Raw genomic sequence first — 144179 nt, forward strand, 5'->3', positions numbered from 1 at the left:
GATCTCAAGGTGCAGCCGAGGTGAGGAGAGTTCCCGGTTTGGTGACGTCAGAATCGCATCTCTGCTTTTTGCGGATGATGTGGTTCCGCTGGCGTCATCGGACCGTGACCTTCAGCACGCACTGGAGCGGTTTGCAGCCGAGTGTGAAGCGGCCGGGATGAGAGTCAGCACCTCCAAGTCCGAGGCCATGGTTCTCTGCCAGAAAACGGTGGATTGCTCCCTCTGGGTTGGGAACGAGTCTTTGCCCCAAGTGAAGGAGTTCAAGTATCTCGGGGTCTTGTTCACGAGTGAGGGTAGAAGGGAGCTTGAGATCGATCGGTGCAGCGTCAGCAGTAATGCGGGCGTTGCACTGGACCGTCGTGGTGAAGAGGGAGCTGAGCCGGAAAGCGAAGCTCTCGATTTACTGGTCGATCTACGTCCCAACCCTCACCTATGGTCACAAGCTTTGGGTTGTGACCGAAAGAACGAGATCGCGTATACAAGCGGCCAAAATGAGCTTCCTCTGTAGGGTGGCCGGGCTCAGCCTTAGAGATAGGGTGAGGAGCTCGGACATCCGGAGGGAGCTCGGAGTAGAGCCGCTGCTCCTTCGCGTCGAAAGGAGCCAATTGAGGTGGTTCGGGCATCTGATCAGGATGCCTCCCTTTGGAGGTTTTCCGGGCTCGTCCAACTGGGCGGAGACCCTGAGGGAGACCCAGAGCCCGCTGGAGAGGGACGCCTGGAATACCCGGCTTTGCCTACTTCCACCGCGACCCGACTCCGGATAAGCGGGTGATGATGATGATGATGATGATGATGATGGACGTTTAGAAGGAATTTAACATTCGTCTTCCATAGCTCCCACTTTAGTTTGTATGGTGCGGAGAGTCAGTTCAAGTGGTCAGAATTACAACACAGATGTGGAAATGTATATAAATTTAAAATAATTTCTAGATCTTGACAAGTTGTTTTAATCATAAAATAAAATACTATATTTTTTCAGTTCCATATAACTGTAAATAAATGTTTTGTGCCCACTGTGATCTGTGAGTTGTAATGCACATGTGTAAATGATAATCTTATTCATAATATTGTTGAAATTGCACTCATTTTCTGAAGAAATTTCAGCTCGTTCCTAATGTTTTGTAAAAGGATAGTTTTTACTTTTCATAATGTGCTTGTATTTCTTTGCAGTAAAACAAAAGTAAAAATTTGGAGTTGTCATTTATAGGTTATTTTGCTATTATTTTACTGGTCCAGCCCACTTGAGATCAAATTGGGCTGTATGTGGCCCCTGAACTAAAATTAGTTTGACACCCCTGCTCTAGAGTTTGCAAAGAATGGTGTAAAAAGCAAAACCAACATCAAAAACATTTAAAATGCTTGATGCCAGACTGGAATGCAGGAAGATTCACTTCAGAGAGAGAAAACTATGCAAGAAGGACAGAAAATATAACAGAATAATTCCAATGGGGGCCGCATTCTTTGAAATTTCAATGTCGCTCTGCTCCGCGTTTGAACCATGAGAAACATCTGGCATAATTAACAGCAAAATGTGGTGACCTTCTGGGAAACCAAAGCTCTACCTGGAGACCTCCCAACTATTAATAAATAAAATATAGCTGGTCAGAAATTTTAAAAAAGATTGTGTATAATCTGACTCTGCCTAGATCGGGGGTGTCAAACTCCAGTCCTGGAGGGCCGCAGTGTCTGCTGGTATTTGTGATTTCCTTTCAATCAGCAGCCAATTAAGGCCTTGAGAACAAGGTGTGCGGTCTCTTTAGCCAGTGAAAGACTTTGAAATTCATCTCTCATGCTGAAACATCAGTCACTGCGACCCCTGCCCTAGATAGAGTACATCTGGTCTCTCCTGGTGTGGAAATAATTTCAAAGCCGTTGTCTCTTTGAAGGCGGCACGGATGGTGCAGTGGGTAGCACCGCCGCTTCACAGCAAGGAGGTCCTGGGTTCGAATCCCCGTCGGCCGGGGCCTCTCTGTGTGGAGTTTGCATGTTCTCCCTGTGTCTGCGTGGGTTTCCTCCGGGTACTCAGGTTTCCTCCCACAGTCCAAAGACATGCAGGTCAGGCTGATTGGAGAGTCTAAATTGCCTGTAGGTATGAGTGTATGAGTGTGTGAGTGAATGGTGTGTGTGCCCTGTGATGGACTGGCGACCTGTCCAGGGTGTATTCCTGCCTTTTGCCCAATGTATGCTGGGATAGGCTCCAGCCCCCCTGCGACCCTGTTCAGGATAAGCGGGTTCAGATAATGGATGGATGGATGTCTCTTTGAACTGTGCTCCAGGTCTGCAGATTCCAGGCCGTTCCCTGTGAAGTAATCCTGTGAGTTCTCCTCAGTCCCTCACTTCAGCGCAAGCCCTCCCATGTGGCACTGATCCAGTGAAGGAGATTAGGCCATTTAGATCCAGTCAGTGTTCGTCAGATGTTTTTTATTCTCTATTCGATTCTATTAATTAAAAACACAAACAGTAACCGGACTTCCCATCATTGCATTGCAATCCTTCCGTTTGTTAAGAGACGCCAGCACTGAGCATCCAAAGTTACACTGTCCTGTAAACACAGCCATGTCTGAAGGAAGCACTTAATAGTCATAAATCATCAAGTCAGTTACAATGTTGTTTATCTGGCTGGAGTCGCCATTTAACACTATTTGAGACTGTGTGTATGCACTGTGAGATCCCAGGTCAAAAAAGTAACTGATATTCCTAATTTGTCCACTGACAGTCGCACTGTTTTTGTAAGAGTAGTGGTTCCATCTGGTTCCATAAATGGCAATTATCGGCCTTATCGTTATTAAGAACTTGTCAAAATTACCTTCTGTGGCACCCTCATTACCCAAAATGTCTTTGTCAAAAAAGAGAAAAGTAGACACAGAGTGTAGAGTTTTCCAAGAAAAATGGACAACTTCTTATTTATTCACAGAGGTGAACATGAAACCTGTGTGCTTGTTGTGTACGAAACAAGTTTCAGTGCTCAAGGAATATAACATTCGGTGCCACTATGAGACTCACCATGGCGAAAAATACAACAGCTTGCAAGGACAACTGGGAAGAGAGAAGATAAATTAATTGTTAGCGGGTCTGAAGAAACAGGAATCTGTTTATACCCGTAGTCGAGAGGTCAGTGATGCAGCAGTGAAAGCTAGCTACGTTATTGCTCGCGAAATAGCGTTAGCATCAAAGCCATATTGTCAGGGTGAGTTCGTGAAAACATGCATTCTGAAGGCTGCAGAAACTGTGTGCCCTGAGAAGCAACAGGCTTTTGCCAACATTAGCCTGACGAGGAACACTGTGGCAGATAGGATTTCCGATCTTTCGGCAGATTTGGACGGCCAAATGAAGCACGCAGTAAAGTAATTTATTGCATTTTCGGTTGCAATTGATGAGAGCACTCAACTGGCCATATTCATTCGTGGTGTTGATGAGACTTTGACAGTCATCGAGGAGTTCCTTGAGTTGGTGCCTTTGACGGACACCACAACAGCGGATGACATTTTCAGCTCTCTCGTTGGAGCGCTGGACAGGGTCGGAGTGGACTGGTCCCGTGCTGTCAGCCTGGCTACAGATGGCGCGCCATTAATGATCGGGAAAAAAGCAGGTGTTGTGACAAAATTCAGAGAGAAAGTTCAGGCCGCAAATGGAGGACAAGATTTTTGGACATTTCACTGTATTTTGCAACAAGAAGCGTTGTGTTGCAAGTCGTTAAAAATGGATCATGTCATGGAGGTGGTTGTCCGAACTGTTAATTTCATCCGAGCCAGAGGTCTGAATCACCGTCAGTTTGACAGCCTTCTCAGTAATAAAGACATTACCTATGTCTTTCCATACCACACTGAAGTAAGGTGGTTAAGCCGAGGTGCCCTGCTGAAGCGTTTCTTTGACCTACGAGAGGAAATTGGACAGTTCATAGAGAAAAAAGGCAAACAAGTGATTGAATTTCAATGCCCAAAATGGCTTCAGGACCTTGCATTTATGGTGGATATTACAGAGCACTTGAATAATCTGAACAAAATGTTGCAGGGCTGTAAAAAAGTTGTCACACTATTACGACAGCATACGCGCATTCAAGTTGAAGCTGTCTCTGTGGGAGACGCAACGGCGACACCGCTCATTTCCCTCGTCTAAGAGATGTGTGTGCAACCGGAGTTAATGCTCACATGAATTGATACAAAAACAAGATTACGCGATTGCTACGGGATGAGCAACAGTTTCAGGTCTTCGGCAAGCCTAATTCCTGTAAAATGCTTTTTGCACTCTGAAAAATAGTTCTGTGAAAATGAATGCTTGCTGTAGTAATATTTAAAGCCTGTGAACATTGTGCAATATAATGTAAGTCAGCAGCTTCAGTACAAAAAAAGTTTGGTTTGGTGTACGGTAAACCTATTGCTCATGCACTGCCACAGCTTTTATGTTTTTTATGTAGAAATTTAATACATTTACAAGGCATACTTATGTACATGTGATTTCTTAGTTTTTTTATTTTTAATAAATTAGCAAAAATGTCAAAAAAACTTCTTTCATGTTGTCATTATGGGGTGTTGTGTGTAAAATTGAGGAAAATTGAATTTATTCCATTTTGGAATAAGGCTGTAACATAAAAAAATGTGGGAAAAGTGAAGTGCTCTGAATACTTTCCGGATGCACTGTAACAATGGGTGCCGCATTCTTTGACCTTTCAATGTCGCTCTGCTCCGCGTTTGAACCGTGAGAAACATCTGAGCATAATTAATAGCATAATGTGGTGACTGTCTCGGAAACGAAAGCTCTGCCCAGAGACCACCGAACTATGAATAAATAAAACAGCTGGTCAGAAATTTTAAAAAAGATTGTGTATAATTTACATGACATTACATTACATGGCATTTAGCAGACACTCTTATCCAGAGCGACGTACAACAAAGTGCAAATCAAACACAAGAACAAGTGCAAAAGCGGACCTGAGAGGACAGTACAGTTCCGAGTCCTAGTGTAAACATAGAGAAATTCAGAACCCTTGAAGAGTACAAACTAGCATACCACAGTTGGCAGCTAGAATACAACAATACAACAGCCAATAAAACAACAATACCTATACAAGTAACAATATCTATACATAAGTGCCATTACGGTCTAAGGCTAATCACGGTGATTGTGAGTTTGGGAGGGAAAGGTGTAGCCTGAAGAGATGGGTCTTCAGTCTGCGCTTGAAGGAGGTCAGAGACTCTGCCATTCTGACATCCACCGGGAGGTCATTCCACCACCGTGGGACCAGGACAGACAGCAGTCGTGAGCGTGAAGTGCAGGTGTGGCGAGGGGGAGGCGCCAGACGGCACGAAGTGGCAGAAGGGAGTATAGGTCTTGGTGTATAGGTCTTGATAAGGGATTGAATATATACAGGGGCTGATCCTTTAACTGCCTGGTATGCGAGCACCAAAGTTTTAAATTTGATGCGAGCCATAACAGGCAGCCAGTGCAGGTTGCTGAGCAGGGGGGTGACATGTGAATGTCTGGGAACATTGAAAACCAGACGGGCTGCGGCATTCTGGATGAGTTGTAGGGGTCTGATTGCAGATGCTGGAAGGCCAGCCAGCAGAGAATTGCAATAGTCCAGGCGGGACAGGACCATTGCTTGAACAAGGAGCTGAATGGAGTAGGTGTTGAGAAAGGGTCGGATTCTCCGGATGTTGTACAGGAAGAACCTGCACGCCCGGGTGACAGTTGCGATGTTCTTGGATAAAGATAGCCCGTTACCCATCACCACTCCAAGGTTTCTTGCACTAGGGGATGAGGTCACTGTGGTATCCCCTAGTGAGATGGAGAAATCAGAGAAGGGAGAGGTTAAAGCAGGGATGAAGATCACCTCCATCTTACCTGGGTTGAGCTTTAGATGGTGGTTGCCCATCCAGCTCTGGATGTCTCTCAGGCAGGCGGAGATACGGGTAGAGACCTGTGTGTCTGATGGGGGGGAAGGAGAGAAAGAGTTGGGTGTCATCGGCATAACAATGATAGGAGATGCCATGAGCAGAGATAACGGGGCCAAGGGATCTTGTGTAGATGGAGAAGAGGAGGGGTCCGAGGACTGAGCCCTGGGGGACTCCTGTAACAAGGGGGCGAGGGGTTGACACTCCTCCAGCACAGGACACCTGGGAGGACCGGCCAGAGAGATAAGATTGGATCCACTCTAAGGCTGTGCCACAGATCCCTGTAGATGCCAGGGAGGCTAAGAGGATGGAGTGGTTGACCGTGTCGAACGCCGCAGAGAGGTCAAGAAGGATCAGAACAGAGGAGAGAGAGGTTGCTCGTACAGCCTGAAGGGACTCGTTGACAGAGAGGAGTGCAGTCTCCGTTGAGTGGCCAGGTCTGAAGCCAGACTGGTGGGGGTCCTGCAGGTTATTCTGAGAGAGGAAGGAAGAGAGTTGGTTGGAGGCGGCTTGTTCAATGGATTTGGGTAGAAAAGGAAGGAGAGATACCGGACGGTAGTTTTGAATGCAGGAGGGGTCTAGAGTGGGTTTCTTTAGGTGCGGGGTGATGTAGGCCCTCTTGAATGACGAGGGAAAGCTGCCAGAGGACAGAGAGGAGTTAACAAGGGAGGTGACAAATGGGCGGATGTCGGGTATGATTGCCTGAAAGAGGTTTGAGGGGATGGGGTCCAGGGCACAAGTAGTAGGGCGGTGGGAGAGCAGGAGGTGAGATACATCAGCATCTGTAAGGGGACAGAAAGAAACAGGGGGCAGACAGAAATGGAGGCAGGCATAGAAGTTGTGGTGGTCGCGAAAGTGCTGCGGATATCTGCAACCTTCTCATCAAAAAATACCGCAAAGTCATCAGCAGTGAGCTGAGATAGTGGGGGAGGTGTGCTGAGGAGAGAGGAGAAAATGGAGAACAGTTGACGAGGGTTAGAAGTGGAGTTCTGGATTTTTGTTTGGAAGTAATTTCTTTTGGCAGTGGTGATAGTGGAGGAGAATTCCGCCAGGAGAGACTGGTAGGAAGACAGGTCCGATGGGTCTTTTCCATTCCTCCACTTCCTCTCAGCTGCATGTAGGCTGGGCCTGGAGGAACGTAGAAGGTCAGAAACCCATGGGCTGGGAGGGGAGGATCGAGCAGGCCTGGAGACAAGAGGACAGAGAGAGTCCAGGGCTGAGGAGAGAGAGGAAAGCAGCGCAGAAGATGCAGAATCAGTGGGTAGTTTGGAGAAGGATTCAAGAGGAGGGAGGGAAGCGATGACTCAGGGGGCAAGGGAGGAGGGTGATAGAGAGCGTACATAGGGAGGTTACATCGGACAGAAACAGTGGGGGTGAGAGAAGGGGAGGGAGGCAGAGGGGCTAGGGGGATGGAGAAGGAAATGAAGTGGTGATCGGACTTGTGTAAAGGGGCAACAGTGGGGTTAGAAGATGGGCTAGACTGCTGTGCATGATGATCGGCAGTAACACAGACGCATTGCACAACTCCACAGTGCTGAAGCTCCTAACACAAAAAGGAACGAAGCTCACCACAAATAAGGAGTACAGTAAAAGGATTATCTATTGCTGTACAACAGACGTAATACTCTGCACAAGCACAATTTGGGCCTCAAGTGCATGTTAAAATGTTCAGTGTAAAATTACCTCTGAGGGGGAACATTCAGCTCTACTAGATTAAATATGGTCTCATATCAACTTTTTCGTTTTCAAAACTAATCCTTTTTTGTGTGTACTCCTAAAGTTCACACATGCACACTCCTATTGGCTAGTGACTCTTTTACACACAGTCAGCCCACATCTTTATACAGTATCAGCCCAAGGGGGATTTGGATTACTCAGGACTATTCCTGGCATATATTAGGCATAATGCATACACTTGCTAGGGCAGGCTACAACCAACGTTCTCAGCACGGTCTATAATTTGAAACATTTGGCAGCTAGATAAAGGAGGTGGTGAACTTATTCAAAATAAATAACTAAACCTTGGAATAAGTTTATTCCATTTTAAATATACCAAGCAAATGCGGTCGGCCTACAGTGGGAGCAATAATTATTTGATTCCTTGCTGATTTTGCAGGTTTGCCCACTTACAAAGAATGAAACTGTAGAATTTTAATCATAGGTACATTTTAACATTGAGAGACAGAATCAAAATAATCCACAATAACATCATAAATTTTATAAATTTAATATCATATTTTCACATGAAATAAGTATTTGATCCCCTACCAAGTCGAGTTGATGCCAAATAGCTCCATTTTGGTCTCATCTGACCACATCACCTTCTCCCAAGCCTCCTCTGGATCATCCAGGTGTTCTTTGGCAAACTTCCGACAGGCCTGTACATGTGCCTTCTTCAGCAGAGGAACCTTGCACGCGCAGCAGGATTTTAATCCTTCACAGTGTAGTGTGTTACAGATGGTTCTCTTTGTCACTGTGGTCCCAACTGCATTCAGGTCATTAACAAGCTCTTCCTGTGCGGGTCAGGGATCAGCCCAGTACTTTCTCATGATCATTGATATCCCATGAGGCGAGATCTTGCGTGGAGCCCCAGGCCGAGGGAGATTGGCAGTGACTTTGTGTTTTTTCCATTTTCCAATAATTGCTCCAACAGTTGTTAACTTCTCACCAAGCTGCTTGCTTATTTTCTTGTAGCCCATCCCAGCCTTGTGCAGGTCTACAATTTTGTCCCTGATGTCCTTAGACAGCTCCTTTGTCTTGGCCATGGTGGAAACGTTTGAATCTGATTGATTGTGTGGACAGGTGTCTTTTATACAGCTACATAACAATGTAACGAGTTGACACAGGTGTTTTGGGTAATGAGTTGAGATTAGGAGTGCTTCTTAATGTAAAACTAACTGGTCTGTGAGAGCCAGAATTATTGCTGATTGGTAGGGGATCAAATACTTATTTCATGCAAAAATACGAGAATAAATGTATAAAATGTATATGATGTTGTTTTTGTGGATTATTTTGTGATATTCTGTCTCTCAATGTTAAAATGTACCTATGATTAAAATTCAACACAGTTCCATTCTTTGTAAGTGGACAAACCTACAAAATCAGCAAGGGATCAAATAATTATTGCTCCCACTGTATAGCAGACCTACGTATATCACAAGCTTTACTAGCGATCCTATTGATTTTAAGCTAGTTTTCAAAACTTCAGAAACCAAAAGATGAATATTTAAAAATCCAGATTGTCAGTCATTTAATCAACCTATGTGTTGCCCTCTGTTGGACCAAATAATAACAGCATTTTATTTTGCGCAAGGAAACCATACACAGAATCTTAAAGACAAAAACCTTTGTCTATGTGTCAATGTGGGAAAGAAATCCAAACAATATTCCCCATTTTTCTGCTCAGTTCTTTCAAGCAATTTATTGAAAATAAAGTTTTAAAAAAGGATGATCAAGTTGTGTTGAAGCATTGTTTGCTTTAATAGTTTTTGTTTAAACAAAATTGGTTGGTGGTTTGAATTTAAAAAAAGATTTTAAGGTTTTGAATTTTTCATTTAATCCAATTTGATTACTGTTTTGTCCTGTCAGATACGTTCGAAAAACTAGGCGCAGGTATTTAGGCTTGAGAGAAAGGGGACTGTACAATGCAATCCTTATCATCTGCTGCCCTCTTCTGACAGAAAGGAAGAATTGCAGCTCAAAGACGTCTCTTCTCATGTCCGCGTCATCATTCTCAGCCCTGAAGGGATGCAATCTTCAATCTTTAAAACCTCATATGATATAGTGTAATGTGTACCTTGCTGGAAACACTTGAAGGAACCACAAGAACAATACTACTACTACTGCTACTACTGCCTACGGTACACCAACGTTATACCATTAAATTAAAAAGTATATTTACACCATTTTTGCTGTTTTGCTCTGTACGCCAGCACATTGTATTTAAAAAAATAAATAAAATAAAATAAAATAGTGCCTATATATTAACCCTCATTTAATCTGACTCCAATTTAAGAATTTAAATTTCATTTAGATTTTAGTTAGATATCTAATTTTGGTAGATTTGTTATTTATATTTTAAGCTTGATTGCGAAAGGCATCATGTACTGTAACAGTCAGAACTGTTGTCTGCTGGACCCACCACGTGTCCCATTGGCCATTATGTTATGTAGCCCTGTTCCTGAGGCAGGCCATGCACTGGCGGGGGGAGGGGACGGCAGGGTTGGAAGCCCTTGGTCTCCTCCATTGCCCTGTGCCTGGAGCACGTCCTCGCCCCTCAGACAGGCTTCATAGAGGACGTGGGAGCCCTGGCTGTCATGAACAACTGACTGCAAGAGACCAGCGCCGGCAGGTAGCTACTGCCTCACCTAAACCCCTCTCGGTTCCAACGAGCAAAGACGGCCTGAAGCTACAGTGTTGTTACCCGAGGTGGGTGGATGCTCTGATTTCTCAGAGAGAAGTACAGGGCTATGATGCACGTCATGGTCTTCAATCAGAGGTGGGCAAGGCGGGCCATATCTGCTTCTGTAATTCATGCCAACTTCTGCTCTTCTTCTTTTATTGAATTAGACCTTACCTTTACACTCCCTGTCAATTCAATCATTCTTTTTTCGGGAATTGATCACCCCTACCCTAAATCAACACACATCTCCCTACAGTTCCTGCTGACGGATGAGCTGCTGTCTGCCACAGCCTTTTTTTTATTTTTACCTTTTTCTTAATCCAGATTTGAATGCTTTTGTTGTGCAATCAAAGCCTGTGCATTTGAAAGTTTACTGGTATAGCACAAGTGATACTCTGCACTACGGCAATGTAAAGATGTGGTCTGAATTCGCTTTTCCTTTCAGATAATGCCATATGGTGAATTGCCTTCTTTTGTGGTTCTGTTGTGAAGTTCCACTCAATTTGTATGAATTTACTATTGTTGGGCCGATTTCTTATTATTTTTCATGTTTATTGGAATATTATATAAGAATAAGATTCAATAGAAATATTTTTTGAAATGATCATTTTGGGGAAAAGAACATAAAAATGACAAATGTATATATTCACGTTTGTATTTAGTTTAGGTTTTTTAGGCCTTCTGTGATCGACTGTGAGGGATGAGGGGAAGGCGCAACAGTTTTTCCGCTGCATAGCACGGCATAGCACACGCGTTCAATATTTAAACAGAAGGAATCGCTTTTTTTGTTTGAATAAAGGTTATTTTTGTTTTTCAGTATGACGGATGCGTGTGGTGACTTATATTCCCCTCGAAGTGAACGATCGGGACCAGGTCACTACCACTGCAGCCACAGCAGCGGCAGCTCGGGCCCAAACTCATGGAGCCTGGGATTTGCATTGTCACAGTCTAAGCCTTTGCTAAAGTTGATGACATCTGAGTTTTTAGATTTTGTTTAGAGAGCGAGCAGCGCTGTTTGGGCCCACTTGGCGTGTGCTGCATTAATGGCCTTTCAATTTGGAGCATTGGCCTTATAAAGCTTGGGAGGAGATTAATCTGTGTTAATGTGTTTGGGACTGGAAGCTTAGCCAAGTCCTGCAGGACATGCATTTCTCCCCTGGCCTGGGCAAACAATGCTTTTAAAGCTGTCTTTGTTAGCTGTTTGTACCACGGAGACTGACTTTTGGTACAATGTGTTACCTTACAGTACCATGTATTAAATCATTTGGAAAGTAGCCTTTAGCTTCTTTTGTGTATAAATATTGTTGTTTGAAGTCTGTTATCTCAATAACAGCTGTATATCAACCCCCACCCTGAAATAAAATGCAAACCCTAGACAGGAACAAAGAATGGAAGAAATACAATTCAATAACTTTTTAAAGAAAAGAAAATTACATTAAAACATTAAATAAAATTAGATTAAACCATCTATGTTAAATTTATTCTGGGACAATCTAATCACTTTGGATTAAAAGGGTTGATGTTGCTACATCTGATCTGTCTGAATAGACTGATGAACTGTTATGCTGTGTGCTGCTGCTGGATGGATGGATTAAACACAGGCAACAGAGAAAGTGGATCGCAGGACTGTCAATCAATGTATGGGAAGATATTGCGATCTACTGGACAAAATGGTTAACTGAATTTTGTTCAATAGGATTCATTTCCATATAATGTTGATAGTCTTGATCATTTTACCTGGGGGGGGGGGGTCCCAAGCGCTGGGCCTAGTTCACATTTCTTGCTGAAGGAAAGCATTATAAACATGACATTGTGCATATTGTTGCTGAAGACAGGTAATCTCGTCAGTAACAGTCTTTATTCGCACTATTCTAGCTCACAATGGCACAGTTTTTTCTACTTGCCATAACCCATCATAATACATGAATCAGGATTACTGATTTCTTAACCAGGTGCTGTAATTTGCCATTTTCACGCAGAAGAGGGATACCAATTCTCCTTTTGTTTTCAGTATCCCAAGATTCTTATGTTTTTTTATTATTACATTACAGTTATTTAGCTGAGGCTTTTATCCCCAGCAACTTACCGTTGCTTTGACTAAGCAGGAGCCAATCCCCCCTGGAGTGTAGGATTAAGGTCCTTGCACTGCCAACCTTATGGGTCCCAGTCAAGCAATTTAGCCACTACTTATTTTATTTTAATACACTGAGGAATATTCCTTGGTTTAGCATAAGGACACACACACACACACACACACACACATACACACACACACACACACACACACACATATCTAAAGCTCTGAAAGCCCCCATCTGTATAGTTTGTAACAACCACTCACTTTTATTGTGAGAGAACCAACATGCCCAAAGGCTACAAAATGACATCAAAAGCTTGTGACCAAGTGAACATGACTACACCCTTAAAAAACTAAATATTTTGCATGTGTTGCTAAATGAATAGAAATGCCCTTTGGAGACTTAAATACAAAAAGCCAGCTAATGAAATAGTTCTGAATTGTTGAATGAGAAAGAACAAAGCCTCACAGACACAACACAATTTGCCTGCCAGGGAAAATCGTACCCGCCAAACCCCCCTGAACCCCACCCCTGGGGAGAAACCCCCCAACCCCCTGCGTATGCAGGGTTTGTTATTGCATTTATGGTCCCAATATTCAATCGATCTCCCTTGAAGTTCCATCATGCAGTGAAAGCACTGGTATCTAGCTGACTTTGCACCTCTTCCTTTATTGCTGGGTATAACTGCTGTTTATCAAAGGCTTTGCTCTAAAGTGTGTTATAATGTAGCATTGTCATATCTGCATTCAAATATGCCCTGGAATAGTTTGAATGCAAAAAGAAAAAAATACAAAAAATATTAAAACTGTTATGGGGAGTATCCTTCATGTGGATAAAAACTACATTTACAATTGAATCCCTTTGCATAAAATATAACAATGTGGCAAGAATTGCTATAATTTTTCTCATATATACTTTGGGTGCAAGTTAGTTGCCTTAATATCTAATTATACATATATATGATCCCGTTTACTCTCAGGCAACTAACCTGCACCCAAAGTGCATGGAAATGTGAATTTGCAACACACTCGTGGAACTATACGTTTGCAATAAAAAATGTTTTTCATACAACGTACTTGCAGTAGTAGTAGTAGTAGTTGTAGTAATAATAATAATAATAATAATAATAATAATAATAATAATAATAACAACAATTGCATTATTATTATTATTGTTATTATTATTATTATTATTATTATTATTATTATTATTATCATCATCATCATCATGCTGAAAGTGAAAATAATGTTTGTGCACATAAACAACAGCATTTATATTATAACCACTCATATCCTACTATTATCAATTATACAAATATCAGGTAGTCACCCTTGTTCTTTCAAAATTATTGATCACAGCAAATCTTGGTTTTCCTCATATATAATAAGCTTATTTATTTCAGTAATATTTTTAATAGACACCATGCATAAAGCATTTATTCATATTTTTTGAAATCATGGATTAAAGAAGCTATTCATCTGAGCTGAGCTCCAGAACGGCGCTACCCAATTTGACGCATTGCAGGTAACGGTTAACCAATTACCAAGGCCCTTCCTCTTTGTACAGCGTCTCTCAGCCAATAAGAATCTGTGTTACATTTCCGGAGTTTAGTCTTACCTTTTTTAACGTGCGCCTTATTTCTTGGCACAGTTATTTTCCAAATTCACCGATGCAACTTTAATGACACGTTAAACCAAAATTATGTATGTGTTGAACAAGTACGACTTTCATAAACCTAAAAGTACAAATGATTTCACGTTCTGCAGTACATCAATGCAGAAAGGCATTACACACATAAATAATATTGTTGCGCTATCAGCGTAAGGGAGTAAGGAGTGGTGGAGGAACCGTAAAAACTGCCTTGTGTGCACTTGCAGTATCTCTACGCGCACCCTGCAACTAGTGCAACCGGTCGTCTGATTATTGCTGAGTATTGTAAATCACTGTAGGGTCATTTCAGTAAAAGGTTCTCGAAGTCAATAGACCTTAAATACATTGGCACAATCTGGCGCACTCTCTGGTTGCAGTTTCTGAACAAACAGGTTCGTGTGGGGCAAATGATGTCATCGAGCGGAGGGATATACGGTAGTACAAATGTGGCTAAACGAGCAGTGCGGAGCACCCGAGTTCTGAGGAAAGTTTGCCTGCGGTGAAACCGTCAGCACAACGTCGCTACAGTAAGCTCGATCCTGCGGTGTACGTGGAAGGTGTAGCTTGCCAGATACAATAAAAGGCTGCGCGTTCTTTGATTCCCATTACTGCTTTTAAGGACCCAACTAGAACATAAGAAATAAAATGGTGAGTATAATATTTGCAACAGTTTAAAGCGCTATAGAGACAGCATATTGCATGTTGTTGACGGTTAATCCTATTTATCCGTGTCTGTGCTTTGCACCAAACCTGGCTAACCGACGTTGGTGAGGGCTTCCGGCCATATTAAATGAAGCTTCTGAGTTGTCTATCACGGAATTTGAGCAAGCTAAAACGAGCATAACTGCGGCTGGCATAAAATCGCGAGCGTGTGGCAGTCTGAAATATAAACTTGTACAATATAACGTGCTTGCAAATACGCTCGCTAGTGTTATTGTTGGGTGTCACTGGCGAATGTCTTCATGCCACTCCTAACGTTAGCTATAGCTATGCCTGTTTGTCATTCTGTCAAGCTTTATAAATGCAGCAAGCAAATAACTCGGGGCTACGGGGTAGCTAACGTGTTTTTTCTGCTTGCCTACCACCAGCCCGAACGTTTGCTGACTAGCTCGCCGTGTTCTGTGGCGACTCACGCTGTAAGTTATCGCACTGGATAACGGTAATTAACTTATCCGGATAACAACATGACTGTCGTAGTAACTCGATCAACTAGCTAACGTTATAACTTACCGTCCATTGAATTGCGGATGGATGTCAGGGCGGTTTTACTGCGATTCAGTAATAATACATTTCTTAGCTAGCTAAGTCAGTTGCTTAGACCGTAAACGGCTAACTTAGATATTTCTGTTTGGGTAGTTAACTCTCTAGCTAGCCACGTTGCGTATTTTAACTTAAGTTCTTTAGCCGTTATTGAAATGACTGATTGCCATGTCATGCGTTGCCTGGGCAGGGGCTCTCGTGCACAATTGCACTCCCTTCAATTAGCGTTAACTTGGCTCGCTAGCTCTTGTTAACCAGTTAGCTAGAAGACGACTTGTCCGTTTTTTTAACGTTTATCATTGGGATTGTGCTGTTCACTAGCTACCTGTAGCAAGCGATTTGACACCCGGTCCCCCGTTTACCTGTATCCAAGAGCAGCAATGCATCGTATGCGGTTTCCATGATGTGTAGGGTAGTTTGGTAACTTCGCTAGGCTAGATGGGGCTAGCTAGTATGGGAGGGGGCGTAGCTAACCGCTCTTAGTAAGTGGTGTAAAAATAGACACATCCATATCTCATGCATCTAGCAAGCTAACGTTAGTTAGCCATGCATTGGCGTTAGGCTGGCCCAGTCTGTCAGCACCCAATATAAGATTTGGCATTTAGTGTGCTAGCTCGCATTATATCTCGGCTTTTTGCTGTAATCATCCTTTAGTGGCTAAGGGGAGCCCACATATTAAACGTTTTTGCTAGGTTGCTGAGTCGAGAGTTGCTGCATAAACGTTGACCTGTTTTAAAAACGTTTACGCTGTAACTGCACCATTGCTTGATATATATATATATATATATATATATATATTTTATGGCGCTAGCTTGTAGATTTAGCGTTATTGCATACTGTATGAGCCTTCTGATAAGCTATCGAGATTGAGAACTTGTGGCGTGCAACAATATATATATTTTTTTTTTTGTCAGAGGTAAATAGTACACCATTGTCAGTATATTTTGTCTGAAGTTGTATCGCCCTGTGATGTTCAGTGTTAGATGGATATATCCATTAGTTGGTTTATCGTCATTAGATACTTTAATTCCAATAGATGTAACGTTAGAGGAAACTAGTTGATGTTGCAGATTGCACCATGGCTGTAAGTTGCTGCAGCTTCGGTTCCCCCCTACGTTCCGCAGCCCAACGCCACCCCCTCCCCCCTCCCGCATTGAACCAAACCACGTTTGCTGCAGTAGCCTGCCACTCGGTCTGCAGTGCACCCTTACAAAATATGAATGCGAATTAAGAGGCCCTGCCTCTGGCAGCGATAAGCGACCGACGTTACGCCATTGTCATTACGTGTTTCACCATGTAGCCCGTAGATGTAGCTTTTTATTATTATTTTTTTATTCTTTAATTTTTAATCAATATTTGGCCTTCCAAACACTCCGGACTGATCAAGTTGTTGCAATAGTGACCGTGTGCTACGTTTTCTGCAGAAGTATTCACCGTCTTCCAAGCGCATATTAATGTTTCAATTCGCGTCCTCCTTCAACGGGACACTTAAACGCACACCCTTATGTACAGCGTTTGGTCACCTGCTTCCCCAAGCCACGATATTGCCCTTTTTAGTACCTGTGGATGAGTTCCTGTTTGAGACCTGTAGAGTTATGACTTGACTTTTTTGGCAATCCTGCTTGCCTCTTGGCTATGGGAAAATTGCTGAGTTACTATGTAGAGTGCACAGGAAGACTATGCTTTTCCCTGCAGGCTTTGAGAAAATAACCCAACTTAATCTTGCCTACATCCTTGGGTTTGTATGGATGGGTTTTCAAGCTGGCTTAAAACACTGAACAAAGTGGGTAGACTGTTAATTGCAGGTAAAAGCAAAGTCCTCCCTTGCCCTCCCATAGTCGAGCGGCATTGGCAAAAAAAAAAAAAAGTGTCAGAACATGGAAGGACGATTGTTTTAAGTGTGCCAGGTTTATGCCCCCGTTAATACCATTCTAATTATACTGCCGTGCATGTATTCCAGGCCACAAAGTATTTATACCCGTCCTTTAGCACACTTTCTGAGGCTGAACTGGGTGCGACTAGCACACCAGCGGAGCGGCACTGGGGCGTCGAAACCCCCCCCCCCCCCCCCCCGCGGCTGACTGCCTGTCCCTGAACTGCTATCTCACGTTGTTGCTCTCTCCCCCTGCAGGCTGACCAGCTGACCGAGGAGCAAATCGCCGGTGAGTTTCACACTGGAAAGGAGGGGGTGTGGTGGTGGTGGGATGAGACAGTCAGTGGTACCAAATGCTAGCACGTCATGGTACAGACATCACACACCTTCCCTGTGGCTTGAAATCCCATGTGACAGGGTGTGCCAGACAGCAGTCCTGTACGAACACGCTGCCTGATGGTTCTCCCTGTGTTTGGGCTGGTGTGTGATTAAATTAAACCTTTGATCAGCTAAAGCAGGGGTCGGCCACCCTGGCCTGGAGAGCCACAGGGTGTGCTGGCTTTCGTTGTTTCTCTGCCCTTAACTGTGTAATCCTCTGCTTTCATTGATCAATTAACTCGCCTCGCCTTGTTTCTTGAGCCTGAATCGGTTGCTGACTTTAAGGTGAAAACGGAAGCCAGCACACCCTGCAGCTCTCCAGGACCTGGGTTGCCGACCCCTAAGCTAAAGCATCAATACTCAAATCTGACCCTCAAATCTGAATCCTGCCCTGGTTTTCTTTTCTCCCGGGTAATTAAGGGAGTGTGGGGAAAATCTGCAGCAGTTTGCCACAAGACCCATGACTTGAGGAGCAGTGCAGGCGTTTCCACGCACCTTAATTGATTTCTGATCGAAAATAAATCAAAAATCTGTTGACATTGTGGCCCTGCAAGGTCTTGAGTTTGATACGTTGTCAAATGAATTCTGCCTCCTGGAAATGGTGTGAATGAAAGCCCCTGCAACAAGCCAGGTCACTTCAGTGGTACATTGGTACACAATGGTATTGCAGTACATGTTGAAGAGCTACTGGGCCTTTGCCTGGCCTGACTCGAGGTTCGCTGGGTTTCGTGATCTGACTGGGCTGTATTGTCTCACTGGGTGGAGCGAGATGAGCACTTTACTGTGCGGTGCTGTGAACTCCTATCATGGATGGAGAACGTGCAACTTAATTGTTATTTTTATGACTTCCCGAGCCGCTGACCCTGATCAGTACGATGAACTTGTTGCCAACAACACTAGCTGTCATGCATGTTTAACCTTTGAAAAAGTGTGAGTTCATCACCCTGCATGCCTTCGTAACTAGCGCGGTGTTTGTGAGGTTTCATTTATTCTTTGTTCTGAGAAGTCTTTGTTGCAATGCTGGCTCGGCGTCATAGAGGGCAAATCTGCCTGAACATCTTTATCCGGCTTCTGTAATCTTCAAACGGAAACATTCCCGTTGCTCTTTATTCGCTTGTTTATTCATTTACTGTGCCCTCGAAGGATGTGCTATGTGCTCCTTCATTTGCCTGCGCGTACTTCAATATTAAATCACTTTCTTTTGCATGCATCCCATTAATTTTCCCTAGACTTCAATGGGCCTGCTGGCTAATTGCCTATCGTGACATTCGTTTGTGTGCCTAGTATGGGTGTTGGTATGAATTTTAAAGTCGGTTTATTGGTCAAACGTCTACTTCACGAATATGTATGCATGTAAATTCTCCTGTACTCCAGACTGGGCCTTTTTTATGTATATCCGACAGTTAAACGCATAGAGGAAAGACTGAGTCAAGTAGGGTGACACCAAAATGGCACCAAAATATCTTCCAGGCATGCTGTAACCCTCCATCTTGGACTTATTGTTAAGGTTCCTATTTAATCTTTCACGTGTTTAATCGGGAAACTTCACATGTAAACCAAAGCATGCCAGGTGGGATGTTCAGAAAACCAGGCTGACCGGGCGGTGTATAAAGGCACAAACCGGCAGAAATGTGAACCGGCCGTATGGGGGCCGGTGCCTCGCCCGGCTGCTGACAGCCCCCTGATCCCTCCCGTCTCCCCCCGCAGAGTTCAAGGAGGCCTTCTCCCTGTTCGACAAGGACGGCGACGGCACCATCACCACCAAGGAGCTGGGCACGGTGATGCGCTCGCTGGGCCAGAACCCCACCGAGGCTGAGCTGCAGGACATGATCAACGAGGTGGACGCAGACGGTGAGCCCCACACAAGCCCGACTTCTGCTCCTAGTGTAGGGGGTATGCTGAGGTCATTGCATCACATGTTAGTCCGCTTTGTAGCATGTTATCTCATGGTATTGGTTACACAGCCCGACTTCTGCTCCTAGTGTAGGGGGTATGCTGAGGTCATTGCATCACATGTTAGTCCGCTTTGTAGCATGTTATCTCATGGTATTGGTTACACAGCCCAACTTCTGCTCCTAGTGTAGGGGGTATGCTGAGGTCATTGCATCACATGTTAGTCCGCTTTGTAGCATGTTATCTCATGGTATTGGTTACACAGCCCGACTTCTGCTCCTAGTGTAGGGGGTATGCTGAGGTCATTACATCACATGTTAGTCAGCTTTGTAGCATGTTTTCTCATGGTATGGGTTACACAGGCGCGTTTAAACTGGGCAATGCAGGTTAAGTCCCTCAAAGGTACGAAGACTGCCTGAGAATGAAACCTATAAGCTGGAAACTTCTGGGCTCTAAGTGACCTGTAAGTTTCCTGAGACCCTTGATAGTGAACGGCACACGTTTTCCAAAGCGCTACAGCACACCCCTTGTATTTTTTGTGGTTTATTTAACGTGGTTGAAGGAATATTTACAAGTTTCTAGTTTTCTTTGTTCTCCTAGTCCACATAAAACTTTACTGCAGGTTAACCTTAGACTATGTTCTGCTCTTGCTATCATCTCGTTCGGTCTAAATGTCTTTCTCGAGCACTGGAGTGGGCAAGGAGGGCTGTGTGTTTCTGGATTTGCGGTTAACGTCTGCTCATAATCATTTAATTAGCCTGTCCTTTCTTAACGCGCCGGTCTTCAGGAAGAGAGATCCGCTCTGCCCCCTCGTCACCCTCTCCCTCCCTGTTCTGCCCGCAGGCAATGGGACCATAGACTTCCCAGAGTTCCTCACTATGATGGCGAGGAAGATGAAGGACACGGACAGTGAGGAAGAGATCAGAGAGGCCTTCCGGGTCTTTGACAAGGTGAGGGGTTAGGACTGGCATGGTCACACATCCGTAACGGACCAGATCTGTTCCTTTTAAACGGCTGCTTTTCTTCCTCTCTGACGCCAGTGTGTGGAAATGTAAGACTGCCCTCACTGCGGGCTCCTTCCACTCACTCATCCTTCACCTCCTCCTTCCTTTCCTCGCCTCCTTTCATGGCTCCTACGCTCACCAGGGGAGGCAAGTAAAGGAAGCCGGAAAAAGAGGTAAAGCTGGGGAATCACGCAAACGTGAATTAGACCAATGCAATATCCTTGCTTCTTCATACGTCGGTTTGAAGCAATGTCAATCACAGACGTGGCAGATGGGGAGTGTTGGATCCTGATCATTTGTCACACGTGAAAAAAATACTTCCACAAGCTCCTTGAAGGAACGTTTAACGGATTTGGATTTTGCTTGAATTTGGCGGACCTCGGTCGATTTCCCGGTCAGGCAAGGAGCAAGGAGAAAGGTGAACAATAAGTGATTGGAGTGAGAGATGGTAGAGGTCTTATGGGTCAGTAATGGACTGAATAGCGAGTGCGTGCTGCCACGCCCAGGCAGGCAGTTGCAGAACGAGTGCCCTTGTGCGCCCCCTGCAGGATGGTAACGGGTACATCAGCGCCGCAGAGCTGCGTCACGTGATGACTAACCTGGGCGAGAAGCTGACGGACGAGGAAGTGGACGAGATGATCCGCGAGGCCGACATCGACGGAGACGGACAGGTCAACTATGAAGGTGAGCGCCCCGATGTCTGTGTGTCGGGGCCCCGATGTCTGTGTGTCAGGCCTGGGCTCTCTGTGCCGCACAGAGATCAGTGTGTCAGGCCTGGGCTCTCTGTGCCGCACAGAGATCAGTGTGTCAGGCCTGGGCTCTCTGCCGCACAGAGATCAGTGTGTCAGGCTTGGGCTCTGTGTGTGCTGCACAGATCAGTGTGTCAGGCCTGGGCTCTGTGTGTGCTGCACAGAGATCAGTGTGTCAGCCTGGCCTCTCTTGTGTGCCGCACAGAGATCAGTGTGTCAGCCTGGGCTCTGTGTGCCGCACAGAGATCAGTGTGTCAGCCTGGCCTCTCTTGTGTGCCGCACAGAGATCAGTGTGTCAGCCTGGGCTCTGTGTGCTGCACAGAGATCAGTGTGTCAGCCTGGGCTCTGTGTGTGCCGCACAGAGATCAGTGTGTCAGGCCTGGGCTCTCTGTGCCGCACAGAGATCAGTGTGTCAGGCCTGGGCTCTCTGTGCCGCACAGAGATCAGTGTGTCAGGCCTGGGCTCTCTGCCGCACAGAGATCAGTGTGTCAGGCCTGGGCTCTGTGTGTGCTGCACAGATCAGTGTGTCAGGCCTGGGCTCTGTGTGTGCTGCACAGAGATCAGTGTGTCAGCCTGGCCTCTCTTGTGTGCCGCACAGAGATCAGTGTGTCAGCCTGGGCTCTGTGTGCCGCACAGAGATCAGTGTGTCAGCCTGGCCTCTCTTGTGTGCCGCACAGAGATCAGTGTGTCAGCCTGGGCTCTGTGTGCTGCACAGAGATCAGTGTGTCAGCCTGGGCTCTGTGTGTGCTGCACAGAGATCAGTGTGTCAGCCTGGGCTCTGTGTGTGCTGCACAGAGATCAGTGTGTCAGGCCTGGGGTCTCTGTGCTGCACAGAGATCAGTGTGTCAGGCCTGGGCTCTCTCTGTGTGCGGCACAGAGATCAGTGTGTCAGGCCTGGGGTCTCTGTGCCGCACAGAGATCAGTGTGTCAGCCTGGGCTCTGTGTGCCGCACAGAGATCAGTGTGTCAGCCTGGCCTCTCTGTGTGCCGCACAGAGATCAGTGCGTCAGCCTGGGACAGGTGCCCGGAATGAGTTTAAAATTCATATTTGATACTGGTCTTATGTGTGGAACCCTTAATTACCTCTGGCGAATAAACCTGCCTCTTCATGACTTATGGTCTCGCTCAGTGAAAGTGTCAGTTATCACCAGCAAGGCGTGCGTTTTCCCATATCTGATCAAAACGCTCCTGATCCAAGCCTTAAGCTCAGTTCTTTATTATTATTCATTATTATAAACTGTAAACCAGTGCAAGCCGTGGGGCTAAAACTCAATACTGTACAGCCTCACGATGACGGGCTCAGAAGGTGAACGCCAAACATTGCGCAGGACCGGTCCCTGCTCTTTAAGCAGTCAGAGCACGGCTCCCGTTCCTCACCGCTCCTGTTTGAGCTTCGAGCACTGTGGAGTGGAAAATGTGAGTGAGACTCGTGAAGACATTGTGCCAGTGTGTTTTGCACTCGCGCGTGATGTGCAAATAAGTAGCAGCAGTAATATCTTTAGATTCATCTTTAGATGCCATCATATTTATAGCGTTATTAGTGGCCTGCTGGAGAGTTTGTTGAACTGTATGCACAAGAGATTGTAAAATGGTGTCTACAGCTTTGAGATTGTGAATTTTGTTGGATCAGTGCCGCCTGTCAGTTTAGGCCATTAGTAACAGTAACTTCAGATAAGTGCGCTCTGTCCCTGGGGGCTGGGGGTTAGTGCTCTGTCCCTGGGGCCTGGGGGTTAGTGCTCTGTCCCTGGGGGCTGGGGGTTAGTGCTCTGTCCCTGGGGGCTGGGGGTTAGTGCTCTGTCCCTGGGGGCTGGGGGTTAGTGCTCTGTCCCTGGGGGCTGGGGGTTAGTGCTCTGTCCCTGGGGGCTGGGGGTTAGTGCTCTGTCCCTGGGGGCTGGGGGTCAGTGCTCTGTCCCTGGGGGTTGGGGGTTAGTGCTCTGTCCCTGGGGGCTGGGGGTTAGTGCTCTGTCCCTGGGGGCTGGGGGTTAGTGCTCTGTCCCTGGGGGCTGGGGGTTAGTGCTCTGTCCCTGGGGGCTGGGGGTTAGTGCTCTGTCCCTGGGGGCTGGGGGTTAGTGCTCTGTCCCTGGGGCCTGGGGGTTAGTGCTCTGTCCCTGGGGGCTGGGGGTTAGTGCTCTGTCCCTGGGGGCTGGGGGTTAGTGCTCTGTCCCTGGGGGCTGGGGGTTAGTGCTCTGTCCCTGGGGGCTGGGGGTTAGTGCTCTGTCCCTGGGGGCTGGGGGTTAGTGCTCTGTCCCTGGGGGCTGGGGGTTAGTGCTCTGTCCCTGGGGGCTGAGGGTTAGTGCTCTGTCCCTGGGGGCTGAGGGTTAGTGCTCTGTCCCTGGGGGCTGGGGGTTAGTGCTCTGTCCCTGGGGGCTGGGGGTTAGTGCTCTGTCCCTGGGGGCTGGGGGTTAGTGCTCTGTCCCTGGGGGCTGGGGGTTAGTGCTCTGTCCCTGGGGGCTGGGGGTTAGTGCTCTGTCCCTGGGGGCTGGGGGTCAGGGCTTAGCCAGCAGTGTTTAAACTTCCATCTGCTTCATTATTCTCCAGCACAAAAAAAGTCAATCAAGTCATTTTTTTTCTCTCTTCATATGAAGTCGATTCTAGATATATTTATCTCCTTTTAATTAGCCCTTGCTTTGGTTATGTGAAAGGATTTTTTAATCCGTTCGCTTTTGATGCTTGCCTGTCTATGAGGCAGAGCTCTGGGGAGATGCCGGCTTTTCATAGCTGGTGAAGCAGCTCCCGATGAGCAGGCAGGACCGCGCTTCCTCTGGGCCGGGGAGGGTCTGCCTGGACCGCATGGCTTCGCCTTCCTCTCCGTTAGCCACTCAAAACACGGTTGTACATGCTTCATGGTCCGTACAGGTGCAGCACACGCACACACGCGCGGGATTATCAGCTGACCTGAAGTATCTGTTCAGCAGTAAAACTGCATGGGTGGGTGGCTGGTGAACGGCTCTTCGGCATGTTTTGAAAGTTTGCCTGACCAGCACCCTGCGGCACCCTGCGTGTGATCTCAGCTTAGCATTTCAGGTGCCCTTCTCTGGGTTCTTTTTATTCATATTTGTATAAGGTTGGGATCTTTAGAGTGCATTCTGGTTACTACAGTCTGCAGCAGGGGTAGGGGTAATAAATGTTACCTTTTTTCCCGACGGTGGTAAAATGTTCTCGTGGGCTCTGCGCTTTGAGTTTGCATTGTTTGTTTTGATCAGTTATAGCCTCTGTACTTTATGCTGCTTTTGATTTGATGACCTATAGATTTGAGCTTTCTCTCATGAAGGTGTCTGTGTGTAAAAATGCATCTTCTTTAATATACACATCTAATTTTGACTTCTTTCTTTTTTTTTTCTTGCAGAGTTTGTGCAAATGATGACTGCAAAGTGAGGAGCGCTTTTCTTTCTCTTACATTGCCTGTCCTCCTATGATCACTCTATAAAAAAAAACTAATCAAACAAACAAAAAAGCTACAAAAAAAATCTTAAATGTTAAAATTCTGTAAATGTGGTTCGAATTCAACCTACTTCTGAGGCACTGACAGCTGCAGAATAACCCCACTAGGAGGCGCCAGATAACGTCTTATCTGCATGAGCTCTCTCTCTGAATAAACCTGCCGGGACTCCCAGACGGCCACCATTTTTTTGGCGAAAAACCCCAGAAAAGACTGACACTCAAAGCAGGAGGGTGTTTAAAAGAATTTGACTAATACATAAAAAAAGAAAGAAATGCTCGTGACGGAATCGACTGACCGACACCCTTGACCTAAAAACAAAAGCGGCATTTCATTGAGCATTTTTCTGTTTGGTAACAATCTTTGCCAGAAGCACAGTGCTGTATCCCAATGAAAAAACATGCACAGACAGACGGACTGACGAGCGACTGACTGACGGACGGACCGCTGACGGACGGACGGACACAGACACTCATGCAGGCGCGCACACGAGAACCTTGCATGCACCTTTCCTGGCGGTTTCCCTTACCACCGAGGGGGTCCCGGTTTTTGGGGTTGAGTGGAGATGACGTTTGGATACAGGCGGGTTTATGCGAGCGCACGTGTAGCACGTGCGCGGGGAGACATTGGAACACGCACAGGCGACGCAGTCCTTGGGCGTGTGTTTTTGAGGTTCGGTCCTCAGCGATCACGAGCAGTGCGGAATGAACAGATTAAAACGCTTATAGTGGGCTTGTTTTACTCCTTGGTTTTTTTATGGCTAATTTCTTTCCCCCCCCCCCCCCCCCCTCCTCTTGTAACGTACCTTTTTATCATAACCGCAACGTCATGCTTCGGTAGCGCTGTATGTGTTTGTGTGGATGTACAGATGCAGAGTATTTAATGAAATAACATTGCATTCAGTGGACAAGAGCATAGCTGTAAATATCTAATCCACAAACAATTATGATACAAATGTAAATGTTATGCTTTTAAAATGTGTGTTATATATTAAATGTGTTGTAAACTTTGCATCGCCTAATATTAATATATAATAGTATGGCCTGTGACTTTAATTTACCTCTTCCCTGTTTTTGAAATGTGCCATAATGAGCCTCACTTCCTTTTTTGCTCCTTTCTTTTTTTTTGCAAGATGACTTTTAGTAAATTAGACGATATTATAAATATATATATATATTATACATACATATATTTGCACTTTTATGTACAAGAATATCTTCAAAACTGTTCTGATCAAAAAGTGAAACCAAATTTTGCTGTCGCTGCTACTCCTGTCTCTTGCTCTAGTTGTGGTTTGTCGGGTCCTGGAGTCGGGGCGCACTTCTCCGTGCCCCTCTTCCTCAGACAGAATGCTTCCGCTCCGGAGGGGTTTTTTCCGGGTGGAGGAAGGGGGGCGAGGTGGTGTGATGGTTTCCTGAAGTCGTTGTCCCCGAGTAGATTGTGATTTTTTGAGGTTTTCACACGTCTGTTAGTCAGTCGAGATGTTAAAAGAGTCTTGTCAGTCAGACGGTGGGGAGGGAGGTTGTACTTTCTCTCTCTCTGGGGCTTTAGCCGGTCTGGTTTCGGCTGTGTGGCGGCGGGTGGAAGGTGGGGTTAGGGGGGGCGGAAGGTGGGGTTAGGGGGGGGAGGACACTGGGGTGGCGGAACTAGGGACCTGACTGTAGCTCTTCACGTATATGGAAGTTTGCGTCCAAACTACAAGCTGTGAAATATCAATGTTTTCCAATAAAATAAATAAAGTTTACTACCTGATACTGGTTTTTGGTCATCTTATTTAACATTTCTCCACGTGGGATGCCTTCAGAAAGTCGAGCGCCACCTGCAGGTGCAACGTGATTTCAGATGCGTCGACTTGAGGCTTTGGGAATGGTTAATTTCAGTAAACAGACACTGCCTGTGTCCCAAAGTGGGATTGCGGTACCAACCAAGAGTGATTTCCCCACACGAGTGTGTGCTTAGGGGGCTCAGTAACGTCAATGTTTCAGTTTAATATTATTCAGGTAGGCAAAAAAGGGAGAAAAATCTAGTCCAAAACTGGTTCAAATAATGATCATAAGGAGTTCTTATAGCACTTTATTATAACCGGTTTGTGTTGGGTTGTATAATACTGCTGAAGGCCCCCACTTGCTGGACTTGCATGCAGCTGCATCAAAAGAATGAAATCATTGTAGGAAATTGGTCAAATGGTGAATTTCAGTGACTTCACTTCAGTGGCATCATTTCAGTGGCATCACATTTCCCATTATGTCTAATTGTACAGGTGCCATTTTTCTTATAGTTAACTGACTATTGCTATGAGCCATTGCTTATCTTGAGTCTGATGGTGAATACTTTTATTTAACATAAGACTTCCGGGACTGTTACATTAACAGTTCAGCAGGTATGCCACTAGTGTCATTGTGGCACAAAAATACAAAACTATAACGAGTACAAATAAGGGCTGCTACGAGCCCCATAAGAGGAGACCGCAACAATAGTCATTTAGTGCAAAGCTGATTACCCTCAGCCATTACACAATTTAGAGAAATGTGGGTAGCAAGTGCACAAAAACGTTTCCCACTTCACCTGATTACTACCATCGCCTTGAGTGTACCTGTAGCTGTAAAAATAGTTCCCATGATGCCATAATTAGGAGTGGTCACCATGGGTACTGATCTGAAGAGCTAGGTGTTCAGCCCACGCCTGAAAACAAGCAACCATTTACATTACAATTTTATCAGACCCTCTTCATCTAGACCGATTTCATTATTATTATTATTTTATTTATTTTTTTGATGCTGTCCTACCTGAGAATCAAACCTGCAACCCTGACCAAGAATCACCAGTCGAGCCCTGTACTGCATTAAATCAAAGCCTGACTTATCATCTCCTCCCAAACTGCAATACGAGATCATTCTCTTATTTTAGGTTATTTGCATTAATATTACCACAATTAATGTTCTTAAGAAAACTGAAAATTTGGCTTTGTCACTTCATTCTCACTCTCCAAAAAGCAGCAATGTAAAATTACTCACAATTACTATATCCCTTTTATCCTCTTTGCTTTAGATTTACCAATTGCAGCCTTTTGGAAATATGGATGATAATCTTATATTTTGAGGATATGTTATTTTTTACTGTTCATAAATGGTTTTTCTGTCCATCACCAGAGCTTCTCACTAGGCATCGACTTCAGGAATGTGTATTCAAGTTAAACATTTTTTATAAAGTCTAAAATTCTAGTCGACGCCACCGCCAATGTCTGGTGATGTAGTGGATGCTGTGCTCGATGTCACCACTGGGCGGTGCTGTATCACAATCCAAACTCAAATTCGCTACATATTTCACACTTGCTGTCAGGTTAAAATGGTGAATTTTTACTAATATATGCCTTATTTTATTTGCCAATGTCTGCATTTGAGTAGTTTTGACAAATACTTGGTCCTGAATATCACAACTAATGTATAGAACTGCATGTTAACACACGCACATCAACAAAGACAGAAATGGAGAATATTTATATCCAGCCATTCACAAACCAAAGTGACACAATTAGACAAACTCTCGCACTTTCAATTAAGCTCAATACTCATAACCCATGTACACTTTGCCACTGTCGCCCATCGTACGTACATTGCTCACACCCAATACATAATGGAAAATTAATGGCCAAATCTGACGCAAAACTAATTCCGTCTAAATCCGCCCACTCGCTAATTTCGCTTTATGTTCGGAATCGGCAGAAGGGACCATAATGATGAAACGGAGCGAAATGCACCGGTGAGTCCCTGTATCTTTACGGATCTGTTTATCTTAATTCGGCGATAAATCTAGAAGAAAAAATGGCCCCTGTACCACAGGGTCATCAAAGTCAACATGATTATGCGCAGTGTTCATGGTGTGATGAGTGGGTCTGGACAGCACGCATCAGTGCGCAGCTGGTGGAGCCGGCATGTGATATCCCGTGAGCCAGTGCCATTTACCAGATTTACCGGGCCAATTTCCGCCTGCGGATCCGGGGGCAGGAGGGGTGGGGAGAGCAACCCTGCCACCATTCTCCTCCACACTTCCCCTCTGTACAGGGCCTGTCGCTGGTGTTTATGGAACATTCTTCATTTTGCAGTTTAGTACCACTGAGTGACCCACGTACACTCACAGAGCACTTTATTAGGAACATTTTTACTTTATTACACCTACTTATTCATACGATTATCTAATCAGCCAATTGTGTGGAAGCAGTGCAATCCATACCATCCTGTAGATACGGGTCAGGAGCTTCAGTTGATGTTCCCATCAACCATCAGGATGGGGAAAAAATTAATCTAAGTGACTTTGACCGTGGAATGATTGTTGGTGGCAGACAGGGTGGTTTGAGTATCGCTGCTGAACTCCTGGGATTGTTATGCACAACAGTCTCAAGAGTTTGCAGAGAAGTTTAATAAATCCAGTGAGCAGCAATTCTGCAGACAGAAACACATTGTTAATGAGGGAGGTCAGAGGAGAATGGCCAGACTGGTCAAAGCTGACAGGAAGGTGACAGTAACGCCAATAACCACACATAACAGTGGTATGCAGAAGAGCATCTCTGAACACACAACGCATCATAACTCTTAAGTGGATAGGCTACAGCAGTAGAAGTAAAACAAATAAGTAATAAATACCTAATAAAGTGCTCTCTGAGTGTATATGCTTTGTGGAATGAAGAACAAACATCCCACTAAGCCACGAGAAAGACAGTGCAGCATTGTTGCAATAACTGCTGAATCACAGAGCAGGAACCTATCACATTATGGAGGACTCTCAGCACTTTCCTTTGGCACAAACTCACTTCTTCTTCAGTGGTGCACACCAACATTGGCAAAACAAGATGGAGGAAGGAAGTGACCATGGGAAAAGAGGAGAGGAAACTCAGACCTGGGTGTTTTCCCAAGATGCAGTGCAGGAATGAAATGTTGTTGCCACAGAAACATAAATATGCGCTGATGGATGTATGGCCAGTGTCCGAAACAGCTTACTTGCCTACTATTGCATACATTAATTGAATACATTTGATGAGAAAGTCATTAAGTAGGAGAGACGTCTCTCTAAATAATGTGAAATCCTTGAACTTGGAATCCCGGATGATATCCATATTTCCAGGGTGTTGCTGAGTGTGGGTGTGCCAGAAACTAGGGTGTCCTCAAAATATGTACTGTCTATTAAACATATTGAACCAGCTGGTAGCTGGCTGACCAGTTCTGACCAGCTCCCAGCTTCATATGGTTTGACCAGCTCAAGCTATGTTTTGAACCAACTCAGACAAGCTACCAGCACTAGCTGGTTGACCAGCTCATACCCAGCTAGACCAGCTCATGACAAGCTTGACCAGTTCAAGCTGGCATAGCTAGATTTTACAGCAGGGTACTTCCTGAAAAGTGTGCTCCCAAATACACTCCCACAAAACCCCCAGAAATATATATAATCTGGGATTTTAAGTACACTACATTGATAGAGAACTTTGTAACTTTAACAACTTTCATCATCCAGTGTACTTTCCGTCTGCATTCGGGACCAGATTGCAGACTAATAGTAGAATAGAATATTACAGTATTTTGAGGACACAGTAGTCGGCAGCCCGTTTCGGACACGGGTCAGATCTCGGGCCTGATGGACGGCCCCGCTGTCTGTGTGCCCGGCCGCCGGCGCCCCCCGGCGCAGGACAGCAGGTCACGTGTGCGCCGAGCCAGACGCCGGTCACAGTCCGTTACCAAACCACGGGCTCTCCGCGCCCCCGTTTCCCCAAACCTGGCTCCGTCTGAGAACCACAACAGTTCCCAGATGTGCTCCTTCAAGGCACTCTGAAGCAATGAAACACAAACCGCCAAAAATGCCTGCACCTCACAGGAAACACGGGGAAATGTTTTTATTTAGTTTGATATCAAGGGTTGCTTTTCATGTAATTGCGTGGCCGTTAGGGTCATTCATAATGTGGTATTAACCACAGCAGGCAATGGTAAGCTTGATTATTAGTGCTTTATGACTTTGCATATTTTATGCATGTGGTAAATGCTAAGCATGCTTTAAAAGCATGTTCAATTTGGAAAAACACTGGTATTGTAGCCTACTGATCATTCCATAGTTCATTGTTGCACACATGCTGTGAACACCTTGTACAGCTTACCTGTAATAGGTAGCTTAGCGCTTATTTACAAGCGCTAGGCTACCTATTACATCATGGACCACGGGTGCTTCTGGTAAACAACACAAAGTGTACCATCTAAAACATGTGTCCTAAAATTGTAGATTCCTTTATGTTTTTACACAGGAACAAATTCTACCCAAACTGTAACCAAACAAAATTAATTGATGTAAAAAAAAGAAGTAGAACAGTATGCGATTGATGCTTATTCCTGCTGAAAAAACAGCTCAAGCTGAAGCTAGATCTGAAACAGCTGGTTGCTGGTTGACCAGTTCAGCCCAGCTCCATACTCAACATGGTTTGACCAGCTCTTGCTATGTTTTGAAACAGCTAGTAGCTGGTCATAGCTGCATTTTACACCAGGGTGCTGAAATCACATGGGAACTATATCAAACCTGCCACCCTTCTGCTGTCCAGAAGCAGTCTGGAAGTTTCTGCCTGAGCTGTGCGTTAGTGACAAGCGCAGCCATCCGATCTAGGAAGCTTGGGAGTCAAACTCGTGAAGACGCATCCCACCTGGTGAAGCTGCCCTTGTCAACGGAGATGTAACAACTTGTAGCAACATGTCTGCTGTTGCTAGATTAGTGGCAACTGTGGAATTTGATCTTATTCTGTTTGTAGGGAATATGAAGAAAGCAATTTCACCCAATATAAATCACTTTTGATGTATTTTCTTATCAACATAGGAAGCAAATATGCTTGTGAACTAAAAAAAAAAGAAAAAAGAAGCTATTTCATATATAAGCTGCTCCAACTGAACTGTCGTCTATCAAATATCTGTGTTAAGCAGCTAACTAATCAGTGTAATCGAGTTTGTTAGTCAGGTATTTTTCAGACAGTCCATTCTGAATGCAGCAATGAAGTTTAGTCTACAGTACCCTAAACACTGAGGGGGGATGGCATTCTAATAGTTTAGAAGTGGGCTACCAGGCAATGACGTGGTATGATGTGCTGCGTTGGAATCTAATGACGAGCGAACAGATTTTAGTGTGTATCTGCTGACGGCCGTTTCTAGCTATGGTATAGCCTACTTAAGACTTTTCATACATTTGTTGATAAATTATAATTAAACAGGCCCCTTCCACAGCTGAGTAGTTCCCAGAAACCATCTGGTGCAAGCAGTTAAAGGTGATGCACCAAATTCTGTCACCGTTTTACAAACACCAGGCAAAACCTATCATGTCTTGAGTAACAATGGCCTTTAATGGTCTTATGACTAGTCACATAGCTATCCAGGTATGGGGCAAAGTTAACCATGACTGGGTTGGCAATGAATGCATTGCTGTTGTTGGTGGTGGTGGTGGTCGTGTGTGTGTATTTTCTACTGATGCACATACTGTAGGTTAATCATAACGATATGCCAGATGCAGATGGTTTTTATACTAATAAAGCACTTTGTGTCAGAAAGCGTTACATTAATGTCCGTGTTTTCACACTAAAATCTGAAATGTTTTGACCTCATGGGTCTTCCTGGTTGTCTGTTGTTGCCGTTTTCAGTTACAATTAGGTGATTGCGGAGGCTACCATGATCATTTTATTGACAGCATAGGCCCAGTTCAAGGTTTTCTGTTCCAGGTGTTCCAAAAACCTTTAGATGAAGCAAATATGGTCTCCTGATTTGTGACCTGAAGCACAGAATTAGCTGACCAACCAGATGCAAGCTGCATGCTTCCATTTGCTTTTAGAGATCAAGTTGAAATTCATTGAACATGCATTGCCAAGCGTATTCATTGATTTTTCACACAGCTCCCAAACCAAAGTTACTCCGCAACAGTTTCTTGTGGCATCCAGTGTCCGTGCAGGAGCCGCTCATGAGTAATTTCAGCATGTAGACTGCCGCCGTGACTATACATGGATTTATTCCCTGCGTTAGTAGAACCTCAGTGAAGACATCGCACTCAGTCTGGAAAACAAATTCTGACAAGATGCTACTGAACAGGACGTTTGACCTTCTCTAAAGCTTTTATCAGAGTGTGTGGCAGGCTGAAACAAACCACAGAATCTGCCCCACAACATGACCCAGTCTGAGTTGAGTCATACTGTGCATAATGCATTGGACTACAGTGGAATGCAGACTTATTTTATATTATCCATTAAAATGTTTATATCGTGTTGACATCTCAACAAGTGAGGAGCTAGTCTTAGATCATCATATGACATTACCATATTAATTCCTGAAATTCTAGTTTAGCTGGATTCAGAGTGAGTGTATCTCAGCTGGATTTCAGAGTCAGCCTAGTTTAGCTTGATTTTCAGAGTCAGTGTAGTTTACCTGGATTTCTTACCTTCAGAGCTCCACCGTTTTAAACCTGGAGTGAAAAAACTGTTACCAGATCAGTACTTCATCTGATCATAAAGTAGCATTATAATTGTCATATAATGTCTGCCTTCAATACATATCAAAAGAAAATCTACCTGCAGAATAAAATAATAAATGAAATAATAATCTCAACTCAGTGCATGCTCAACACATTTCTGCCAGGGACCAGCCACTGATGAGCAAATGGGGTTGTCTTAAACTCATGAGCTCTTTATTTGAAGCAGGCAAACAGATTGTGCATTGATTATAGGATCCCTGGGGCCAGCATGGCCCTGTAGCATGTTGGTCAGATGCCTGTTGCCTGGTCATGTTGAGGATTTAGACTTTTCTCTCATTTCATCTCATTTTCTGCAGTTAGATGCTTCTGGTAAAACAAAGAAATCCTGCTAGCTGTCATTTTTATAGGCTTCATTGGCCTGTACAATCTTTATTTTACTAGTTATGTGTTGCTTTAACTTGTGGAAGAACCTATGCACTTGTAAGTCGCTTTGGATTAAAAGCGTCTGCCAAATGACTAAAATGTAAACGTAAAAATGTACGATTCCTGTTTCCACGACTGTGCTATTGTACAGTGGCTCCTACACTAGGGTCTGTGAACAGCAGGCTTATGTGACTGGTGTGGCATCAATTGGTGATATATTAAAATATGGTGAAATATTTTGTTTATACAGACCCTATTATTGTTTTACCACAATGTTTCATGTTGCTGTTTCTAATTGTATTCATTTTTGTCAGTGTTTTATATTCACATTTTCACTCCACAATGCTTTGATTCTGCAATGTACAATTACACTCAGCAATGTGTAAGTATAATTTGACAGAGCAGCAGAAGGTAGCATCATTCGGGAATCTCTAGCATCAGAATTCTGTTTCTTGTATGGCTTATGTGGGGTAGAGACCAGATTTATGTACACTACCTTCCACTTCAACTCGCCCTGGGCCTCAATATGACTCATCTCAATCAGGGTTAAATGCTTTGAGTGTGTTTAGAAAAAAAAAGAAAAATAACTTTGGGTCAGTCATATTCATTTTGTGGTTAATTACAATAATTGTAATTGTGTCAATATATGTAAATTAAGATTTACAAGAAAAACTATTGTTATCAACATACTTTAGAATGAGATTGCTGGATTTTCATTTCCGAGGCAGTGTTTCTGTGTCTCTTTCTTTCTGTATAATTTCTCGTACTGCGAGTCAGCCAGCAGCACTTCTCACCCACAATTTCACCCATAAACCCCGTCTCTTCTGATCTTCTGCGCTCAAACGCAGAAATGCTGGCGCTGATTGTTTGAGTGGAAGGTGAGGAGTGGAAAACAGCGACCCAGGTTTTCAAATTCATTTTATTCTAGTTATTCTTCAACATCTTTACAAGCACAAACACTATTTTTGCTTTGTCAGTCATTTTATTCCTAATAATGACAGATGTCAATACTGCCGGGATTCATTTGAAAAATCTGCTTAAAGTGCTCACCTACATCAAAATCTGATATTTATTTTCATGCACAATTTTCACAGGTCGCTCACAGACACCATACAAAGACAATATTGAGTAAATGAAAATACATACAGCATGCATGTACTACACACAGGAAATACATACAGCATGCATGTACTACACACAGGAAATACATACAGCATGCATGTACTACACACAGGAAATACATACAGCATGCATGTACTACACACAGGAAATACATACAGCATGCATGTACTACACACAGGAAATACATACAGCATGCATGTACTACACACAGGAAATACATATGAAGGGGCGTGTCAGACACACTTTGACATTGTACTCAAAGCACATGCATTTTATAGGCATGCAAGCACGCACACACACACACACACACACGCACACACACTCACATACACACACTCAGACTTGCAGTGTTCAACACTGCTCCCCGTAGCCGATTCACTCTCGAGGGTGAGTTGTGATTGATCAGCACTGCTCCAACAGTCTCATGGGAGATCTTATATTGCTCCCGAGGTCTGAAAAGCACTGCCACACAGCCCTCTTCAAGTCTCAATAGAGAACGGCGGACATCTTAAATTCAAATCTGGTATTTGTTGAGCTAAATCTGAGTTATGACTGTTGGATCCTCTAGGCTTATTTGAGAAAGGTGTGATGTATTTAACTGATATTCAGCATATGTCTAGCATAAATCTGTATAAATGGAATGGATGTAAAAAAAAAGTCCTCCTGATAAGAACATGTGCTAACTGCCTGTAATGTATTTATCATAGGTAAATATGTTTAAAGATGATTGTCATGTATATTTCTATTGACAAATCAAAATCCAGAGTTATGAAGTGTACGAAGACGTGGCCTAAGCCCAGAGAGACCAGGGAATTCTAGCCATGAGTGACAAGAAATTAATTTGCGCAGATTGAGGTGTTTGCTCGTGAGTAAAACGATGGAGAAATACAGCAGGTGCCAAACTAGAATGAAGACATGGGAAGCAGGTTCAAATCAAAGAGAAATGGAATGTTGGAATATACCTACTGGCAATCAACAGCTACAGGTATGCACAGTTGCGCACAATTAGAAATGCCAAGACTGTGAAATTGTCAATGAGTAGCCTCACGTCATCAAAGGAATTTTCCTAATGCGTCACATTACTGGGCCCCAGATTCTGCTGCACTCAGAAAACTATACCGACATCTAATCTTCCGATCTGATCGAGAGTAAAAATAACACAGAACAACGCAGTCTGTGAGTTCTGGAACATCATGGGGACCATGCCATAAAGCAAAGCAAATCTGACTCTCCTGTAAGAAACAATCTAGGGTGCCTTGCCATAGAACACACCAGAGTACTCTCTCACCTCTAGAACTGATCTAGACTGCCATACCTTATAACAAACTGGAAGCTTATTTTTCCCCTCTAGAACTGATCTAGAGTACAATACTGTAAAACAACCCAAACTAGGCTGTGTCCCCTGAAACTGATCTAGAGTACCGTACAGTACAAAAGGTTGACACTGCCCAAAAGCTGAGGGAGAGACTGGAGCAGTCCCATAGTATACAGCTAGGGCTGTATATTATTTACATTTAACATGTGAAACTAAATGTAAAATATATTTACATGAGTCATTTGGGGGATTATCATTTACAGCTAAATCGTTGTTGTTGTTTTTTTGCTCTGACACTAGACTGAAATTTTTAACATTTTTGTAATTTTTATGAGAGCATACATTTTTTGGGTTATTGTTTGGTTAACCACATTCAGTTCACATTATATTATATGATAATATATTCCATTTTATTTACAATTGTAGCTGTCATCTTTTAGGCTGTGCAAAGAATCTATGAGCTTGAAAGATGAAATACCAAAACATGATTTACAGAACGATTTCCATCAAGTCCTTGTCTTTTAATTAAGGCTGTGTAAAGTCAAGGCCTGTGTATTGCTGCCTGTCACCAGTGACTAGACAGGGTCCTGCAGGAGGTGAGTACCACTCACTTTGCTCACTGCTGTCATGAAATGCACGTTTTTAACTTGGTCCCATGACAATGTGCTCATGTTGAACGGGCGGTGTGTCTAAGGGCATCTATGGCCCGACCAGTGGATTCAGGAGCTGTATATGTAACAATAAGGACCTGGACGTGTAACCCTTTTGTCAGTTTATTTTTAATTACGGGAACATTTTTCAAATGGGATCTACTCAATTTCCTTGCATGGAAGAGGTGCCCCTGTATGCTTTTTGTCTTAGTCTGAAGACTTTCAGGTCACCATGACGGACACCATCACACATTCACACCATCTTACGCCCACACCATCTGGCACACTATCGTACGCAATCGTATGCAAGCTATTTTTCAGTGATTCATTGTGGGACTCATGCAGATGTGGTTCATGCTCATATGTATTGCGTGAAGCTGAATGATAGAGACAGGGTTGGCAGTACATCCTGGATGGTAAAGTTTGAGCGTTTCCCATAAGCCGCTTTGTCGTTTTCACAGATCGCTATATACACACCATAAACATACCACAGACTATGTCTGTCGACTTTGGATTTTCACTTCAAATTTACAAATTATGTTGCAAATGAAACAGACATGTTGGCAGGAATTGTTAATGAACTGGACCTACACTCAGTGAGCACTTTATTAGGTATTTATTAGACTTATTGGTCTTTTGCTGCTGTAGCCCATCCATTTTGAAGTATTATGTGTTTAGATATGCTCTTCTGCATACCAGTGTTGTAATGTGTGGTTATTTATGTTACTGTTATCCACCCTGTCTGGCACCAACAATCAGTTCATGGTCAAAGTAAAAGATCATATTTCTTCCCCATTCTGACATTTGGTCTTTGAAATAGCTGAACCTATTGACCATGTCTGGATGCCTTTATTCATTTAGTTGGTGCTATATGATTGGCTGATTAAATATTTGCATTAACAAGCTGGTGTCCAGGTCTACCTAATAAAGTGCTCACTGAGTGTGTATTCATAAAGTGTCTCAGGGTTTGAGTGCTTATATCAGATCGCCTTTGCCTTTTACCTCATAATGGACACGGTAAAGAGGTGGCAAGGGCAGACCCTGCTACTAGATTTGCACTCAGTCGTAGACACAGTGGAAACCCAAGCAATTGCATCACCCCGATTTTAGTGGTGGAAAAACTTAACTGCCATTAATGAGCAGTCTTGTCCACTCACCCACTGTTTACTTCATACAGAGTTAGACAATGCAGGTTGAAACACCTGCTTTGAATTAACGGGTTGTTATCTGCATGTGCTTTGCAGCCGTCCTCGTGCTGTTTCCCGTGGCCCAGTCTGCAGATGCCAGTCTCTGGTGCACTGGGGTCTCTCTCTCAGAAATGTTAATGGTAAATGGTAAATGGTTGGCATTTATATAGCGCCTTTATCCAAAGCGCTGTACAATTGATGCTTCTCATTCACCAATTCATACACTCACTCACACACCAACGGCGATGCAAGGCACCAACCAGCTCGTCAGGAGCATTGGGGGGTTCGGTGTCTTGCTCAGGGACACTTCGACACAGCCCGGGCGGGGGATCAAACCGGCAACCCTCCAACTGCCAGACGACTGCTCTTACTGCCTGAGCCATGTCACCCCCAATGAATTCCTGTCCCAACCCCCCCCCCCCCAAAAAAAGTCCAGTGTTTAAATTTTTGCAGTGTTAGACAGCTATGACCATCCGGATCGAAATGGCTTCCATCTCTGCTCCACGGAGGGTGGAGTCCCTCACTGTTCTGTAGAACATCCCGTCGTGTGTCCGCCATTTTCTCAGCGTCCTGGGCCGGGAGGCTCACAGCAGGAGGTTGGAGGTGGTCTTGGTCTGGAGGATGATGGACGTGGGGCTCTCCGGCTCCCCGGCCCCAGGGTGGGAGTTGGGGCTGCTGCTCTTGAGCGACCCCCCGGGGAAGCGGCAGCGGAACAGGGAGTGCAGGTAGCGGAAGACCGCCTTGCGGAAGATGATGAAGACCCAGGGGTCGACGATGGGGTTGAAGGCGGAGAAGCGGAAGGCCAGCAGGTTCTCCTGGTCGTCCTCCACTGGAGACACCGCGCTGACAAACCCACAGATCTGAGAGAGAGAGAGAGAGAGAGAGAGAGAGAAAGAGAGAGGGGGGAACATATGTCATTTTTACATTTACATTTTAGTCATTAGGCAGACGCTTTTAATCCAAAGCGACTTACAAGTGCATAGGTTCTACCATAAATCAAAGCATCACATCCAGAACTAGCAAAATACACATGAAATGCTGTTCTAAACATAGTTGTCATCATAAGTGCATTTATTTTATTTTATTTTTTTTGGGGGGGGGGGGCGTTAGACAAGGATAGGGATATCAGAAAGGAGGGGCAGGGGAAATCAGGAGGGAGGACTAAGGTAAGAGTTTGAAAAGGTGGGTTTTGAGTCTGCGTCGAAATAGGGGGAGGGATTCTGCTGTTCTGACAGTGGTAGGCAAGTCATTCCACCACTGAGGAACCAGAACGGAAAACAGGCGTGAACGTGCAGCTGGACCGCCAGGTGCACGTAGAGAGGGAACCATAAGGCGACCATAAGACGATGTCAGGCACAGATCTGAGAAGGGGGAGAATACGGAAGAGTGAGAAATATGATTTTCATAATTTCAGAAACAAAGATTGACCTTTTCTGTCCAATTTATTTAGACCTTGTCATCAGAGAGAGGGGGAGGGAGTAATGGAGATAGAGTTGGTAAAGTTGCTGTATTCCAACAAAAAGCTCACATTTCAGATGATGAAAGAGGAGACAGATCGAGAGACCCTCTCGGTGGTGTCCTCAGAAGACCGCGTTGGGCTGAGTTCCCATTACGAAAGCAGAGCCCGTCTCTCGGCGAGGGCCCGCCTTAACGACGCGCTGGGAGCAGCTGCGATGGGGCTGCGTCCCCGCGTCCATGTGCGGAAGCGCTCGTCCTCAATCCAATCCCGCCGTGACGTGCGTGATAAATGGCTCGTTAATGAACAATGGGAGCCGGCTGGATGTTTGCGCGACTCGTGTAAATGTTTCCGCGTTGCTACGGCCTGTAACAGAAATTAATGGCCTTAATACTGGACAGATGCGTCCAGGAGACCGGCGCTGACGGGCCGGCGTCTGACTGCACGTCCCCACGCGCACTACACAGGCTTCCTTACCCACAACTCATGTCTGCTGATTTTCACAGCATCAGGTTGCCTACCGAGCGGAAACCCCCCCCCCCCCCAAAACAACATTAACATTAAGCCTGTCAATTAGGCGAGAAGCGTATCTCACGTTGCACGCGCAATGCAGTTACGAAGGGTAATTTGCAGACGCTGAACCGACAGAACCCACGCGCTCGGCTTTGGGAAATTTGTGGGATGCTACTGCGCGGCTCAGTTTCACCTCCTACTCACGGGACTACGTTTCCTGTCAGCCCTTTTAACCTACATCGAGCGTGGCACGCCATGGGAAGTCCCCATAAGACTGTATTCATGCTAAAGCCAGGCCAATTAGGTCAAGGTGTGGTTGCGGCTGCCACAGAGTCACCATTCTGCCGCAGCCCTGATACTGAAACCATACTGAAGTCTCCGCTTTTATTTTCTCACGTTCTGCACGCAGCGCAGTGTCCTGACATACAATCGCTCTTCTGAACGGCCCAAAGTCCGCATCTGCGAAAACTCATTCGTGATAAAGTAATTGGTTGTAGATGTTTGTTTTCAGACATAACCTACAGGCACTCATTTTGATTGCATTCATTTCAGCCCCCTTGACAGCAGACCCCTCATACGTGCCATTTATTTCTTCTAAAATGAATTTACTTGCGCTTCTTAAAATGTTATCTTTGAAACTCATTAAAGTATTATTTCACAGCAACAAAGAAGTATATCATTTTAAGTTGCAATTAGAGTCAAGTTTAAAATCAGAACCTGCTGTGTTTGTGTACATTATGATCGTGGTTGGGAGAAAACATAGCTGAAAGCTAATATTCCATCTCTGTCAACAGGCAGGTGTGTCCTCGATGAACTGATATGGGGAGATGTTGAAATACATTATTTATACGAGAACGGCATGCCGGGAAAAAAGCTCTTGTTGCCACACATGATTATTCAGGTTGATTTTGGAGAGCCGGGGGGGGGAAACAAATTTTTCTGGGAAATGAGAGGCCCCACAGGACAGATGTACTCTTGTTTAATGTAAAGGCGTTTCACCATCACGCAGCTTGTGTGTTCTTCAAAGGAGCTGGTACTCGCTAATGAACATTCACCATGTCGTAACAGCACTGGGGGCAAGTGACTCGGACGCAGGCCAGAAGAGCAAAAAAGAGGAACTCAGCACCGCCATGTCTGTCTGTCTGTCTGTCGTGGAGACGGTAGGCCAATACTCCTGCAGTGACGCAATGAAAGGGCGTTCTTTCTCGGGAGGTTTTACAGCTGTCCCTCTGAGTCTTTGATTATAGTTTGTTTGAAGGATAAAGAGTTGCACATGTTTTCCCAGGCTGGTGGCATCACACTCCTGTGCCAAAAGGCTGGCGGGAACGGCCAAGTGCCGGGAACACCGCTGGCATTCAGTGTTTACTGAATCCTGCCCGGGGTTCGAGTGGCACAGTGCAGCACGTTGTAGTCAAAGTGTCTCATAACAGTCCTGTCGCCATTGGCACACTCTTGGATATTGTTTGTCAGTCTGCATTTGTGGGGCATGTATCTGCTGGTTATTCCAAGACTTCAACCAAATGATAAAACCTACAGAGAATTCCAGTGTTTGGGGTTTGGACAAGAGGGAGTTGAAACATTGTGTTCAGGTTGTTCAGCGTTCTGAAGCAGTGTGACTCAGAGTGTTTGGCAGGTTTCCGTGTCTGCTTCTGTGACTGACAGAAGCTAGGTCAGCAGTCAGCCCTACAGAATAGCAACACACACAAGGAACGTGTTGAATTTGGTTGGCAAGCTGGACATAGGAACAATAAAAATGCTTTGTCAGTGGTGCTACTCTGCATGCCCAATACACAGTTGATGATAATGAATGGTGCTTATCTGTAGTGTTGGGCTGTTTGCCAGGTATGCACACTGGCCTGTGTGCTCTGGATTGTTGAATAAAGGCCTGGCCATTGTTTAAAGTTAAGGGTAAGTAGGGAGGAGGGCTGCAGGTTTCAATCCAAAACCAAACGAGGACACGAAAATGCGAAACCAAATGAGGACACACTGAAGGGGAGTGTACTGTGTGTGGCAAAGAGCAGCTTTCACTGCTTTCACTTCTCAACTCAAATAGTGTGAATTTCATACATACGGTCAGGTTAGATAATTAGCTACTGTGTAATTCTTACAGCAGTTTCTTTACATGCAGTAGAACCTCAGAGAACCGAACACGTGGCGAATGAAGGTCATTAGGAACACTGAAGTCTTCGGAAATCTGAGCATGATGTTGAAACACACACATTTCTCTAAATTCCTTTTTTTTTTTAAATTCATTTTCATAAGTCTTAATATTAAACCACTAACCTGAATGAAAGCTTAACTGTTAAATAACCAACAATAGGTTAAATGTTCAATTTTAAATAGCTGAATCAGAAACAAATCCATACAAGGTCTTGTCTTGTGGCAATGGTAGAGAAAGTCAAAGTCATGCGTAGGCTGTAGCCATCAGAGTGACACAGTCTTCACTGGAACAAACGGTTACTCTGACACCTCCCACGTGTTGTCAAAAACAGCCCCCATAAACACAAGGGCCTGGGAAGACCTGTCAGCCTCAGGACACCCAGCCACATACAGGCTCAAGTCATCGGCCCCTGGTCAGGAACTCTGGGTACACTTGATAAAGAGCCATACCACTCCTTAAATAATCACTCATTGATTGATTTATCAAAGTGTTTTATCTTGTGGCTTAAACTTATGTGGTCAACACACTGCATTCACACACACCATACAAACACACTGCATTCATGCACACTGCATTCATACACACTGTACAAACACTGCATTCATATACACTGTACAAACACACTGCATTCATATACACTGCACAAACACACTGCATTCATATACACTGTACAAACACACTGCATTCATATACACTGCACAAACACACTGCATTAATATAAACTGCACACATGCATACTGCATTCATATACATTGTACACACACACACACACACACACACACACACACACTGCATTCATATACACTGCACAAATGCACACTGCGTTCATATACATTGTACACACACACACACACACACTGCATTCATATACACTGCACAAACACACTGCATTAATATACACTGCACAAATGCACACTGCGTTCATATACATTGTACACACACACACTGCATTCATATACACTGCACAAACACACTGCATTAATACACACTGCACAAATGCACACTGCGTTCATATACACGTCACAAACACTGTTCTCAAACTGCAGTCAGGCACTGCACTCATTTGCGACACATTACACCAAGTCATTTAGCAGATGCTCAGCTTACAGTTTTTACACACAATACATTATGGCTAGATATTTAATAAGGCAGGTCAAGTTACAGTATTTTTCTATTGATACAAGCTTTTTTTAAACTGAAGCCACTTTCCCAGAACAGTTTACAAAGCCCTCTGAACCGATTCACTATTTGCAAAATGAAACATTTCAAATGCAAAACACACCAATGCTATCTAAATATCAAATGCATGCCACTAATGACATTTTTTTTTCTATAATCTATATATATATATATATATATATATATATATATATATATATAATTTCACAAAGGTGCATACAAATCTAACAATACGTGTAAATATGTCCTGAGCACATGCTCTATTTAATGACCTTCTCTGTGGTCTCCTTCATGGTAAATCATCTTCACTTTAAGCAACAGTTGGGCACAAAAGCAGAAATGATATTTCACTCAGTAAAATTGAGTTTTTTTTTACTGAGAACAATTTACATTATTCTTTCACGGCAGTTCATCATACAAAAATTATAATGACGAATGACTGTAAATAAATAAAGTTTGCAGTGCATGTAAAATAAACCAACATACAATATATAAATAAACCAATAAAACAGTACAGGAAAATGTGTCTGGGCCCACCAAGTCTCTCTCTAGAGGAAGTGTGCCATGCATGGTCTGAAGGAAGGCTATTAGACGCTCACAGTATGGTGTAAGGTCTGATGGTGAGGTGTGGAATTGCCCCATCGCAGGGAGAGAGCCACACTCACAGTTTCCTTCCTGTTCTCCGGACACCCTGTGGGCCCCCGCTGTACTGCTCCTCTCTATTTCTGCTGTCTCTCGTCTTCTCTATTTCTGCTGTCTCTCGTCTTCTCTATTTCTCAACCATTGCATTCACACTTCCTCAACAACACCAACTCACTGGCGGTTTCTTTCATAGTTGACAATGGACTGATTGTTGATTGGTCCATTTTGTTTATGTGTACTAGATTTCTACTCAATTGCCATTGTTATTGTCTGCGGTGACCAAATCATTTCAGTTTAGTTGGGCGGGACTACATCGATTTTTGTATCGCGTGCTGAGACACATTTACTGCTGTGCACAAATGTGCTAGTGATTTGGATTTTGTGTGAAAGCAACTGTAGATTGTGTTGATTTTGGTTCATGTGTTGACATTGTGGACTACAGGTTCACTCAATGAGCGCTTTATTAGGTATTTATTAGACTAAATTTATTAGACTTATTTTAGACTTCTGCTGCTGTAGCCTATCCACTTAAAAGGTTTTGACGTGTTGTGCGTCCAAAGAGGCTTTTCTGCATACCACTGTGGTAATTGTGTTACTGTCACCTTCCTGTCAGCTTTGACCAGTCTGGTCCTTCTCCACTAACCTGGTCCTTCTCCTTCTCCGTTTTTGCCAATTCAATTCCACCAATTCAGGGATGGGAGAGGGGGGGGAGCTCTGTGTTCAGGATACAGCCACTGTACAGGATGTTCATTATTCCCCCAATCCCTGGGATCAGTATTGGCACAGGCTTACTGTAAGTGAGGGAGACCGGGACATTTCCCATCATGTCCCGGAGCAAAGGCTCACGGGGAGAGTGAGGCGTTTCCAGTGGGGAAAAACAAAACTCTCCTGGTTCCTTTTCCAAATTTTCACCGCTGCATCCCGAGTGGGCCGGTGACTCAGCGCCCGAGCTTAGGCCTTGTGCTGCTGGGGGAGTCATGGACACAGACCGAGTCACGCTGCTGCCCCAGACGGAAGGGTTGCCCCGTGACTCAAAGGGGACTCGCTGGCTAATGACGGCACGTCTGAGCCCAAGCCCACCCTCATACACCCCTCGCAGACTCTGCTGTCAGTCGCCTGACATCACTTCCTCCGTTTGTCCTGTGATCCTATTGGCTGGGTTTTTTGTGCTCATGCAGCGAGTGAATAGCTAGTGAATCGACACACGCATTTCCGCCCACTCCAGGTTGGCTTCACAACACGGAGTTTCCATGGACCCTGCCTTCTGTGGAGGCTGCTGTTGAAGTACTTTCCCGTGTGTGTGTGTGTGTGTGTGTGTGTGTGTGTGTGTGTGTGTGTGTTCACATGTGCACTGGGCCACATCTGTGTTCTCCTACATGTTACATCACTCGTTCCATGGTGAGCTGTGTCCGTACCCACGCCATTTTCCCCCTCTGTAATCTAACCATCTTTCTGCCACTCATCTGTCACCTCCCTCCTTACATTTCCTCCTCTGACCGCGGTCTGTTTCTTTGTTGGGAGGGCGTGTCTGCCTTATCCCAGAATAAATATTATAGAATAAATAAATATTCGCCGTGGATGCCAAGTAAAACATGCTCACGCCTCGAGCACCTTTGACACCGGAGAACCACGATTCAATTCCAAGGCCCTGGAACTGGAGGCCAAACTCTACGGTAAATGGTAAATGGCTGGCATTTATATAGCGTCTTTATCCAAAGCGCTGTACAATTGATGCTTCTCATTCACCTACTCATACACACCCTCACACACCAACGGCGATTGGCACCAACCAGCTTGGAGGTTAGGTGTCTTGCTCAGGGACACTTCGACACACCCAGGGCGGGATCAAACCGGCAACCATCCTACTGCCAGACCACAGCTCTTACCACCTGAGCCATTGTCGCCCCTGAGTCAAGGTGGTGCAAGTTACCCTGACAGCGACCAGAACTGCCAGCGATCATGGTACAGAGAGTGCAGTCAGACCAGCCTGCCACTTGACCACTCGACCACAGAGACAGGTCATGGAAGATGAGCTGTTGGGGTTGCACGTTTCCCACTCCTTTTCTGTTTCCTGTTTCACAAGAAGGAACGTGGTATTGAATCTGTTGAGTCGTCCAAACCTGCTGGAGCCACAGGCAGCTGGACTATCTCAGCCAGCGCAGCGATCAATACCCTCTAAAACCGCGGTTAATAGAGCTGAGCCATTACTGGTCAGCACAGCGTCCACTTCTCAGATATCAGTCAGACGGCTCCACCTCCTCCCTATCCACTATTACGCCCTCTGTGTGGCATTATACCTCTTAAGCTCTCATTCTACATCTACAGTAATGCATAATTGAGCTCACTTTGTGCAGGATCAATCCTGAAAGGAGTGTCGGCTGAGTTATGGAGACAGCAGGGAACTGGCACAGTTGTGTGCGTGTGGTGTCCATCAAAAAAAAAAAAAAAAAAAACTCTGTTCAAATAAAGCTTGCTGGCTCAAATACAGGGTGTGGCTGTTTGCGCTTTGCCTCTCAATGACGGTAATGACATTACTTTACCTGAATTGTGCCAGAAAAACTTCCTGTCCATGAATAGCATGTAAAATGCAAGGCATGTTGCTCAACCTGCATAAGTGATCAAGCTACGTGTTATGTTAAACTAGTCACTACCACCCAAATGTGTTCACCTGCCAAATTACATAATACTGTTGGTTTCTTCTCTGACTCCAGTGGAGGTTGGCGAATGCATGACAATACGGAGTGAATCAATGCAAAAAAAATGTGAGATGAACTTGAAATTAGGTCCTGATGCATATGAATAACAATAACCGATCCCCGGGTTAAAGCGTTCTGCAAAAGCCTTCCATCACTACGTGTTGCTTCTGCATTACTTTCTGTCGTATTATTCTGAGGTTTGAAAGCTGGCCACAATCTGATGAAAGTGAAACGAATGCAGTGTTTATTTTTGGCGAGTAGCTTTAGAAGACGTGTTGCTTTGCTGATGTTGAGAGATGAAATGTGGCACAGGCTACAAGCTCTGCGATCAGAAAAAGGTTTCTCCCACGGTAACTCTGTCTGAATATTACATTACACGTTATTTAGCTAACACCTTTACCCAAAAGGTGGACAGTCCCCCCTGTATCAATGTGGGGTTAAGGGCCCCACGGCTGTGTGGATCTTATGGTGGCTACAACAGGGATCGAACCATCGACCTTGCGGGTGCCAGTCATGTACATTTACCACTACCCTATAGGCTGGAAAGCTTAAAAGGGGTCACCACTCACACTTTCAGAGATGACAAACCTCTCTATCTGACCTGTGGCCTAAAATGAGAATCAGGAACTGACTAATACGAAAGGCAGAACTGAAAACCATAGCCCATGTTGCAATGGTGGTCCACCCAACATTGCACACTGTGTTTTGCAAAAAAATCACGCCAACGCGTAGCATGCTCGATAATGCAGGTGATGCAGTGGCTTTCCCTCCTATCCTTCAGCAGCCTTTTCTCTAGGCTTGATTCCAGTCACATCGTCTCATTGTACCATCGACTGCATGGAAATCAGCAGCCATTATTCCATTTGACAACAGTGTTCAATATTTATGAACTCCAAAAAGGAAAAGCAATTTGGGTCAGAATATCAATAAAAGCGGATAAACGTTGAGCACCGTTGCTTTTGAGCTCGTCCTGCACAGATGAAATATTAATTATAACGAATTAATCTCCTACAGCAGCCATTTATTATTAAGCAGTTGTAGTCATTGAATGAAGCATTAATGTGCAGAGGGCTTTTTTTTGTTCAGGTTGATCACGCAGAGAAACGGTCCTGGCTCTGTGTCTCCATTTCACATCTGGAGCTGAGATAAGCGGAGAGAAAATGGCTTCCAGGGAGAGAACATGGACAAATTATAGAGAAAGAAGAGCACAACACTCCATTTTACACACAGGAACGAAGCGAAATGGGTCAAAACCCCGGAAAGTTCCAGCGTCCAGCATGGAGAAACAACGCGCTCTTCTGCCACACTTCCAACTTCTAGTTACTGTGATGATGCTCCGAGATTATTATCCCATGGATAAGGGGGAGATTATTATCCCATGGATACTACAGTACAAAGCATAGTATCACAAAGAATGTCTACATTACACTGTGAAGAGGAGGGCCCTCCATTCATGGCTGAACCTACCCAATACAATCCAGCTTCAACCACCCAATAAATGATCCCGCTACCTCTGCTAAACACACAGCGTAATTTGTCCTTGGAAGACTAGGCTGTTTAGTCCAGTAACGTCCTGTGTTGTGTCAGATACACAACAAAATCAACAATATGAAATATATTTAAAAGGTTAAAAAAACCAGTCTTACTTTACTTAACATTCATGCTACAAGGCCATCCCATTGATATATAGTCTTTTTTATGGGGGAGACCTTGTTAAATGGGCAGAGGATGTATTCAGTATATAATGTACAGAAAAGTATACACTGTACTGCGCGAGATAAAATGCATTTTCTAAAACTTTATTCACTAACTTAATTTACCCCACCAACAAATCCAGCCAGAGAAACATCTGCGATAGCATTCATTTTTTGGAACATGTTTTGACTCTCTTTGTCCTGGCAGCCCTACCGAAGCACTGATGAAAGCAAGGCCTTTTCAAGAGTGTTGATTGTTGGGTAAACATTTGTGCGGTTTTTACATGACTGCCAGCATTAGGCTTAATTGATGGAAATGCGAGAGCAAAAAGGTAAACAAACAACCTCATCGGAAAAAGAGAGAGGAAAAAAGACAGAGAGAACAGAGGAGGATATTTGCTGCTGACTTTGGGATGAATAATGTTGCAGTAGGCAGGTCCTTGGCGTTTGCATAGCAGGGAAATTTTTGATCAAATATCAGGTCTGCGTGCTGGTTTTAAACACAGGATACTCACTAAGCATTGAGCAAAATGATACGACTTGAGGGGTAATGCTAAATTATAAGGCTCTCATCATCCCAGTTTTCTCGTATTCATAGTGCGCGTTCTTGTTTTGTGGACATGACAGGAAGTTAGATAACCAGGTCACTTCCCGATATCAGGGGGCTAGCTCTTGATTGGTGGACAGAAAGGTCCCAGATGACCCTTCAGAAACACTGAAGGGCGAGAGCAGGCCATGTGGGTCCACAGAGAGCCCTCGGGACATTCAATCAGCATCTGGGAGCACCACACTCGCAGTCTAAACCAGTACCAGGAACCAACACGGTCACAGGTGTGTAAGCGACAAAGTCAGAGGTCACGCTGAGGGGTCAGAGGTCACACCCCTCCCCCAATGCAGGAGGATGACAAACAACAGGCAAGGCCGACCGGAGGCAAACTGCCACAGTTTAAAGGCTCTTTAGCACGGCACTCTGAGGAAATGAACCTGGGGAAACCCGCTTTTGGTATGTACAGATTGTGGAGTTTGTAAATGTGCCTTGCCACCAATCTGTATAATTACATAATGAAATTTTTATTGGGGAAAAAGCAGAGGTGTTTATAATATTAAGTGAAGTGGAAATATTGACTGAATCTAGGCTAACTTGGTGTGTTCTTAACACATCCATCAAAACAACACTTCTGGGGTTCCGTTTACAGTTTCCCAAACAAAGTTCATTATCCAATTAAGATATAATTCAAACAAGTGTGTACATCTGAATCTAGGCAATTCAGATTCTACCAGCTGTTTCAAAACGTATCTTGAACTGTTTTTTTTTCAGCAGGGGTATTAAAGGATGAGTAAGTGGAAAACAGACGCAATCCTTGCAGCAGTTCGCATTTGTGTATTCTTGGGTAAACATTATTTTCATTTTTTGGCAGAAACGGGAAATCTATTGTATTGCTTTTCTTTTTTTGGATTCACTTTCCCGGGACGAGTCCACAGCTCTTTCCATCCTGCCTACTTTCCCCCGCTCTTCCCCCTCTTTTTCTCTTCCCTTTCTCAAACCAGCGGAAGACTTGAAGGCTGAAGGGAATTCAAGGTGGATGAGACGATAAGAGGCTCAGGCAAACTTCTTAATCTCAGCGCGACCGTCTGTGGGTTAGCGAGAACTTTCCAGCCACAGCGACAGAAGTGGGCACTGGCCAGCCGGCTCATCTCTCATCTCTCGCTACATTACATGAGTGGCAGACGCTCTTATCCAGAGCGACGTACAGTTGATTAGACTAAGCAGGAGACAATCCTCCCCTGGAGCAATGCAGGGTTAAGGGCCTTGCTCAAGGGCCCAACGGCTGTGCGGATCTTATTGTGGCTACACCGGGATTAGAACCACCGACCTTGCATGTCCCAGTCATTTACCTTAACTACTAAGCTACAGGCCACCCTATCAGCCTTTTGTCCACTTCTAAGATAAAAAAAGGTGGGAAATCAATTGCTGTGAAACTGTTGAGAGGGAAAGAAGGCTCATTAAATGGATTGTGGGTGGGTCAAGAGGAAGGGGTTCTATCTATCGATGGATAGGGATCCCATCTATCTTGTGTACTAGACATATGTTCATAGCCTAACAACTAGTCCTATGTGAATCGTACCTTATCGGGTGTGTTCAGTTGTTTGTTGTGCGATCTTGATATGCACCGTTTTCTAAAGTACATCGTTTGGATAAACGTGTCTGCTAAATTAAATGTAATTTAGTGTAATGGGTGCAGACAGCAGCTTCCTCACAGGAGACAGTGGTGTATAAAGCAGCACAAAATGACACAAATTCATGCTTGTGGTGAAGTTTGTTGAACACTATAAAAATACACAACGGACTTTCTGACATGTCCACCTGTGTTCATCTGCGACCACAGACATTTCCTCCCTCTTAGAAATCTCACTTTCCTTTCTCTAAATCATGTGAGATCCCAAAAATAAGCACTTAGGAGCCCTAATAAACCACATTCCAGCGCATTAAAACAATGAGCAAAGTGGAAAAAGTGATATTGCCTACAATAACATTAGCCATGATGTCATTTGGCCATCTGCATTTGATTGGATCATGTGGAACACCACAGAGATGGCTTGCATGTTCCTCACAAATGTTTTTTTTTTTTGTCATCCAGAAATGGGTTTTAGTGCCCCACCGTGAGTCGTTCTGGGCTTTTTTATGGAATCCCAATGAAGACAGAGCACTAACCAATGCACATCTGCTGGATCTTTAACTCTCTCAAAGGCCACATGCCCCTGGGTCTTCATAGAGGTCCTCAACCTCTCATAAATGAAGGGAAACAGGAAACAAACAGCAAGCAAACACCAACCCATTTCAGCCTAGTTAGCCTTCTCCTCTGAAAGGACTGCAGCAGCATTACAGGCCTCGTCAATCCATCGATTGGTTGGGCGGCAGTTTCAGTTGCCTGCTGTTCCAGTTGTCAATGATCTGCTGGTTGAGAGGCATCTCTCAACCCATGCCACTATGACCAGGAAAGGGGACAGGACATGAGAGGTATAGCCCTTCTGCTAGCAGCTATACCACCTTGCAAGCTGCTGGTGCTAAGTAGAAGTAGGCTGGCTTAGTACCTGGATATGACTGGGACCTGGGAGAGCTATCACTCTGCTGGCCACCTTACTGGTCGACTCTGATGGTTGGCCAGTAAGGATCTAATATAAATTGAATGCTCCAGCACAGTTTTGTGTACACTATACTCTAGAATGTGCTATCCTTTGGATGAGACATTTAGCTGGGGTCCTTACTCAGTATAGATATGAAAGGGGCAATGGAACAATCATCTGATTGGCTACATGATCATTTGAGTTCCCTCCCCATTCCCTAAGTAATCCCTGTAAAAGGTAACTGAGCTCTTTGTGGACAGACCTAATACAATTTAAAAAAGCAATGTATTATTGGAAGACTGCAATGGGTCATAGAACAAGGTGTATTCCTGAACTGACAGTTGACTCAAATTGCTGTCAAATAAATAGCTCCAACAGAGTGAACCAGGACTTGAGCCAGAATTAAAACCAGAAACAGTGCATCTCTACAGAACCTGGGTTTACCACAGCTGACACTAGAGGAGCACCTTGGTTGTGGTGAGAAATTAGTCAAACCAAGTGCTTCCACAAGCACTACTTTAAATGGACTATGACCTTCCACGGGGGGAAATGGATCTGAGCGCTGTGAGTGTGAAATACTGCCAAGTGACACTGTATTTTGGACTGAAGCCTTCCAGAAGAAGGACCACTTCTGAGTGTAATAATGTGTGTGATATATACCCCCCTGTCTCCCATAAAAGCCCCCTTGGGATTCCTCATGTAGGTCTTCCAGTGAACTGCAGCTGTGGACACAACTGTATATCTACCGGCTTTTAAACTCCCTGAGTCTGAGGTCATCCTCCGTGGGTGGTTCCTGTTGTACAGTCTGACCTCAGGTGCAGCAATACTCTGCATTCCCTGGTCCCTGTGTTCCCACGGTCACCTGCCCGACACGCACAGTGGGACTGACTGCTGTCTTTCTCTGTACGGCCCCCAAAAGCATTTACATACCAACAGAACCACTCATTTGTTTGTAGACCTACGTGCTTCTGACCAGAGCTTATGCAACAGGTGCCTTTCCCTACAATCCTGCAGACGCCAGAAACCTTTGGTCTGAAGTGTTATGTCTTGCGCAGTGCCGTGCTTTGTGCTGTCGCAGTTCAAATGCCTGCCTGAATTTAGAGTTTAGCGAGTTAGCAGAGCTTATCCAAAGGAGGTTACACAGCTCACATTGTACACAATCCAATCCATGCTACAGTGCTGCCCTTCACACTGTGCGTGAGATCTGTGCTGTGCTGACTGAAGTGTGCTTCCATTTTTCAGTTATCCATCCATCCATCCATCCATTATCTGAACCCGCTTATCCTGATCAGGGTCGCAGGGGGCTGGAGCCTATCCCAGCATACATTGGGCGAGAGGCAGGAATACACCCTGGACAGGTCGCCAGTCTATCGCAGGGCACACACACCATTCACTCACACACTCATACACTCATACCTACGGGCAATTTAGACTCTCCAATCAGCCTAACGTGCATGTCTTTGGACTGTGGGAGGAAACCGGAGTACCCTGAGGAAACCCACGCAGGGGAGAACATGCAAACTCCGCACAGAGAGGCCCCGGCCGACGGGGATTCGAACCCAGGACCTCCTTGCTGTGAGGCGGCAGTGCTACCCACTGCACCATCCATGCCGCCTTTTTCAGTTATTGATATTTATTTTTTAATTCTCAACCCACCACCACCAGAATGTTTATGTACGGTATGTCACCCTTCAAAACCTAAACCCCCATACCCACTTCATGAACACAACAACACTCTCACCCCACCATCCATCACCCATTAACATTTCATATTTAAATTATTTGACAAATAAGAAACAAGAACCACAATAACAGACAGTATGTGATAAGATATAAAAACTACTATTTAACAAGAGTGCTGTTGGTTTAAGGGAAAGCTTGTAGTGTATGGTATATCTTATTATTTCTGTTATTTATTAAATTAATACATTTCCAATTATAATTTGAAGGTATGCATGCATGGATCGGTACATTTAGGATAATGTTGCGAGAGGTTATTGTGTCAGGTACAATATTTATTCTATGATCGAAGATTACTATTTTTGCATCAGTTCAAAATTTAATTTAATGATTTTATTAGATTTTATGGGAATGCTGTTATATTTTCAATTAAAATGTGGTCCAAAAACAACCATTAAGATATACTGAGATTATCATTGCTTTTCCAGCTGAGTAATTCTGTTTTTGTTTGGCAACAGTTAAAAGAGATAACTAAGCGACTGCCCTACTGCGAGCCGGAATGGCAGACAGTGGTGTATTCTCTTTCCAGAATAGCTGGATAAGTGGACCAAACTCGAATGCCTGAATGCAGTTATCCGCAGTTTTGAAACTGAAGTCCAAACGTGTGTCTTGTGTCAATAAATCCTGTTCTGTACATTTTGTGCCTGGTGGATAATCTCGCATTACAGTAGATGATTTGTGTCTTGGCATTGTTACAGTAAAGATATTACTTTAGATATTATTGCATGTTTGTTTTCAGAATTTGATATGGGCACTGATTGTTAGGTATTTTCCCCATTCAAATCTGCAGTTGTTATTGAGTCACTGGAGAAAGGGTGGCTCATAAGATACTCCTTGCCTTCAGCCAGCTTTTTAGCTCTTACTACTATGACATATCATATCTCCATATTAGTTCTGTGAATGACTTGTCTTTGAATATGTTACAGGTCACTGAATCCTTGAAGAGTTGGGAATAAATGCGTTAAAAATGAATGTGTGCTTTCACTATGGGAACAGCGTGTGTGCGTGTGTGTACACGTGTATTCTGCCAGCACACTAAAGGGGAATTCCTAGATAGACTAGCCCCAGGCGTGAACAGCAGGCAAAGGACACACCTTCAGTTAAACAAATGGAACAAATGTTTTATTATTCTTAGTAGCCTGTACAAACTCAGTGTGAATTTTATTAGGTATTGCCCGCAGAGCTGCTGCTCACTGGATGTTTTTTGTTTTTCGCACAATTCTCTACAAACTCTAGAGACTGTTGAACGTGAAAATCCCAGGATATCAGCAGTTTCTGAGATACTCATACCACCCTGTCTGGCACCAACAATCCTTCCACAGTCAAAGTCACTTAGATCACATTTCTTCGCCATTCTGGCATTTGGAATCAAGACACATTTCCATGACACTGATCTGACACTGATTTTTTTCTGATCTGAAAAAAAGGAAAACCAGTATTTCAGAACAGACAGTGCAGTGCCACTGTCAAAGCTAGGGAGAAAATGTAGATATAAAAACTACACTTACTTGTGAACAAGAGCAGTACCCCAATCCAAGTATGCTTTTGTTACAATATTTACCTTTCCTAAAAACCAGGACGTTGGTCAAATAAGATGCTGCCAAGATGGTTAGATACTGTTAATAAATATGTTAAAATACCACGATAGCCGACTATAATTTAAGCAATCTATACCTCTTCTCCATGAAAACGTCTTTTTGAGCAATAAAACACATTTTATCGCTATTGCATGAGTACAACAAATCAACAGGCTGATAAAATACACGGGACATTTGGATCTGAAAGTAAACACAGACCAAGTACAAAACTAATGAGAAACATGGGACCAGAACGTCTTAGATTGAGAACAATAACAAATGAAAACAATATATGACTACAGGGTTAGCCAAGGTCATTATGGTTTCAAATTTCTAAAACTTGCTAAAAATATATTACTACCGGTGAGAAAAAAAAAACCATATAAGAACTTGTTTTTGTCCGACAGTATCCAAGAACAGGTTTTTAGCTGGGAACATTTTGGGAAAATGTTTGAAAAATATCTGCCTTTGGCCTCAATGGTTTAGACAGAGAGCCAGAACTTTGTGAGGTCTATAGCCATAGCTACTGCCCCTGTGATCGCCATCCTTCCCCTTCCCTGACCATAGGTTCTCCTGTCACTGAGGGATCTGCCCCTTCACTAATCCCATGTGACCCTGCTACTCCATGAACTGGCCAACCAATCGAAACAAACAGCCCCATTAATCAAATTCAAATATTGGACAAAACGAACAAATTATGATAATTACTGATTATTTAAGCCGTGACAGGACTGGCAACGAAGAGATATTTACAACACGCAAGGCACATTGATTCTCGTCAATGTATGGGTATAGTTCGCCTGCAGAAAGGTCTTTGGACTAATGATCCTTTTTCCCCTGACATTTGCCATTATTTAGACCTTCCGTCCTCAGCTGTTACTGTAATTGGATAAGGATCAGGCCCTTAATAAGCCATGGCCTAATGGCTGTGTTGGGGAAACGATAAGGGATGGAAAAGGAAAAACTTCCTTTTTTTTTAACGGAAACGTGACCGTTTTGGACACTGACTCACAGAGCCAGCTCGACCCAACAAGGGCTCCACCACTCAGGGCCCTGTGACCACCAGGGGGGCCCCTAATTATTACAAATATTCATTCATTCATTATCCTAACTCGCTTATCCTGAACAGGGTCGCAGGAGGGCTGGAGCCTATCCCAGCATACATTGGGGCGAAAGGCAGGACAGGTCGCCAGTCCATCGCAGGGCACACACACCATTCACTCACACGCTCATATCTACGGGCAATTTAGACTCTCCAATCAGCTTCCAATCAGCCACCAATCAGCCTAACCTGCATGTCTTTGGACTGTGGGAGGAAACCGGAGTACCCGGAGGAAACCCACGCACACACGGGGAGAACATGCAAACTCCACACAGAGAGGCCCCCGGCCGACCGGGATTCGAACCCAGGACCTCCTTGCTGTGAGGCGGCACAAATATTACAAATATTTGTATTTATAATGTCGGGTTGGGGAGCCGTAAAATGAAATCTAGATCAGGCGGCACTGTCTGTCACTATGGCTGCTGATTGGGTGGAAGTGTGTGACATCACTGCTGCTGGTTGTAGATCATCAAAACGCTGCTCATTTTTGGGATTAATGTAGCGCACAAGGAAAATAGTAGAAAAATGTTGTGTTTTGCCACCCAGAAGGACTCAAAAAGCAACATGAACAGAGGGAACGTCGTGTCATTGCAAAACAGCTAGTGCACTTATCAGAAAAAAAACCCCCCATATATTTCAACATATGTGTCAAACTGGAGCCAGAAATTCATGTGAATTCTCCTGGAAAACACTTATAAATAACTACAATGGAAGTGTTAAAAACCATAGACATGGTAAAAAAAAGAAGCATTCTGTGTATTACTGAAACCCAGGGAAAGCATTCTGTAGGACATACTTTGTAATGCATGTTATATATGTAGAATATGAAAAAGGCAAAGCTGGATCTGTATGAGCTGGTTTAAGGCAGTTCTGGAAAGAAAATTGAAAGCCACGGGGTCCTGGTCTTGAACACAACACAAAGACAAATTTGAGACTGAGAGCAGACTCCATTTCCACATATTCAAATCATGGGTTTGCGGCGATCAAAATGCATAGTTTTGCGAAGGGAAACTGCTATGCTCACATCTGCATCTAGAGACCTGCGGCAGAGAACATCACTGAATTAAAAACACAAACTGCCTCAAAGTCCTGTCTGCTGTGGTGAGGGGTGAGATCCAGGCAAAGGCTGTAAATCTGCTTGTGACTGACAACACCGTTTCCGCTGACTTCCACAGAATTCTACACCACGTCACTGTGGTTTGTGTTGAATCATGTTTTTTGTAATCTGAGTCATACCTGTTGAAGTCTTAAGCGATGCAAAACAACAAATAAGCACAACCAAACTGCGGTTGTTTCAAATTTGTGTGTTCATAATTTTAGTGCGTTTGATTTTGTGTTTGGGATGTTTACATGCATGTCTTGCTCTGACTAGACAAACTGCGACAGGAAATGAGTGAGGATGTGTGTGTGTGTGTGTGCGTGCGTGTGTGTGTGCATGCATGCACGTGTGTGTATGTGTGTGTGCGTGTGTGCACGTGTGTGTGCGCATGCGTGCGTGTGTGCATGCGTGCGTACGTGTGTGTGTGTGCGTGCGTGCATGCACATGTGTGTATGTGTGTGTGCGTGTGTGCACGTGTGTGTGCGCATGCGTGCGCGTGCGTGTGTGCATGCATGCATGCGTGTGTGTGTGTGCGTGCGTGTGTGACTGTGTGTGTGTGCGTGTGTGTGTGTGCATGTGTGTGTGTGTGTTTTTGTTGATAGTGTGCGAGTTGCTTGACGGGGATTGTGTGTGGATTTCATTTCATTAATTTAGATTTATTAAGCTCCGATCTTCCTCTTTTATCAATTTACAATTTTCTTTGCAGTGGAGGGGTGTGGGAGTGGGCAGGAGGTGTTAGCTGTAATGGCAGGGTGCCCCTCCAGATGGGACCCTTATGCACTGTGAACTGTACAAGGAATGGGGAATTCCAACCACCTTCACTACCTACCCTTAAAGTGTATTCTGGTCAGGGGGGCTTTGAGACCATCCCAAACTTAGCTTTTTTCAGCTCTTTACAATATGTTTGTTGAAGTCTCCAGGAAATGGAATCCCCATAAGGCTGCTGTGGAGCTAATCAGCTGCTAGATGGATTACACTATGTGGGTTGCCAGGTTGAGGGGGTATTTTTAAGATGTAGACATTAAATATTATTTATCAAATGCTTTTATCCAAAGCGACTAACAGAGGATTTGAATAAGCAGGGGACAATCCCCCCTGGAGCAATGTGGGGTTAAACCAGACACACGTAATGAAATGGCAAGGGACGCAGCGATACTGTGGGACTGGTGGCCAGGGCGGGGAAGTGGGGAGGAGGGGCGGGAGGATTAGGGTGAAGTCCTTTGGTAAAAAGCAAACATTTGGGATGCGTTCATAATTGATCGCTGTGTCAGAGTAGTGATTCAGTTGTTCTCCATGGGGGCCATCTGCATGAGGATAATGGCTCTGTAGAATTACCAACACCCCCCCTCCCCCACACCACCCCCCCGCAAAACTGCCCATTACCTCTCTGGCAGGTTATTGTCTGGGCATGTGATTTATCTGGAGCCTCTGTACCAGCAGGGTTCTGGTGTTCCTCTGCGTTCAGACATTACCCCATAGTGCCCTGGAAAGATTACACATACCTCTCACCCTGTGCTGAACCCATAGAGTACGAATGGCATACAAGTTTGCGAGCGGAAGATGGTGACGCCACGGGAGAAGAATTGGAGAAGGGCCGTCCACTTTCCGGGTCCCTTTCCCAACCCCTCATTCAAAAGAATAAAGGCAGAAAACATGGCCCTTGAAGAATCCAGTTGGCACAAGAGTTTCTCACGCAGCAAGGCCAAAATGGTGCCTATTAAGAAAGTACCTCCACCAGCCCACCCAGGCAGCTGATTTCAGCGCTGTCAGAAATTTAGGACAAAAACCCAAACAAGTAGCAGTTGTGTATCTTTGCCCTCGCGTATACCGGGCTGTGGCGAAGGTGGGGGTTTCGCGAAACAGCTGGTTTGCATCTGCAGAAGCATGGCAATTAGAGCTAAATTAGACCACTGACAGAGCAGCCTGGTTCCCATTGTAACGTGTCCCGCTGTGTCAGTAGCATGGGAATCCAGGCCTCCGTTCGAAAACAGAAAGACGCGCTACATGGCCAAGCCCTCAGCGGGAGAAGTCGCACCCCTCAATGTGTTATCAGAGGCTGGCCGTCAGGCGAGTAGTCAGAGTCTCACTGACTGCTGCACGGTGATCCGACCCGTCTGCGGTTTCACGCCTCTCCCTCCCCCACTGACACCTACTCCGATAATGGACGCTGATCCAGCAGAATTTCCCCTTGCTGACAGCGTTGTGCGTGAGGGAATACGCTGTGAGTGGATGAAAGCGGTTCTCGTGTTGCCACTTCCGTTCGCAAAATACAATCAAATCACCATCTTTAACTGCGCTAGCTCAATCTACTTTTAAAATCTCTGTGAAAAGTGTTGTGACTCGCCAGGCCTCATTTCGTGTGCAAAACAAGCACACAAGAGAGTATTGGTATTGGTATTTGGTATTTGGTGTACTCAAAATAGACAAAAAGAGGGCCTAGAACCAACCCCCTCCAGTCTTTATCTGACCCATCCATAGTGCAATTTATGGGGCGGAAGGGGGGAACATGTCTCCTGCACTTTTACTTGACATAAAGCCCCCCACCCACACTCACATTACCCCTGCACACCCCCACATTTGAAACTGAAATATGGCCGTGTGCTCAGAAAAATGTCCAGTATGTCTGTTAATTAGTCCACTAATGTGAGTCCAATGCTCAGTCATTAAAGCCCTGGGCACGCTGTTAGCTAGCAGCTCTGCAACAGACAGGTGCACATCGGTCATTAGCGGATTCATCAGCCTCAGTTCCTGCTTCCAGCCCCACAGCAGCACATTAGCCCTGCACTTTTCTCTGCCATTGATTTCTGCATTGATTTCTGATCCACCGTGGCTGCAGGGTGAGTGAGAGAGGGAGGAGAGCCGTTTTTCACAGAGTGAGAATTCTCCCAGTTAACCACACGGCCTCAAGCAGACCGCTAACCGTTCATTTCTGTTCGATGAAGGAACACGTCATTTTGAGCTGAGCAATGCCGACTGAACGCAACATAAAAAGGGCCTTTGTTTCCCGGGGCAACCGGCAGGACGGAACATGGATCGCAGCAGAACCTGTTCGCAGCTATGGCAACGGCACGGTCCCACGTTAACGGGTCCATGGCCCGACAGCTGAACACAGCTGCTGCAGGGTATGAGGATCGACTAAGCGACCTCCACCCAGCTCCTGGGCCCCCCGTCTCGCGTGTTTTGGAAACGAACTCAGTCGTCTCCTGGCGTGGGAGGTCGTTCCATTACACCCACTGCTTGAAAGACACCTCACAGCCATTAAAGCAAGGCGAACAATGACTTTTGGCCCATCAGGCTGAAAGGAAGTAAGATTTAAGGACGCACAGGATTTAGGCACTTGATGTTATCGCCAGCTCAATCTCAGAGGCAAGTGGTTTGTGTAAAGAAGATGTTGAAAGAATCTATTCTCTGTCTCTATCTGCCATCTGTTACGACCACAGTGGCAGAAAAGAACTGCAGAAAGACAACGTGGACTTCGACAAATATTCTGAAGCACACCTGTAAAATTCCTGACTGAATGGCGCCTATTAGTTACCTATTAATTCATGGCAATTTCTGCATGTGTGATTCACATGAATGCTTCAACATCTGTGGAATGATTCTGACTGATGAGTGGTGGAAGTCAATTATCTTATATTACCGTGGTTACTAAATCCTGTCAATTATTCCTAAAGATACGATTTCATCGAGCCTGCCAGCAGAGGATGGGCTCCCCTTCTACAGCCGTGTTCATCCTGAGATTTCTTCCTATTTGGGAGTTTTTGCTAAGCACAGTTCAAGTATTTTCCTTCCCACTGGGGAGTTTTTTCCACAAGTGTTTACTTTTTGGGGACTTAAGCCTGGCTTGCTGCACAATGCTCCATTATTTTCCTCTGTAAGGCGTCTTTGAGACAGAGACTGCGAAAAGTACAATACAATTTGAATCGATCTGAACTGAATTTAATAGAAAAGGGTTGAAAGCCACAGATAAGTAGTAGAGAATTAAAATGTAAATGCATGACGCAGAAGCAAGATCTCTCATCCCGCCTTGAAAAGAAAGTCCTAACAAGAGAGTTTTCCAACGCTGGCATGCTGCCCAAAGTCCGTCTAGAAAATAAACCAACAGTAAGCCCATTAATTAGTTATCAAAGACATCTTGGCATGGTGTCCACACACAAAATTCCAATGGCCAAAGACTCCCTCAAGGAGTAAGAGTGTCATTGCCTGCATCTGAGTGTAAAACACCATGGAACACAGAGAGGTAGATCATTTTGACAATGTCGCTTGGCCGACGACAGGGCTAACAACCATGAAACGAATACAAACCGTCACTGTGCAATACCCTGTTAAGGGTTTCTGCGAGTGCACTGGGAGAAAACTAAAACCCAGGTAAAGGACTTGGTTGGACATCCCTCATATTTACAAATAAGCTTTGTGAGGGCAATTGATTGGTTGCATGTGTCCAGGCAGTACCTACGCTCCATTTTAAAAAACACGTACGGGGTCAATTGCAGTGTGCTTCGCTGGAGTCAGACCACAGAGATCTGGAGCAGATATCCAAAGCCGTGGACTCAGATTTAGCTATTCCAGCTGAAACGCCAATCTGTGGTCTAGAGGTTTAATCCTGCGCTTTAAACTTCAGCTAAGCGCACCACATTTGACCCAAAAAATTGAGGAATTTCAAGTAAATATTTCACGAGGATAAGGATAATACAGTACTACTGTAATAATGTAAACTAAAGACAATGGAGCAGGACAGCTGCCGGCTGTGCAAGCATATTCAAACCATACTCTTTTTTTACTTATCGTAATTTTATTCTGGACAGACGTGGAATATAGTATTATTATTGTTGTTGTTATGATGATGATGATGATGATTATGATGATTATTATTATTATTAATCTCTCTGTGTGTCATCATGGAAATTCTGAGATTTCGTAATGATTAAAAGAACAAGGAAGTGTGATGCCCAGGAACTCATTGACAGGTCTGTCACACGCGCCTTCAGTCTTTCCCAATCGCTGTGGCCGGCTAGCCCAGCCACCTCTTCCTCATCCTTCTTCCTGTCATACCCTCCAACTACCACAACTTTAGTTCCATTTCCTGGTGAATGCCCTACCATGGTCCATCCATTCGTTAGACCCAGCTGGAGTCTATCCCATATCCCAGAATGCATTGGTCTGGAAAATTCCAAGTGCTTCTGCCTCCACTACATGTCCTGGCAAGCTATTCCATACAGTGACCACTCTCTCTGAAATACTTCCTAATATCTCTGCGGAATTTCCATTCGTGCCCTGAAGAATTGCCTGTAGTTCACTGCACCTCTGTGTGGCCCCTCCTCCTTATCATTTTTGTATGATCTCTCTTTCTCTCCTCCCCCTCCCTCCCCGTGTGTGGTGTCTTTCCGTGCAACATCAATGGTCTGTGACAGCTGACTTAATGTATGGAGCATACAGTAAATAGGACACAGCCTCCACGACAGGAAACTGTGACACAAAAGGCAGCCTTTGTTTTCCGGCGCGGTGCAGAGTGATATTCCGTAACAGGTCTGGGTCCACGCGCTCCGGCCTGGCCGTCAGACAGGTAACAGAAGCCCTTTTTATCTGGCTTTGTTTACAGGGCACGAGCCGGGGAGGAATCACAACATGTGGCATTCTCATTTTTAATCCCCTCGCCCTCCTCCCGCGTCACTCCGATGTGTGCGCTGACGCCCACAGCGGCCCAGCGAAGGCCACATCATTGTGTGCGACCGGGATTGTGGCGCCCGAGCTTTTGTTCGGGACCACCTGCACACGTGCTATGGAACACCTTTCGTGGAAAATGAACCCTTTTCCCTAAATGACTAGCGTTAGCCGTTTGCCTGGAGGTCAGCACGCTCTTCTGAATAGGGAAGCAGCTGCATGGGTGGGTGTTCCCTCACTGCCCCGGGGCCACTGTTCCGCAAGCCTGTCTCGGTTTTAACTTAAAGCTTTAATAACTTAAGCTGACTCGACGCTTCAATTACAGTCCGGATTATTTCTTAGATTAAAGGCTATAGCTCAATCAAAGCTTTACCTGTTTGGATACTGCTACAGTGTAGCTTTCTCTCAAATAATGACAAGGAGCAGGTGCTGCCGTCAGCCCAGTAGATAAAAAAGTATAAGTGTAGAGCACTTATACCACAAGAAGGGTAACAATAATCATAAATCTCATTAATCACTAAATAAAGTGATTTATATACTGTGGTTGTGTAAAACTATGGTCTACATCAGCCTACAAATTTGGCACTTTGTACTGCAACTTTAAACGGCAAAAAATGTCTTGTTTGTTTTTGTTAAACGGAACTCTTTGTGGTTATGACAGACAGGCAACTCCCCATCCCCGGCCCTTAGCCAATCAGGAGCCTCCTGGCTGGGGCTCCTTGAGTGTACCTTATTCCGGTTCACCTGGGCCGGCAGGTTTTCTAGAGACATGGCTTTTTTGGCTGCTAAGACAAGACCTGTCGATTCGACAACCAATCAAAATTATGGCTCTGTTATGTAAATCTGACCTGAAAGCAGCCCTGAAAATCAGCCCTGGAAACCAGAACCAACCCTGCGGCTCTCCAGGGTGAGAGCAGCACATACTTTACCTGTTCCTAAACCGGCTCTGAGTCAAAAGGCCCATCTTTTTTTAGTAACTGGAGCATGCACACCCATAATACAACTTTAGAGCGTGCAATTGTGATTGTGATTGTGATTGTGATTGTGACAATGCTCCCGAGACCCAAATAAATACCTGCTGAAAAGCCAAAATCTTTGTATTGTAAGGTCTCATATTAAATTGCGTGCGCTGGGAGGACCGGGTGTCCCCACCCCGCACCCCGGGGAATATGTAACAGAGAGCATGCTGGGAAAACTCCAGCATCACTGTGAAAACATTCAGCCAGCGCTGTCACCAAAATACACTCGTATCCCAAAGGAGGCAAACTTGATTGGGCAAACTGGTTGTATTTATATTAAACCATCTTTCACATGAGAATCAGTGTCTCTTTAAGTGGAACACTCACACTCGCCCAAAAAGCGTAGGCGATTACAAGATAACATGGAACAGTACATTGTGCATAATCAAAGGAGTTGGAACTTTTCACAGCAACGGGCATTTATCTAAATCTGGGAGTTTCCACTCTTATCAAAAAAGGGCTAGTGTGGCTGCAAGTTTTTGTTTTAGCTCAGCACTGCAACACCTGATTCAACTGAATAAACAATCAATGCCTTGATAGGTAAATGGTTGGCATTCATATAGCGCCCTTATCCGAAGCGCTGTACAATTGATGCTTCTCATTCACCCATTCATACACACACTCACACACCAATGGCGATTGGCTGCCATGCAAGGCACCAACCAGCTCGTCAGGAGCATTTGGCAGTTAGGTGTCTTGCTCAGGGACACCTCGACACATCCAAAGCGGGATCGAACCGGCAACCCTCCAACTCCCAGACGACTGCTATTACTGTCTGACACCCTACTTTTAGGGTAGAGTCAGGTGTCTTAGTGCTTGGCTAAAACAAAAACCAGCACCCATACCAGCCCACTCCGGATAAGACCGGGCACCCCTGGTCTAAACGTAAAACACTTCACATGCACCTGACCATGTCTACAGTGTACCACATTCAATCATTGAGAGCGGAGGGTGATAGGTGGTTGTGGATGAAGAATGATAGCAGAAAGAAGCACAGACAGGGTCAGGGTGGCTCCTTGGTTCTACCTACAGGCATCTCAATCCACAGGCTGTGTACACAGTGTGTTAAAATGTCACTTAGATCACAAACATCACAAACACGTCGGCTCTGGCTAAGGGTCTGGGATTTCCATCCAGCTTTCACATGAGCTGAACACCGCAGGGGGAGCAGCCTGTGACTCCAGGCCTATGCTGAGAGCTCCAGCTACACACCGCAGCCAGAACTGCCCCTAAACCGTGGGTGTGGGTGTGTGCGTGTGTGGGAGTCGATTGGGAACTCACGGTCAGGGGCAGCGAGCAGATGACGAAGATGACGGTCATGGAGGCCAGCAGCACCAGGTGGTCCACCTCTTCCTCGCCCTGGCCGATCCAGAGGGTCATCTTGCGCTTGCGTCCGCTGGACAGCACGGACCCGCGGCGGGAGAGCTGGCTGCGGTGCATGCGGCAGAGGCTGACGATCACCGAGCCGTTGCACAGGAAGACGGCGGCGATGAGGAGCGCCATGAGCGTGGCGTACGCCAGCGAGAAGGCCAGCACGTTCCGCTCCACCGCGGCACCCTCGTCCTTGGCCTCCATCTTGATGAAGCACCAGGTGCCCGGGCAGTACTGCTTGTGCTGGCCCAGGCCCATGAAGGGCAGCGAGCAGAAGGCGCAGGTGAGCAGGTAGATGAGCAGCAGCGTGGCCTTGGCGAAGCTGCGTCGCACGTACTTGGCGTAGAAGTAGGGGTGGCTGATGGCCAGGCAGCGCTCCACCGCCATGGCGCACAGGATCAGCATGGACGCCAGGCCGAAGAAGGTCATGGCGAAGGCGAAGAGGTTGCAGAGCCGCCAGTCGCCCGACAGGCCCAGGAGGGAGGCGCTCCGCGCGTAGCACACGAACACCAGCGGGCTGAGGAAGCAGGTGCCCAGCAGGTCCGTCAGCGCCAGGCCCGTCACCAGGATGCAGAAGACCGACGTCTTGGCCCGCCGCTCCTTCTGGTGCACCCCCAGGATGGCCAGTGCCGTTAGGTTGCCCAGCACGCCGGCCAGGAACATCAGCGTGCTCACCACCGGGTTCCCGTCCATATGGACCACGGTGATGTTCTCGCAAGTCTGATTGTGCAGCATGGTTGCCGCAACACAGATGCGGCAAGACGCTTATTGCGCCTGCTGCCGAGAGTGTAAGACAGGGACGGGAAATTGTCGGTTTATTCCATTTAACAACCGCAATACCCTACTCCTCTCTGCAACTCTGCCGGAAAAAATCATAAAACTCTGCCGGCAACTGCGCGCAGAGCGCGTGAACCAGCGGTCCTCAACCGAGTCGGAGACTGCTTTAGGACCACTGAGTGAAGAGGTTACTTGAAGCCATAATGCTCGACAAATGCTATAATTTATCAGCCTTTTTTTTTCTTCTCTGCACACAAACGTTTAAAACAACCTTTTTTCTCCCATCCTCCCGGGTTCATTGTAGAGATATTCCGCGCTTGTACTTAACTGACTCCTTACCTCCTTATTTTCTCTCCTCTTCACCGGTAAAAACATAACTGATTGCTTGCGCTTGGTTTCCTTTCCACTTCACAAACGTTCAAGGATCTTGATGCGTTCTAACAGTTCTTCAAATAAAAGCAAGAAACTTTGTCGTCTTACAAATTCTCGAGTCCTATAATGTAAGCATGTGCCGTTCTTCTTACATTAAACTGTCCTCATGCCATGACAAACTAACAAAATCCACCGCGCGTAATGATAGCCATCACTCTTTCTCCCTCTTTTATCGCTTCCTCTGTTTCTCCCTGTACGTCTCTTTCTGTCTACCTCACAGTCGTTTAGAAAGCTCGTTCTGCGAGCGCACCTTGTTTCTGGCTGACTGTATAACGTCTGTTCACGATGAGGCGTGCGCCTCGGTTAAGTTGGAGTTAAGAGTCATGGTCCGTGGGCGTGCATTTACGGAACGTGAATGAGCGTCTAAAAGACGGCGTGTTTCGGCAGTCATGCTGTTCTGATTTCAAGAGAGCGAAAGTAGTTTTGTAGCAGTGGGGACATGCTGTTCACTTGTCTCTCTTGTTAACCGATTCATTCAATTGTATTACGTGTACAAACAATTAGGAAGGAATTCCATTATTGTAAATTAGTTGTTGTGAATTACCAGTGGGCTACTGTTCAACTTCAACTGTACCTCTCATTGCAATTTCATTTTAATTTTTAATTTTTGTTTTATGATTTTGTTTGAATGATGACGTTATTGTAAAAATTGAGTTCTTGTTAGCTATCTTTTCGTTGAAAAATGTTTGCATAAGTAGGCTATGTGTTATGGTCGTAGAATTCATTTGTTATTTTTATTATCTGAATGTAGCCCTACTTTAACGTGCACAACATTTAAACAGAACGTCAAAGAACTTGCATGTAAGTAGATACAACACCATTATTGCTCCTATAGAAAACAATATTTATGTAAAAATCTCATGTTAAACGTTCTTCCTCGATTTTAAGTTTGCAAGAAACCCCGTGGTGTCACTGTAACATAAAATGTTCTGTTGGGCTACTGATTTCACATTTTACCCCCCGAAGTTATATAAATAATTCATTATAGCTATTATATACGATTTCTTTATTTTTTTCAGATTGTTGTGCTCTGTGTTCACTAGTGGCATTGGCAAATAATTAATTGGCTCCACCATTTAATATACAAGATTAAAATTTGAATGAAAATAATTCAGTGGCCTGGATCAAATTGATAAAGGAGAAATAACGGTATCGTATATATTCAACATAGGTATGGGAGCTAGAATATAGTTTCACCCAGTGGGATCCCAATTCAAGCAGTCACGTCTAGTATCCAGACAATTACGCAGCGCCAGGTCCATCCGTAATGTGAGCAAACTGCGCAAAAACGCATTTCCATGGTTCAGCACAGCATGTTTACTGTGAATTTCGCAGGCCGGTTGACTCAAACTCTTTTTCTTTTTTTTCACTTTTCGTTGATTTAGATTAATTTCACTGTTTTTCAATTGCGAATAATAGGATCGAAAACATTTTACTGTGAAAAAGCTTGGAGACTGAGATGATGCCCCAGAGACAAGTTGCATTGGTGCTCAGAATGTTCGGGAAACTATATTCTTACAAACTATTCTCAGAAGAACAAACGGTCGTCATTCCAAAAAGGACATGCGTTTCACTTCCATGAGTAAATTGTTCGCACTGTGATTCTTTTTAATCAAAGATAATTAGGCAAATTAAAACCATGTGATTAATTTCCACATAAATTTGCAATGAACATGTGTCTGAAGGGCAAGCGCTTTTTCAATGAGTAATTTTCTCAGAAATAAGGGATGTGACTGGTTTATGTTTTCCACAAACAATAGTTTATATGCTGGTCTATAGCTTTAGCCTATCTTAGGCGGTCAATCAGGAAACCAATCAGGAGAGGGATCTTATTTGGGCTTAATATACTGAAGCGTTATTAGCTAGTGTTATACATCGAAGTTACTTGGAAGAGGAGAGCAAGTGAAAAAAAAAAAACTCAGAATAATTGTTTGTGAGGATTCCTGGTTGCTTGAAACATGACATGGAAAACAGTTGAAACATCCATCGGTATTGTTAAGTTTACAGAAAGGAGAAAAGAGACAGAAATTAAGATCTATTCTCTTGTTGACGTGATTGTTTTTGTTTATGTGGGAATGGATGAGTGTTTACTCTAAGCACAATGGTTTTCTGTTCTAAAGTTTGATTAATGTATTCAAGTAGGTCAAATGTTTTCATTTTATGCAATATTTTACTCTAATATAAGTGGTCACAACTCTTTGGTTGTTTGAAATGAAATGAAAATAGACACATGCTTCAGTTTGACTTAGATTTCTGAGCTGCCAAATCTTGTGTAATTGTCTCAGCCTTCTCATGGTTGAAATACTGTGAAAAATGAAAACCTATTTCTGGACTACAATTTGATTAATGCTATAGGCCTATGGTAACTGTGTCATTGGAATTTGGAATATCTCTCTCTCTCTCTCTCTCTCTCTCTCTCTCTCTCTCTCTCTCTCTCTCTCTCTCTCTCTCTCTCTCTCTCTCTCTCTCTCTCTCTTCCGGCGGGCCAAGATACCAAACAACTTTGCACTGACGGAACACTGCCATCTCCAGGGTGACCACAATCACTGAACACTCATAATGAAAAATATAAATGTATTTAAGTATTTTGACAAAAAATCTGTAAATCCTTGTGCACAAAATTCACATCTTCAAAGCCATTCTTTTTTCGCAGTCCTGGCTTTGGATAAGATATAGACCCTTGTGTGTGTGTGTGTGTGTGTATGTGTGTGTGTGTGTGTGTGTGTGTGTGTGTGTGTGTGTGTGTGTGTGTGAAATAAAGAGGATGAAATCTGATCTTGAGGGAAGCACGGTTCTCAGTCCCCATGCATCAATCTTCGTTGCTTTGCAAGATGTCAGATCGTAATTTAGCTAAGAAAAACAAGTCTCTAAGGACTACAGACCAAACCTAATAAATTTACTCATAGAATTGAATAATAAAATATACACTTCCCCCCGATCAGCATAAAGTGCACAAATATACACTGAAGCGTTGGGTATAATGACCTTGTAGAGTATCTTAAAATATGGGCCCTAGGTTTCCTCGTGTCCGGGGGATGCTTGAGTGTGCAGCCAATCTCAAATAATCCTTAATGTTTCCCTGAAGTCATTAACATGGCACAAGCTGGGCGCATTGTCATTTTGCTGTGTTGTTTCTTTAGCCCTTCACGTTTGAATACTTGGTTATTTTACATCACCAGCTAAACAGAATTTCAGCTATTAGACGCCACTAATTTCATGCGCCTGCCTCTAATCTGCCTACTATGCCAACTGTCGTTAAACTTAGTGGCACCAGTTTATCTCGGGTTGGTTTTCTCACCTTTACTTCTATCATCCATCAGCATGAGGGTGATAGAGCCTTCTTGTCAGTCAATTACCAAATTGCCTCATCAATTGTAACAGTAATGTACCTACTCTGTCGGGTTTTTATAGTGTTGATAGGTAGATAGGCCTACACATAAAGTGCTTGTAGTACCTGCTCAAAAACTGTTTGCAGCAGTGAATTTAAATTAAAGGCTAAAACAGGTTAACTCAAAGAAAAATGCAAGATTTAAACTTTGTGATTATATCATGGTTAATGTTTTATTTCCTCTGGCATTCTTTGATATGCTGCATACACAAAAAAAGGTTCCCACCAAAAGGGTTTCAAAAGCTCCCCCGCATGTCTGTAGAGGATCCTTATCTGGGAGTTTTCACATTCCTCACACCTACCATAGAGGGTTCCATAAATAAATGAAAAGGGTTCCCCTATGGAGGCAAGCGAAGAAATCCCTTTTTCCGAGTGTGTAGCGTAAACTTCTCCGCAGTAAGACCTGCATTTTTTGGTGCAGACGGAGTAGGTTGGAAAGTATAGTTTCTCTTGTTCTTGTCAAAATTTGGACTGATCGCCTCAGTCCCAGAACCCCCCACCCCCCGAGGATCAACACAGTGCCTTGTTCGTGCGCCAGTAATTCAGCCAGAAGAACAGCGGTTCCCTCTGGAGTTCATGTCACCGGTTTCACAGTCACTTATTTCAGTGTTTTGATGCTACGCCCATTCATTCATTTCTACTGCGCTGCGTGTTTGTGGGGCCAGCGTTTGGTATTCATTTGTCAGTCGTTCGACCTTATCGCACCTCATTTGTAGTCCGATCACTTTGCAAACCAAACCAGCGGATCATTTCAAGCAGATTTCCGCCACGTTCCGGAAACGACCGGAGTGGCGTGTCTGAACTCTTCTCACGCAACAGCTCCCGCGCCGGAGCCAGCTCCTCAGCGTTCAGTGGGATCTCCCTCTTCAGGTCCCCTGACCTGGGGTGGAAATGTAAGTCATTTGAATGGTGCAGTTAGAGAAGTACATCAGAATACCAACTGCTCCATTTCATTTTACATGGTTTTTATGGTAATATCCAAATCACCCCCCCCCCCCATCCCCATCCCCCGAGATACCAGAGGCCTACAGCCTGTGTTGCTTCAGTTCATTTCTAGCTATATGAATGAATAGCATGTTAAAATAATGAAAACCGTACAAGTTGCTGTGTATAAGATTTGGATAAAATCGCGAAAATGTTTAAAATCACAACTATTATTTGACTATTCTTAGTGTTATAGTTGAAAAAAAATGTGTTAACGGATTCAAAATCTCTTTTGAATAGCGTTACTCGCAAGGGTCCAGGTTTTTATCCGTGATCTGTGATCACTCAACACTTCGACCCATACTTCCCTCTGGGGTTTTCAGCGCGCTGATGTCCCTGGTCATGATTAGCGCTTTATTGCACGTCCCTCTGGATACAGGTGTCTGCCAGATGGCTCTCATGTAATGTAACTGTGAATAGATTTAGCCCAACCCTCACTGTTTCCCATGTCATCACAATAAGATTTCAGTGAAGTGTGTGTCTCATTTACGTTCGTCATCGATGGAGCACCGGATGTTCAGCGTTATGTCAGCACTGATTAATATTTCAAGCATTTGCCAGTGGTGAGGCATGTTTGGTGCGATCAATTAATTTTGGCAAATTGCTGCAAGATCACCGGCAAAGAATATCATTGGGAGATTTTGCTGTGTGTAAATAGTTTGGTTTTTGTTACTATGTTTTTTTGTTGGGTCAATGTTGCGCCATGCTGTATGTGGTTCAGACATCCCCTGAGATGTTGACCACAGAGTGTGACGTCATATGATTTGCCCCATATAAAACCACATGGCTTCCATCGCTTGGCACAGCCCGGGGGGAATTTATGGTTTATTCTTTTTTTGTGAGTACGCTAGAGAATGGGCAAACATGTAAACCTGGCTTAAGGTTCAGTGGCATGGGTTGTAGGGAGATTATCCCTCTGAGACCTTCCAGAAGGATTTTAATTATGTTGACATAATACACAATAAAATACATAAGAAAAGTTTCCTGGACGCAAAATAACATGTTGCAGTCAAAATATTCAAAAATATATATCATTTTATGTACAATGAATGCTCTGTGGAGTGCAGGTTTCAGCATAGCAGGCTATACGGTTATTGAGATTAAGACCAGAGACTCATGTCGTGGACATGGCTGGCTATTGAGTGGCTGCATTGGAGATTGAAGTGCAAAGGGTTTTCCGTTTAGAATCAAGCCTAATGGCCGGGCACATAACAGCAAGGTAATGGAGTCATTAGCTTGGATGTTAATGACTCCCAGACTTTCACCACACTTTCAGCAGCGAAGAACCTCATTAGATTAGCGGCTGGGTCTCATGTCTTTAAGTAAATGAATAATGGCAATTTGCAACCTGCAATGCGAGCAAAGGTTAGTGTTTTCCAGCAATACCACTGATAGCCTGTGCAGTGGGAAGAACTTTCCAGAACTTCTTGCTGAGTGTTCTGTATCGATGCAAATCCGTGACATCCAGCATAATCTTATCCTTTCCCCGCTCCTGGGCGCAGCCACTAGAGGCCATTTTTGGCAGAAATAATCATATTAGACAATATTGTTTCCTTATTATGTCTTTGCAGGCCTGCCTGCATTATTCCAGAACTTTCCGTTTCAAGCAGTTCCAATGGTACTGCCCTTTGCCTTCAAGAAATAGTTCACTTTTACAGGGTTTAAAAAAAAGTAGTATTATCTCAGCTTCAGTGTACATATTCCACTGGCCCAGACAGTTTTTGTGTGTAATGAATGACCTTCTAATAATTACAGACATATTTGATTATCCACTGGCTTTACGAATGACTTAAAAACAAATATGATTGCTTATAATTACATATAAATACTTATAAAATATGCATGTGTACAGCCTCTGGAAACCATTGCTCTAAAAGTTGCTCTAGAGTAATTTCAAGTGTATTTCCTTTCTTCAGCCCACTGAATCCCAAATGCCCTTGACAGGCAATTATTTGAATAACAGAGTTCACATTGTTCTCCACCCTGAGGGAAATTTGGAGGTTTCCGTAAGGCTTATTTGTGCAATCATTTGACATCGTTTTACGTTATATCCCTGCCATGTGCCTTCAAGTCAGACTGAAGGTATGCAGTGATGGGAAGTTGCTGGCAGCATATATTCTGTCTTGCGCAACATCAAAGAACTGTGACACTGAAGCACTTAGCTATGTCTGCAGCCATAAAATGTGATATTTGTACTAACTGTGGATCGCACGTAAGCACGCTAGCCAGGATCGCGTAAAGCTGCCGTTATTTTACGCTGGTGATTCGGGTCTTTTCGGTGCTGAGAGCTGCCTGTCGGTCTGACTGGCCGGTGTGGCTGTGAGCGAATGGCCCAGGCCCAGCGTCACCTCTTCCTGCGAAAGGCACGACGCCTGGAGCGCGCGGCGGGAGGAATTCCGTCCTTTTCTGGCCTGTCTCACCTACTCTCCCCGGAGCAACCGAAGGTCTACTTAAAGAATCATTGTTATGGCTGTATTTGTCACATTTATTCCTCCTGAAAAAGCAACGGCGCGCTCTTGTGAGTCTCCCTCGCATCTCTGGAGAGTTTCAGATGTTATCCCACCCAGAGCTTGTGAAGTAGCCGTTCTTAATGAGAGACTATTCCAGCGCTGCGCAGTTCTGGTCCTGGGGAGCTGGTCTGGGGGCTGGCTTTTGTTTCAACCAGTTACCTTAATTTTAGTTTTCTGACAGTGCTATAAACTATGCTGGTTCAATTCAGTACTTCAACACAGTAAAACATTTTTAGGATACTTTTCCTTTGTAGTGTGCTGCTGTAGCTGTTGCTTATACAAATGTGAGATCAAGATACGACTGGGCTAATGAAATAACTCATATCAGAATTTGGCACAAAATCCATAACTGGATCGGCCCTTGTTGTGCACCCCGGACTAATCACTGGTTGTTTTTTCCCTCTAAAGACATATTTTGATAAAGATCAATGTGCATTTCAAAGATAATTGCGTGATGTTTCTTTTGAAGTTTTCCTTCTTGATATGAGGCAGCTTGTAGCGTCATGCTTAAGATACATGACTGGGCCCTGCAGGGTTGGTGGTTCAATCCCCGGTGCAGCCACGATAAGATCTGTTCAGCTGTTGGGCCTTGAGCAAGGCCCTTAACCAAACATTGCTCCAGGGGGGATTGTCCCCTGCTTAGTCTAATCAGATGGAAGTCCCTTTGGATAAAAAAGCATCAGCAAAATAATATGTGATGCAATTTAATGTTAATGGCTTTTCAAGTATGGGGATAGGGGCGCCTGTGATTTTTTGGCCCTATCCAAAAAAATCTGTGTATATAATTTCATGATATTGTTTTCAGGTCGCCTGTCAGTCTGAGAACATGGAATTGTCCTTCCTGTGTGATTAAAAAATCTTTGTGTTAAAAAATAGAAGAGTCGCAACTTGGAAGACACAAAAAATCTTGTTTAAAGTAAGACTTAAGTGGGAGCCGGCTTTAGGGGCAGACCTGCGGACATTTACAGATTGTCCCGCAGACCGATTCGCCAAATCCCTGACTCCCAGCAACACAAACAAGGAGATTTCCCCTCTGGAAAGGACTGACACTTTACAGACACGCAGAGCCGTAAAAGAAAAACACGGTGGCAACTCCACATAAACAATGGCGAGCCGGAGAGGGGATCAGAGGCTGTTCTGCAGAACGGCAGAGAGGGAACGGAACGAGTCCTGACAATGATTTAGACACAAACGAGGTAATAAAACTAAAATACCGCCGGTAAAGTTAGAAAATCTTCAATCTTCCACTTAATATATGCCACAAATGTTATCCTTTCCACAAATTTGATCCCTACCTCGAATACAATCCTCTCCGAAATTGTAACAATAACACCCGCAAATGTAATCCCTGCCACAAGTGTAAATCCCTCTGCAGTTGTAATTGTATCAATCGCTCTGATGCCTCCAGTGAAAATAGCATCCCCCAAGCACCAGGTTAAAATGTGGGGGTTTTTGTGCCTGAGACTGGATGGAGTACGGCCCCCTTGGATCAGAGAGAAGTAAACGCTGGGAGTCACGCTGAGTCAGACCGCCGAGTCTGCGGCGTCTTTTTCCGAACCGTTTGGGCACGGCCTGTTTCAGGACACGTAACCAGAGATGGGCGAGGGCTTTCATCTGAGTTCGCTCTAAAGCACTCTGTCAACACGCTAATTCCCGTAATGCATTCTGTCTGATCAGCCGCCGCCGGGGCATGCGTCCTCCCATGAGTGCTCGTAAAAATCAGTCGAGTATTTGGAGCGCAGGAGGCATTAGGATCCTGCACCAAAACCTCATAAACAGTGTCGGATATTGGGAACAAAGGGAGGAACAGCTGTACTAACAGCTAGATGCTCGCGTGTACACGTAATTCCATCAGAACGCTAATCAACAGAATGAACAATCGGGGAGGGGTTAAATACTCAATTTCCAAGCATTGTGAAATCTTCCAAAAAACTTGCTGACAAACCGTGCTGACTGGAAAGTGTATGGGGAAGCAGAGTCTGTGAAGCATGTGGAATTTATTCTGTTTTGATTTGATGAATATACAGAATGTACTTCACAGCATTGTTTTTACTGATGGACCCACACGCAATGCTTTCAGAATCAATTCTGTATGTAGATTCTGCGTCCCTAAATGACAATACATCCAAGTTTATACATGAGGTAGAGGCTGTATTTTTTATAAGAGAAATCAGAGCAGCATTCTGTCAGGTGTTCAGTTGTTGCGATTATTGACTCACTGACCAGGACTGAGACAAGCAGCAGCTCCAACTACCCCTATCCCCCCTCCGGAAAATCCAGCACAACCGCTGAATGAGACCCCCCCCTCCTCCAAGCAAAGAAGGAGACAACCACTCACAAAGGTCACAAAGGTCACGCCAAGAAGCATAATGAAGGTAAAGAACAACTTCCCTGTTTTCCACCAGAGCTGAGGTGGGCAGGGGCCAGAACGTCTCACACTGGACTCGGACCAGGCTGCAGGGTGCCCTGCCAGGGCCTGATGTAAAGACACACAGGAAGCACGTCTCCATACATCACGCCTTTCTGTCTCTGCAACGCTTCAGCCATCGACAAAGGGGCCAAAAGAAATGCCACACCATGTTTGGTCTCTGCGGTTCTGGAGAAAGTCGTGGTGAACCCAACAGATGAGAGTCAGGTTCCCTGGCACTGGGGTGTCGAGTGTTCAGACGTGCCCAGTGCATGTTGGTGCAGTCAGGGGTAGTGTCAGGTAGGAGTCAGTTGGAGAGGTTCAGTATTTCAGCGAAAAGGGGGCTTCCAGAGTTCATTTCAGGCCACAGAACGATAATTTGATCAGAGAGGCAAGAAGAAAAGAGTGTGTAATAGGGCATAACAGAGCCTACAGTCACTGGAGGCCGTTCTGCTAGGCACTGCTTGATCTTAAACTGGTAAAAAGCTTATGAGACTGCAATGTGCTGATCGTTTGCAGCATTTTGTCAACATTTGTCAGACCATGCTTATATAAAATTACAATTTGTATTTTTGTACTTAGTTGATTCTTTTTAGTCTAGTTACTGTCTATGTATCATGTACATATGTATGTACATCAGGGCCATGCAGATACCTTCTGTGGGGCAGGTGCTCAAAGCAAAAAAGCCACAGCAACCATTGGATAAGCCTATTTTCTGGCAACATTTTTTCCCTTTACTTGACTTATAATTAAAATTTAGGCAATAGAATTAATGATTAATGATTTAATTTTTTTTTAAGTTTTAATAATACTTTTGAATATTTTTTAAATCGGGGGAGGATACTTTGGTATGTACCTGATGTACATTTATGTATGTGTGAGAAGATCAACTTCAGTTTTTATACATTTATATACATTTAATTCACAGAGTGCGTTTTTAATTTTACAATTGAGACTTAGAAGTTACCAACTGAAATTTTTGACAAAAAATATGTTAGTGTCTCAGAAACATGTTTATAGGGCAATAAATAGGTGTGTGAATGTAGAAATGCTTGTAAGCATGCTATTTTTTTATTTTTCTAACGGAACTTAATTTTTATTATCCCTTTTAATTTTTATTTATCAGTATTTTGGGTAGTTGATTACAGTATAGTGCAATGCTAAAACATTTAGATAATATATTTTAACCTATTTTGTATATAATTTCTATAAACGGGAGTTTATGGTCAGGTCCGTTTCCAGACAAAAATCAGAGGTGGTATGACAGATCCTTTTACCTGGACCAACCTGGCCGGTTCTTGGCTTCGTACTGTAGCGCAAGTCAACCGGTGTGCTCATTACATCATGCCCTGGAAATGTCCGCCCTGGGACTTAAAGCATTTAATTTCCCATTTTTCTTCTTACCGTGGATTTCCCCGGCCCTGAAGAAATCCAACTGTTTGATGTGTGCAGGGCGGGGTGCTGCAGACCAGTTCATCAGGTTATGTCAGATAACGCATCCCTGTCCCCGTGGCTGGGAACAGAGCAGGTGATGCTATCATTGGTTAAGCACCAGGACCAAATTGCACGAACTCCCCGCCAGCTAATAGCTCTTTTCCAGATGTAAATAGTTCCATCTGTTTTCCTGCTACAATACGTTCCATCTGACGCTCCACAGCCGCGCGTGCCAGAGTCCTCTGTGTTCTGGTGTCAGGTAAACATAATATTTGGCTTCTTCGGCTCATAGCCAAAGGAGAAATAACACGTGTCAGATCCAAACCAAGCGTCTGGTTTAGTTTAGCCTTGATTTGTTTTCCCTTGCATTCCATTTCTGTTGGGTAGGTAGAACCAGGATAGGCAAAACCAGTGAAGAAGAAAATGATTAAATTGTGGGCCTAATCACCGCCTGATGTCAGCCTGTTGCTCAGAACAAACAGACGTGTATCTGAGTTGAGAATCTGCCTTTTGTCTAATCGAATTAACAGAAGCATGCTGTGCTGACTGTCTCTGGATAGAGATGTTTCAAACGTAAAGCGAGACTGCTGTTGATGCCAAATGGGACATAAAACGCTATTATTTTATTGTGAATGTAACCGAAATATCCATCCACATTAAATTAAAACGTCCCTTTTTCCTATGTTTATAATCTATGAAATGACAGGTGTAAAGCTTGAATGTGTTATCTGAAATTATATATAAGCTAAATGCTTTATTATTTGTTGGTTTGAAAAGAGGAGGGGGGAGGGGGGTGCATCAAGAAGTATGGGGCCCTTTCGAGACAAGTGGAGCCCAGAAAGTGCAGATGGTGACTGCAGTTACATGTAACACTGCAGGTTGTTTACATCAGGGATATTAAAATCTCAAATCTAGCCTTCAAGGTCAGATGTACTCCTGGTTTTCAGACGTACTCTTGGTTTTCAGACGTACTCCTGGTTTTCAGACGTACTCATGGTTTTCAGACGTACTCATGGTTTTCAGTCGTACTCCTGGTTTTCAGAAGTACTCCTGGTTTTCAGAGGTACTACTGGTTCTCCTCTTCTGCCTGATGCATGCGGTTATGTCAGTGACTGGTCCGAGACCACACTCCCCTGGTGCGTCAGCTTTAAATCAATCCCTCATTTTCTTTTTAACCTTTATTTAACTGTAGCAGTTACACTGAAATTGACAGCTCTTATGCCAGTGAGCCCTGAAGCCTACATGTCCAGGCCTGCATACCCGGGGGGGGGACCCTTGTGAACACGGGGAGAACACGCAAACTCCACACAGAGAGGATCTGCCTGGCCGGGACTTGAACCTGGAACCTTCTCCTCCTGCAAAACACTGAGCGGTCGTGCCACCACATTAGAGGGTAGGAATGAAAGCCAGCAGTACTCCTCGCCCCAAGGGACAGATTAGGGTACCCCTGGTGGAGCGTAATAAATGCGGAACTTGGCTTGGAACTGGAAGGCTGCTGGTTTGATTCCCAGGTTGGCTTTGTTAGTGCTCCCTTGAGCAAGGTACTGACTGCTACTTTTTTACATTATGTCAAATAATACAAGCTGTGTTACTCTGGGAAGAATATTTGCTCAATGTAAAAAGCCAGTAGCATTAATTACAATGTGTATCTGGAAAAAAAAAGAAACAGATCAAAAAAAGATTTGATTTTTTTTTTCCAAAACATCGTTTTATATAAAAGACTTTGTGACCCCATTTTTAAGAAGTGGAGCTAGATACTGATATAGGGCCAACTGTTGCTTTGTAGAGTTGAATGAGTCCTTCATGTATCTCAGAGGATTAGATACCAGATAAAACATGAGCCCTTTGAAAGATTTTCAAAAATATATTGTTATTATGACAGTTAAGGCTACCCTCCTACTCAAAGATCTAAGGATGGATTTATGTGAGAAAGGCAGAGGAGTGAAAAGTCAATATTTTCCTGGTATCACAGTTTTTCTGTGACATTCATCTTCTGTTCATTCAATGACAGCAAAGCCCAAGCCTCCTTCTGCAGGTCATACGTCTTCCTCTTCACTTTCCCATTCAGGGATACCAAAAAAACGAAACAAAAACAAAAACAATGCAAGAACAGAAAATCATATGTGACTGCCAAATATGGTGGCCCGTCTGGTTTCCACAAGAAGAGAGCAATTATTTTCCAATTTAGGAACCGCATTCTGCAAAAAATAAATAAATAAAATCTTAAAATAGGTTAGATTAGTTTATGTGGGAAAAACTGTTATTTATACCTAGCAGTGTTATTCTGCCTTCTTTTACGAGCGCATGAAAAGAGATGTCACACAGAGTTGATCTAGAAGCTTCATCTTCAGGCGTTTGGCGAAGCATGAGAGACGATGACAATGTTTCAAACAGTCGAGAGAAAGATTTACTTTCAGGCGTAAAAAAAAGCATCTAACCTTTTCAGACCTGACAATAAATATAAATATGGATCATGTGTAAATCTTTCATTTTCAATGTGAATTTCCAGAACTACTAGTTCTGATTTATGTGTTTACTCGAGATGAGGAAACCTGTGTTCATTTAGTTTGACTGTTTCAATTATGCTGCTTTGAATGTTCAATTCCAATTTTCTGCTGCATCTGTACCGTCTCTCCTTCCTTGTCCACACGTCTCATTGGCTCATGACTCAGAAAAGATACGCTATGATGCCTCTCTGTTCATTTCCTTTGGTGAAGGATACGGTACGACGTCTCTCTGATTTACATTTACATTTACATTTAGGATACGGTACGATGTCTCTCTGATCACTTCCTTTGGCGAAGGATACAGTACGATGTCTCTCTGTTCTCTGTTCACTTCCTTTGGTGAAAGATACGCTATGATGCCTCTCTGTTCACTTCCTTTGGTGAAGGATACAGTACGATGTCTCTCTGTTCACTTGCTTTGGTGAAGGATACAGTACGATGCCTCTGTTCACTTCCTTTGGTGAAGGATACAGTATGATGTCTCTCTGTTCACTTCCTTTGGCGAAGGATACAGTACGATGTCTCTCTGTTCTCTGTTCACTTCCTTTGGCGAAGGATACAGTACGATGTCTCTCTGTTCTCTGTTCACTTCCTTTGGCGAAGGATACAGTACGATGTCTCTCTGTTCACTTCCTTTGGTGAAGGATACAGTACGATGTCTCTCTGTTCACTTGCTTTGGTGAAGGATACAGTACGATGCCTCTGTTCACTTCCTTTGGTGAAGGATACAGTATGATGTCTCTCTGTTCACTTGCTTTGGTGAAGGATACAGTATGATGTTTCTCTGTTCACTTGCTTTGGTGTAGGATACGGTGTGATGTCTCTCTGTTCACTTGCTTTGGTGAAGGATATGGTACGATGCAAAGCAATTTATTTTGGCTGTATGTGACAGCAAATCGTGGCGGCACAGATGGTGCAGTGGGTAGCACTGCCGCCTCACAGCAAGGAGGTCCTGGGTTCGAATCCCCGTCGGCCGGGGCCTCTCTGTGCGGTTCTCCCCGTGTCTGCGTGGGTTTCCTCCGGGTACTCCGGTTTCCTCCCACAGTCCAAAGACATGCAGGTTAGGCTGATTGGAGAGTCTAAATTTCCCATAGGTATGAGTGTGTGAGTGAATGGTGTGTGTGCCCTGCGATGGACTGGCGACCTGTCCAGGGTGTATTCCTGCCTTTCGCCCAATGTATGCTGGGATAGGCTCCAGCCCCCCTGCGACCCTGTTCAGGATAAGCGGGTTAAGATAATGGATGGATGGACAGCAAATCCCACAATACTTTGCTTCAAAGAAGCTATTGAAAGGATGACAGAATATTGATGCATTAGTATAACTTATGAGGCAGGGAATTAAGTATGTATCTTGTAAATCTATAAAAATCACAATGACAGATCACAAAGAGCCACTCTGTACGGATGTGTGATAACATGAACAAAAACCTTGTAACAACAGAAATATGATTGCAAATCAGTAGCTTAATAAAAAATTATTATAATTATATTAAACCAATCAATACATCATTACACAATACTGTATGTGATAATGGGATTGTTACAAAGATCTATTTACAGTATGATTTATGTCAAATCAAAATATAATATGATTAGAGGGCATATGTGTGTTCCAATGTCACTCCAGACTGATGTCACCACAAAACATAATCTTCTGCTGAACGGAAGCATGGTAAGGAAATGAAGAAGCCTTTAAGAACATTTTAAAACAGCCTTTGTCTTTGTAACAAACACTTTGAACTGGAACGGTCGCTCTGGCGAAATTGATTATTATATCAGTGTGACTAACCGGGGTGAAATAAAGCTTAAATAACATAAAGTGTACATTTAGTCTGGCCATTTTGTCATTTTATTGACATTGACATACATAGTGTCTTCAAGACTCTTTACCCAGACAACACAACTCTCACGCTGGAGCGCACAGAGCTCAGAGGGACGCACTCTGTCTCTTATTGTGGGACTGACGTTTCCACATCAAAGGAGCGGAAACGGAATATTGTGTCCATCAGTGATTGGTTGCTGTCAGTAAAGGTCAGTGAAATGGATCGTTACGTCCTCTGTCTCAGAGCTATGGCAAGCCGGGGGCCACATCGGCTGAGGCGGTCAGAGCCGTCGTCTTTCTTACAGAACATGTTTCACAATGTTCTGTAATGTCCCCCCCCAATACATGTCATATTTGCAGGAAACTATGTAACTCTTGCTCCAGGAACCATAATATTAATATTGACCGGGTGGATTGCGGTTTGCAATAAGTGACGTTATTGACTGTGTGGGATTCCATGAAAAGTGTAACCTTCATGTTATTCCCATGCAGCGAATGTGGTACAGATTGCCTGGCTCTCTTCAGTTCCCACACTGGATCATGTGTGGCGTGTGATTCATCCATGACATCATAAGCAGGGAACTTCCAAGAATCAAATTGTCAACAGTCAATAGACATGCGCAATTTCAATACAAGACGCTTGTAGGTGTTAGTGGATCACTTTAATCCAGAAATAGTCATTAGCTCATTAATTTCAATTTAAATACACAGGTATATCCATTAAATTACATAATGGCAGTAATTTTGGAGCAGCCAGAAATAGAAGTGGTGATATTTCGACCTCCCGCTAGACAGAAGTATGACGTTGAGCCTCAGCACAAGACTAGTTAGCTACAGAAACAGCTGGCAGACGGCCAATGGGTAAACCAAGGCAGCGTTAAACTCGTAATGTGCATTTGTGAGATTAAAAACATGAAAATTTTCTTGAAAATGAGCAAATACTGCTTGAGGAGAGTCCAGCAGCAACTAGAACCCTTTTGCTCAATAAATTAAGTAGTTTTCTCTCAAATGGGGAAATTTGACAATCACTTTTTAAGTTAAGTTATGTAACACTATGCAATGCTACTTTATTGAGGAACCTAATGCAACTTTGCAGTTGGTGCTGCGCTCTTAGTACTGACTACTGGCCCCCCGGAAAATAATATGACTGAATTTACAATAGCTGTGTGCAGTGCATCTGATACTGTAACTGTAGGCAATTTCTCATGTATTGGAATGACTGTATAGCATCTTAAGTAACGTGAGAGGAGTATTATATTGACAATGCCATTGTGCCTTGTTGTTTTGTTAGGCTTGCACGCACAAAGGCTGGTTCTACTCTACTGAAATGGATCTCAGTTCATGAGAGAGAAGGTTGTGGTTGAAGATTGGAGGCGTTTGGTGGAGCTCGGTGCACCCGTGGTTAGGTTCTCAGAAGCGCGTTGGTGAGCGTGAACCCCCAGCAGGACGCAGAAGCAGGCTGCGCTGTGTGCGTTTCCTGCGCAGTGCGTGTCAGAAAGGGTCCAGGCATTGAGTCGGATTTCGGATGGAGGAGCTCTGGGGCTGGGATTAAACCGGCGGCCGACGGGAGGGGAAGGGTTGGCGGTAGTCCTGTCGAGCGGGGCGCGCTGGGTACGTTCAGGACTGGGGGGTGCTCCAGCCAGCCATCAGGGCCGCCCCTGAAGAGTGCGATTTCACAGCGTTTCCTGTGCAGTAACCACACAGTCAAATGTGCCGTGGTCACTGAAGCATTAAGCCTCACTCACGGCACTGCTGCCGTCTAAAAAAACCAAATGGCGACATCAGTTCTAGGTTCTTCTGCCCTTTTCTACCTACCTATATGTTCACTTTTTCATGCCCTTAAAATATTTAATAACCACTCTACAAGTGGTAGAAGGAGACAAGAGGGTGTGTAAATGCACTGTATAGAGACACGGCATTGAGAGTCGCACAGAGGGGAGGAGAATACAATATGTACCCTACAGGACATATGCAAACATTTAGGGTCAAATGAGTTGAATGGAGTCTTCCTGTTTGATGGCGATCATTGGTTTAGAGTAGTCACAGTATTTATATGACAGGATTTGAATAGTATGCGCCAGGGTAATTTTGGTTTCTGTTTTCTGCCCAGTGCAATGGCATGAAGATATGACTGTGTTAGGCCTGCACTTCCTTGCACGTCGCACAGGATAAGAGCATCTGCTAAATGCCTGTAATGTAATGCCTGACATGAACGGATGTACCATAATATGCGGTGTTTGTCTATTTTTAACAGTCTAGTGACAGGGTTATGGTAGCTCTTGAGCCAATGAACACATCAAGCATCAGTGTAGTTTAACTGCAATGAGTACATTATGTAGGTATTTGTCGCCCCCTCCTGGCAGGCTGATAAATCACATGATCATCAGGACTTCCAGATTGGTGGCATGAATACTGAGACAGGACATTTTAATCGATATTATTTTTGAAAAACATTTACACAAAACCTCTTAATGCTATTACATTTAATGAAAACGTATCTGGTATATCGGTTTCTGTGGGAGGCAAGATCCAGCCCTTCTTGTGACCAAAGTCAGGGCTCTTGACTCTGGGTCTTCAGGCAGTTTTTGTCTATAGTTTTAGGAATAGCTGCCACCCTCAAACAGTTTAATGACCATGGCCTCCTGCGGATTGACAGTCAGTGTTGTCAGGGACAGGGCCCCTACGCGGTCCAGACCCGTGCTGGTCACGTAAACGCCCCCTGTGGGGAGGCTGGGGGCCCAGCTGGGGTCCAGCTCCTGGGGGTCAGGGCCCAAATTGAACAGGACCAGGAGGTGCACGCAGCCCCATGAGCGCAGGAAGGCCAGGAGGCCGGGAGCAGGCGAGGAGGGGGAGGCGGCAGAGGAGGAGTTGGTGAAGACCGCAGGGGAGGAGGAAGAGGAGGAGTTGGCGAAGGGGAGGAAGGTGAAGTTGCCGAAGAGGAGCACCTCCTCGCGGGAACGGGAGTGACTGAGCGAGTGGAACAGGGCCAGAGCTGTGCGCCTGGCCTTCTTCTGAGAGAGGGAGAGGGAGAGAAGGGTGAGAAAGGCAGGTAATACATTAAAATATATATATTTATGATCTTTGTTATGACTACTCTGATGATGCACATTTGAGAGGGAATTAGAGAGGGTTATGGAAATACAGGAAGAAAGGTGAAGGAGGAAACGGGGGTAAGAGAGCGAGAGGTAACGGGGACTGGGATGGAATAAGTGAAGAGGAGGTGGAAGGTGTAAATTTATATTCAGAAGGTGAGGGCGGGCGTCTCAGTTTGACAGTGTACTCACATCATTTGGCACGAAATCATCAGCAATGTCAATCAGAGCTTCCCGATGCCTTGAGCTGGCGTTGGTAGAGGCATTCTTCAATGAGAGAAAAGGTTCAGAGACACAGCACAACACAGCGCAGTATTCACAGATGTACATCTCTAATTCCTTTTGGAATGACCATCTGAGAGTCAAGCCGACTTCCCCCGTCACACGTTTCAGTTAGAATGCCTGTTAGGTGCTTATAAATGATCACGAAAGCTGATTGGTGGCCAGACGGAGGCTGCTGACCTGTGAGTGGCTGATCTCTTCACCATAGTTGATGACGGGGGTCCCAGGAAGGGTCATCGACAGGATCATAAGCATCCGCTGCAGCTCCCATGAAACTGCCCCTCCCATCTGAGACCATGGGAATAAACAATCATTTCATTTTAAACATAAATTGATTGAGCTACGAAAAATAGAAGTCTAATCAGTTATGACCCTTTACTTGAATACTGGCACTGAAAAAAAAAATAATGCTTACATTAATAATGCTTGTTAAATGAACATAAGAAAATGCTCTAGAGGGGCAGGAGGGTGGGAGGCCAGTAATGAATAAGGGGGGGGATCACGATGGTAAAATTCAAGAGTCCCATACTGTCCAGCTCGGCCACTGTCTCTGGGGCATCAGCAGCACGGTCTCCACGGCGACGGCGACCTCCAGTGAGGTCAGCGGGCGGGGAGAGGAGGGGAGCAGGGACTGGATCAGCAGATGCACCAGAGAGCTGTTCACCACAGCGCTGGGGACGCCGGGCTCTGAGGCAGCCTGCCACACCTGCCGCACCATCAAGATCCTCAACACACACAGGAAACACACACACAGTGACCTGAGGGAGAACACGCCGCTACGACCCTCAACACACACAGTGACCCGAGAGAGAACACACCGCTACGACCCTCAACACACACAGTGACCTGAGAGAGAACACACCGCTAAGACCCTCAACACACACAGTGACCTGAGAGAGAAAACGCCACTACGACCCTCAACACACACAGTGACCTGAGAGAGAGCACACCGCTACGACCCTCAACACACACAGTGACCTGAGAGAGAACACACCACTACGACCCTCAACACACACAGTGACCTGAGAGAGAAAACGCCACCATGACCCTCAACACACACAGTGACCTGAGAGAGAGCACACCACTACGACCCTCAACACACACAGGAAACACACACACACAGTGACCTGAGAGAGAACACACCGCTACTACCCTCAACACACACAGTGACCTGAGAGAGAACACACCGCTACGACCCTCAACACACACAGTGACCTGAGAGAGAACACACCACTACGACCCTCAACACACACAGTGACCTGAGAGAGAACACACAGCTAAGACCCTCAACACACACAGTGACCTGAGAGAGAACACACCACTACGACCCTCAACACACACAGTGACCTGAGGGAGAACACACCACTACGACCCTCAACACACACAGGAAACACACACACACACACAGTGACCTGAGAGAGAACACACCACTACGACCCTCAACACACACAGTGACCCGAGAGAGAACACACCGCTACGACCCTCAACACACACAGTGACCTGAGAGAGAACACACCGCTAAGACCCTCAACACACACAGTGACCTGAGAGAGAACACACAGCTAAGACCCTCAACACACACAGGAAACACACACACACAGTGACCTGAGAGAGAACACACCGCTACTACCCTCAACACACACAGTGACCTGAGAGAGAACACACCACTACGACCCTCAACACACACAGTGATCTGAGAGAGAACACACCACTACGACCCTCAACACACACAGTGACCTGAGAGAGAACACACAGCTAAGACCCTCAACACACACAGTGACCTGAGAGAGAACACACCACTACGACCCTCAACACACACAGTGACCTGAGGGAGAACACACCGCTACGACCCTCAACACACACAGTGACCTGAGAGAGAACACACCACTACGACCCTCAACACACACAGTGACCTGAGAGAGAAAACGCCACCATGACCCTCAACACACACAGTGACCTGAGAGAGAGCACACCACTACGACCCTCAACACACACAGGAAACACACACACACAGTGACCTGAGAGAGAACACACCGCTACTACCCTCAACACACACAGTGACCTGAGAGAGAACACACCGCTACGACCCTCAACACACACAGTGACCTGAGAGAGAACACACCACTACGACCCTCAACACACACAGTGACCTGAGAGAGAACACACAGCTAAGACCCTCAACACACACAGTGACCTGAGAGAGAACACACCACTACGACCCTCAACACACACAGTGACCTGAGGGAGAACACACCACTACGACCCTCAACACACACAGGAAACACACACACACACACAGTGACCTGAGAGAGAACACACCACTACGACCCTCAACACACACAGTGACCCGAGAGAGAACACACCGCTACGACCCTCAACACACACAGTGACCTGAGAGAGAACACACCGCTAAGACCCTCAACACACACAGTGACCTGAGAGAGAACACACAGCTAAGACCCTCAACACACACAGGAAACACACACACACAGTGACCTGAGAGAGAACACACCGCTACTACCCTCAACACACACAGTGACCTGAGAGAGAACACACCACTACGACCCTCAACACACACAGTGATCTGAGAGAGAACACACCACTACGACCCTCAACACACACAGTGACCTGAGAGAGAACACACAGCTAAGACCCTCAACACACACAGTGACCTGAGAGAGAACACACCACTACGACCCTCAACACACACAGTGACCTGAGGGAGAACACACCACTACGACCCTCAACACACACAGTGACCTGAGAGAGAACACACCGCTAAGACCCTCAACACACACAGTGACCTGAGAGAGAACACACCGCTAAGACCCTCAACACACACAGTGACCTGAGAGAGAACACACAGCTAAGACCCTCAACACACACAGGAAACGCACACACACAGTGACCTGAGAGAGAACACACCGCTACTACCCTCAACACACACAGTGACCTGAGAGAGAACACACCACTACGACCCTCAACACACACAGTGACCTGAGGGAGAACACACCACTACGACCCTCAACACACACAGTGACCTGAGAGAGAACACACCACTACGACCCTCAACACACACAGTGACCTGAGAGAGAACACACCACTACGACCCTCAACACACACAGTGACCTGAGAGAGAACACACCAATATGACTCTCAACACACACAGGAAACACACACACAGTGACCTGAGCGAGAACACGCCACTACGACCCAGAAATGAGGTGGAGATACAGGTGAAAACAGACACAGGTACAAGCAGACACACAGGCGACATGACAGTTAACACAGTAACATGTACAGACAGAAAACGGGTAGAGAAACACAGGGGGACACAGACACAGGTAGAAGAACCAAAAAGCTGTCACAGGTGGAGACTCATATACAGGTAATAGAAAGCACAAAAGGTGGAAAAAGACAGGACAGAAACGGCATGCAGACTAAATGTGTTCTTAGAGAGACTGGCCGATCAGTTCCATCACTTTCCCCCCAGTGCCATCAACAACATCAAAATATGAATTTTGTAGCAAGATGGTAATAGAAAGGAATAGACATGAAATTTTTCATATTTCAGAAATATTCCCAGTGTCCCAGACATATAAAGTGTAATGGTTTCCCAGCAATATCAGAATTCTGTAGCGGACACTACAAATGAAATTACCCGCTAGCTGAAAATATACAGGGCCCATGAAAACAGCAAGGCGTCATGAGGATAATTACCTCTCATTGTCCTCTTGGTTATAATCCTGCACTAGGGCCCTCCACTCCTGCAGAGTCTGAAAAGCACAGGCAAGCTCACTCCTGCCCTCTGCCTGCACTATGGGCACATTTTGACACACGCTCAATTGACCGGTTTACATTCGGTGTCTAATCTTACCCATGAAGGGCCAGTGCGGGTGCAGGTTTTTGTTTTAGCCCAGCATTAAGACCCCTGATTCTACTTATCCAGGTCTTAATTGAAGACCACGATTAGTGAATTAGTAGTCAGGTGATGTGGTGCTGGTGTAAAACAGAAACTGGCCCTTTTTGGATAAGACTGGGCACCCCTGACTTAAGACCTATTTTACACTTCCAAAATGAACCATTTCAGTGATTATCTATGACCCTTCTCTCACACTGGGGCACGCGTTTTGGATATTTTGCGTACCTGTTCTGAATAGGCAACGTCTGTGTCACATATACCAAATCCAGCCACCCCCTGTTCCAGCCAGAACTGCAATGCATTCTAGGAAGAAATAATGTTATTACAGTAGGCTTACAGTAATTACAGTAAAGGGGACACCAATTAGCATTGCAGTTGCATTACCATGTCACCTTACAATTAAACACATCTCCACATCCTATTCTCAAAAAGTAATAACAATCCAGTGATACGTCAACTCTTACAAAGATAGTGTACATTACTTGATCTCACCTGTACTGGCCCAGATGTTTCTGCTGGTCCATCTGATAAATCCAGGTTGCAGAGGTCCAATAGGATTTTCATACCTGGTTCAGTGACATTTTGGGATATTAACTTTTAAAAATGGTTTATAATAAACCTATAATTCTCAAATGGTAAAGAAAATCTCTGAAGAAAGGAAAATGGAGGTCAGTATAGTTCTATAAAAGAAAATCTGCAGTTTATCTAATTAACAACTAGTGTCAGGTATTAATTAAAACTGTTTTTTTAAAGACATTTCACTTTCCTAAAAAATCTCCATCTACACTTGTGGAAACGTGGTAGACTACATAATAAGGTAGGCATGTTTTCTGACAACCTTCCTGGTTGTATTTGGCAATGGCTTTCTGGTTGTCAGTGAAAAATAGTTTTCAGACGAAAGGACTAGTTTTAATCCCATTGCTGAAATGAGGCTGCTGTAATGATTCAGGTGTTTGTTAGTAATCCTCTAGAATAATAGATATGCACATCCGTGACTGCAGGGGTATGCTGTATCACGCCTAGGCCAGTTTTGAGCTCATTGTATCGGGGCTACGTGGAGCCTAGCCCACAAATAAATGTACGCACATTAAATTTCAAATTTATTAATGGATAACCCCTAGCGATGAGCCATCTCGTTTTCGAGGGGGTCCAACATTAACATTAACCATGTTGAAGCCGAATCGCTCAGGGTCCAGCGGTGGCCCTGAGAAGAATGAAGATGGAGAATGTCAACCTCTAAAAGAAACATTAGCCTATCGGTTCCACAAGACTGGCCAAATGACGGTGAAGCTGTCAACCCATCTGTTGTTACTAAAACTGTACAGACACGGCTCCATAACACTGCTAAGTATGGACAAGAAATTTAAACTTGTACCAGGCGTACTTCTCACGGCGTGTCAAGGTGCTGCTATCAAAACCATGCAAAGTTATCTGCAAAAGGCAGAAAGCACATGAACTGATACACGCGAGGCGCTCGATGAGGCGAATGAGAACGTTAATGCGCTGAGGACATTGAGGACAAACTAAAAGAATTGCACACGGAAGTGTCCCTTCTCACTAAAGCTGAACCTCAACCCCGCAATGTGTGGAAGATAGGATTCCTCTGAATTTGAACTTGAATGAGTTATGATCACTTGCCAGCGAAAGAGATCAGGGAGATGGTGAAAGACCACCCTGATCCTGAAAAGCTCTTGGCGAAATTCCGAAGAATTATTACAGATTATGATCTTCGTACTAAACTGCACCAACATGATATTTGGTTCATGTGTAGAGCTAAATTATCACTTGAAGCTTGGTGTTCGATCTCATCAGACCTGAGATAAAAGCTGGTATAGTAAAACTGTTAAAACCCCTCACAATTAGCTCGACTGGGACCATGTGAATTCATGCTGTGGTTTTGTGGGGCTTGTCACAGGGTTTATATTGCACAAGGACATATTATCAAAATTGCAAGTGTGTATTGAAATTGGGGAGGTCATGATGAAACCATTAAGGTTATATACACTATCTACTGGAACATCTGGAACATTCCACAAACAACCACCACCCCCTCCCCACCCCCGCCCCCACCAACCATCTGGAACATCCCCCTGGGTACTTGATAAACTATCACGCAGCCTCCAGAGAGGATAACCAGTCAAGATAAAAGGCATTATGCCCCACCAATAAAGCAGTGCCTAATTAAAGCAGACACTGTAGCAGCTGTCAAGGACATTGCCAAAGTTTTGGAAAAGCAGAGACATATTATGACAATGCGCCAGCCACACCAACTCTCCTGTTTAGTCTGTGGGAAAGCCGGATGGCTCCGGACATCTAACCATAGACTACAGGGAATAAACAAAGTCGCAGAACAATTAAGGTCTGTTTTTAGCTGACCCATCTACAACACTGGGACAAATTTATCCTCATTATTGTGCATTCAGTGTCTGAGACGTGTCTAATTGGGGCGACATGGCTCAGGCAGTAAGAGCAGTCATCTGGCAGTCGGAGGGTTGCCGGTACGATCCCCCGCCCGGGCTGTGTCGAAGTGTCCCTGAGCAAGACACCTAACCCCCAAATGCTCCTGACGAGCTGGTCGGCACCTTGCATGGCAGCCAATCGCCGTCGGTGTGTGAGTGTGTGTTTGAATGGGTGAATGAGAAGCATCAATTGTACAGCGCTTTGGATACAGGCGGTATATAAATGCCAACCATTTACCATTTAATTGGATTTGCAGGTTTCAGTCAGAGAGACAGGATTGGTTTCAGTTTACATTAGATAGACAAAAATGGACCAGAGTACCTAGGGATCTCATCATGCCCCTACAGACATCGGAGTCCAGTGAAGGACCCCATTACTAAAATCACATTAAAGGTTCAATATTTCTACAGTACATTGATGATTGGCTGGTGTCCCCCCCAGACAGAGAAACACATATGAGAGATATAAAAATCATGATGAAGGGCTAAGCTGCAGGAAATAGTCTAACTAATCGTATCTTTCAAGGACCCACTATATCACACTGCCAGCACAGCCTGACTCTGGTTCAAGCTGCTGCTATATTGAACTGTCCACATCAACAAACCTACAACAGTTATAGGGCTAAGGAGGATGTTAAGGATTGTTGAATTTCAAGCATGCTCAGAATGCTAGGATACACCTCAACCATAAACTGAAATGTTGAAGCGCAATCCTGAACCATGCTGAGAACTGAACAAGCACAAGGGCCTGTTCTAGGCTTTCCCAAACAAATTTAATATCCATGTTACTGAGTCCAGTGGAGTTATGCCTGACTGTTGCAGGAACATGGAGGGAAATGTCAGACAAAATGAGGTTTTGACAGACAGCACCTGGAATTAAAATAAAAGAAAGCCCTCCCCAGTTCCTCCTCCATGGCTTCATTTGAAGAGTCCAGCAAAAACAGAGACCGAGTATCTCTGTCATACAGCAAACAGCCACCCAATACTTTCTGTTGACGGGTTGCTACATGAATGATGGCAAAATATTCTCAAGTCATGCTGTTTGTAATGAATGCAGAACACTAAAATAAGGCTCCCCACCCCTCTCCCACTCTGCACGGGCTGCTGAATTGGTAACTCCCATAGAAGCATGTAAATTGGGCGAGTGAAAATATGTTGCTATTTATACCAACTCGCATCATCATGCATTTGCTGTGATAAATGATTTTGGTGGTGTATGGGCACAGACGGAGGAACTTTCTGACAGCCACTGGAGGAAAAAATAGCAAACCGGACACAAGTTTCTGCACCGTTGGGAGCCTGCGAGCTTGTGAATGCAAAGCGTCGAGCACCGTAGCACATGGAAATGGCACAAATAATTCAAGAGAGGCGCAGAGCTTGCAAAGCAGCAAAGGCCGCAGCTCTCTCCCCCCCCCCCCCTTTCCCAGGGAGGAGATGACAGGATGTTATAACTCTGCTTTAGTGGCATCTGCCTCTACACTCCTGTCCGCAAAAGAGACACAAAGAATCTGCAAACAAGGCATAGGGAGGAGCGCTCAACCTGGCACCACAAGCTCTGATCTCATTCATCACTTCAGCTTGTCATAGGCGGTCACGTTCCAGTGCTGAGAAAATGCACACGTTTGCTAAGGCCAGCGTGGCAAGACTGTGGGGCTTTTTAAATTGACTACTGTAAACAACATAGTGAGTGTGCATGGACCAATAGTGGTGCTGCTACTAAACTTCCATTGCAGCCTCATCCTTGACCCAATCCTTATAAGCACAAATATATACTATTAAATATCAATACATACTGTAAATAATATACAACCAGATACAAATAAATTGCTGTAAATAAAGCCTTCAGTTAACTAAATAAGTAATGAAGGGATCCTCTGCACTTTGCCATTACAGTCACCACAGAAACAACAAAAGCTTAGGCCAGGATAATCAAATCTGCAGTATTGATGATTTTGATTTCTACTGTACCTGATGAATTAATCAACTAATGCCTTTGAGTTTCCAGAGATTTAGCTCAGGTCCCAGATTTAAGTAACCGGATTAGAGGGGAAGAAATAAAAACCAGCAGTACTACTTGTCACCAGCAGTCATGCTTTAGGCCGTACTCCGGAGATCCCAGGCCGAATGATGGAGATAAGAATATGGGTAAGTAAGACGGAGATGAGAATATGGGTGAGTAAGACGGAGATAAGAATATGGGTAATATACACGCCCCCCCCCCGCCTTCAGCTAGCTCACCTGCACTGTGCCCTTCTGTGACCAGCTGCTGGAACTGGGCCAGGGTTCCCAGGGTTTCATTGAACTGCATGAGGTCGGAGGGGGCGCTGTCCTGGGGAAAGAGTCCCTCCAGCACCAGGGCTCCCACCCCCAGGGACTCCAGGTAGGGCAGACGGTCCCGAACCCCTGACAAAAAAAAAAAAAAAAAAAAACCACACACACCACCCACATGTCAAAAACCTAGGCGCAAAAACCCAGCGGCTGTGTGTAAATTAGAAGGCATTTGAAAGAAAAGGAAACTATCGTCTGGGCCATATACCTTCTACATTAAAATACACTTTTACAGTTATTTAGCTAATGCTTTTATCCAAAAGGACATTAAGTAGACTTAGCAGGGGCCAATCGCCCTGTAGCAATATGGGGTTAAGGGCCTTGCTCAAGGGCCCAACAGCTGCACTGATCCTATTGTTGCTACACTGGGGTTTGAACCACCGACCTTCCAGGTCCCAGTCAAGGACCTTAGCCACTGGGTACAGGCTGCTCCACTGGCTACTTCTACTGCCTGAGTCTCTGTGTTGAATATTTTGCACTTGTGTTGCCACTTGATAACTTAATATCTGATGATGAGAAAGGGCTGCTCAGTTCACACAGGCTCGTCAGCTGAACGCCGGCCAGAGATTACGCAGCATTGTGTCAGGCCTTGACCAGAACATTCACAGTCTCTGCTTCAACATTATCCAATTAATCCCGTCTTGATAGAGCGACTGACTATTTTTGTAAGTGATTTTAAAAAATAAAATAAAAATGAAAACTCATTTGGAACATTTACAGAACGTTCCAGTAATGTTCTGGGAACTAAAATTTGGTAATTCTGGTTTATTCTGAGCTCCTAGAATGCACTCCACCCCTCAACTCAATTTTTAAAAGTTGAACATCACTTTTTACAGGGACACTGTCACAAAGAAGCTTTACAGTGGAAATACCAAAAAAAAAAAAAAAAAACAACTAACGGGTACGAACCCAATCTCCTCGTACAGAACCAGCCGTGGGTTTGACTCACCGTTGATGCCCCCTGGCCCGTCCCCGTGGGCGGACAGCAGCAGGGCGGGCTGCATTCGGTAGAAGAGCGCCCTCTGCCACCACTGCAGGGGCGGGGCGATGGGCCGGGGGCTGGTGGCGATGATGGCCACGGCGCCGCACAGCAGGGCCAGCCAGCCCAGCCAGAAGAGCAGCACCAGGCGGGCACGGAGCTTCCTCCACCACGGGGTCCCGGCCACCTCCTCCAGCTCCTCCTTGCTCAGGGGCCCCGAGAGGCTCCGCTCCGGGGGCTCTGTGTCGGGGATGAGGAGGGGCACCGTCTCCGAGCCCCCCGGGCTGCCCGACGGCACGGGGGCCGCGCCGGCCGTCACGCTCCCGTAACCCGGGTCTCCGTCCACCCTGAGAGGCATCTCGTCTCACTGCGAGCGACAGGGGGGACAGAGAGACCCTTATTACAGGCAGAGCGGCATCTCGTCTCACTGCGAGCGACAGGGGGGACAGAGAGACCCTTATTACAGGCAGAGCGGCATCTCGTCCCACTGCGAGCGACAGGGGGGACAGAGAGACCCTTATTACAGGCAGAGCGGCATCTCGTCCCACTGCGAGCAACAGGGGGGACAGAGAGACCCTTATTACAGGCAGAGCAGCATCTCGTCCCACTGCAAGCGACAGGGGGGACAGAGAGACCCTTATTACAGGCAGAGCGGCATCTCGTCTCACTGTGAGCAACAGGGTGGACAGAGAGACCCTTATTACAGGCAGAGCAGCATCTCGTCTCACTGCGAGCGACAGGGGGGACAGAGAGACCCTTATTCATTACAGCCCAGCTTGAGGTACAGGAAGTGAAAGTTCAGCACCTGTATGGGAAAGTGCCACCAGAATCATCCACAAAGAATCTAAGATAAAAATGGTTGTATATTTTCAGTTTTTTTATGCAGTTACAGAGGTTGGCACAGGACTTCTGAAAACATAGCATTATGTTTATTGCATGTTTACCATTTCACCCTACCAAAATAGAAAATGTAAAATATCATAAAGTAACAAGATGAAAAAAAAATGGTTAACTGATTTAAGAGATTAAGTCTTATAACAAGACTAAAAACAGTTAAGACAGTGTGGTCTTCTCAGTTCGCAGATGTGAAGCAAATCTTCCTGAGATGAGATTTTCTGGAAGAGCACCTGAGACAGTGGAGTTTCCACTGAATAGCTATGCAGAAGTTAAATAGCTATGTAGGCTTTTCTTGTTGAAGAGTGATGCTATATTCCTCCTGTACAATTCCTGACACTTACAGGTTTTCCCCAAACATCCACGCTGGTAATATGTGGTGGCCCAACACCCTGTTAAGTGGCTGCATATTGGATTTATCATTTTCTTTGTTGCTTATAGACCACATAACATTGTCCATAGAGCCTTACAGCACATGCAATGATTACTATTAATGGTATACGAGTACTTTACCAATATGGTACTGTTTGTTACCAGTAGGGACTATCAGCAATTACTTTGATTACTTTTTCTAGCTTTATTCATGCATGGGTATAAAATCCCCAAATATGTTAAAGAATGTATTTTGGATACATTCAGCACTTTGGATAAAGGCGCTACATAAATGCCAGCCATTTACCATTTACCATGAATTTCAGCCATATAATTCTGAAATGTAGCGCCATATAGCACAGAGGCGTACTCACCTGCAGAGCCTGCAGAAATGTCTTTGCGGTCAGATGTACTGCCCTGTTCGTTTCGAGGTCTGAGGCGGTGTGCGGTGCGCTACTCCTGCCGCCCTCCGGTCCTCAGGGTGCGGCTGCTTTCTGCCCCTCGCCCCCGTCAAAGTGAAGTAGCTGGATCAGGCTCCGGTCCTAATGAAGCAACTTTCAGGGCAATTAGCACAGAGCCGTTAACTGCTGCCACACCCCCTTAACACATTCTGGGCATATTCAGACCAGAGTGCCGCCATTTTGTGTCGGTCGCAGTACCACGGAAAACAGAATCGCAACAATGTAAAATGTTGCCGCCATATTGTGCCTTTGCTCCCAATGCGGTCAAACGCCTCTGTGCCACTGTGGTCAGCCGATTGATGTGAGGGTTCTGAGACCAGGTTCACAATACTGCAGATTGATGAACTTAAACATGTTTGATAGATTATTTGTGTGTGTGTGTGTGTGTGTGTGTGTGTGTGTGTGTGTGTGTGTGTGTGTGTGTGTGTGTGTGTGTGTGTGTGTGTGTGTGTGTGTGTGTGTGTCTGGGTTGGGGGGGGTCAGGCAGCTCAGAGTGTGAATACTGAGTAAGACAGAAAGTCTTGGAAACTGAAGAAAGCAGCCTGGTGTTACGCCATTTGTGCCAACTTCTCACAATAGTGACAAGAAGGCTGTGAGACTAGGCTGATGCCACTGCTTGCAGGCGTGTTAGAGTGGTCCTGGTACACCTTAGAAGGCTGCTGGGTCAAATGAGAGTCATTGTAATGACATAATTACCTCTGCTGACCCTGTGCAGAGATGTTTTCAACCTCACATCAGGCAAGTGCACAGTCAGGGAACAAGGAGGGCTTGAGCCCCTGCCCTTTTGCCCTCAGAGTCAAAAAGTGCTGGTGCTTTTTCGGCTGGTGTTAATTGTATTTTATTTTTTTCTTCATATTAAATTTAATTAAATCAAATTTCAAGAGGGAAATGTATAGTAGTATCCACGCAAAAATACACTTAATTTCAAAAGTACTCCCTTAATTTTAAAAGTACTCCGCTCTTCAACGCCCCAGTCCAAACGGTTTTGTCTCAAATCAATCAACGTCGTATCTTCCGACATTCCGAATAAAACTTCCGAATAAAACAAGCCCCAGTTCGGTTACGGTGAATGATATCACTCAGGTAGGCATTGTTTTAATTATGAAACCACGATTAAACAACACTTACTTACTTACTTACTTACTTTATATGTTATATATCCGTTGATGAAGTCGGACTTACCAGTTGCCATCTTCACGCCGTAATTTCGTCATTACTAGCCTCGGTACTGCCGAGCAAGCAAGCTCGTCTAATTATCATTAAAACGACGTTATATCCGTCATTCACAACTTACAATTTTCCAATTAATTTCTGAAGCAGGCAGTTTTGTATCGTTTTTATAGTTTAGTGAGAAGGAACATCATTTTCTTTATAGCCTGTTTTCTAAAAACGTGATGTTTAAAAGTGTATTGTTTGGGCATGCCGCAGTGTGTTTTCCCTATTAAAATTAAAGTTTCAATCAATCAATCAATCAATTTTGATTGGGAAATAAGAAGCAGAATAAACACAGCTAGAAGAGGCAAATACACCTGTCTCCAATGAAAGGCAAAATACTTCTCACTTCTCTGATCCTGGTTCAGTTTTTCAGCCATATGCAATGCATAGATATAACAAATATAGAAGAGTGTGTGTTTTTTTAAATATAATGTAATACTTTGGTTTCTTTTCCTCTCAGTGTCATTCTCAAAAACATTATCTGTAGTTCAGTAGTTGTACCATATGTCTCATTTATAAAATATATGCAGTGCACAAAATGATACAGAACATGAAAACAGAAGGATGTTTTAAAACCCCAAATTCAGGGGGCTTATGCATCAAGCAGAATCGTATCATTACTTATGAAGAAAGGTAAAACAAGTTCAGGTCCAGGACTTTTTGGTCCAGGTCTAGGCTTTTAATTTGTGTTTGGGATAAACATGTCAGTGATGAATTCTGATAATCTTCCCAGGAACGAAAGGCTTGAGGAAAAGAAAGAGGGGGAGCTACAGCAGGCAGCCCAGAGGAGCAGCTTTCTCCTCTCATGGATCAGGCCAGCTAGTAGCAGTTGGGCGGAGGAAACCACAGGAAAAGATTATTCTAATTCGGAGAGAGAGATTTCTCGCCTGATAAAGAGTCCACAGATGATGCAGAAGACATTACTGGGGCCATTGCAGCTTGCATTACAACGTCAAATATGTGGTGTCATCATGGAATAATGTGTTTCAGTAAGATTTAAACAGGTCCCATGTTATGAACATGGTGTGTGATTATGGATGACGTCGGTGTGGCAACCTCGGGGTGGGAATAGTGTGTGTCGGTGGGGTGAGTGCCCTTTTTTAGCTTGAGCCCCCGATGCTTAAAATGTCCTTGCTCGGCCCTGGCCTCACATCTGTATGTTGGAGCATCTTCATGAAGTTAACTTAGTCTGTTTGTTAAAAGCTTGACACTTGCACAGTCTAAAGCATCATGAGTGCATGAGCACGTACAGCCGAAGCACATATGCAGTCCAAGCATGTTCAACTACCCAAAATATGCCATTTTTATTCCCGAGTTACCAACCTACATTTGTTTCCAACAGCATTCCCATTAAGAACTAAATACATTAAAACAATGTTTTTCAAATAATTATCCTTCGTGGCTTCATTTTGATATATAATGTTCATAGAGTTATCTACAATGTTAAATTAGTTTACTGAGACAGTTAAAACATACAGTTTCGAATATTTACACTTTTCAAAAACTCCCTGTCACCACCAACTAAAAAAGAGCTCAATAAGGCAGCACAGTAAAATGACGTGCAAAAAACAGACCCAGGAAAAATGAGTCACTGGTTTCCCCCAGAGTAGGTTTGTGGGGTAGAGTAGAACTCCTGGGTCATTCACGACAGTCGGTCTGAGCTGGAATTTGTCCTGGTCCCATACAGTGCGGTGTGCCGGGATCTTTGCGCCGCAGATACCATACATTCCTGAGGCTGTGTCAAGCTGAGCCAGGAGTCACAGTGGGCTAAGGGTGACTGCGAAGTGTTTGTGCTAACCCACGCCACCATTAGCGGATATTATATATTCAGACAGACTACCGGGCCATGATGGATGACTGCAATTAGTGCAATCAGCCACTTTCGCTAGCGAGGCCGCGCGAAATATGCACTGTGCACGTGTCAGCAATGATGCTAGCGGCTGTTTGCTACAGGGGCTTCTAACTGTTGCTTGTTTACTCGTCCAGCTAAGTCATTTCAGCACACACTTCTGCGGCCTCAGCTTCAGTCAGATCCCTGAGTAACGGGAGCATGCACTCAGTGGGCACTTTATTAGGTATTTATTAGACTTATTTCTTAGACTTATTAAGTGTTCTGCTGCTGTAGTCTATCCGCTTAGAGGTTTTACGTGTTGTGTGTTCAGAGATGCTCTACTGCATGCCACTGTTGTTAAGTGTGGTTATTTGCATTACTGTCACCTTGCTGTCAGCTTCGTCTGGCCCTTCATGTCTGACCTCTCTTATTAACAAGGTGTTTCTGCCCGCAGAACTACTGCTCACTGGATGTTTTTCGCACCATTCTCTGCAAACTCTAGAGACTGTTGTGTGTGAAAATCCCCGGTGATACTCAAACCACCCTGTCTGGCACCAACAATCATTCCTTGGTCAGAGTCACTTCACAGACCAAAATATTTCCCCATTCTGATAGTTGTTGTGAACATTAACTGAAGCTCCTGACCTGTATATGCATGATTTTATGCATTGTACTGCTGCCACACGATTGGCTGATTAGATAATCGCACAAATAAGGTGTTCCTAATAAACTGCTCAGTGAGTGTATACCGTTTCTCATCACGGTTGCAGGAAATGCTTAGAGTGGAAGGAATTTGGCCCGAATGATGAATGGGAAAGCCTTTGACCAAATTTGGCAGCCACTTGGTAGCCACTGGACATTGCTTAAATAGGTCCATTCATGTTCTTACAGAGGCCACAGTGCTGAGAATCTGTGTCCACCCAGGCACTGTGCATTCTATCTGAAATGTGCTATAATCGTGTTTTCAATGTATATACTTTTCAAGCAGGGTTTGTAAACCATGAGTGGATTTTTGCCTCGGTTCTGTTCCATTCTTCAGCCATTAGCTAGACTCCAGCAGAAATAGAGTCCTTGTCTTTTTGCCAGATGGTGGGCGTCACTATGGAGATGCAGTGCTGAGGGTTCTGTTTCCATGGGAACCACCTCTAGCAAGACTCCTCGGAGTCGCCGGTGTCCTGGAATGACAGGCAGGTCAGCGGTGCTAGCACTCAAATTTAGCATGTCAGTTATACATAACTTCACCGTTGCTTAGAAGTTGGTAAGCTTACCCGGAATTACTGTAATAGGATTTAGGCTGCACTGTAGCTGTCCATTATTACGCTGTGTTATCCTACAGACTGTGTTACAGTCCTCTCTAATGCAGGTCAGCATTATTAGTTTTTCGACATCCAGCACAGAAGGCTTACTGTAGACGTGAGCCATACTTACTTGCTCGTGTTCTTGTTCTTGCTCTTGTTCCTGTTCTTGTCGTCTGTTTGTCACTGTCAACTTCTGGTAGGCAGAGATAATACAGTCCCTCCTGCCAAACAAAAGACTGTAAACAAAAGTCCAGCAGCCACTTGCTGGACATTCAGTAGGATTCAGCTTTCTCTTTCCCTGGAAATGGATGTGCTTCATTTACTGTGCACATTCACTGTGGCATTCCCTTTTGCTTCAAAGCCCCCGTACCCAGAGTGCCCACTCACTTGCTGGAGATGCCGCCCCCCGGTGGCAGCCCGGGTATATTTTCTGCGGTCAGGTACTTTATCACAAACAGCAAGTCGGGCTCTTCGTCTTTTGATTTCAGCATTTTCAAGGCCTCTGCAAAAAAAAAAACAGAGCAAGGTTACAGCTCAGAAAGAAAAAAAACAAAATAGAAATTGACACACCCTTTATGTTTTTAACTTTTGGTGAAATGAACTGCAATCTTCACATTCTAACCACATAGAAATGGCTCTGTCTGCTATTCTCTTTTACTGAGACAAACTCAAGCGTCCCACTCTCATCCTCTCACTCACTCACTTCCTCATTCACCCTCACTCTCTCACTCATTTTCCCCCAGTCCTTCAGTTCCTCAGAGTATATAATACAGAGGTGTCCAATCTTACCCTAAAAGGGCCGGCGTGGGTGCAGGTTTTTGTTAACCCAGCAGTAACACACCTGATCATACTAATTAACTAATCGTGGTCTTTAATCAAGACCTTGATGAGTAGAATCAGCTGTCTTAGTCCTGTGCTAAAACAACAACCTGCACACACACACACCGGCCCTTTCTAGATAAGATTGGACACCCCTGATATAATATATAAAGACAGCAATGCCAATAGAAACCTATGGGGAAAAAATCCACCGCACTGGGCACCAGGAAGTGTAATAGTTAATGCTCATTTGTGTCCTTGGTCACATGCCTTGTCACATACACAAAGACAAAACAGGGTAATTACATGCTTCTGCGCATGAACCAGCGGAAAATGCTTGGGCATTTGCCAAATGAGGATGCAAAAATTGCATGTCTGATCATTCTTTGGGAAATAAAAACATCTATATTTTTCCATGTGCTAGGGGGGAAAATTGGACCTCTGGATTGGATTTATTTATAATATGCATTTATAATATTTATATATATGTAGCATAGATTGAACATCAATATACGAGTGGAAATATTTTTAAGTGCTCTCCAACTAACATGGAGTCCAATGGGGAAATACTTTTTTGAGTGCAAATATAGGTATCACTAGAAAGGCGACTTCATATCAATCGGCAAAACCGATGGCCCCGTGTTCAGTACCTGCAACTTTGCCTTCAATCACCTCCTCCAGCTCAGCCTCACGCTGCAATGCCTCAGGCGACACCTGGGGGGCGCCAGGGAAGCATATTATGATGATGCTCATGTTGTCCAGACTGCCCTGTGGGTGGAGACAGAGAGCAAGACTCATGTGAGCTGAGATCAGTCAGGCACTTCTACTGAACATCCATTAAGAGTTTCTTAAGGGTATGAAAAAAACTAAAACTATAATTTATAACACGCTCACTAAGAAACCACATCTCATCTAGAAATCAGTACAAGTAATGGGTATAAAAGTGCTTAACGTTCATTGCTATTCCTTCACTGGCAAAAAATAACGGTCAAGAATGTCATTTTAGCGCAAATTTCACCACACTCTCAGGATGATTCCCAAGGGAGGATTTAATATCAAGCTGCTGGAACTCAACTGTAGATAAAAGTTTTTGAATAAAAATAATGTTACACTGAAGAACCTGTAGTGATATGTCATTAGTATTCACAGAAGGCTCTTGTGAGTCCTAACACACGCTGAGCACTTCCTCAGAGATGTGCCGTGACTTAGCAGGAATCCCATTAAGAGATCTCCATGTCTCCGTTTTTATAGTTGTGGAAGTTGGTTTATTTTTTGACTTGGCCCTTGTCTATTTCTGTGTAGTGAGGTATTCTGTCTCTTGCACTGCGCGCTTGGCATAGTTCGTTAAAGGTTTACTGGTGGCTTGGGCGAGGCCAGTCTAATCTCGTGATCTTGTTTGTCCTGTGTGCTCGAACACTGTAAGTCAGTAATGTCTGCGGGAATACACTGTTCGTAGAGCTTCAAAAGTTTCGAATAGAGTGGAATTTAGTGAAATGTGAAAGTTTTGCGTATAAAGAAGGAAACCATTTTAATAGCAAAAATCTGTAGAGCACAGTATGTGTCACCAACGAAACCCTGATACACGGTGTGTGAGCTAGCTAGAACAAGTGTCCTGATCCAAATGTAACCAGCTCTGTGAAAAGGCGGATGTACACTTTGTCTCCTCTGATCCAGCCCAGGTATAAGCCTACCGTGGCCAACAAGCCACCCACCATCCGCACAGCTGTGTGTCTGCCAGCAATTTGGAGATTGACTCCCAGACCACTATAGGGCTCACTGACGGACCGACGGTTGGCATCGATGGAGGTTCAGGTGCTTGCTTTTTGGGAAGCTACGCTGGTTCTGCTGGCTAAGCACCAGCCAGCGTGTTTCATTCTAAGACCTGGATGAGATGGGCCAAGCAATTGCTGCCAAGTTTTTTGCAGTTGTCCTTTTGTTGCAGCATTGATGTATTCTTTCTATTTTTTTCATTATTGACTGAGTTTCTTTCTGTTCCTGCCATTTTGGATCTGTTCAGTGATCAAGTGCAAGTCAGTTTGAGCACTGACTCTGAATGAGCCAGTTGCCTGGCATTGCGTTTAGTGATGATAGAGTTCATGATCACACAGCCTCAGTCCACCGTTTCGGTGTGCCTCAAGCAAAATGTCTCTGCAAGAAACATTTCTGGAAACCCAATATCAATATCAGTCATAGTAGTTGGAGCAGTTTTAAGAATTGATTAATCTGTTCGCATGCTGGAACAGACTATGGTCTGAGATCATGGGGCTAATAAGATCTATAAATCCAGGAGTTTGTGGATAAGAGGTGGGAGGCAGCCTCTGATTAAGCTGGTGTTCCCCAGGTTAAATACCTAACAGGTAAAGGAGCCATTTGGCCTGTACAGGTTCACCCCTAATCCTGCATGGTACGTGTCAGATCACTCACTCTGTCCTGCACCTCTAACTCCTAATCCTGCTGCTTAGAACAGAAATATCTCTCACCTAGAACATGTAATATTGCCTTAATTAGTATCTTGCTATAATCAGGTGGACATCCTATGTTTCGTTACATACACTTCATCAACGGTAACCAATTAAACTAATTTAATTGGTTACCGTATTGTATTGTATTTCCAGGTCTGACCACTTGTGTGTGTCTGTGTGTGTGTGTGTGTGTGTATGAGTGTCTTACAAAGCCTTCTGTCTTTTGTCATAATTCTTTTGTCTTTTGTCATCACTGTCTTTTGTTTTGACATTATTAAAATAATTTCTTATATACAAGGCTAGAAAATACTGTGTGAAATCGCCAAGTAGCTTTACAGTTGCCTGCTTAGGATGGATCATTCATAAATCAAGATCATGAATCAGTTATCATTTGAACCTCCCACCTCCTTGAAGTCTATTTTGATATTAGGTGCTTCTACAACTGGAGGCGTAAAGGATATTTATTCTTAACATGTGCCTCTTCTTGCCGTTTTGTTCCTATAGTCTTTATCGATGTAATGCCTTTATAGACACCTGGCCTTGTGTCACACTATCCATGCTATGCAAGTATTGAAAACAGAACAAAGAGCAGCATCACCCCGGTTATTGAGAAAGAGGTCTTTCCAATCCACATCCACTCACAAGTTATGTGGCAAAAGGAACGAGGACACTTGTGTCTTTGCTCCTGAGTGGAGCGTCTTTGAGGCTATGACCGCACACTGAAACGCACCTTGTAGAGGCAGAGGTCTTAAACGCACCTTGTACAGGCAGAGGTCTGAAATGCACCTTGTACAGGCAGAGGTCTGAAACGCACCTTGTAGAGGCAGAGGTCTGAAACGCACCTTGTAGAGGCAGAGGTCTAAAACGCACCTTGTAGAGGCAGAGGTCTGAAATGCACCTTGTAGAGGCAGAGGTCTGAAACGCACCTTGTAGAGGCAGAGGTCTGAAACGCACCTTGTAGAGGCAGAGGTCGAGGACCTGGGTGCAGACCTCCCGCAGGTCGTTGCAGACCAGCAGCCGGCTGCGCACGAAGGCGCAGAGCTCCTCGTTGCTGATGGCGTCCCACACGCCGTCGCAGGCCAGGATCAGGAACTCGTCGTCCGGCGAGCGCTCCATCTCGAAGATCTCCGGCTCGGGCGACACCAGCTGCTCGGTCTGCGCGCGCCACTCCACCTCCTTGAAGTCGAAGTCGCCGAGCGCGCGCGAGACGGCCAGCGAGCCGTTGACGCGCTGCAGGGTGACGGAGCCGCCGGCGTTCTGGATGCGCTCCTTCTCGCGCGGGTTGCTGGGCTTGTGGTCCTCGGTGTAGAAGGCCACCCGCCCGTCCCGGCAGAGCAGGGTGCGCGAGTCGCCGCAGTTGATGAAGTACACGCGGCGGGGCGACAGCAGCGCGGCGGCGGCCGTGGACCCGCTGCGGTCCCAGCCCTCGCGCCGCGCCAGGTCGTGCATGCGCCTGTCGATGCGCAGGAAGCCCTGCCGCACCCCCTCCATCACCTCGTCCTGGTCCTCCTGCGCTTTCACTGCGCCTGCCGGAGGAGAGCGGGAGGTCACGCGCCGCGTGTTCGCTCAGCCGCGGACGGGCTACGTCATGCAGGGCTTCAGGCACGGAGCATTGTTTAAAGCTCAGGTCTGCTCACCACCACAATGCTGTCAGTTTTCATGTTCACCTTTATATTGCCATGCTATGAGCAACAGTAATACAGAAAACAGTTGTACACCCAAAACCCGTGCAAGGTGCTGAGTTACAGTATATATTAAGAAAATAATCTAATTAAAAAAACTAATTTATTTTATGTGGATGGTTAATCAAGTCAGCTTTAGGTTTATGAGATGATTATCCTCCCACACAAACTTGAATAAACTGTTTATCATATAATGTTTTACAATGCATGGGAATAATACATACAATCTTTAGAAAATAAAATGAATGATGAAAAATTACAATGAACTGTAACACCAAATGAACCTGCCAGAATAGGCATGTGAATTACATATACTGTATTTCCCATTATCAAAACAAATCACCTTGGCGAAAGACAAAAGAATAGCTTCTATACGCTAGGAAATATTTTAGAACGCATTTCCTTGGTTGCAAAGAAAAAAAACATGAATTAAATGTGAACTGTGAACACCAGGAAGTTGCTTTTGACAACAACACAACATGACTTTTAATTATTGGACATAAAATATATATCGTATTAAAACATGTTTTGCCATACGTGTATGCATCTGGGTTGTCACTCATCTGTCTGTCTGTGTGCCTGGCTGTCCGTTTGCCTGTCCGCGTGCGTTACCTGTGGCGAGGATGTGGTCCAGGAGGTGGTGGGAGCAGTACTGCGCCACCATGGTGCCCGCGTGCCCGTCGAACACGGCAAAGTAGCTCCAGCCGGCCAGGTCCCCCTCTATCTCCGGGGTGCAGGTGTGCGCGTCCTCCATGTGCACCCTCCAGCCCTGCATGCTGGCCAGGGCGTAGCTGGCGCCCCACTTGGTCTCGCCCTCGGCGCTGTGCTTCTGCAGGACGGGCCGGTCCAGGTACGGGCTGAGCACCATGGAGTCGTCGTCGTCCAGCAGGTCCTCGGACGCGCCCTCCGCCTTCTCCCCCTTGAAGAAGAAGGTGACCAGCTTGCCCGTCTCCTTCGCCAGCTGCCGCAGGATGGAGGGCACCTCCACATTGCTGGCTCTCCTGGCCCTTCTCATGGCTCTCCTCCTCTCGCTCTTGCCTCGCTCCTGGCTCGGTCGGTAGCCTCGCTGGCTGAGGTCGCGGCGTGGTGGAGCGGTCGTGTAGGCGGCCGATGTAGGGTTGCGTTGACAGCACAGCGGGGTTCACTGGGGTCTAGACAAGGCCCTCATTACTCTGCCCCTCAATCCTCCTGCGATCACTGAGCCTCTCCCCCGTCCTGTGTTGGTCTCTATCCTCTCCGCTGTATACAGTGTGCTTCCACCCCCCACCTGCTCTCCATTTCTCTCCTGCAATTGGTCTGTCTATTTCTGTGCCCTTATCCCTCGACATGCTTATCCATCTCTCTCTCTCAGTCACTCTCCTTCATCTCCCTCCCTCCCTTCCTCTCCCTCTAATTTATGCCACCACTCTCTCTCTATGTTAGCCTTTTAAATGAGCTTAGTTCATTACAGTAGATATCCACCAGTGGGGTAAATGGGCACGTCTGCGTTTCGTAACAGCCCGGCAATCCCAGGGATTAAAACCTTGGAATACCAACGCAGGGTGTGATGACGTCACGGTGGGGAACTTTAATCCCTCGCTGTGGCAATGTATCACTTAGTACTGGGCTGCCTGGATTTGTGGTCCGCACATGTTTTCAGTGGATGGCAGTACATGCTTAAGGCAGATATAAGGATGTAGGCAAGCAGACTTTTCTGCTGCACTTGACAAGTAATGAGAATCACCATTATATACCAATTGTATATTTCTTGGTAAATAATGTGTACATCAAAATGAGAAATGATAGGCTAATTCCCTTCCTGGAGGATTCTCCTCTGTTCAAAATCTAAAATATGGAAAATGTGTTTTTACCTCCATGTTAATCCCTAAATCAGGAAATAAGTGTTAAAACCGCTGTGATATTCCTCCCCCAGTCATAACAGGACTGTGAATGGCATTCGGGTAGAAACCCTTCCCCTGGTGTGACCCCTGTGTTGAAGCAGACTGCTGGTCAATGCTGCAAGGCAGTGTCCTTGGTCTGAGGTTGCCTCTGTTCTGCTGCAAGGGTCACGTGACGTGTCACGTGATCACTCCTGTCTGTAGTGTAGCTCTCACAAGAGGGCCCTAGAGCAGCACTGAGGCACCATGCAAATTCGCTGAGCATCCTTTTATAATGGTTAAACAAGCAGAGTGCTCAAGAGCGTGTGTGGGGAATGTTTATTAGTACATGATTATTGTTATTGTATGTGGCTTTGTGTTGTCTATTGCATTATGAATCAATGTGATGTTCTTGGCATCTGAAATATAAATGTTTGCTCCCCTGTGAAAAGTGTGCATGGTTCATATTTAGTTTGTTTATTAATCCATTCATACTGTATATAAATGGCTTTATTTTTGTTTGTGGGTTTGTGTTTCTTTTTGTCGCTTGCCAGGAATTAGAGAACAAAGGAGGACATGCATTCAAACAAAGAACAGGCAGGGAACTGCCCTCCTGCAGAGAGATGTACACACAAACAGCTGGGCCTGAACAGCAAGAAAAAAATACCAGTACACATACACAATATTTCTCTCTCCCTGCATATCTCTCTCTCCCTACATCTCTCCCTCTCTCTCTCCCTGTATCTCTCTCTCTCTCTCTCTCTCTCTCTCTCTGCCCTGCTCTGCTCTCCTGCAGTCGTTGTGGTGATGAAGAGAGAGCAAAAAGGGGAGGGAGGGGCATTGGAGAGGAGGAGAGGGAGGGTGTGTGCTGTGCATTAGAGAGAGAGAGTGACGGCAGAGCACTGGAGGAACAAGGAAGAGGAGGAGGGGAGGGGGACGAAAGAGGGAGTGAGCGAGAGGGAGATCCAGCGGAGAGACCAGCCGGGACGGAAGGGGGCACGGCAGTCTGAATGGGCCCAGCGGTGCCTTGATGGAGCATGGGACAGGTTCTAGGATTCTCCCACTGCAGTGCGTACCGCCTTTCTCTTTCAATCTGCCTGCCTACCTGTGCGTCTCTCCGTCTATCTGCGGATCTGCTTTTAACGTTGAATTCCTCTCTCTCTCTCTCTCTCTCTCCCTGTCTCTCTCTCTCTCTCTCTCTCCCTGTCTCTCTCTGTGTCTCTCACCCTCCCTCCCTCCCTCTGTTCTGTGCCTGGAAGCGTAAACACATCCTGTAGCGCTACTCAACTGCAGGGAGGACAGGAGGATACACCTTTTATCATTACTGTTTATTCCACTGATGCTCATGTGCTGCTGTCAGTTCCAGTATTTTCAGTGTGTGTGTGTACGCGTTTCATCTGCGTGTGAGTGCGTGTGTGTTTCTGTGTGTGTGTGTGTGTATGTATATGTGTGGTGTGTATCTGTGTTGCATTTGCGGTGGTGTTACTATCCTTGAACATTGCTGGCTGATTTATGATACACTCCAAAGCTAGCATCGCTAAGGCCTCTTCCATTCGGGGTAGTAAGAGGGTACATGTTGGCTGCTAACATCACGGCGAACTCCCCTAGCCGCAGTGAAGACAGGCGTTTAGAGATGAAGTGCGTTGCGTAGGCCGCCGGCTGGCCCTTCTTATTTATTCATGAGCGGTTTGATGACAGGGCCCCCGCTAGCTTCCTCTCCGGAAATAAATTGATGGAAGTGAACCGGCAGCTGTGGACGAGGCGTCCGGGCCAGATGGTTGTGATGGGTGGCGCCATTTTCCCCCCTCATCGAGCTACGCGCGTAACCAGATAGCATTCGGCTGAAAGGCCAAATATTGGATTAGACTTACAATGATGCTTTGGCAGTGGCTCGTGAGCCGGAAAAGGTTGCTGGTTGTAGGCTAGGGGCTTCTTGAAAAATAACCTCTTAATTGTTAAATTTCCTGAATCCATGTTGGATGTTTCTGTTGCCACTGGAAGGTTGTTGTCTTAATTTTATTGTGACGAAAGGAAGTCTTTGCTTTCCCCTATTTGAAGCCTGCAAACCTAAAACTAAGCTCCTTGTATTTTGGAGTGTTTTTATTATTATTATTATTATTACCCCCAATGATGTTGATGTTCAATGGTTTCCGCTTCGAATCAGAACAATCTGTTTAGTCAAGGCTGGGTTCTGGGTTTGGTTGATTAGTTTTGACTTTTGCCATGCCTGCAGTTAGTAAAATGGAGAGTGGGAATAAATATTTCTATCTTAATTACAACCCTGCTATCAGTTATGTTATCGGTTTGGACAGGATATAATTGGCAAGGTCTATCATGTGTGGGAATCACCTGTTGGTGTTGTACTCACCCACCGTGGAACTTCATGGCATCCAGTCGGAATGACTGATGTCTTCCTCCCAGGCCCAGAACAATCTGACAGTTTGCCTGCTGTCTGGTAACACAGCTTAAACACAGGACTTCCACTGTGAGAATGTTGTGCTTTTAGCCTGCTTTTCACAGTTGACACCCCCCCTACACAGACATGCTTCAGTGCAAGGGACCAATTTACAGTTGTTTCACAGCAACAGACTGACGACAAGACAGTGCTAATAGAATCTCTAACTTTCTCTCTCTCTCTCTCTCTCTCTCTCCCTCTCTCTCTCTGTCTCTGTCTGTCTGTCTCTATCTCTCTGCCTCTCTCTCTCTGTCTCTCTCTTCCTCTGTCTCCTTCCAGAGGAATTCGGGTCAGTTTCCTCCACACCTGACTCCACTCCTCCCTGCACTGATGGTAAGAAGTAACGTGGGACTCAAACTTCTTGAAGCCCCACCAGTAGCTGAGCATATTGTGACCATCATTTGTGATTAGCTGAAGTTGTTTTTCTACTGGCAAACTCCAGTATACATTATTATGATTATGGGAGGTTGGGAGGTTGCCAGTTTAAAGTGGTGGAAAGTTTAAAGTGGGTGGTTGCGAGTAACTGAGTGTAATAAGCATTGAAACATACGAGCACCAGTTCCGCTGAAGACTTTCACAGCTAACAGAACGGCAGCTATCACCTTTTACTCGTACACTGCCGAGTTTTCATGCTCCTCTCCTCGATAATTAGGTTACTATTCGGTTATACATTGAGAAATATTAAATCCGAGACCAGTACGGTTGGTATGCAATCTCTTTGTTAGTGCTGTAGGAATACAATATCAGATTATCAAAAATATACAAAGCTGTTAATTATGCCCGTCCATGACAGTTCATCTGGGTGCGGATGGAGAGGGCTGTGGTACCTGGAACTGTCTGCAGTCTCCCCAGTGTGTCTGCAGCCTCTGTGTGCTTTGGAGGGGGGAGCGTTCTTGTCTGCATATAATGTATATTCTGGTCTACAAATATAATTGGGCTCCCCTGGGATGGAAAAATAAAATATTGATGAAAAAATTGGTTTAAAAGCACGAGTTTGAGGGTGAAAAGTGTCTCTCTTGGCGGACGCAGGTGGGAATGAGGAGTCGGACTTCCCGGAGCTGCAGACGGCGAGGGAGTGGTCCGAGGATGAGTACGACGAGGGGGGCACCAGCAGCCCGTCGGTGTGGGGGACCCCGCGACAGAACTCCTTCGAGCTCACCTTCTCCTACATCGCCTTCACCGAGGCCGAGGGGGGCGGGGCCTCCCGGCGCGACTCCGCGGGAGGGGGCCGGCGCAGGGGCGGGGCTCGAGCGGGGCGGGCCTCGCTGAACCGCGCGGACACGGACGAAAGCCTGATGCCCCCGGAGTCCCCCGAACTCGAGTGGGAACAGCGGGCCTTCCTGCCGGGGGAGGGGGAGGAGGAGGAGGAGGAGGAGGAGGATGAGGATGAGGAGGAGGCGGAGGAACCCCAACAGTCATCCCAACAGCTACCCAATCTAGAACTGAGAATGCCGCCCCCGTCCCAACCCAATCTAGAACTGAGAATCCAGCCCCCGTCCGAACCCAATCTAGAACTGAGAATCCAGCCCCCATCTGAACCCAATCTCGAACTGAGAATCCAGCCCCCATCTGAACCCAATCTAGAGCTGAGAATTCAGCCCCTGTCCGAACCCAATCTAGAACTGAGAATCCAGCCCCCGTCCGAACCCAATCTAGAACTGAGAATCCAGCCCCCGTCCGAACCCAATCTAGAACTGAGAATCCAGCCCCCGTCCGAACCCAATCTAGAACTGAGAATCCAACCCCCGTCCCATTGCTCTGATCCAGAGCCTCAAAGCAATGGTGGGGACAGCCCGCGCAGAGAGGAAGAGGAGACCTCAAGCCTTCATCACGACAGCCAAAAAGACAGCTTCGCAGGTGAGGGGGTGGGAGGGGGGGCAAGGGAATACCCTCCAAATCACAAGAGAGCGTGCACATCATTTTCACTGGAATATATGACACACTAAGGGCACTAGTGAAAAAGGGCCTTATAAATTATACATACAGCTGTCATTTATTGGTGTCTTGTGCTTTTAAGTTGTGTGCTCCTGGTGGATTTCATTATTCATGAGTTGCTTGAGCTGGGTGTATGTGTATGTGTGTGTGTGTGTGCTTGAGTCATGCTGGCTGAATCTTCCTTTGGGTCGTGGTTGTTTGAGCTGATGAAGGATGATTGACGGGTTGGAATGGAGAGAAGCTCAGAGAGGTGGCGTTGTTCATTCAGTCTGAGAAATGAATCCTCAGAGATGACTACTGATAGAGGCACGTAAAAAAATTCCTCCGGCGAAACAGCATTTGATTGCCATTTTTAGCACACTAAAAAGATTAAGGCAGCCCATGGAAATAATATGCAAAAACTACAAATGCCATCATCCTCTTGTGACTGCAGGACCGGCCTCTTGATTACTGATAGCATGTGGCAATGTTACAGCTGCCTGGGTGGAAATGAGATCACAGCGTGGTCTACGGCTATGGTGTGACTCACACAGCAGCGCTCCATGAAATCAAACACAGCACAATATCACTTCAGATCCGAGACCGTGACCCTGTGAGATCATCCTCCCCTTTGTCTAAAACCCCCTGAAATTCTGCATGATTCATTTTCCAGTTGATGGCAAATGCAGGATTTGAACAGCTAACACCACTTAGAAAAGCAGAACTTAGTGTTCTGTGGCATTTAAACAGTCTACGCAGGCAAATAGGCAATAATTTCTGAGATCTCTATCATGCTTTGTTCTCATAATGCCCAGATTCAGGAGGTTTTGTGTCAATGTTGTGGTATGTTGTTATTTCTGTTGTTAAATGAGCTAACATGTTTTTTTTAACATTCATATTCAAGAAACCCAATTCATTTTTCATAGAGCGATGCATTTTATTGAAGTCATAACCCCATCTTACAGTGGTTCCCATGGTTTCCAAAACACCAGTCAAGGTTTTTTTCTCTCTTGGCAATTAATACTGATCTGTTGATTTGTGTTATCATTGTGCCTTACACTCACCCAATCTGGTCTATTTTGCATTTTATTTCAGCGTTTGTGAATTCCGAAACAAATACAATGAAGAAATATAGTTAGGCCAGCCTGACTCCATGTATTTGTTAAGACGGCTTACCTTTGCAACGTCTGGGCGGCCTGTAGCGTAGTGGTTAAGGTAAATGACTGGGACACACAAGGTCGGTGGTTCTAATCCCGGTGTAGCCACAATAAGATCTGCACAGCCGTTGGGCCCTTGAGCAAGGCCCTTAACCATTGCTCCAGGGGAGGATTGTCTCCTGCTTAGTCTAATCAACTGTACGTCGCTCTGGATAAGAGCGTCTGCCAAATGCCAATAATGTAAATGTAATGTAATGTCAGGACATCAACAAGGTATCCTGGTGTACTGTTCAAGGACTATACACTGGTATACCTTTTTTGAATGAGTTATGCGATAATAATGTAATGAGTATGTCTCTTATTTACCCTGAAATTGTTCCTCGTAACAGACCCCCTTGTTGCTACGGAAACCACGACGGCACTGCTCACGTCTGTGCAAAAGCCGGGAAGTGACATCACTGAGATGACATCATCCGTCTCCACTTCCTCTATTGGCCAGACCACTCAGGAAGAGCCAGACAGCGAGCAGCGGCTCACAGCGTCGGACCTATCAGAGGGTGGGGGGAGGTGCCTCCAGGTATCAGGTAAACATTGTCTGTTTTTTACTAAGATATTTGAAACAATCTGCTGTTGGTTCTGCATTGATTTTCATTGTGATCTCGCGTGCATTCGATGAAGGACACTCTTTCTGAAGCCTCACAGCACTGTACTGACCTCCTCCGACAGTAGGATCAAAGCAGTGCCAGAATGACTAAGAATATGGCTAAATTCTGTGTGTAGAGACAGTTGATACTTGTAAATAATATAGCTAAAATGTGGATCTCCGTGGCTAAAATGTAATTCTAATACACATAGAAATGTAGGCTATATTTAAAAATAGCTAATAAACATTCTCTATTTACATTTGTAAAAAAAAAAAAAAAAAAACTGCCCACACATTCCGGATCTTTCTTTTGATAATCCAAGCTGGTGGATAATTAGCCTTATTAGTGAGCTGTAGCCTCTGCTGAGATGTACACATTGAGCTGAACACCTTTGCTGCATTGACACAGCAGGAATATAAATATTTCCTTTGAATGGAATGGTGTCAATCAAGAGCAAACAAAAAACCCATTCCATATTACAAATGCCTCCCAGCTAAATGCAGTTTGAATAGATCCCAGGTCCACAGCGACCTGAGCACTATACTTTAAATGGCCACGACAAACAAATTAATCAACTAGTCATCAAGTCTGCTCCCGATTTAGAAAGGTGGAGGCATTCACTGATTCGCTCACAAAGGTATTACCCATACCTCCCTGGGGCGCGACAAGGCGCCTGGTATCGATGTTTGAGTCGCAGCCAGTGGAGTGCTCCATTGTCTCCATGGCGATGACCCCCCCGGGACCAGCTGAAGAAGGGGCCAGCTAGGCACTGAGGATCTGAAAGAGGTCCCCGCTTCTTCTCTGTGAAACTGAAGCTCCTGTCAATGCTCACATAGGAGAGAAAATGAGAGGGGGGGGGTGGAAAGAGAGAGAATGAGAGAAATTGAGAGAGGGGGGGGTGGAAGGAGAGAGAATGAGAGAAAGAAAGGGGGGTGAAGGTGACGGAAATATCCGAGGCCGAGCACCTCACCCTGGCGGACAGAAGGAGAGAGAGGAGAAGAGTTGTGTACTACAGCTTTTCTGTGGCCCCCAGACTCAGCACTGATGAGGCAGCAGGGAGGAATCAGTGTCTCAAAATGGACTGACTCTTATTACTTGCCTTGGGCTTTCCCTTCCATCTTTATCCTCCTGCGATGCAGCGATTCATTTTTCTCCCTCGTAGGGGACATGAGTCTCTGGTCCTTATCTGAAGAACTACACTTCAGTGAGCAATTTATTAGGTAGTCCTGTACACCAGCTTGTTAATGCAAATATTTAATCAGCCAATCATGTGGCAGCAACTAAATGCATAAGAGCATGCAGACGTGGTTCAGCTGTCGTTCTGAATGTGTCAAACCTGTAAGGTGATAGGCTACAGCAGCAGTTTAATAAGTCTAAAAAATAAGTCAAATACATACCTAATAATGTGAGCACTGAGTGTATATATATATAAATATATATATATATATATATATATATATATATATATATACATATATTTACTTTAATATGCTGAAACCACTACACTACAAGGGTCATTGAATGAAATATTTTCGAAAATATTTTCAATGCAACGTATTTTCTTTAGCATCCCCTTGACCCTTGTATTATGTAAAAAAGTAAATACGGGACCTTTTTTCTGCTGGGTCCTCAGGAGGATATTATGACAGAAAGTCAAGTGGCTGTGTGCACGCGGCGTTCGTGGCCTTTCAAAACGGCCTCCGTACCAGGTGATTCACGGCTTGGCGTACTCCCAAATGGGACATTAGGTTTGAAGTGGATGATGTGTTTGTGCATATTGTCTTTCAGGCGTTTGTGTTTTATGTGCATTGTATTTTGTAATGCAGTAAGGTGGGTGTATATGTCTTATGTGCTCCAGGAGTATACTGTACATATGTACTGTATGTGTGTGCACATGTTTATGGCAGGGGGTATTATCGGAATACGGGTGTATATGTGAGTTTCAGAAGAGTGTGTTTTTGTGTTTCTCAGGAGTCTACGTATTGTGTGTGTGCACGTGTTTGCGCGGGGGTGTGTGTGTTTCAGAACAGTGTGTGTGTGTGTGTTTGAGGGGGCGGGTACTCTTGGACAGATATAATTAGTCCGGCAGGGCTGCTTACTGCTGACAGGGCAGTTGCGTCCAGAAGTAGCCCTGTGAGCAGAGAGACCGGTCTGAACTGAGAGGGTCAGAGAAAAGGGGAACTCCGACTGAGAGTCACAGAGCACTGCGAGAGGGTCAGAGAAAAGGGGAACTCCGACTGAGAGTCACAGAGCACTGAGAGGGTCAGAGACGAGGCACTGCCGACCAACCGCAACGATGTCCAGTAAAGGTGAGGCTCTGTGTGAAGAGGGGGCAGTGGAGCAGCGGAGTGCCCACCCAGGAACCTGCGGCGCTTCTCTGGGGTCGATCTGAGGAGGGTCTGCAGGTCTCCCCTGATAGAGAGAGCTGCGTTTTTGGTGCCGTACACTCAGTGGGGCCTGGCTGTGTAGGGGTTACACAGGGGGGGTGCACTGAGATCCCCTCTGAACCGTATGGAGTTAGAGGGCATTGTCTGTGTTGCTGGGGGTGTGCAGCTGCTGTCCGAATGTTGCAGCGTTGAGACTGCTGTTTGGCAGGTGGGAGTGAGACTATGGGTGTGTTTGGAGGACTCACTGTGTGTGTGTTTGGGGCAGGTGGGGGGGTGAGACAGGGTGCGTTTGGAGTAGGTGCAGCATTGAGGCTGAGGGTGTGTTTGGGGCAGATGTGGGGTGAGATTGTGGGTGTGTTTGGATTAGGCACAGGGATAGATACCTGGTACTTGGAAATCTCTGTGAGCCCAGTCCAGGGTGTTACCTTTGGCAATGACAGCGGTAGAAGTTGGAATTGCTGTTAGCGTGCATGAGAGAGAGTGTGCATGAGATTGTGGGCGTGTGTAAGATTGTGCGTATGTGGGAATGTGATCGTGTCACAGTGGGGGTGTGTGAGTGTGTGCGCGTGAGAGCTGTGTGTGAGCGTGAGTGCTCTGAGTCTGTGTGTGAGCGTGTGTGTGTATGTGTAACGGTGCTCTATGGCTGTGGTTATAATCGTAATATGCCACACCCTCGATTTCCACCTGGCTCAGCTCACACTGGGGATGCAGCCATTTTGGTGACCAGCTGGGATCTGAGTATATGTGAAACTCGCCCTCTCTCTCCGCAATACGCATTCTGTGGCAAGAGCCCTGCTCCTGCAGGCATTGTCACAGTCCAGGCCTTGCCTCGTTGCCATGGAGATGGATTTTGGTAGCCTCTCAGCCATAACAGTCAAAATGAGACTAAATATAGGTGTCGATACGTAGGCGAATTGGTGAGAATGATAAAGTGGCGTTTATTTTTAACTGCAGGGTGCTTTGTGGTCTCAAAGGCTTTGTGTGTACGGCAGGTAGCTCTGCTGGGTGGCCCGCTGGCCCTGCTGGTCAGTGTCCAGCTCTTTTCCTGGCAGCGGACATAAGCCAATGGGAGAGTGTGCCCACTCGTTTTATCAGTGGCCAAAATAACGCTTCGCGAATAGTGAACGTGTTGATCATCTCTTCGGTGTGTCGTCAAAAGACACGCGTCAGGATTGATTCAACATTTGCCCTTAACATTGACTAGCAAATAATAGCGAGAATTTCTCTTCAGCGATCTCTGAAAGTCACTCGCCAAACTATGTTTGTCGGGGGGGGAATGTAACCCTTTTGTTTGAGGCATTACAGGTCAGAGGAATGACTGTCACCTTTTTAGTTATTTTTAGTTATTTGTACTTCCTGTAGTTAATGGTTTCTCTGTATGATAGAGGTGAGATTACAGTGCTGCTGTTGGCTGTGCATACTGTATTACATGTGCTAGAATGTTTAATGTCATTACCTCTTTGAAGGTCAGGTTTCTGGAATGTTTTTCAAAGTGGGAAGCCCAACTCCATTACTTTTAATGACCAGTAGTGATTATTACATCAGCATTAGAATGGTGAAGTAGCACTTATTTTTAACTGTGGCCTCAGGGGCTTACCTGTGGTCTCAAATGATGAGTCGTGAACATTGTAATCGCGTATTTGTGATCTTACACATTAAAGGGGTAAGAGCTTATCCGGGCTGTGCGTTGTTTCCAGCCTGGTGTGTCAGTTGGCTGGAAGCAGTGATGGACAGCCTAGCCCCTTGGTGGGGGTGGGGGTGGTTGAGGGCTAATAGTATACATGCACAGCTCTCCAGAGAAATTAATCAAATTGTAAACGGCGCTGATATGGCTGCCACCACTGTTGGTATAGTTGTTTAATACTGTCGACGTTAAATGTCAGAATAGCAGTTTGACTGAAGTCTGGCAGACTGTGAATGAATGTAGAGGGGGGGAGGGATGCAGGGAAAGGGGGGTAGGGTGGAGGGGCGGGTGGGTCCTGTCAAATTTAGAACCCGCAGTCCAAGTAGGCTCCAGAGACCTGCTGTCAAGGCTGGGGTGGGAACACTGTGGAGTGAGGGAGTAGGGATCAGGGCAGGCTTGGGAGAGGGGGGGTGGGGGGCACGATTGAGGACTGGCAGCAGGTGCTTTTAGAAGCAACGCTCATTTTCTGGGTCTCCTGCCCCCCTCCCACGAGCCCCCCTCCCCCACCCTGTGTCTGCCTATATTTATCTGGGGCTGAATTCCTCCGGCTCTGATCCTTGCTCTTTGAGACAGCCCCGGGCTTGGCCACCCAGAGGCCTTTCCACACTTCAGGTTAAAATGGCTGCCAGGCCTGGCTGCTGCCTGTTCAGAAGTGCGGGCGAGTGAGAGAGGTGTGAGGCCTGGCCAAACGAGCGCCCACCCCTCAGAGCTGCCAAAGCACTTCTCCTGGCCTCTACACTGACGCTCTTGATCTCTGGGTCAAATCTGTATTATTTCATGAAATATCTCTCTGTACTAAACCATGTCCAGCTGGGAGCTGGTCTGAACTGCTCAACCAGCTAAACCATGTGAAGCTGGGAGCTGGTCTGAACTGCTCAACCAGCTAAACTATGTCTAGCTGGGAGCTGGTCTGAACTGCTCAACCAGCTAAACCATGTCTAGCTGGGAGCTGGTCTGAACTGCTCTACCAGCTAAACCATGTGAAGCTGGGTGCTGGTCTGAACTGTTCAACCAGCTAAACCATGTCAAGCTGGGAGCTGGTCTGAACTGCTCAACCAGCTAAACCATGTCTAGCTGGGAGCTGGTCTGAACTGCTGAAATCTCAAACCTCCCCACCCTCCGCTTCTCCTCCACCCTAACCCTTGTCTCCCGCTCTCCGGCCCGCAGTGACTGATCTGTTGTACTGGCGGGACATGGAGCGGACGGGCATGGTGTTCACGGGCCTGGTGGTGGGGCTGCTGTCCCTGTTCCAGCTCAGCATCATCAGCGTGATCTCCACCCTGTCCCTGGTGGCCATGTGCTTCACCATCGCCGTGCGTCTGTACTTCAAGGTCCTGCAGGCCCTCCAGTGGAACGACGGCAAGCACCCCTTCCAGTAAGTTTAGGGCCCGAAACGCCTGTCCTGTCCCCCCTTACAACTGTCTTACGGTTAAGTCCTAACCTGTTCTGTACCCCCTTACAAAGGTTTTATTGTTAGGCCCAAAACACCTGTTCTGTCCTCCCTTGTCAAGCAGTTTAACAGTTGTGGTAAGGCCCTAAATTATTGTTCTGTCCCACAATCCAACAGTCTTAAGGTTAGGCCCTAAATATACTGTTCTGTCCCACTGTCAAGCAAACACTGAGCACTAATATTTTCAACTCAAGCGGGAGATTTTTATTTTTTTTTCCCATTACAACACTAAAACATTTATTAAGACTTATTAAGATTTATCACACCTGACTTCATTGTGACAGCAGTTAATTTTCAAGTGTTTGCATCGCCATTTTCATCTTGTCTACGTTCATTATTATGTGGAGGATTGTCTGAGGCATAAATGGAGCTTAAACACCAAAATACATTTTTGCAGCTGGCTGTAATTGTAGTAGTAATTATCTGTCTTCGCAAGCAGCCCTTGTCGATGGAACTGATTCAAGACTGGTGCTTTTAATCACTTGAATATCTTCACACAAAATCATTTGAATTAAACATTGTCACCCCACATGGAATACTTGTTATTAAATGTGGTCTCTCATCACTTAAACCTAAAGCAGGTTTCAAAATGACTGTCAAAGGTTCAAAGCACAAGCCAATTTGCATCATTGATTAGCTATGGTTTTGCTAATTGCTTTACAATTATTTCATTGTCTCAACTGTATTCTTTTAACTCTCTTAACTGTATTAAATTGGACAATAGTCATGAGAAATCCAAATTCCTTGTATATATGTAGTATTTTTTCTTTGGTAGCCTCTCAGCCATGTTTTCTTTCAATGTGTTGTCATAGAGTGTTTGGCAAATACCATTATCTATGATAAGCACTTTGTATATGGAGTGCGTATGCGTGTGTGTGTGCGCGCATGTGAGTACTCATTTGTTTCACACACTCCCTCTCTCTCTCTCTCTCTCTCCCTCTCTCTCTCCCTCCCACCCTCTCTCCCCCTCCCTCTCTACCTCCCCCCCCTCTCTCTCCCTCTCCCTCTCTCTCCAGGTCGTATCTGGACATGGACATCACCCTGTCCGCGGAGCAGGCAGGGACATACATGGAGCGCTTCATCGTCATGATGACGTCCGCCATCGCAGAGTTCAAGCGCCTCCTGTTCGTTGGCAACCTGCTCGACTCTCTGAAGGTGAGGCAGCGACTCTAAACAGGAATGCGCACTCAGTGGCACGACAAGGTCCAGCGGGGCTGTCGAGGGCTGTGATCTGCGGTTGGCTTCGAAATGCAGAGTCCCAAAAACACTTTTCGTTCCTTCAGTATTTCAGTCCAGTCCAATCCAATCCAATTCTATTAAGCTTCATTGGCAGGACAAACCAGCAGTGTTGCCAAAACAGCACTATAAAATTTAAAAAAGTTGATGTAAGAATACAGTACAATATGAGACACATATAGTATGTGTACAGAAAAGAGAAAAACGAATACTCACATGATATTGTCATTTAAAAAAAAAGTATCAATGGTACAAAGTGCTGATGCACTTCTTGTACTGAGAAGATGTGTATAACTGTAATGTGATTTGTGGATGTGGGCTGTAGGCTCCTCTACTAGCACAACACCTTCCTGTGAGCGTCAATGGCTATTCTTTTAGAGGATAGCTCCCTATGAGTATTAATGACAGTATATTGGAAATGATTGATCACACACACTGCAAAAAAAATCTCGTATTTTAGTCTTATATCTATATCTTTTTTGCTAAATAATACATAATTAATGCTCATAATGAAGTGAGAGATTTCAAGATTTACCAAGATTTGCCAATGGGGTAAGAATATTTATCTTGTCAAGCAAATCAAACATAGCACAAGCTAATATTTTTTCTCGAGTGAGAGCGAGGGAGAGAGAAAATATTTGGTCTCAGACCTCAATGCAAGACAAAAACAGTGCCGCAGATATCTCTCTCTCTCTCTCTCTGTCTCCTTCCCTCTCTCCCTATCCTCTAAAACATAGACGATGCCATCATTCATAAAAAAACTATGAGTAATGGTCATGTCTATATGTTCGGGAATGGGCATTGCTCATTGTTCTTTTCTTGAGACGAAAAGATGATGCAATTCTCTGACCCTCTCTCTCCCCGCTTCCTCTCTCTCCCTGCTCACGGTCTTCCTCTCTCTCCCTGCTCTCAATCTCTCTCCCTGCTCACAGTCTTCCTCTCTCTCCCTGCTCTCTCTCTCTCTCTCCCTGCTCACGGTCTTGCTGTTGTCTGATTACGGCTCTCATTCTGCAGTCTGGCATTAGGCTGTTCTTTCCCCTGTATGTCCTCATATTAGATTCATTAGCCTGCTCTCTGAGCAGAACCAAATTGACCACAGTGGGTCCCGCTCGCAGACATCAAAACACTGCCCCCAGACTGAGCCCTGTCCCTGGCTGCTGCCCTGCTGAAGGCTCTAGAGATAATTGCCGTAAGCACAGCGGGGAAGAGTCGGAAAGTAAAGCTATATCTTTTCATCATTTCCACTCTTCTGCTCTGTCAATTCATACCCCACTTTCTTTCATCCATCTTTCCCCTTTTAGCCTTCCTCCAACAATCTTCCTCCAAAAAGCTCTCTTTCTCCCTCTCTCTCTCTTTCTCTCTCTCTTTCTCTCTCTCTCTCTCTCTCTCTCTCTCTCTGCCTCTCTCTAGTTTACTTTGTAGTCCGATGTACATCATGAATGAAATTTCTCTATTTATAATTATTGGCACAGGTCACAGCACATTGCAGTAAAATTCACTGCAATATGACGTACATTTGCTATATCTATCCAATGCTAGCAGAGCTACAGTATGTGATTTCCTTAGCCACAAAAACTGTGCAACCTGTGGAAATATAAACCTCAGTGCACTGGATAGTGCAAAGGCAGAGCTTGCTAGATCCTCTCTCTGATTTTTCAGGTATATTTATGCACACACACCACATATATTCAACTCTAACCTTAGAGGTATGTGACATGAGACATGTGTGACCTTCTACCCAGAGAGAAGGGACAGAGACATTTTGTTCACTGAGAGAAATCTTGAGTCAGGTTCTGCGTTGAGAAGGACATGTGCAATGTAATCTCTGCTCCAGTGACTGTACTGCTATTTAGCATTGACATGCTTACTTCTGTGCCACCAAGAACGCTATAACTGTAACATGAAACACGGGGCATCAGGTTGCTCGTGAGGGGTGATTTAACGGGATTGTGGGAGGGGTTTGTGAATGATGGCTATGTTGTGTGCCAGTATAATTCTCATGGTTTGTGTTTTTGGTGTGTCTTGTCAGTTCCTGCTGCTGATGTACCTGCTGACCTACTTAGGAGATGTCTTCAATGGCCTTACTCTTTTGATTATTGGTAAGACCCTGCCCCCAAAATATTAATTCAGCACTGACATCACAATGGATTCTGTTCCGTTCAGCACAGACATCACAATCATTTCTCTTTCATTCACACTGATGTCACAATCACTTCACTTCTGTTCATTGTGAGATCACACTCACAACCCTTGTGTTCAAATTGCTGCTCCATTTTTTTTGCCTCGAATCTGCACTCATACCACTTTTCCTACTGCTGTTATAGGCTACTTGCGACAAATCTACTCATAATGACACTTCAGTTTCCAGCACCACACTGCTGTGTCTACATTTAGTCCACTGATAGCTTTAAGTTATGATGATACACGGCACATATGGAAAAATATTTAGGTAGCAATAACAGTGATGAAAATGATAGCCAGTTTATATCCTTGTCATACGCAGGTTTCAATGCAATAGTACTTTTGTCAGTTCTGTTTACTCCAACAGTGCAAGAATAACTGAGCTGTTTCTCCTTCTTCTCCTTTACCATCTGCTAGCTGTGATCTGTCTCTTCTCCCTCCCACTCTTCTATAAACAGTACCAGGTAAGAGGCTAATGTTGCTGTTGTGCTGTGTGTTCTGGGCTAATGTTACTGTTGTGCTGTGTGTTCTGAAGGTTCTGGGCGTCGAGATGTTCTGAAGGTTCTGAGTGTCATGGTGTTCTGAAAGTTCTGGGTGTCGGAGTGTCCTGCAGCTTCTGGGTGTCAAGGTTTTTTGAAGGTTTTGGGTGTCAAGGTGTTTTTAAGGTTCTGGGTGTCGAGGTGTTATAAAGGTTCTGGGTGTCAAGGTGTTTTAAAGGTTCTGGGTGTCAAGGTGTTTTAAAGGTTCAGGGTGTCGATGTGTTTTAAAGGTTCAGGGTGTCGAGGTGTTTTTAAGGTTCTGGGTGTCAAGGTGGCTCTGGGGATTATGTGGTTTAAAAAGTTACAACAAAAAATGCGCTCAACTCAAAGTATAAGTGTAACTGGCTGCTGGTCATAGAAAAAGTATAAAGTCAGTCAAGTAAAGGACCGGACTACCATGAAAAAGAATTTAATCATGTGGTTCAAACCATACTTCAGGTTATGAGTGTGGGTTCCACAATCTTTGTGGTTCCTCATCTGGAGAACCCAGTAAAATTCTGTAAGATCACACCTCCTTCCTGACATTAAGATTTAATTTCACATGGCACCATCTCACGTATGCCGTGAAAATGCTGAAGGGGCTTGACTGAATCGACAGCGTTGACATCCGTGTCACGATTGGATTAATTGGGAGCAGGGCCAGGGTGATTGGTTAGTGCGGTCTGGTGACAAGTGGCAGAGGATAGTAATGAATGTAGGACCGTGAAACCTGATGCTCTCGGGTTTGTTACCGGTCTGTCTCTCTGCTCTGATGTTGGTGCCTGCAGTACCGTGTGTGACCAGCTTTACTGGGTGGCGCCACCTCCACCCCTCCACCCGCTGTGGCACAGCGCCCACCTGCTAAAGCGGCCCTGTGCCTCCATATGCTTCCCGTTAATGTCAGCGGAGTTCTGGCTACATGCACCACAGGGCTGGCTGAAGTATTGAGCAAATTATTCTATTAAAAATAAAATCAGTGATGCTGTGCCACAGCTTGGTGCTGTCACTACCCATAACAATAAGGGAAGGTTTTTATTTTAGTGCCTTTGGAACATAAGCAAATTGCTATTTGAATATGAATGTGTGCAATGACTGTTTCACTGATAGAACCGACTCACGCTATATTTAGCAATGTGCTCTGCAACCCTTACTCCAATGGGACTCCTAGCACTTTATGATGTCACTGAAACGGGATATGTGCTACTCCGCCATTGGTCAGCTGGAGCAGCATTTGGACAAATGCAGTTCAGTTACACCTCTGTTTGTTTGGCAGGCGCAGGTTGATGGCTTTTTGGCCAAAGCCAAAGCTAATGTGGACAACATCAAAGAGATGTGAGTATGGCGCCCCCTGTTGGCATAACATTGAAATATCTGACAAATAGCTCTTGTCACATCTTGTGACGTTTACAGAATCCTTTGCCTTTTCTCTTTTACATCATAACCAGGTAATTAAATAATGGATGCCACACGATGTGTAGTATCATACAGTAATATTTAGTCTTGCGCCGTAAATGAAACCCACACTGTTGGTAATTCTCCCTGAAGCCTACCTGTTCTTCCGCAGACTTCAAAGACTGGTCCACGGAGGCGGTCGCCCCCATGACTCTGACTCCACCCCCGGTGGCGCCAAACCCAAAACGCAATGAAGAGACGGCGGGAAAGAGAGGAGGGGCTACAGGCTGTCACTCACATGTCTTAACCAGTAGCCTGTGGTTAGGGTTCCGGTCTGTGTGTTGGGAGTGAGCAGTGGGTGGGTTATGGGCGGGGCTTGTGAATCAGCAGGGGTTGGGAGAGGGGAGGGCATATGTAGGGATCTGGGTGTTGGAGTGGTGTTGTTGTTTTTCCAAAAAAAAAAAAAAAAAGAGAGTTTTGCCGGGAGCCTGAATTTGTGCTCCTCATAAGTCTTTCAACGCCCACTCGGGTGCCAAAAGTGTCTCAACTGGTCAAGTGAAGCGGAAAACTCCCATCCAGTGAGGTGAGACCAGACCAGTCCTCATTGGCCAATGAGTTCCTGTAGGTTGCACGGTGCAGAAGCCTCTTTTAACAGTGACTGTTGAAGATCTGGACAATCAGGCCTCTGGACCTCCCGTTAAAATAATGACTTCAATGAAGTAATCACGTGGTGAGCTTTAAGTACAGAACCTGCGAGCTCCCTGAAACCCATGGTAACTTGAGTCGGCTCGGTCCGCACTGAGAACACAATCTGTGGGCTGACGAGCTGGGAACCCCTGGATCAGAGGTCAAGGAACTCGGTCCTCTGCCACCCAGGGCGAAACGAGGAGCAGAGTTTGGATTTGCAGCACGCTGACCCTGTTACCTAAGAGTGCTATTAAACTGCATTGTTATTTTCTTTTCCTGTGCTTCCTTCCCATGCCCGACACTCACACACCAACAGAATATACACTCACTGAGCACTTTATTAGGAACACCGCTACACCTACATATTCTTGCAATTATCTAATCAGCCAATCGTGGCAGCAGCGAAATGCATAAAAGCATACAGATACAGGTCAGGAGCTTCTGTTAATGTTCACATCAACCATCAGAATGGAGAAAAAATGTGATCTAAGTGACTTTGACCATGGAATGATTGTTGGTGCTAGACAGGGTGGTTTGAGTAGAGCCTTTCCTCTTTCTATCTCCAAGATGCACTGATTAGCTACAGGAGTTGCTGGTGTTATATTATGGTTTGAATATTCATGGAAAGGTGTATCCAAAGAAAAACTATTCTTTGCCAGGTATTGTATTTAGCCTGCTCTACTCTGAATGTTCATAATATGCATCAAATTGGATTTTTGTAATGCTAAAAAAATTTGATATTTCAATGTTATACGGATAGTTTATTTTTTGCAGATTGTGATGTGATTTCAATTATGGTTCGTCAATTGCCGCACAGACCATTTTTGTGTTCAATGAAGGATATTTTTAGATACTAACAGCAATAGCTCATGACCTGCCAACTTTACAAATGTTTGTGCTTTAATTAAAGCAAGAATACATACGGAATTCAGGTAACTCCAAAGCTGCCTTTCCAGCAATGTTATGTCTCCAGAAGTTGTATGCGTTTATGTGTAAAACGTTCATCTTATCTTCTGTGGGAACTGTTTATTTTCATGCATAGAAGCTTGAGACTGCTGCACTGCAGGGAAGAAGTGATGCAGCTTCTTATATCAACAGTACTAAACAGCAGCGAATTAAATTGGTGTATGTGAGAGAGGACCTCAAAATAGCAACAAACCCACAGAGCTGAAAGTGCTTCATGCTCTGCAAATCAGACTTGTGGAGAAAATGTTGTGGTTCCGATATCAGTATTTTAAAGGTTCTTTCAAACAAGCTTTGTGCAGAATTTTCTTTAAAGATTTTCAATAAAGAGGATGAGGCAGAACCTTCCAGAATATCAGACTTTATTCTTCACGCAGACGATAAAGCCAAGGTCACCGTCGCGATTCTGCGATTCTGCCTCATCCTCTTTATGGAAAATCTTAAAGAAAATTCTGCACAAATTCTGGAAAATCTTTTTGATTGGAAAACAACAATTAAAAACAATGACAAACATCTTCATGTCACTTCTACCACCTCGGTCACCAAATGCCTTTAGACAAACCCCGGTTAAATGTGGCTAAAGGGATATTAGCATGACAATTCACATTAGCTCTTCACTGTCTGCTGCAACTCCTCATCTGTAAGTTCAGCGTGACATAAATAAGGTTTGGGAATGTAGGCACTCTCATCTGTTTCATAGGCATTAAATAATCACAGTTAAACTTTCTGTTTGTAAGAAGCTTGGCTAACGCTAGGCATCCATGGACACAGGCAGTGTGAAAGCTGCCCCTTGACCAGACCAGCTGCCTGTAAACAATGCGTCTCTGGTCTTTGGGAGTGAAGAGCTTGCACTGCTTTTGAAATGCCAGCATGAAGTGCCAGCATTAAATAAAAACAGATTTCTAGATTCATAATTGTGAGCAAATGCTATAAAATGAATGTGCTGTGGGTATAGCCTCTGGAATATAACACTGTGATCACTGTGCAAGCTGTTTGAAGTTACTAAATTGTATTTTGTTGCTTTAAACCACAAGCCCAGGATTGCCCAGAGACCAGCCATTCTAAAGCCACCTGGTCACCAGAAATTTCAGAACTATCCTATGTCACACACAAAAACTGTCTGGACCAATTGACACATGCAAAAAATGAAATAATATCTTTGAAAAAACAGAAAGTTAAATATACCTTTAAGAATATGGAGCTGATATTTGGGGTTTATAGAATCAGTGATACAGTTGTTTTTATCAGAAAACATCATTTTCCTGAACAGCTCTACTGTCCTTGTATAGCTATTCAGGCTAGCAGGTTCCCACAAATACCAGGGCTCTCTCACGTATGTGGCATATTTTCACACACTTGGTCTCCAAGGTGATCAATCCCATCGTGGTTGAAAAAAGCATTTCAATTAAGTCAGTACAAGAAATGAACTTAAATTATATTCAGCAACTCAAGATTCTTTGTGGAATGTTACTGGCATTTTATGTCAATTCACAAATGTAATATGAATCTGGTTTGGAATGGATGGAATTAATTTAAACGGCATTGACTCTCCCTGCTATCCACGAATCAGGCAGATGAACAGAGGGGCGGGGTCTGAAAACTGTGTAAGATGAATGCAACACTGTGCATTACGCATCTGAAAAGCCATGCGTCTCCTTTAAAGCATCATTTAATAATTTGCTAATATAGTATTCCCAATGACAGAAGTTAATCTACATGATTTATGCAATGGATGAACCCAGTGCAAGAGCAGATCCTGGTCGCTTGGACCTGTGGAGGACTGAACCTACCCATGGTTCTTAGTTCCCTCCAGCACCCCAATGATAACTTGCATCCACTGTGCAGTTTCCCTCCTTTATACCAGTAAGCATTTGCTCTCCAATCACAATGGTTTTTATTGAGATTATCAACTATAACCTGCAGTGTAGGAGTCATGGCATATGAACACGACACATATCAAAAATACCGCCAAGGTGTGAAGTTACACGGATCATCTTCCTGTGGGTTTATTTTTTGCTTTTGTCCTTAACAGCTTTACCCCATCCGATGAGTTTCTGAGAAGGCTGTTCCTGTTCTGATCTCATTGACCTGGAAACTGAGTAAGGCTAAAGGCCCTTTTGATCCAATCAGTGTTGTGACTGGTGATGCCCCCACCTCCTCAGGCATTAGTAAGTCTGATTGGTCACTCACTCCAGGCCTCTTGTCACAAAGTCCAATCCCCTGACCTGTGACCATAGGCTCTGACACAGGCTGTGACATGGGTGGCTTAGGCCAAGCAGAGGAACATAGCCTGTCAATCCAATGCATACCAAAAAACAAAATGGGTTTGCTCTACCTTAAAGGAGATATAATGAAAATGTTTTTCCCTGGGGAAAAGTGAAACCGACAATCTTCGGTCAGTCAATCAGAATTGGTCTTGGAACGAATGTAATGAGAAACAAGACAAGCTTTAATATTGCCTGTGGCTGGCTGGGAGAGAGCAGCTGGATTTCCATCAGATGCCACCCTTTGAGTCTTGTGCCTGAAATAAGAGTACCCCCTGGTGGAGTGGAAGGAATCTACAGCCTTTTTAGTAATGGTGGACATTTATATCAGAAGCATTAATTCTAAATTTCCTGACCAGTGGAAAGTCAAAACTTTACAAGCTGTCTTGTGCAGCTGTCATAAATTTGGAAATGTTTTAAGATCTGTTTTGTAATGTTAGATATGCAGGGATACACATATACTCACTAAATAAATTAAGCATCTTGGAAAGCTGTATTTTTTAATCACTTGAAACACTTTTTTTTTTTTTTTGTAATTGATTACGAATTGCATGTACATTACCTGCATTTAATTGAATCAAGGGAAATGTGTTTTTGTACAGCACACTTCATCGTTCAATCAACCACACATTACAACAGTGGTATGCAGAAGAGCATTTCTGAACACACAATGTGTCAGACCTCTAAGTGGATAGGCCACAGCAGCAGAATATCAATAAGTCTAAAAAATAGGTTTAATAAATACCTAATTAAATGCTCGCTGAGTGTATATTTAGTTCCCTGTAAACAACATATTAATGACACTCATTTTTTTTTAATCAAAAATGTCAGTTAGAACCTTGTAATTCTAAGGTCTCGTAATTACTGTAACCAGTCTTCATTCAAGACCTTGATAAGTAAAACGTTTGTGATTGGTTCTACCAGTGTCATGCGTATTATAGGTCAGATGACTGAATAGCAATCTCCAATTGAAGCCCCACATACCCAAGATCATGATTTGTCGGAAGTAACCACATTATGTTCGAAATAGCTAAGTATGCCTAAGTATACATCTCCCATATTCATATAGTGTTTAAATGGTAAATGGTTGGCATTTATATAGCGACTTTATCCAAAGCGCTGTACGACACAGCCTGGGCAGGGGATCGAACCGGCAACCCTCCGACTGCCACTGAACAGGGTCGCAGGGGGCTGGAGCCTATCCCAGCATACATTGGGCGAAAGGCAGGAATACACCCTGGACAGGTCACCAGTCCATCACAGGGTACACACACCATTCACTCACACACTCATACCCACGGGCAATTTAGACTCTCAAATCAGCCTAGCCTGCATGTCTTTGGACTGTGGGAGGAAAGTGGAGTACCTGGAGGAAACCCACGCGAGCATGGGGAGAACATGTAAACTCCACACAGAGAGGCCCCGGCCGACCGGGATTCGAACCCAGGATTTCCTTGCTGCACCATCTGTGCCATCCTATTGTGGGGCGAACCAATCAGATCGCAGGAAACTTATCTAACAGACTGTGTGTTCATCAGAAGTAAGAAAAATATTTCACTGATCAAACCAAAGACTGAGGTGAATAAATAGATTCCTAATTTGTGAAAAAGTTGACACATGGGTGCTAAAATTAAAAAAGAAATAACAATATTGTGTTAATACGTTTAAGGGGAAAAATATGAAAGACCAACAGCCTAGTTGGGAGCTTATTGATTCTCTGAAGTCTTTAACTTGATCACTTTTTTTTTTAAATGACATCTTCATATAATTGTGTGCAATATAGCACAAAAATTTATGTGAACATATGATGTTTCTTCTTCATGGCATGCATAGCCATTTCTGACAAAATGTGACTTAAGAAATAGCTAAATATGAAAGGCAGCTAATTAAGTACAGTTTGTTAAAATTCTGGGAATACAAATGTGGTCGGAACAAAAACGAGAATACAAAAGGGGTCCCCAGGACAGCGGTTAGGAGCCACTGCTCAAAAGAGACAAATATTAATTTTCGGAGAAAATGAAATCCTGCGCAGCTTGTCATAGGCCAGGCTTTGTCCACAAGGTGGCGATAGATGTCAGGGTTTGACGCAAATCCCCAACTGCCTGATGCTTGCACTTTTTGGTACGTTCTCCTGTGTTACTCTGAGAGTTCACAGGCATTGTTTTGAGTGTTGAGATGCCTGGTGGCATCGCAGGCTGTGATTCAGAATACCCTCGCAACGGTTTAATTTATAGGCCTCTACGTCACTAAATACAGTCGAGAATATGTTTATAGACTGGAGCCAACTGTGAGAGAGTTTTGGGAATGTTTCCAGCCCTTGTGACTAAGCACACCAAAACTGCTATATAGGCCACGGAGTTTCTCATTTTAAGTGCAACAGTTGTGTAGAGATTCTGAACTACCTCAGAAAGTTGTTTACACGCCACCCGTCCGGAGACTAGACTGGATAACTTCTTACAGGAATATTTGGGGAAACAGGTTGCCAATGCATTGCACGTCTGATGATATAGGCTCTTTGGGTGCTTTGCCGTACCCATCCACTCCAGTGCGATTTGTGTGGTGTATTCTCATTTCCAGGAATTAAAATAACAGTGGCCATGGAGCCCAAACTACAGCCACTGAATGACTCTCCTTCCCAATACAGTCAAAGATAAGCATACGGTGTGTTGACTTTGCTACAAACCATGTAGGAACGGGAGTGGAGTTTGGTATTAGCGGTGGGGTGATGTTATATTTATTATTAGCCGTGTCTGTGTTTGTTTTTCTTTAGACAGGCCACGTACTGGAAAGGTCCTGCCTGAAAAAATAGGTCCAAATTCCAAATGTGTCCCTCGGTATCTCGAGGGCAGGTGGCAAACACTGGAGCAGGCAGCACGTGGAGAGAATAAACGCAGCCTTCTGAAGTGTAATAACCGGGCAAGTCCGGTCATGTCAACCTGCAGGAAATTAAATGTGTCATCAAACGTTTTCATTAATTTGTACTTAGAGCTAGCTATTTGTTTTGGAGCGTTGTTACTTTGATTTGTTCTCAATAATTAACTCGTTCTTGGTAGACCATTTATAAACCCTTATTTACACATTGTGTGCTGCATGACATTTACCAGTGTTCATGAAATCCTGAAGCTAGTCGTTTCCCAATAATATTTCACGCAAGATTTATTTCAATTATGTCTGCACTGCAGCAACACCAAGTTTAATGTATGCTGTTACTTGTCATTGGCAATACTGAATTAACTGCGATAATACAGATGGCTGGAGGAATTAAATGATTTTCCATGAATTTCAAGGAGCTATTATTTTTTTACAGTCCAATTAACTTTGCCTGTGTGTGTGTGTGTGGGGGGGGGGGGGGTGTTTGTGTGCCTGCATGTGTGTGAGAGAGAGCTACAGAGAGAGGGAAAATGTATTTTCTCGCTAATATTATTGTTATTGTCTTGCAATGCAATAAATATTGAGAACGCATATCAGAATCAGAATTGACAACTTTATTGTCATTGCACATAGTACTAGGACAATGAAATGCAAGTCACATCTGACCACCTGGTAATGCAAATAGTAGTTACAGTGAAGTGCAGTAATAACTGTACAATATTATTATATTATTATATGAATTATGACAGTAATATTATAATAATAGTAGTAGCAGTACAATACATGCATGTATGTATTAAAAATGCATATGCATATTTATTGGTACAATATGCCTTCACAACATTTTCAGTTAGATGTATAATAATTTGATACAAATATAATACGTTATTAGAATTGATATAATTTCAATAATTCTGTTCATTTCCCCTTGTGAATGCCACACAAAGCACGGCGCCCAGGGACCAACTCCAGTGTTCTGAGGCCAGTGCCCTTGTCTAGGGCAGTGGCAGGAGTACACCAAAGGGCAATTTAGACTCTCCAGTTAACCTGACCTGCATGTCTTTGGACTTGGATGTTGTTTTCATAAACATTTCTGTGTGGATTTTGATGTATGTTCTGAGTCATTGTCCTGCGGCAAGATCCACCTATGACCAAGTCTCAGTTTCCTAGCAGACAACCAGGAGTTCCTTCTAAAATGTCCTGTTTCTTTGTTTAATGTGTTGGTGTCATTGATCTTAAATAGTGCCACTGGACCTAGCAAAACATCTCCAAAACATTAATGACCCACTTGCATATTCCACAGTAGGTATGAGGTACTTCCCCTTGTAGGTGCTAGGTGCTTCTCCTTCTCCTTTTGATTATTCCTCTTTTGCAGTCAAACATGTTGATTGCGTCAATGGGCAAAAAGTTAAATACACGCTATCCTATTATCACAACCATACCGTTGGAGTTGTCGAAATAATATCTGTAAACACAATAGCCTAGCCTATCTGAAGACCGTTGCTCATTTTGAATGATTCATTGGCAGTTAACTTTACTGGTATGCAGTATGAAACGGGGATTGAACTTTTTTCTCATTTTCCGAGTAATGTTATGCACATTACAATTTGATGAATCAAAGAAATCTTGCTTTCAGAAGGACAACGTGAGCATGCGCTTGCTTCGTTTGACGCGCGCGCTTCCTTTCAAAAGACTGCAGTGCGAGGGGAGGAGCTATGCAAATAAAGTCTGGGTTTAAATTCCCAGGCTTGGGACTGGGGCAACTTCAGAAGTCAGAGGAGTAACGGAGGGGTGCGGTCATAATTCTGAATGCAACTTTTCATTTGCGTTACACTTGTATAGTCATACATTGACTCACACGTACGATCAGTACTACTCAAGGCTATAGCGTAACAAATGACAGCCCTAAAGACTGGTACACTCAATACGGCTAAAAAGTATTCTTGATGCTTTTATCAGTGCCTATTCGTTTTAGGGCGAGGAAGCATTCAGACCGTGCGTAGAATTATGCCGCCTCAGAGTCCAGTGGATTACAGCAAAACGATGGCTCCCCCGGTTCCACCACATAAACCCAAAGTGACCAAGCTGGGCGAAACACAGGAACGGATTCTCAAGTGTGTTCTTTTGGGCGATGGTGCAGTGGGGAAAACAAGCCTAGTTGTCAGCTACACTACCAACGGCTACCCAACAAAATACGTCCCGACTGCCTTCGATGACTTCTCAGGTAAGACACGCCGATGTGGTTACAATGATAGGACGCAACTTAATTTAATAAAACGCACTGCAAGTTGCAACCCATTGCGAATCGCCGTTTTAATCAAATGTGGTTTTTAAAAAAACATTGTTTTAATGGTTACTTTTTCACACTGACTGATAAGGATGGATCCGCTGGAGGTCAAAGTACTCCGCTCGCCACAGGATTCCGTTGGGGTGCTAGTTCCGTGATGATATATGGATTTGGCATTTGAACACTTTTCACGATAATATCCTAGCTTCATTCGTACGTTGTTTGTTGACCAAAAACAATTATCACCTAAGTGTATTACTTATTGTTTAATAGTTTCAACTATTTGGGGTTTTGTAAAAGTAATACAATTGTTGAATGCCATATTTCATAAACATTGTGCGACATTGATAATAACGAGGAAACATTATTAATAAGTTGTCATAACCATACTGTGCGAGTTGCACACTCACATCCTAAGAAATTCGAAGACCTTATAGATCGTAAAGCCGTGTCTCTGTTGCATATTATTTCAGTGTTACGGGAAAGCTGGGGGCCCCTGTCTCGCTCTACCACCGTTGACCCAGAGACCACGCACTGCACGTGCGCGTTGTTTGCTCCCTCAAACAGCTGCGTATTTTGGAGGTCAATGCCGGACGGCCTTGGTTATCTATCCTGTAGACCCTTATCAGATTTTCCATATTCTACTGGCGCAACAGCAAACCTCCCATCTCTGTATTTTCCATTTGGCAATCGTCCAATTTCCAAAATGTCAACCAGATCAAGTCTTTGTTTGAGGGAAAAACAGCCTAGTGTTTCAAAGGGTACTCAAATACATCTTTCTCTCCACCCTTTCAAAGAGATAAGTTAGCACCTTATTAAAAAAAAAAAAAAAAAAAACACAAAGGCAAACAGTCAGATCCCCCATACAGTGGCATTAACACAAACAAAAATCTTTGATCTGCTCCCTCCATATAACATGTTTGTGTTTCTCACAAAGTACCCCAGGCTCCCTTCCTTATTTTGTCTGACTAGATGCATACATAAATTTAGGCTTGAGTGCAGAATAAACTTGTGCAACTGTTTATTTCTGCTTCATTCCGTCCAAGTGTAACTCTCGCACAGAAACAGCACACTTCGTGCAGTAACCCTTTAGAGACTTGCCTGCATTAAGCCCAGCTGAGAGAACATTTATTCATGAAACCAGTCTCCAAGCACCGGCTTTATAACTTAATACCTTTTTTTGTTAAAATTATATCCGCAAGTTTTTGAATGGAAACGGTTAGTCATTTCCCAGCATGGACACATCTGCAGAAGAAAGGTCTCACAGGAGGTTGGGTTAAGCCCCCCCGTGACGAAAGTCCAATTTTCACGGGGCATTGTGCGGTTGAAGCAGCGTGTGATGTCATAGCCCCGGTCCTGGAACTGCACCCCGCTTGTGAAACCCGATTTGAGTGGCTGTTACGCAACACCACAGGTGGCGGGGGGGGGGGAGAGGCCCGGCCGGTTTTGGGGGGAAGAAACAAACGTGGATCTTATGTCAGAGATACTTGGCAGTGGCACAATAGGGAGGGCCATGTCTGCAAATGGTCAAATTGCTGGTGAATTTAAGGGCAAGCCACCTCGGTCAAACGCTCGTGTGACTGAAAAGAGTGAGCTGGAAAGGCCGTCAGAATAATCTTGGCTCTTGGCGCTTTTTCCACAGTTGAGGAAAACACTATCTTAAAGATGGAATCCCCCTGTTCCTATCTCCCTTCAACAGCTGTGCTATCGACTATGATGCACCACAGGTCTTGGCTTCACAAGAGCCTTTTTTTCTTCTTTTTTTGTACACATTTTTACCAAATTTCCCCACTTTACCAAGTAGGGATTCTGGAAGAGTTTCTCCAGAAATCTGCCAGCTAAAGACCTAGAAATATTTCCAGAAATCTCCTGCCTCAATGTTACTGTGAGTAAAGCTGGATAAAGCATGCAGAAGTAATTTCTGAGACTTCCGATAAGCTGCATGTTTCTTACTTGTGTATATATAAAGTATATGGTACATATACAAAATAAATGATAGGGTAAGCCTACTTGGTGCTATATGTGGTATATGCTATCACAGTCACGCATCTGCGTAGTTACACAAAAGCTTTGAATGTTGCCATTGTTGTTTGTGCACAATAAAATATAGCAAGACATTAGCTGTATGAGTCACTTTTTCTTCATTAGCAAGTGACTTGGAAAACATTAGCTCACTTCTCTGGCTTTTAAGCCAGAGTTAGCAAATGATACATCGCTGGGCTTGTTCAGACTGCAGCTGGCCTACTGGCATCATCATCTGTAAGTGTTGTCAACCTGGATACCAGATATACCTGGGTTATGTGAACAAGAGAAGCCACTAGATTGTTCATAGTACAATGTTCCGTGTTCACAGTGTGAAAATGACTGTTGAGAGTATTGAGTTCAGGAACAAAGGGTGAACAACAGGGGTGTTTGTCCAGGTTTAATTGCCAGTGTCAACACCACTGATTAGCATACAATGCTAATCCATACAAGGGGGGTGGTGTCGTCCCCCGTCCCCCCCCCCCCCTCATAATATGCCTGGTTTGCGGACTCTTGACTCTGACTCAACCGGCTGTCAGTATTGCACTTATCTAAAAACCAGCCTTTGCCCATGGGAATGGTCAGCAGGGTGTAGGGAGTATGCGGTTGAGTTCTAGGTCATATGGGATCGGGAGAGTGAGGTGGCAGTTGAGTGTACTGGAATCCACTGTAGTGCTGTGCTGTCATTATTACTGTATGCTGTATGATATAGATGGTGGATCTATATCCCCCACCAGTCCCCTGGAGAACTGGGGAAGTATACCAGGGACGTTGCTCAACTTGAGCACAGGCCAGAGGCCGCAGCACTCGCCTCCCCAAAAATGTTTCTGTTTCTGCACCCATAAATCTGACTTCCCTCACAGCCCCCGTGGTTTACCGCTGAAGAGGTTGTTTTCGCCCTTGGTCTTGCTGCATAAAACCTGAAATTGCTTGACAGTAATAGTGATTGCTTGACATTTTTTTATGATCATTTTACTGGGCCACGTACCTCTGTAAGCGTGGTCTGGCAACCTTGGTTGTGTATTGTTGTAGTTGTGGCCCTACTGTGTGTGTGTGTGTGTGTGTGCGTGCTGTGTGCACAGTTTGACCGTCTCTCTCTCTCTCTGGTGCAGCGGTCGTACAGGTGGACGGGAGCCCGGTTCGGCTGCAGCTGTGTGACACCGCCGGACAGGTGAGGACCGCCCCTCCACTGAGTCACAGGCACACCCAGCGCCCGGCCGTCGCCCCGAGACTCAGAGCACAGGCTCCAGCACGGGCCACGCTCCCTGGCGCTCACGTGTCCCAACATGTCGTGACGTTGGACAGCCATTGAAGTCAGTGGCAATGTGCATGAACGTGGCGTCTACGCCATTTGCTTGACATTGTCACTGGCCTGTTCTGATGGGTTTTGCTCATTACCAGAGCAGCTGTGGCCCCCTGCAGTCACATCCACACGCACTTGCACGCAGGCAAACGCAAGACGCCCTCAGAAAACACCGGCTGCTTCGGTTGTGCGCGCTCTTTTTTTTTTCCTTCTTTTTTTTTGATCATTCTGTTAGTCTGGAGCAAGACCAAGGACATTCCATGGGTGTTGCTCCCTGGAGCAAGACAAAGCTGTTCTAGCTGCAAGTTCTGTCAATTTGTCAAATTGATTGCAGGTAAGGGCACATCGTGGTGCTCCTACAAAAAGGCCTGCTGGTCCTCCCCTGCTGTGCAGGCTTGGGCAGAAGACCTGAAGCTGAAGTTCTCGCCTTGAGCGTGTCTTCTAAACTTTTTATGTTGTTGTTGTTCCTCTATCGCGGGGAGCGGTTGTGCAACTGTATCCAGCTTTCTCTGGAAGCGGGGCGCGCGCGCCTGGTGCAATTACGGGTCTGAGTGCCAGTGTTTAAACGCCTGCAGTCAACCTGCGATCGTGCACGTCACCACGGCCGGCTGGTGTTTTGTCTGGGGGGAAATTTGCGCTCCACTTCTTGGCACGGGGTGACGGCGTGCAATCTGCACCCGAGCCGGAGGTCCGTGAAGAGCCCTCGTACGGTCCCCGCAGTGACGTCTGAGCAGATTGAGCTCATTAGTACCAGAACGTTTTTCCTCAGACAGACACAGACCAGCTGGGACAAACTGGGCTAGATAAGAACTCAAAGTGCAAGTATCACTTTTCAAAGGGTTTCAAACTTTGTGGAGGGCCGGGTAGTGCCGTGCATTTGGAGAACGGCGAAATGAAGGTTGTCTTTGTTGTGGTTCAGGAGTCGGTGCTGATTGATGCTGGGTGGGTCGGGGTGGTGCTGATGGGGGCAGCTAAGGGTGTAAGTACAGGAGCATAACTGTAGGACCACCAGAAGGAGGAAGGAGGCAATGAGGGGGTTAAGGGCAGACATTTTGTTTCAAGAATCCGCCGTGGAGTTAATCTTTGTTTTCGGGGATTTGGGAGGCCCTGTTCGCTAAGCTGTGTGGCTCCAGTGTCTTAATTTGTTCAATTCACAAAAAAAAAATTGGGGGGGGGGGGGGAGTGAGGAGTTGAATTAAAGCAGATTTTGAAAGTTTGTCGTTGAGGGATTTACAGTACATTTTGTTCTCGAGCTTCTTGCTATTTTATTGGCACAGTCGGATAAAGTGTTATCTTTATATGTGTGGAACTAGGACAGGCCTTAGCCATTGAAGATTATCAACCTGCTGACTGGTGTGCTATAACCGGTATCACTGATAAAGCTTCTCTCCTCTTTCACTGTTATTTTCATTGTGGGCTAGAAGTTGATTTAATTTACCCAATAAAGGATTGGAGAGTGTGGACCTACAAAATTGTGTGGACCTACTGTATGTTATCAGTGACTCAGCCAATCATTGTTTTGCTGTGGGTAGCGAAATCCATTGACGTGTTCAACAGGGCAGGGGGGCCTCTCCCTCTCCCAGCATTCGTAAAAATCTGATAAGACTTCTAGACTTATTCTCTTAGGTAACTGCTGTAGATTAAAGAGCGGGGTCACTCCCGAAAAATTGCCGACCTCACCTCTCGCCCCCCTCCCTTGTGTCCCCAGGACGAGTTCGACAAGCTGCGGCACTTCTGCTACCCGCGGGCGGACGCGCTGCTGCTGTGCTTCAGCGTGGTCAGCCCGGCCTCGTTCCAGAACGTGTGGGAGAAGTGGGTGCCCGAGATCCGTCGGCGCTGCCCGCTGACGCCCGTCCTCCTGGTGGGCACGCAGTGCGACCTGCGGCAGGACGTCAAGGTGCTGATCGAGCTGGCCCGCCGCAGGGAGGCCCCCGTGGCCGAGGCCGACGCCCGGGCGCTGGCCGAGAAGGTGGGCGCCGTGGCCTACGTGGAGTGCTCCGCCCTCACGCAGAAGAACCTGAAGGAGGTGTTCGACGCCGCCATCGCCGTGGGCCTGCGCCACGCCGGCAGGCGCGACCGCCGCGAGAGGAAGGTCCGCAGCACCGCCGACAAGATGAAGACGCTCTCCAAGTCCTGGTGGAAGAAGTACGTCTGCGTGCAGTGACCCCGCAGGCCAGGGGGGGACTTTTACTCTGAAACGAGGACTCTTAATCTTGAGGGGAAAGGAGAGGACGTCGGATATGACTGGGATGGCCTGCCCTGAACACTGTAAAGTGGGTTGCTCAGAGGAACTTGGACTGTATGACTACCTATTATATCTTCAAGTGGAAGGACATTCATTCTTCTCAGTGTTTCAAAGAGGTGGCAAGGAGCTGGATGTTCCTGGTCTGCATGAGTTGATATTCAAAGGACACTGGGACATTGAGTTTCTGCTTTTGGGCTGTGATCAACTGACTCTGAAACAAAGCCATGCTATTTAAAGTGAAATAATTATTCTTTCATGTAAACGATGGAGACATATCGTATAATTTTTTTGGGGGGGGCGGAGGAGGCAGGGGTGGGAAAGCTAAAATTGTCATCTTGTATCTGTTCAATAGATCACAGAATATACACGCACATGAAAAACTCAGACAGTGGACTCAGTGAAAAGGAAGCTTCAGTGCCATACATTTTTTAACACTGAAAATACTTTTTATTCATATTATATCTGTTCCCATATGTCGGTATGCTGATTTTCCACCATTTTTCCAGATCCTGTCATTTTTACTGTACTTATTATGTGTTTTTCCTTTTTCTGTCTGAACACTTTCTGTTCGTTTTTCATCATCACTCTCTCAGTCCTGGGGGTTTCCTTCCCCTCTCTTTTTTTTTTACAACATTTCACATTTCATGTCAACCATTCTGTCCAAATCATGTCAAGTATCTCCGAGGGGTCCATCACTCCATGTAACAACTCTGATATTAATTTAACCTCAACTAAGGAACCCTTAGTTGAGTTCTGTTCGAACTTTGACGTCCAGACATCATTGTTCGCAGTCGTTCAAAATGGCCGACAGGATGATCTAATCATCGCCGTGATTTAAATGATCAGTGAACGCGCCGAGGCACAATGAGTGATGCAAGAAGGCTGAACTGAGCCCTCTGGACCAGGATTGACTATAGAATTTAGTATCTTTGCCTCTAGATTCACTACTAAAAAACATGCTTGAACAGCCAAAACAAAATGGATGTTATTGCTTCTCATTCTTCAGAAGCTCGCCTGCTCTCTCTCTCTTTGTGTTTTAATCAAATGAGGATATGGCAATAAACTGTACAGCCACTGATCAAACAAGTGAATAAATATGTGAAAGATTAATATTGTCTGTCTTAAGATGAGTACATTTCATTGTCCGTGAGGTGATTTGGCGCGATATGAATACAAATATGATTAATTCTTCAGGGTGATTCTGTGTAGATTTACCGGTCTGCTCTCTTTCATACACTGCGAATATGATTGGAGAGGAGTGTGTTTGTGTGTGTCTTGCAGGCAATTGCCTCGGCTGAAAATTGAAATGGAAATGAATAAATAAAATGTGAAATCCTGAAACCAACTGCACTTAAAGGTGTGCTTGTGTTCACAGAAGTCAGCGTTGAAGAAGGATTTGGATGTTTGGTGTATATTTTCCCCCATTAATCAATGAAGCACTCACTGGTTAGCATGCATGATATAACATAACTATAAGACACAGTTGAGTCATATTCGCGTATCAGGCCAGTTTATTCCATGTGTATACCAACAGTTTTTACTTTGGCTGAATCATTATATCAAATGAGTGTAAATTGTATCAGAGTATTGCGCAAACAAGATGGAACGCGTAACATTTCCATGGCAACATTTTGGGTCTGAGCTTTATGAAAGCCCAAGCTGTTCTGTTTGGGCTACAGTAATAAAAAATAAATAAAAAAAAGAAGTCCCCCTTTCTAAAGAGCTCAGCGGGATTTTTGGCAAAGAATTTTACAAATATTTGCTCACATACAGACAGGCTTCAGTTCCAGATCCAGGCAGAAACAGCCTAATGAGCAATAAAATAAACTATTTCAACCACACTTATGCAGTGGAGAGACATGCTATTCAAGGGATTAGCACGCCAGCAAACCACTCTCCAAATCCATAGTTGCTAGTACATATAGCAGTTGTTCAAAACAGTTTAGAATCAGCAAACCATATGACTTAATTTGTACTTTTTGGACCCATGAATTGGTTTGATTCTTAAAATATTTGTACATGGCAATTTGTACAAAAAAGAATAACATTTAAGCATTATTTGTTCATGAAATAATTAATTTGCAATAATTTCTCCTTGTAATTTTTACCATTCATGTTATTGTTGTTACCATTACTTTTATTACATTAAGGAAAAATGGAGTAGTGAGTATCAGGGTATTTGGGAGTTTAGTAAGTAACCCATTCTGCCAGTTTTGCCCTCCCTACTCTTCAAATTAAAACAAATTTCACAAAAATTATCCCCCGGTCTGCACAAAAACTGCCCAATGCTGTGAATACCAATTTGCAATTATAAATGTCTAGTCTTTTAGAAAAAAAGGGTTTTGAAAGCGTTCTGTGGCTTGTCTTTTTAGTTTTTTATGGAACCCTCTGTGGTAGGTGTGAAAAGTGTTAATGCTCCCAGATTGAACCATTTTTCCCAACCCTTGAGCTAGATAGGGTTCCCTGATGGAGATGTAGAGAAGCGTTTTTGAATCCTTACTCGTACGAGTGTACAAACTGAATCGCTGTGCTCAACCGCTGTTCACGTAACTGATTTGGGTTAATCAGGGTCTGGGTGAAATTCACACAAAAACCAGGCTACTGTACATTCAGATGTAAGCCATTGCAACCAGACGGATACTTAATGTCTGCAAAGTTGTCCCTAAAACAATAATGAATGTGGTAATGACAGAGGAGGAACTGAACTGAAAGTCTTTCTTTGATTTGTGTCTGCATTCTGGAGAGGGGCGAGAGGCGGTGTTGGTGGAGCTGGAATGGGTAAGGAGTATTTTCCCTATTATAGCCCGATCATCATGAGTCCAGCCCCTCGCCTGTAACACTGGTAATTTCACTGAAAGCACCCCTGTTTTGTCTTAGCACAGCGACTAGTTCAAGTGGCAACAACCGTATAAGGCCCGGGCCCCCCCCCAACCCAGTTAATGAACAGTCTCCACGAAGCCAGACTCCGCTCAGACAAACACGGCAGTCCCACCCTGGCGGTGAGATTTACGCTGTTTGGGCGCGGTGTGGTGTGGGAGCAGAAAGTAGATAGCGGTCCTGGTTTACAGCTCCATGTGTTTCTCATACAGCGCCACCGCAAGGGTCACGGGTCCAGTCGGGTCCCACTGCACTTTGTCCCCGCGGAAATTGAGTGCAGGTTCTCTTTGTCTTACAATGCCGTCGCTGTGCTGTTGGGTTTTATCCGTTCTCGTTCACACGCTCGGCACTCCGGCTATTCTGTGAGCCTTCGTCACAATGCGGTCCGAACGGAGCTTGCCAGAGTGAACTGAAGGCGCCCTGTAACAATGGGAAGACATTTGCTGCAGGGACATTGGCAAAGGATATTGCTGTTAAGTTATAAAAGACTCATTATAAGCCCACAAGATAATTTGGAGATTTTAGAGGGTGATCTCATTTTGATATGACTCGCTATCCTCATTAAATGTCATAAAGACCAGGCTAACATCAAACAATGTATAAAAACGTTTCGCCGATTTGCTGTAACTATGTAATAAAACAATTATTTTGGATATGGTGCTGAGGAAATGAAATGCGACTATAAGACGATTAAACAATAGAATTTACAAATGTTCTGAATGTTTTTACATAAAAATAAATGTTTAATGTTTGTTAGGCTAGATGAAATGGGTCTTTCGTTGATGCAAGTGGCTTGGCCAGAATCAAAGAAAACGGAAATTTGACACATATATCACCTCAAGATGAGTTATGCCGCATGAAACAAAACTACAGTAGCCAATTTCATGCATGAAAAAAGCACTTTTCCACTTTTATTCTGCTTATGTAATTTCTGGGAATGTTTAGGTAATACATGAGCTGAGACTTTCAGTTCCATAATGGGTTTCTGACTGCCTGGGGTCAGGCCAGGGCTGTTGTACTCAGATATCTGTGACTGTGATTGAGCTAACGGGCCAGGATTAGACTTCATTAAGGGTTTTAACGTATGCTATACAGATCCAGGTCAGCACTGAGCTTTGCATGTGGTCTGAAAATTCATATTGTACATGCTCAAGGCTCATGCTATTGTGCAACCTGTCTGGTTGTCATGAGAACGGCGCATGTTGAGTCCCCCCTTGATACTTCATTACAATGCTGACATCTGGAAAGAAATTAATATATATATATATATATATATATATTTTTTTTTTTTAAGTGAACATTGTTTTATTGGGTGTCAACACTGGGGTTCATAATATGTCCAGCAGGGAGAACAATATTACTTATAAAACAAAAAATATTTATATCAACGAATATCCTTTTACTCCGTGGCTGCGGTTGGCTGCCCGTGAACAGTGTGTGGAACACTGTGGAAGTGACACAGATGTGTATTGTGTACAGGGGCTGTTGAGAGATGGCCCGTTCCTCACCCCACCAGGATGGCTGGGTTTTATTGCCCGGGTGCCTCTCCTTCAAAGCCTGCTCTGACAGCGCCATAAAGCAGCAGTAAACTCTCACAGTGGCTGTGAGGCCTGAGAGCGGTGGCGAGATGATTGTTTAACGGTCTTTCGTAAAAGCGCACAGGTGGCTGAAGATGAAGCCCGTTCCCAGCCTCCTTCTGCCGTTCGCCTGGGAATCGCCCCGCTTCCCGCTCTCACCACAGCCAACCACAGAGGCCCCAGAACAGGGCTTCTGAGCCTGCTGAACGATGCTCTTGTGTGTGTGTGTCCTGTGTGTGCTGTGTGTTGTGTGTGCGGGCAAGTGTGTGCATGTGTGTTTGCTTGTGTGTGTTTGCATGTGTTTGCATGTGTGTGTTTGTTTTTAACAGCACTTCCTATGTATTTTCCTAGTTATGGATGTGATGCTTTGACTTGTGGAAGAACCTATGCACTTTGTAAGTCGCTTTGGATTAAAAGCATCTGCCAAATGACTAAAATGTAAAATGTAAATGTAATGTGTGTGTGTGAGAGAGAGAGAGAGAGAGAGAGAGAGAGAGAGAGAGAGAGAGAGACTGACCCAGTAAAGAAGGGACTGCTGTTCCAGTGAAGGAGGACCTGTTGTTCTTGGCACATTCAGTATTTTTGTGTCATTTGTGTGTGGAAATTGGTTTCTGGACTCTTGAGATGTATGGTTTCATATTCTCACGTAGCAATCACTAAACAAACTCACGCCATTTACCTGGGGTTTAAAATAAATTGCAGTTTGAAAGGTATTAATCTTATTTCCAGGGCGTAAGTAGCTTGCTATCTGGCACCTTTATCAGCGCTGATATCTACAATGACTTGAGAAACACCCATACCAGTTCCATGAAGGAGACCAGTTAATGATTGCTCAGTAGAATGGCTTGAGGTACTTTTCTCAATGGCAGCATTTCACTTCCGTCTTTGTAGTTTCATTTTCATAGTCATCAACGTGTGATTAAATGCAACGCAATTGTGCGCGCTTTGTCATTAAATCTGATTCTTCTATGACTGTATTTCAGCTATTTCTGTGTGTTGTGTGTTGACTAGTTAGTATTCGGCTTGAC

The 144179-nt window shown here is 44.9% G+C and overlaps 6 protein-coding genes across 11 annotated transcripts; 3 read left to right on the top strand and 3 right to left on the bottom strand.

The window, feature by feature from the left end:
• The first annotated feature begins 14466 nt into the window (after positions 1 to 14466).
• Positions 14467 to 25627, top strand: calm3a (calmodulin 3a (phosphorylase kinase, delta)). The gene is made up of 6 exons (XM_061216610.1): positions 14467 to 14669; positions 17413 to 17443; positions 19240 to 19383; positions 20269 to 20375; positions 20978 to 21113; positions 24524 to 25627. Exons 1-6 carry the CDS (start codon positions 14667 to 14669, stop codon positions 24550 to 24552), a joined length of 450 nt encoding a protein of 149 aa, XP_061072594.1. The 5' UTR covers positions 14467 to 14666; the 3' UTR covers positions 24553 to 25627.
• Positions 25628 to 38251: 12624 nt separating this feature from the next.
• ptgir (prostaglandin I2 receptor) lies at positions 38252 to 66293 on the bottom strand. The gene is made up of 2 exons (XM_061218285.1): positions 64735 to 66293; positions 38252 to 38648 (listed from the first exon to the last, which is right to left on the bottom strand). Exons 1-2 carry the CDS (start codon positions 65557 to 65559, stop codon positions 38373 to 38375), a joined length of 1101 nt encoding a protein of 366 aa, XP_061074269.1. The 5' UTR covers positions 65560 to 66293; the 3' UTR covers positions 38252 to 38372.
• Positions 66294 to 83553: 17260 nt separating this feature from the next.
• On the bottom strand, positions 83554 to 97284 carry si:dkey-202g17.3 (4F2 cell-surface antigen heavy chain). Of its 6 annotated transcripts, none has more exons than XM_061217680.1 (11): positions 97057 to 97284; positions 95788 to 95955; positions 94118 to 94514; positions 93079 to 93243; positions 88874 to 88947; positions 88607 to 88684; positions 88180 to 88235; positions 84989 to 85184; positions 84640 to 84747; positions 84370 to 84444; positions 83554 to 84096 (listed from the first exon to the last, which is right to left on the bottom strand). In XM_061217680.1, the coding sequence occupies exons 3-11, from the start codon at positions 94503 to 94505 to the stop codon at positions 83683 to 83685; spliced, it is 1554 nt and encodes a 517-aa protein (XP_061073664.1). In that variant the 5' UTR covers positions 94506 to 94514; positions 95788 to 95955; positions 97057 to 97284; the 3' UTR covers positions 83554 to 83682. The 6 variants fall into 6 exon arrangements, with proteins under 6 accessions (XP_061073664.1, XP_061073662.1, XP_061073668.1 ...); XM_061217678.1 differs by having other exon boundaries at positions 95788 to 95967; XM_061217684.1 differs by having other exon boundaries at positions 97019 to 97284.
• A 1120-nt stretch (positions 97285 to 98404) lies between these two features.
• ppm1na (protein phosphatase, Mg2+/Mn2+ dependent, 1Na (putative)) lies at positions 98405 to 106196 on the bottom strand. The gene is made up of 6 exons (XM_061217540.1): positions 105794 to 106196; positions 104454 to 105025; positions 101688 to 101805; positions 100606 to 100720; positions 100349 to 100439; positions 98405 to 100095 (listed from the first exon to the last, which is right to left on the bottom strand). Exons 1-6 carry the CDS (start codon positions 106194 to 106196, stop codon positions 100066 to 100068), a joined length of 1329 nt encoding a protein of 442 aa, XP_061073524.1. The 3' UTR covers positions 98405 to 100065.
• A 1851-nt stretch (positions 106197 to 108047) lies between these two features.
• On the top strand, positions 108048 to 124413 carry rtn2a (reticulon 2a). The gene is given in 10 exon segments (XM_061216336.1): positions 108048 to 108105; positions 109772 to 109825; positions 110522 to 111349; positions 112953 to 113147; positions 118446 to 118653; positions 119745 to 119883; positions 121994 to 122063; positions 122563 to 122609; positions 123937 to 123995; positions 124228 to 124413. Coding segments are annotated over 10 exon segments (1740 nt in total). The 3' UTR covers positions 124310 to 124413.
• An 8198-nt stretch (positions 124414 to 132611) lies between these two features.
• Positions 132612 to 140042, top strand: rhoub (ras homolog family member Ub). The gene is made up of 3 exons (XM_061217004.1): positions 132612 to 133064; positions 136262 to 136320; positions 138161 to 140042. Exons 1-3 carry the CDS (start codon positions 132848 to 132850, stop codon positions 138614 to 138616), a joined length of 732 nt encoding a protein of 243 aa, XP_061072988.1. The 5' UTR covers positions 132612 to 132847; the 3' UTR covers positions 138617 to 140042.
• The last annotated feature ends 4137 nt before the right edge of the window (positions 140043 to 144179 follow it).

The sequence above is a fragment of the Conger conger genome, chromosome 13, assembly GCF_963514075.1.
Source record: "Conger conger chromosome 13, fConCon1.1, whole genome shotgun sequence".
Taxonomy (NCBI): domain Eukaryota; kingdom Metazoa; phylum Chordata; class Actinopteri; order Anguilliformes; family Congridae; genus Conger; species Conger conger.

Coding starts and splice junctions, on each gene's coding strand:
- calm3a (XM_061216610.1), top strand. Junction 19,384..20,268: donor CAACGAGGTGGACGCAGACG/GTGAGCCCCACA, acceptor TTCTGCCCGCAG/GCAATGGGACCATAGACTTC. Junction 20,376..20,977: donor CCTTCCGGGTCTTTGACAAG/GTGAGGGGTTAG, acceptor CGCCCCCTGCAG/GATGGTAACGGGTACATCAG.
- ptgir (XM_061218285.1), bottom strand. CDS start 65,559: ATGCTGCACAATCAGACTTGCGAGAACATCACCGTGGTCCATATGGAC. Junction 38,649..64,734: donor TCTGCTCGCTGCCCCTGACC/GTGAGTTCCCAA, acceptor TCTCTCTCTCAG/ATCTGTGGGTTTGTCAGCGC.
- si:dkey-202g17.3 (XM_061217680.1), bottom strand. CDS start 94,505: ATGCCTCTCAGGGTGGACGGAGACCCGGGTTACGGGAGCGTGACGGCC. Junction 93,244..94,117: donor CGGGCCAGGGGGCATCAACG/GTGAGTCAAACC, acceptor TTTTTTTGTCAG/GGGTTCGGGACCGTCTGCCC. Junction 85,185..88,179: donor AACCAAGAGGACAATGAGAG/GTAATTATCCTC, acceptor GTGTGTGTTGAG/GATCTTGATGGTGCGGCAGG.
- ppm1na (XM_061217540.1), bottom strand. CDS start 106,196: ATGAGAAGGGCCAGGAGAGCCAGCAATGTGGAGGTGCCCTCCATCCTG. Junction 105,026..105,793: donor GGACCACATCCTCGCCACAG/GTAACGCACGCG, acceptor CTCCTCCGGCAG/GCGCAGTGAAAGCGCAGGAG. Junction 100,440..100,605: donor GGGGGCGGCATCTCCAGCAA/GTGAGTGGGCAC, acceptor TTTGTTTGGCAG/GAGGGACTGTATTATCTCTG.
- rhoub (XM_061217004.1), top strand. CDS start 132,848: ATGCCGCCTCAGAGTCCAGTGGATTACAGCAAAACGATGGCTCCCCCG. Junction 133,065..136,261: donor TGCCTTCGATGACTTCTCAG/GTAAGACACGCC, acceptor TCTCTGGTGCAG/CGGTCGTACAGGTGGACGGG. Junction 136,321..138,160: donor TGTGTGACACCGCCGGACAG/GTGAGGACCGCC, acceptor TTGTGTCCCCAG/GACGAGTTCGACAAGCTGCG.